Here is a 141,883-nt window from a genome sequence, read left to right as displayed (position 1 = left end):
GATGAAATGCAGCTGTTCTTTAAAGTTTTAAGATAAATATGTTTTGACTTGAGTGTACAGAGAAACATTAGCTTGACAAGTCGGTGCTATGTTTTATTTAGCTGCCGCGTAATAAACAGTATTAGGCCTAAGCGCCTGAAAGTTGCCTGTTGTTGGAAATTAAAGGTACCTTCCTGCCGTATGATTTTGTTTGGTGTGAACATGAGAAGTTTTTTGTTGTTGTTGTTGTTTTTCCGGTGGAGCGTGCGCTGACAGGCCGTTATCTTCACTGACCGCTGTGAGTGACAGATTCAAACAGACGGGTTGACTGCCTTGACAATTCCGCAATAGAGTGCATATAGAACAGAGTACGGTATGTAATCAAAACCAGACCTTAGCTTTCTGCAAAGATAACAGGCAATTAGTGTTGCCACAGCTATAGAGAGTTGTTATTCAGTACATGCCTTTGATTGACACAATGCATTTCAACATCAGCCCTGAATTGTTTGTTTGAATTATCCTTGCAACAGCAGTTGAGTCATTAGCGTGCTGCTGAATGTAGCTTGTTTTTTAATTTATCTTTCATTGCTGTGTCACCTGTTTTATGTCCGCGCTCTTGGGTTCAAACAGTATCAAACATGATACATAATGCAAATCGGACAGAAAGGGACGCAGTGACTGCATGTCATGGTGCTCACACTCTCAAGTAACTTTCTGTGCATGTGTGTGCACTCATGCTCATGATCGTGTGTGTGCGTGTGTGTGTGCGCGCGAGCATGCATGTTCAGGAGCATGCTGGTGATCCTGGCCCCACTCGCAAAGCTATTTAAAGCAGCAAAGCTGGAAAATCAACTGTGTGCAGCATTAAGGGCCCCTGCACATTCCTAAGCATTAACATAGAGAGAGGAAGAGCTTCTTCACTCATTACTGTCTCTGCTACATGATGTAAGAGGGCGACAATCCTTTGGAATTCTGGTTGGTTTTGATCAGCCTGCATGACTGACCAGTGCTGAAAACACTGCAGTGCTTAACACAAAAATGCTAATGTGGAAGGGAAGCAAGCTTTTCCCCCTCAACTATTTGTTCTGTCTTTCTGAATGCGAGAAGCTGTTTTGCAATTGATGATTGTCCCAAAGAATAATTAGACAGGTTTGCATTTTTCATGAGATTAATTCATGGCTTTCTAATGTGCGTTTTGTAACCTCACACTGCATATATTCGGGGCCATATTAACATATTTGAAATATGTATGATCTTTAAGGAATATGCCATATGTTAGTAGCAGGCTCTGCACCATGGGTTTAACCACGTGAAAGCAGAATGCAAATGGCTTTGCTTGTTTTGTAATATTTAGTATAATAAGCTTGGAAATAGGTTTGCAATGGAATTCTCACATAGACTTGTCTGTTCATGTTTGTCATAGGCAGATCATATTCACGACAATATCCACTGCCAAAATCTGCACACACATGCACAAACACACATGCACTGTAAATAAAGGTTCTGCTGCTGCAAGCGCTCTCAGCTATCTTTAAAAAGTGAAGCTGGTTAACGTATTTCACGACTTTTCTTTTGCATTTGAGCACCCACGCCTGTTTGCATTAGTGCGTGCGCATATTTGCACGCAAACACATACTGCGCGCAATTAGTAGGCGCGCTTGTGAACTGTCATCCCCTGCATGGACAAACAAGGGGGTGGAGGAGGAGGCGGCGGTAGAAGCTGCGAAACATGGCTAACTTTTCCATGACATCACTCATCTGGTATTAACAGTGTTAACGCGTCGTCCTGCTTTCCTCTGCTCTCCTCTCCAGTGCCACCCAAATGAGAGGAATATAGCAGAAAGACTGTGCATGTTGCTGTTTTATAGGGGTTCCAAGTGGCCCGCTGCCAGAACCTCTGCTTTGCATTTCCTCCCAGGGCTAATTTATCACATCCTTTTCTCACTCATTCTTCTCCAGGGGTGCAAGTTCTCGTGGGATAAGCCACTGCTGGGACAGACTAATGTACCAGTGTCCAGTGGGACGCATTGCACTGCACGACGCGCCGTCTTCGTTTTTAGGACGATTTTTGAGTAAAGGTAGCAAAAACTACATTTTAAGCTAAAAATTGAACCTCCTTGCAAACACTTCAGACCAAAGTTAAACTTTTCATTTAGTTTAATCTCCAATATTTGTTTAATTAACTCAGAACACTGGTATGGAAGTTCTTCCCAGCAACAAATTATAAATACAGGATGTGCAGTCCAGCGAAACAGCATCTGTATTTTCATTAACACTCTATTAAGTCAACCTATGAATTGAAAAACTGATGTATAAAACCTTGAAACTGTCAAATAATCAGACTTGAGGCATCGTTAGTATCAAAGCAGCTGGAACGTAATGTCACAGTGTGGAGGGAGACTTTAAAACCAAGCACAGTATGTGATGAATATGATGAAAACTGTAATCCAAGGTGTCTGATTTCACCTCCAGGGCAGGAGGGGCTGAGCAGCTCTGTGTAGAGGTACAATATTTTAATGCCTTAGAAATTACCGCTCGCTATTTGTCGACTTGTTTGGGCAGTGAACAAACACTCATGGCACATATACCTCCTACCTCTCTCCTGCACCCACAGCTGCAACCACCACCCCTGATCGTTTTGATCTAATTTCCTCCTCTTTTTTTTTCCTTCTTCCTTTACCTTTCCTGCTGAAATTGATTTCTGCTTGTTTGGTTTGGCAGTAATAAGATCAACAGTAGGATCATGTTTCAATGGCATACTACCTTGAACCCCAGGCAAATGATTTGTCCAAACTTAATAATGGAAATACTTAGGATGTATTGGGAGATGTAAACAGTAGTTGTAATAAAACAGTGCCGGAAGGTAAGGGCTCCTTTAAGTTGCAAAGCCTTTCCACTTATGTTGGCCGTACACACCTCAGGCTCTCCCCAAACACTACGAATAAAATGTATCCCCATTTAGCCTGGCGAAAAGTCACCCAATAAAAGCTATTTAACTGGAGTGCGGTCTGGAGCGTGGCATGTTCAGCCCAGTGCGAAGTTTGACCGCCAGTGACGAAGCTGTCAGCAGAACAGGAAACAGCTAATGCCTCACTACACAGACAATTAGTTTACGGCTGTCACATGCACATATAGACAATGTTTAAGCCCCATTTCTGTACCTGCTGTAATGCTAAAGTGCCGCTTCGCCTCCACCAAGAGGAATTGACTTGAATATCCCACACATTTTCACATTTGCCTCTATAACCAGTAGCATGTCGATCTTCATGAGCTTGTTTTGCTGCTCCTCCTGATTGTGAGCTCTTGCACCTAACGAGTATTCCTATGAGAGCAAGCACATTTTTGAAGCAATTAGACACAGAGCAGAAGCGCCTCAGAGTAAATGCCGGCGAACAAGTCGATCAGTCAACAGGACTTGTTAGGGATTTCAGGACATATTGTACTCCTAAGATCTGTCTTCACCTACGCAGGTGTTACAGTAAAACCTCTGCAATTTGCTAAAGCAGCTAAGGAAACAATTTCAGGTTATATTTAGCTCTTCAAAAGGTATATTGTGTGTGCGTCAGTTTCTGATTAAGCCCTTCAAGTTTTTTGTTTACAGGCCGTCGCCTCACACCTTGTATGCATTGGCCCACTTACATTCCTCAAAGTGAATTAGATTAGTTTCACTCCATGCAGGTTGGCAGAGTTACACCCTGTCTTCTGGCGTAACCTGAAAATGTATCCATTCAGGAAACGCTTCACATCCTCTCTCTCCTTTCCCACGGATTCCTGCTCCATTTTACAAAAATTGATACCCTAATAAAAACGGAGACAGAGAATTCTCTGACATATTGTCTGTCTGACTTTAACGATTGTTCTCCTCATTATCAGCTGTTAGCGTTTGAATCAGCTCTCTCTCTCAGTCACTCGGGTCACTCGAGATCAGTGCCTGAAATATACCTTGAATCTGGAAGTCAATCCTCAAATTGATGCCAGTGCTCTCGAGCGTGAGCAGATATGATCGCGGGGAGTTCAGGGCCGAGGAAATTTCTGCAGCTGCACAGTGTGCCACCATTGACCCAAAATAGACAGATTCATGGTGAGTTTAGCTCTGTATCACACCCACTGTTGTCTGCCGCATGGAGTTCTTGTGACCAGGCCGCAGAATCAAGATAAAAGCTTTACGGCTGCTTTCTCATTCAAACACACAAATCGTTCCAGTCTGAGAAGCACAAATCCAAACACAGACGCATTGATTTTGCAAATTAAAATTAGTCTCAAACGCATTTGTGGTAACAGAGTCAAAACAAACACATGGACAAAAACCCTTGCTCAAACATTCATCTCTCAAAAGTTTCTCCTGCTTGTCTCCAATTTGCTACCAGGATGTTTTGAGTTTTCGTTATTTCCCACAAATGACTGAACACAGGAGAAGAAAGCGGCCCAGGACATCAGGTGGCTTTCTTGGTGGCATAACTGATGTGATGATGATTGTGAGCCTGACATGTTTATACTTAAATCAATTTGTACTCTTACAATTGAGGAACTGTCATGCCTTTTATGCCCTTCATGGCAGTTTAATGTGCTGTGGTGAAGACCCAATAAAAAGGGTTCCTCCATGATCAGTCATAAATATTCATCAGCTGCTGTTTCTTCTCAGGGCTTCTTTTTTTTCCCTTCTCTCTGAGTCAAATATGAAACCAAACAGGAAGAAAGTATAAACCATGTGATCTGAAGCTGTCATCTACTGAGCCGTTTCATTTTTTTAACCTTTGCTCAGGAGCAGAAATGGAAACTCCGAACGTTGGTGGAAATAAACAGCAGGCGGACTCGTAAAACACCTGTTTGCAGTATGGGGGCCTGAAAGTGGGAGTTGTTAATAGCCGGCCATAAATCGCTCACTCCATTGTTCTGTCACCAAGTTGCAGGCCTCCATTTCTCTGTGGGATCCATGAGGTAAAACTTTGTTGAAAGTATAACACGCCTCCCCACCTTTGCTACTTTGACATCAAACATGTAAAAGCATCAATCGGCAGGCTCACCACGTGAACCTTTGAAACTGGAAAACAAACTTCTGAGCTGTTACACAAATTGCAAATCATGCAAATCGCCTTTTGAATTTCAACTTCTTTGCAAGTAGTTTGTTTCTCTTTACATAATCTACATAAAAGGGCATTTCTTGAATTTGAATAAAAAATTGCTGTCTCCTTTTGAGGCGCGCGATTTGACTATATCCTCGATTAGTCGCGGCCATTTAACGGATCCTTTTTGGTGGAATGCTGATATTGAGAATAATGTTTGCACAGAAAAACACAGTGATTTATCAGAATTTAGCTGCTGGTGACCTTTTAAGAGGGCTCGGGAGCGCCAGCAGAGAGGGGTCCTTTTCCTAATCAGTCTTTTGACAACAAACACAAGCTGTTTGGGCCACAGAAAGCACTGACGCTGTGTGAATGTGTGTGAAGAGCGCATTCATGTCTGTGTCACCTGGACAGCCCCCCCTCCATCCACCCCTTTATTTTTCAAATGGACCTGTGGACGTCTCAGCCGTCTCGTTGATACAAACCACAAGCCTCACAAACAAAGGAGGAGGCAGAGAAATTGCAGCGGGGGGAGAATAGAGCAGTCGCCACAGACAAGCCCGGACGGGAAGGGAGGGAGACCTCTGGCCTTCCACCGGTCCTCCCTCAGAGTCGGCCCGGGCGAGGGGATCGGCTCACTGTAGCAAGCTGCACAAAGGCAGCAGGAGGAGCGGAGGGTGGAGATCTGAACACCTGAGATCAGATCTGCTGATCACTTGCCTGCTGTAACGGGTCATCTCTGCATTCATGCTCCTTTTAAAGAGCCAAGCCTCCATTGTGAGGAGGAAACATAAAGAGGTTGAAGAAAGACAGGAAAGACATACACTGTGTCTCTTATTTGGAACAGGCCTGATGGGTTTTTAATTCTTTGTTGCAGCTTATATACTAAAAAGCATAGCTGATTTTCACTTTTTAACAGTTTATTCGAGTGTTGACTTTATTCATTTTGAGTCCGATTTTAAAAGGCTGAGTGAGGGATGGGAGACCACGATGGCTCCTGCTAAAAGAAGAATGTTAAATACATGCTCCTGCTTTCAATGGTGGAGTAAAACAGAAGAGACGAGGGCCACAGCTTTTCTACATTCTCTGTCTAGTTAATGTTGGGAGGCTCTAATAAAAAGCCACCATGTGCCAATTGAGCGCCTACAATTAACAGATTAGAGTGATAAAGAGGTTGCATGGCTACAAGGCACGGGGCCGCCTCCCCGGGCCCTCAGGGCTCCACGATGGGCAGGAGCAGGAGGAGGAGGAGGGAGGTGGGGGGCTGAGCCACTGATGAAGGGCCCAGATAATCTCTTCCTCCCTCCTTCTCTCTCCCCCCTTTCTCTCTCTCGCTCTCTCTCTCTCTCTCTCCCCTTCCCTCCTCCAGCCACCCTCCCCTCTCACTTCTCCCCCCCTCTCCCCCGCCGCCCCACCCCGCCCAATCCCTCACACTCTGTGCCCTGGAGCACCTCTCGCAAATACCTGCTCAATATTCTAGTTGGGGGTGCAGCGGCGGCGGTGGTAGTGGTGGTGGTGGTGGTGGTGGGGCATGTGGTGTGTCTGCAGAGGGGAGATACAACACACAAAAAAGCCGCTTGAAACAAAAAGCGGAACATCTGCTAAAGCGATTGCGAGGTAAATATGTTTGACAATTATTGTTTACAGTGACAGTGGTAACAGTTTCAACACCCAAATCAAAACCCCACCATTTCTCTATTTGCAGTGAAACAGATGGGCCTACAGCGATCCATTAGCAACCTGTCAAGAGCTTTATTCTCAACTTACTTTTATGTCTTTGCTTCTTTGCTGTGTGACTGAGGAGAGGCTCTATTTGGGCATAATGATTATTATCTATTCGCCCAGCATAAATCAGATACCTACTGCTCATTGTGTGTGTGTTGTTTTTTTTTTTTTTTGTCTTGCTGTTTCTTTACTTTCTTCTCCTGCCAATTGTTTACTATTCAAGGAGAGCTGCTTGAATCCACATTTGTTTCCCCCTCTTCACATATTATTGTATTATTGATGGTGATACACTCTATGTTGCACTTGAAAGAACCTGCGTAACGATTTTTTCACTGGTTGTTGTTTTTGTTTGTTTGCGGCGGCAGTAAAAATCTAATACATTTGGGGCATTTCTTATTATTCAACAGTGAGTGAGATTATTCAACAACACAAATTATTAACAAGCTGCCTCTTTTATCCTGCTGTCTATATTCTCACGCTACCTTGAGAGATCAACATGAGCCGTTATGAGCGAGCATGCAAAGGGAGGACTTTGAATAGCATGATGTGAGGATCCTAAACAAATCAATTGGCCGTGGTGTTGAAGCAAAGGCGGGTGCAGCCGTCAGACCTTTTCCTCCATTTTTATTTTGTTTTTGCACGTACAGCATGAAGCAGAGTCAAATTAAGAATCCTTCGTGCTCTGGGAAGAGGAAGAAAGTTGCTTGGGCTGCCTATAGGAAGGGGATCTGGAGGTGTGTGTGTGTCCGCGCGCACGTGCACGTCAGCATGCACGTGTCTGTCACCGTCTGCAGGTGTACATCAACAAAGACTGAGGCGTTATCTACCGCTACCCCTGTCACCATTCTTCCCCAGCACTGTACCGCTCTAAATACGCTCAATCAAATAATGTGTTGGGAATAATTAACCCCAGAGCCCCCATTGGTTCTAATTGGCACCTATTAGAGGGCTGTATGATTCCTTGATAAACACCGAGGAGAGGGAGCAAATGGCAGCAGTGGTGGGCAGAGGTTTGATTGGTAAGCAAAGTGCGGGAGCGATGCATACCGGGGGTAACCAACATTTAATTATCAATGAGGTTTTCGCAACACTTTAGAGAGGCCCCGGGCATCGTTTCCTTCAGTAGTAGTAATGGGCTCTTTTTAATGGAACTTGTGTTAAACACGGTGCTGCCACTGCAAAGCTCTGGCGTTCAGCCCCAGCCCTTAGTTGTGGCTGCTTTAATTTAGGTGACTACTGAAAGAAGACGGAGCTCATTTGGGTTACACACTTTGAAAGTGTGCGCCAGGGCCACGGAGGAAGATAAAGAGGATGCTGCCCATAGTCAATTCGCATAGGCCGCATTTACATTTTCTCATTTGTATCTGCTTTGCAAGTTCTTCAGGAGAAGGAACGGGGTTCATCTGTTCGGGCTGCGTCCAAGAGCTCCGGTGCAGTCTGCTTCCTCACTATATTTACCCTTGTAAGAAAACACCATATTCTGGTCTCCACTCGAAGTACTACAAATTGTTGTATAAAAACATTTTTAACTTTCAGGCCACAGCGACAGAGCCACGCTGTTTTAAATTATGTGTGGTTGAGTGTCACTCTAATGTCAAACTCCACCCGCTGTCACCACAGTCATTAAAGTGGTTTCCCAATGAGACCAGTGAGAACTTTATATATGTCGTTTGATTTCTCCACCAAACAAACTCGCCTCTCTTCTATATTTGCGCTGTTTGTTTAGCCGATAGTGTAAGAAATGCTTTTTTTTCACCGTTCTTTTCTTTTGAATGTGTGTTTTATAAACATTCCGGCGGGTCATGAACTGGTTTGTCATGAGGGCTCAACATGTTACCAGACTCGGTGTGTACTTTGAACAGTGTGAGTTCAAAGCAAAGGAACATCCTCTGTGGCAGTTTATTTATGTCTTTCTCTTTTTTCCATCACATTTAGTCATACCTAGTGTGGAGACAGTCTAACAAGCTCCTTTTTAATGAAGGATTGGAAACAAAATTGGGAATTTATGGCCTTTAGTGTGGAACTGCACTGAATGTCATTGTGTCAAGCCATACACTTAAAAAGACAAAGCACTTTCAACCAAACCAATTATTTTATCTCACTTAAACATAATGTGCATGCTGTTTTTCTTTAACTATGTTTAAGGCTACAAATACATGACTGTGACTTTGGAAATGAGTACTCTGGGACGGTTGAGGTACTGGCTTGTGCTTTGGCCTTTTCCGAGGCCTGAGGCTCCATCCTCCTCTTCCACTTGCATTGGGACCAACGCTGGGGCAAAGGGGCTCGGGGCAGAGCCAGGCCCGAGTCTGACCCAGTTTTGGGGGGTTCCTGATAGCAGACGGCTGGGAGTCTCAGGGTAACCCTCCATCAACACCAGCTCCTGTAATCTGGCCTAGCATGTGCCAATCAAGCCGAACACGATGACAAGCTCGTGATGACATGGCCATCGTCCTCTCTCCTCTCTTTGCTGCCTGGACATCTCAAATGCAGGAAAACATCCCAGTGATTATGGCATTTCAGTGTCAACTGGCATGTTGAGTTTGGCCAGACCCTTGAGATTGACAATGGAGAGACAACATGTTTGTGAGCTCTTGCAAAGTTTATTGGGAAAGGTTGAGGGGTTTTTTTTTTTTTTTTTGGTCACACAAGTGTTCTGCAGTATTAGATGAAACTTGTTTGTGGAAGCAAACTATCAGATCACATTTGCATCCTGGGCACTTCCGAAAACCTTGGACCACGAGTGAGCGCACAACTGCAATGCAAACTCCGACTGGATTTAAATATTGGCAGAAAATGCATTTCTCTTGAACAAAGCCCCATTAAAGTTCACACTTTTTCCCTCCATTTTGAAAATGGTCTTTTCCATTTTCCAGCTGTCAGGAGGGAATCCTTTTTCTGGACACTCACATATAAGCATACTGGAAGAGAGAGAGAGAGAGAAAGAGAGAGAGAGAGCAGCACATCTGACAATCCACTGGCATGAAAGTGAGCCCCTCAAGCTAACAAATTCAGAGAGAAAATTACAGTTTTGCGCGTTTGTGTCAATATGCATGTCAAAAGGTAATTGGGAAATTGTTCTGCAATGTCAAGTCCTGTTGGCAGTGTTTAGCCTGTGGTAAGATCAAAACCATTTCTTCACAGGCTCCGAGAGGCCAGACCAAGCACTCTAACTCTCTCAACCATACGAGACTCTCCTTTAAGCTAATATCGTGGCTGTTTATCGTAAAGTTATTACATTATTATCAGCGGCTCACAGGGTCTACTGAACGTGGCCGACAAAACTTTATTGTACTCCTGCACTGTCACGAACAATTACAGCTTTTATGGAGCGTGAGTAATAAGTCCAACAAACATTCAATAAAGATGGACACTGTGCAAAATTTGTGTTTTCCTTCAGAGACACTTATGGGTGTTTGACTGGTCACCTCCAGCACAAAGTCAGATAACTCGTTAATTTCGTTAGTGGAAATGCAATGAAGCCTCGTGACCAGCCATGTTTGTGTTTGCAGCTTCTTCAGCACCGAAACAGAACGTCTGAAGCCAAACCTCTGCGAACACAAACAGGGTGAACATTAAATAATCCATTCCTATCATCTGAAGTGTATTATTTTCTGGTGGTGGCTATAAATCTTAGGGCTTTTATGTATTTAGCTTGTCTTTTCTACCAACCATAAACAAAATGTTTGACCCTTAGGCAAAGTTATTTAAACTAATCTTTATTGCCCAATAATGGACCAAACTGTAACCAAATAGATGTCATGTCATTTTTTACAAGAAACAGGAATATTATATATTTAATAAAGGACTGTTTTTATACTGTAACACCAGCATGAGAATACAGCAAAAGAAGTAGCCTTCCTCTTACAGTTACGTGTTATTTTAGCACATTTTATTAATTCTTTTCAATTTCCAAATACTGACTGATTAAGTATATAAAATGTTTTCTCTAACACTGAATATGTGCACAGAGGTCACCATGTCTGAAGGTGCAGTTTAACTCCTGAAGAAGAGTTCCATTAGTTGTGGTTTCAGTAGAGAGTTTTACTTTTAACAATAGGCTAAATGCTGTTTCGCAGGGTTTTCCACTATGTTTTGTGTGGCACCCCTAAACAATGAAAACTTGCAATTCTTGACATGGCAGTGGAGTGGAGAGTTTAGTTTAAAAGCCCAATTTTGAAGGGTTTCGATGCTTTTATTGTTATTTTGAGGGTAACGATTTGGTCGCGATCAGGCCTGGTTCAGTCCTCACACTCCACACCTCATACATGTACATGTACTGTAGTTGGTGGTTTCAAAGGTTCACACACCATGTACTCTCGGGATCACTGGTGTGAAACTGGCTCATGACCTTTGTCACATGACACAGCCCCCCACCCCCCATCTCTCACTGTCACTCTTCACTGTATAGAGTCAAAACAGAAACAACAATCAAGGCTGTGAAAAAAAAAATTTAAAAAAGTAAATTCAATAAGAGAAAATAAGAATCTTTACACGGGTGATGATGATGATGAAGGACACAAGGGTCATGACTGAAAGTCTGGACAGTGTAGAGTACATCTTCTCCGCATGCACACCAACAGCTGTCTTCGAATTGCCAAGGGTCCTTCAGAGTTGGATTCACTTTATTCTCCATTTAGAGTGAAGTGCACATTTATTTTTGCCACTATATGTCCACCTTTCATCAAAATAATTACTGGAAATACCCAAAGAACCAGCAGCAGAAAACAATCCAAAAAAATAAATAGTCACATTTGTGGGATTTTAGCTCCTAACATCAGTCTAGTCTCCCTTCAGATCCAAAAATAAATGTCGTAGTCACTACATAAGTGTTTTTTTTTTCTGCTGGATGAAGTTAAACCTGGCTGACCTGGAGGCAGAAGCAAACCCATATGGACAGAATGGGCCCTATCACCCGGGATTAGAGTTTTAGGTCCCTATCAACCTGGGAGCTTCAGGGGAAGAGGTCCATAGTATGTGTCCCATCTCGTCATTTATTTATTTATTTTTCAAAACAAATAGACCCTCTACACACGCACACACACAAACACATGCAGGTATTTGGCCGCAAAGTTTCCTCCATAAAATCTGTTGCAGTTTTGAGCAGCTGGATAAAAAGTAAATGTGCAACAAAATGCTTTGGACTCAAAAAGTCAGCAACTTTATGAAGAAAAAAAAAGGTTTCCAGAATCACAGCTTGAGACCTTAACACACTTTACACCTTCACACCACTTTACACTGCATCTATAAATTCTTTAATAATATTAGATGTGTGGTTGTGCTCTATATGATTCCTATTTGTCTCTTTATTGACTGTATAATGCTTTATGTTGTATTTACATGCATATCACACATTATTATTATTATTATTATTATTATTATTATTATTATTATTACAGTTTTGGTTTTGGCCATAAGAAAAAATATATAGATGCCCAACAATATGTGCAGTAACTCCCAGAAAGAAAGAGAAAAAAGAGAAAGAAGGGAGAGAGGGATGGAGAGGGAGAGACAGAGGCGGGGGGTGTATACCAATCGTTAAAGGGCCAAGCCAGTGAGTTGATTAGGTTCGGGAGAGAGAGAAGCTGCTGCGGCTTTCTTTGCGCACAGACAGAGTATAAGTCCTTTATCATGGGGAGGCACCGGCGTGGCCCCGAGCTATTGCTGGCCTGAAGCAAAGTACCAGAGAGAAGAAAAAAAGAGAGAGAGAGAAAAGAAAGAAGGGGAGGGGGTCTATCATCAAACTTCATAATAACGCTTGGGGTTTGCCACAGCTGCGCAGTGACCCTTTTATTTTGCTGTGATGGAACAGATAGCTCACTATGAAATAGTGTGAAATTATCATGTCTATTAATTCAGTCAGACATCCACGGCTCTACGCCGCCACCCCCTCCCTGTACCCCCCACCCTCCTCTCTGTCTTATTCCTTATCCGTGGAAATATGTGATTTCCTAGCAAACGCTACATTTTACTAGAGTGATTCTTCATCGTTGATTCACAGAAAATAAGACAAAGGATGGCACGGGGTGTCGGAGCACCGGGTGCCCGTGTGTACTGAACTGCAGGCCGATGTGCACTTTCATCCACATTCTGTGTGTCCGTGAATGCATCACAGGGACGGAGACTTTTTTTTGCCCCCTTATCGAATCACCTTTTGTAAAGAATCCAGTCACTAAAAGGAGAACTTGGCACAGTGGGACGCGTTGAGGCGGCCTGTTTGTCCACCTGCTGTTTGCGCCAACATCTCTCAAATGGCCCAAAATTGTTATTATTTTTCACCAATTTAAGTCCAGTTCAGTTAAGTTCAGGCTAAGTTTCATGTGTCTAGACAGAACAAAGTGGAATATCCCAACAACTTCAGGAAGCTATTTTTGTATTATTATTATTATTATTATTATTATTATTATTATTATTATTATTATTATTATAATTATTATTATTATTATTATTATTATTATTATTATTATTATTAATAATAATAATAATAATAATAATAATAATAATAATAATAATTTAAATTGACTCTCAACATTCAGTATTTAAGGTTCCTAAGCTGTGAGACTCTGTAATAATGTCATTTGTCACTTCATTTTTGTCTTTTTCTCGCGACTTATTACAGTCATTGCTCTGCAGAACTCAAAGCAAGTTATAATCAGCCATGTCAACTCTCTAGTTGGATGACCGAACTGATTTTCCCTTCTCCACTGAATAATGCTCGGTGCTTGGAGTCTGTGAAGAACACCTAAAATGGTCTGAGGCGCCGACGAAAGTCACCAAAAAGTCATTTTCATTAGCAGTCGTTGCTCATGCGAGCGTTTTGCCAATAAAGCCTGCCAACGTGCTGCACTGTCAATATTAATGAAGACGGTGCTCCAAATATGATGACCTGACAGCAGCAACAACATGGGAGGGGACTTTAAAAAAAACGGTTTTTAAAGGATGTGGCTGTGTGCTTATGAAGCGTGAGGGTCTGGTTTGATAAAAGGTCTGGGGTTTGATACAGGCAGAGAGAGAGAGAGAGAGAGAGAGGGAGGGAGGGAGAGAGTTGATTGAAATGGCGTGTGCCTGGCTGACGGGATCCAGTGAGGGACAAAGCCCCTGCGAAGCCACGGCCACTCGAGCAATTATTCCTCCACGCTGCATTTGGATTAGTGCAATGGAAAGAAGCATATGTTTGGCCCGGGGCGACACTCCCCCCCTGGCTGACTGCAGAGGATGCAGGGAGAGACAGGCAGAGAGAGAGAGAATGACTAAAACTAGAATATAAACTGCCTTAACCAAGTGGGGAAACATTAACACAATTTTAATCCGCTCTTCTTCTTCCTTTTCTTCTTCTTCTTCATATATTTGGGAGCACACAAGCCCATGAAATTGGTAGACCTGAGTAATGATAGGTGGCTGGAGGAGAACAACGATTCCTGATAAATGCTGTCACGGCGCACAAGCGGCGTTTGCTGCTCATGAGGCCTCGCTTGGTTCAAATAGAAACCATAATTATATAAATATATATGGATGTGTGTGCACGTGTTTCTTGCTGATGTCAGCTCCAAACTAATCAAAAACTCTTTTTTTTTGTGAATGATCAGTGTCGGTGGAATTATTGAGCCCCAGTGCCCATCAGGAGTCCCTTTGTTTATTCAAAGTCACTTAATGTTTTCTAATCGATTACCTAATGTCTCAAGTAATCAAGGCTGATTCGATGATTTGGTGGAGTCACTGACCTCTCTTGGCTTCTTAGCCCTGGCTCGCAGAACGGGCAAAGGGGCCCATAGGGGGTCAGCGCCAAGCGGGGGGGCCAAAACGCCGAATGACGGCTGATGTCAGAGTTGAGGACAATTAGCCATTTTGCGCTTCATTGCGAACTTTAAAGTCACATAATTCGATCGCACCGATAACCGTATCAAATGTCATTTAGAGGAGCCCTGCGTCTTGTCCGAGCCACTTAATATGAAGCTGGCAGTTTGAAATGTGCCGTTGGTAAAATATTTGATACAAGACGCGCTAACTGACAGCACCGTGTTGGCAAAAATTCTTTCGATAAAGGGACCATCTGCTTTCGATCACTTAAGACTTTGTCCCCCTTAGTATTTCTGTAACATCAACATATTTAGTTCATCAGAACATCTCTGCTGCATCAATAAGGGGAAACTTTCCAGCATTGTGTGGACAACAATCCTTTGCAAAGGCGCACATTTTTCCCCCAAAGTGCTGCGCAATAACTGATTATCTTTAAACAATCACTTCAATCTCCACCAGACTCAGATCCCTCTGCTTAAATGTCAGCAGGACAGCTGCGCTTAAATCAAATTCCAGTCATACCAAATGTAACATTTGTGGCAGCACAGTGGACAAATCTGGGCCTTGTGCGTTTGCTGCCCTATATCTTCCCGTGCGGGCAAGCAGCTCCAAAGCATTGCCTGCAAGCGATACAGTGGCAGACTGTTGTAGTGATGGTGCTACGGGGTAATTAGGCCATGCAGACGCTCCTCTCGCCAAGCAATGGCCTCAACTCGAATACTTTCTGACCGCGAGCGCGGCCGCTGTGGCGTGAACAGTGGACGGGACGCGTTTGCGCACGACTGATGAGCGCAGCAGTGATGTGGAGCTGGTTGCAGATGAAAAGTTGCGGTCTGTGCCCGACAGACAGTGATCAATAGAGGGCGAGCGGCATGAAAAATAAATGTGTTTGCAGTATTAGCACACAAGCATTAATCTATCCCCTGAAATAATCCTCCATGCACGCACCATTTCTTTAAATTCGGCGCTGCAGCGTTTGATTTAAAGTCAGATTTGTGTCAGACTGAAGTGTGCACACACTCTACCCACAGAGGTGGTTTAACCGAGGCTGTCTGTGTTTGTCCTTCATTACATCTCTGCTACAAACTATAAATATCAACAGAGCGCCAGCCCACTGAGCCTCACCAGCAGACAGATACTGTATGAAATAAATAGATACAAAGAACACACACACACACTTCATCCTCAGCATCTCCCTCAGCCTGCAGAAGACGCTCCATCATACAAAATGTACCACTAAATATTTTATTTCTCATATTCGATTAATTCGATAGAATATTTGATAACAACCGGCCTCACACTTATTAATTACTATACGGGAATCAGCTGTAATTGGTTTAGTTGAGACAAGCAGCAGTTATGGATTGAATTAGCCAAATTCAGCTGGGTATTGCTGACTGGCTCTTCGAATTTCAGACCCTTTTTTTTCTTCTTCTGGTTCTTCTTCTTGCAAATGACTTTGGCTGTGAGGCATTATGGGAAACTAGCTCTACCTGTTTAAGATCAAATTAGGGTAAAATTGCAATTTCGCATTAAAATGTATGCAAATTATAGGCTGGTATCGGCGTAAACAAACGGCACACAATGGGATTTGGAGTTTCTTTAACACTTCAATCCCAATGCACAGAAAGATCACAATTACAGGCCTCGCGATCCTCCTCATCTCGTACTAATAATACGCGCAAACATCCACCATTGTGGCAGATACCACTATTTCTAATGCGTTCGTTTCACCCCCAAAAAACCTGTTTTCATTCAACCAAACCCCGATAAATTTATTAAATAACATTAGCATTAATGACGCACGCGAGGGGCTTCCTTTTTCGCTAATACCAATGAATGCTGTTTTAATACGATTGTTTTCCCTTAAAGTGACTATTTATGCTTTTCCCCCTTCACATTCACCATAGCAGGAGCAGCCGGGTAGTCTCTCTCCCCTTTATGAGTGAGCTATTGCGCCTGAGGACAGGATCCCACACACAATCTGAAGACTGAGCCAACAAAAACAGGGCCTGACAGACAATGCCTCGCTTCACCTGCTCCAGCACTGTGCATCGCAATTATGCCAAGGACATGTACAGTTAGGCTTCATTCACCCTCCTGCAAAAACAACTGCCTCAGAATTAAACCAGGCCCCGAAAATCATGCAGATAATAAATATGGCTGCAGAGGAGATTGCAGAATCAAGGCAGATAGAGGGGAGGGGACAGAGGGGGGGTCGCCCAGTGCTCTCCCAGCGTTACAATATTTTAAACTGCATGGTTACCAGACAGTGAAATGGGGAAAGCAAGAAACAATACCAAGATGCATATATCACCACACTGATTCATGCTCCAGACGAGATTGATTTCGAGCTATAGGTGCCACGCCATCAATATACAATCAAACTTAAATGTTATGCAACGGCCTGCCCTCTGCAGCTCTGCACGCAAAATAAAGCAAAAGGCCAGCATCGGATTTGCTATTACAGCCAGCGTGATAGCCACATTCATAGACTCACTCAGCCAAACACAGCGAAATGAGACTAAATACCAGTTAGAGCAAGGGGATTCGTTATGAAAGCATGATTATATCACGAAATATACATTAAAAAAAAAACCCAGCTTATTCTGAGCGCTGATTGTTCATTGATTACACTCAGAGGCAAACAACATAACAAATATTTGATGCATGTCTTTGAATAAGGCTCCAGCACAGAATAAACGGGGGAGAGCCAAATATAGCCTATAACAACCAAACATTGCACACCAGGCCTATATACATCTCAGAGGGTTTTAGCTGGAGGGGTGGCGCTGCACACTTCAAACGCGAATATATCCATTGTTGTGAGCCATTTGGCCTGCATAAGATCCTGTGCTCTGAACTAGGGAGTTTAAAGTAAGATTTTTTTTTTATTATACTTGAGGGAAACAATGAGTTCAGCTGCTTATTGCGAGGAGCAATCGTCAGGGGAGGCTTAAACTCAATTACTGTAGCCGTTCAGAATGGGAAAAAAAATACTAAGACCAAAAAAAATAACAGAAAGAAAAAAAAAACACCCGGATGTATCAAGCAGTGAATAAAAAATTAAAAGATCTGAATAAAAATCGAGATGAAGCGTATCAAATATTTATTTTTTTTCTGGGCAACAAAGGACTATAATACATTGACAGGCATGGGAACTATTGCCAGCACATGTCTATACAATACAGCTAAAACCGCCTCCAATTTTGGACATTATCGGACATAACAAGATATCAGGTGGTCCCAAAAAAATGTTTTTGTTTTTTTTTTTTGAATGTCTTCCAACATTTAAAAAAAAAAAAAGACAATATTCCATTTATTGCTTTTATGGTGCTTCAAGGAGAGAACAAGAGGTGAAACGTATTCTGATTGGCACAACACATAAAAGCTTGTATAAAAACGAAAATAGAAACACAAAAAAAAAAAAACAGTTCTCCTCAGGGTCTCACTTATGCTCTGTCTCAAATAAAAAAAACTGAATAAGGATGATATATAGAGAGAGAAATGGAAGTTTATTTCTATTAAATTTGTTCACTTGCTTCAATGTCGCCTCAACATGCTACAAGAGGGCTGAATTGAAATATCCCAGAGAAATAAAAAATACCCCAAACTTCTGTTTTCTAAGAACCATAAAATCACATGAAGAACTAACCGAATATTCAAACCCACTAAAACAGGAGGCACCAGATAAATAAAAAAAGAAGTTTCAACAGACGCACCATATTTACAATTCCCATTAAATTACACATAAATAAATATATACATACATGAACACTGATTCCCTTATATAACCGTGAATCGTGTTGAAATTTCAAAAAGTTCAAGTTGGTCGCTTGGAGAGAGAGTGAGAGTCTACAACTGAAGTCATGACATGGAGCTCTGTGGAATTTCTCTTTGTTTTTCAAGTTTATTATTCACAATACTGATAAGAATTCATCCTCTTTTAGCTTCGTTTTTGTCACAATCGTAAAATTGAGATATAGAGGGGTCGCTGGATTTCAGTCCATTCGTTGCAGCTCATAAAAAATAAGGGGAGTACATAAAAAGTCCTCTGGCTGAGGCAGTACACCTTTTCCTCGCCCTGGAGCTGTTCCTCTGCAGCCTTTTTTCTTTTCTTTTCTTTTCTTTTTTTAAATAACATTTCGTATGGTTCAGGTGTTGGAAGAAGAAGAAGAAGAAGATTCTTGCGTCGTTTTCCCCGTGAATCCAAAGTGGGATGTAAAAACAAAACATGTAAAACCGCGCAAGATCAGGAAGTGGCACGTTTAACTTTATCAATAGTATTTATAAGGTATTTATAATATTTATATTGGAAGGGTGGGGGCCGGGGCGAGGCGGAGGGGTGTGGGTCGGTGTAGAAGGGGGGCCCTGGGGTTCGGCCCCGGGTGAAGGTGGGATGGAAACATCACTTTCTGTGCTTCTCGTCTTTGTCTCCGCCTTTAGTGCCGTTATCTGAGTGACTGTTGGGGTTGTTGTTGAGGTACATTTTGTCCATGGCTTTGATAGCCTCGGTCAGATAGTTCTGCAGGGCCGTGACGGCCGCGCACAGCGCCGGGGTCCCGAAACCGTGCGAAATTAGACTGAAGTGGGTCAAACAGCTCTGGATTCCCGGTTCAAGAATGGGCTGCGGCCGTGAGTTTCCCAGCGGCGAGCGGTCCTGGGACAGCAGGTCTGTGAACTCTTTGCAGACTTGCCTAAAACAGAGAGAGCGACGTGTTAATGACCGAAATCCCTGCGTGCATTTTAATACCCTAATAAATAAATGAATAAAACTGGGCACACTACAAAAAATAAATAAATAATAATCAGCCAGCCCTGCAGGGGTGGGTGGGTGGTTGGGTGGAGGTGGGCTGGGTTGTAAATTCTAAATGATCTTAAAGCGAGTGAGAAGTGACCAGTCACAGAGGTGGAACAAGTTCTCCCGTTTCTCCTCGCAGATCAACTTATTTCAGCCAGTTCTGCAGCTTTTATGAGTGGACAGAAACTGCGCGCCTCGATCTGCTTTTGTTTCCAGGAATTAACACTTGGCTGGAGAAAATGTCCCGCAGCTACAAAACAGGTGTGTAAATCTGTGAGCTCGGTGGCGGGATACTCTGCGTTTATTAAAAATACATTCTGAAGAGAAAACACGACTCCAAGTGACGTGACGATGCTAAACGATTTTGTTTTTTGTTTTGTTTTGTTTTTTCAGAGCAAACTTTGAACTCACAATACAGTGAAACGAATTCACGCTTTTATTCACCCTCATCTTCATCACCTCACTGATATGCAGCGCGCTAAGAATTCATGTAAAATATTTCTATAAGCTAAACCGTGCTCTTCCAGTAAAAGGTGAGCCACTCTCCATTGCATGATATTGCTATTTTAATAACGCTCAAACCCCCTCTAAGAAGCGCTTATAGCTGATAGCTGCTTCATCACAAGCGGCAGGCATCGATATCAAATGCAGGCTGCTGCGCCTTAAAGGAATGCCCATGTCTGAGTTAAGCACCAAAACCCAACACCAATGGTAGCGCTGGATGAGAACCAGCTATGTGTCAGTGTCACTGAAATCACAGGGCGAGCTAAATGCTGCTGTGCGTGTGGATGAGGGAGAGGCCCAGTCAACAAAGCAGCAGCAGCACACTGAAGTGCACTGTTTTAATTAGGGCCTGCAGTTCATAACATTGCGCTTAAATGAAAGGAAAAGAAGAGTCTGATTAAAAATCCTTAATTGGCTCAGGTGTTCAGTGACGTCTGAGCGTGTGCGTCTGCAAATGAAATGTTTATGGATTAATTTTAGCCTGGCTAATGGAGTCAGTGGGCTGATAGTGACATGGAGCAACGATGACAAAGGTTTTTTTTATCATCTGGCATTTGCATTTAGGATTGTTCCAACGACACATGACAATATCAAACTTGTAAGAAGTGTGAAAAGTGGGGTTTAATAAATGCGTGTGTGTTTGCAAACTGTCACACGCGGTGGCACAGGACGGGATGCATTCGGTGTGACACTGAAATGTGATAATAGCACTTACTTCGTGGCCAATAGCATGTTTTTTCTTTGGACTTGTTCGTTTGGGTCGGAATGCTGACGGTTTACATATTCAGCTACTGCCTTGGCTGGAAACTCGGTCTCGCACACGTAACCAAAATCCCTGGCAAGATGCACCGCTTCGCCTGAGAAGGAAGAAGAAGAAGAAGAGGGGGAAAATGAGGCGGAGTTTGGTGTTTGCTTGTTGAAATACGGTCCCATCAGATGCAGCCTCCCCGCTCGGAAGAACACGTGATCCGGCCTGAACGCAGCGTCCAACTCTGTTTACGCGCGCGGGCAGCGGGGGTCAAGCACCTGCGCCTTCCCAACACCGCTAATGGTGATGATGATAATAATAATGGGCTGGAAATAATCATAATAAAGCGGCCCTGCGAGCTGCCAATACACGTCAAGCTCTCTCCTTCTAGCCGTGAGAACGGTTAAATATGGAGGAGAAACAATAAGTGGATATGAAATATAGACGGAGCGTCATGCTTAGCACCATGTCATCGATTACCAATGCCTGCGCATTATTTAAAGTCCAGCAGATCACACAGGCATGGGGAAGCAATTTTAAAGGGCTATGCCTAAATCTCACTTTCTCTTTACATACTTCAGCTGTGAGAATCGCAGGTTTCAGGCCGTCCGAGCCTGCAGCTCGCCTCTCTTGTTTGGTTGACTTTTTTTTTTTTCTCTCCCCCCTCCAAGTCTTTGGTTTTAATTTCCTGAAGCAGTTGAGTTTTTATGCGGGGCTTCCTGCCCATAAGCCTCTGCTCCGGAAGAACGCATGCGCCAATTAGCATCAAAGCTCAAGTCCAGTAAACTCGTTTCCATAAAATGGAGCGGATCATAAACAATGACAGCGCTTCAGAACACGCAGTGTCCCTGCACTAAATAACCGGCTGCCATCCGCCCCTCCACCCGCCCTCAAGTGCCACCATCCTCCTGCTCCCCAGAATCATACATTTCTCCAGGCTCATTACAATACAGCGCCGAATTTCTCCGAAGCACAATGAACGTTGCATTCGGCCCTCTTCTGCAATAATGATTAACAGAGACCAATGAACCATCGCAGGCTTTCACCTTTGGAAACCCACTGCGCACCAAATACCACTGCACTGAATAATCAGGTTCAACTCTGCAGGCAAAATGGATTTATCCGCGTAAAAGGCATCTTTTCAGCGCGCCATAATTGACTAATTTATTCTTTAATAGGCCCCAAACATATAGCTCCCAATAGGTCAGCGCCATGCCATTTGCATGCAGCAAAACTCTTCAGTGAAAACCAAAGCACGGCAAGCTATTAACGACAGAATTAAGTCGCCATTAAAACTCAGCCCTACGCTGCCATATCCCAGGCCTGTATTAATGTTTGAAACAATGCAGGGTTAATAAATCAATCGACTTCTCATCCATGGGGTGAAACAGCTCAGCGGTGCCCAATAAACAAGCAGCACTCAATAATTAACTGGACTTCAACACAAATTCATCCAGTGTATAAACTAGGCCAGCCGTGGACCTGCAAGTGTGCCCCTGCAAGCGGAGGCCAACGCTGCAAAGCCACTAGAATTACCAGCACCACTCTCTCTCTCTCTCTCTCTCTCTCTCACACACACACACACACACACACACACACACACATACACACAAACACACATCCTTCATGCTTTATTACTTGCGAGGCAAAGTCGGTCCACATTACACGGATGAGCGCATATGCTGATTTCCAACACAGAGAAAGAAAGAGAGAGAGGTGGGGGGGACTCCCAGTTTGCAAGCACCTGATATCGCGGGAGCAACAAGAGCTGGGAACGTGATTTACGGCACCCGACTTACCTTCGACTAGTGACGTCAGCAAGGTGACGTTGGCTGCCTTGCGTCTGCCCGCAGGTAGATTCAAGCCGATTTTATCCAGCTTCTCCCGTAAGGACCTCCCTCCGTTCTTAGACTTGGCCCTGTGGCAGCAAAACAAAAGCAGAAATTCAAACATCTGAAATGTGCGACGTGCAGCGGAGCATTTCAGGAGCAGGCTCGGAGGCAAAAGGCACCTGCGCGTCGTCGAGTAATTTTAATGATCGCGCCCCAACACTTTGGGATATTTTGATGACGCGTCCTAGGATGCGCCTCCGATGTTTGGAGCATCGTGTAAACATTTATCAGTCAGCAAACGTGGCTTTTCTTTCCCTCCACTAATTAAAAGGTGAATGGGCTGGATTTGGCTGGCTGCACCCTCCACTATACATCCCTAAGACAAGCTATAAATAATACTAAAGGAGCCCGGCCTTTTTTTCTCCAGCAGACAAATACTGTACAAAATGAATAAATAAAGCCCTACTTAATAGGCAGCACTATTACTGGCTGCGTGTCTGCAGCACTTCAGTAGACAGTTCACTGGAGACCAATGTTTTCATGTGTAATGCCTTCACTGGGCCTATAGAGCTGGGGTTGAAACAGACTAGGCCTACATTAATTTGAGTGAGAGAGAGAGAGAGAGAGAGAGAGAGAGAGATCCAGTGCGCTAGGGAAGTTAATATGGAATTTAACAGACCCCTCCTGCTTTAAATGCAGGAGCTAGGTGTCATGGTTGGTCGATTTTAATTATTCTTGCTACAGAGAGGAGAGAGAGAGGGAGGGAGAGAGAAAGAGAGATGCACGCACACAGAGAGAATGGGCTGGAGTGAGAGAGCTCAGACGCGCGCACGCAGACGCAAACACGCACACACACAGGTAGCTACACAGAGAGACGTTTGCAGCTTTTCAGCCAGACTCACCTCCTCAGCACCCCGCCCAGCAGAGAGGCGTTGAGGCACTCGGGCGGCGAGAGGCGTCTCTGCACCTCCGCCACCGTGACCTTGTACTTTGATGTGGAGCTGAGGAGGGACAGTCGACCCGGAACCGAGCAGAACACCTCGTTGGGGTTTACCACCCCTCCGAAAAGACCGTCCTTATTTACGGGAATGGCGGAGATGTTGTTGTTCTTGGATAAAGACACTGGACCTAGCAAGGGGGGGAGAGAGAGAGGGGGAGGTGGGGGGGGGGGGGGGGTTTGGGGGGGGGGGGGGGGGGGGGGGGGGGGGAAGAAAGAGAGAGGCAGAGAGAGAGAGAGCGAGAGAGAGAGAGACCGTGCTCAGTGAATTTCATGCAATGCAGAGCCTTAACTAAATGAGAAGGGGGGATTTAGGCCCCGGATTTAGAGTTTAGCACCACATGTGTACACTTTCAGCAGCAAAGACATGCAGAGAAAAGAGACTAATAGAGGCCTATACATGGTAATATAATAATAATAATAATGATAATAATAATAATAATAATGTGTGTGTGTGTGTGTGTGTGTCAGCTTGATGTGTAAGATATTCAGAATATTTCCACTCATCTGCTCTTTACCAAAAAAAAAACAAAAAAAAAAAAAACACCTCGCTCAACATTTCTGTGTCCAGATCTCAGCAGCAGACAGCGAGGATAGATCTCCACTATCTGCGCGCTCGCACAGGCTACTTCTGCGTTCGCCACGCCGCGGATCGACCCTGCACAAAGCAGCCAAACCAACCGAGAGATCTGGTAAAGTCTACCTATTTTGACATATCCTCGGTATCCAGCAAAACACCGTCGCCCGTGTGTGATTTCACACCGAGGGAGGAGGGAGGGGGACTCAGCACTACTGGGCTTTACACCGTTTTGGTGCGCAGTAACCGGAGACAAAGGGGACTGTGCGCCTTTGGATAGATCACTTGTGACATTAATGGCTCAGGGGAGCCTAATAGAGACAATAGGAGTTAAACGAACTCTTGAGATTACTAATATAAGAAGCCAATTATCATGTTGATACGCAGATAGACGGGCTCAAAAAGGAAAGAATGGAAAAAAGACAGAAAAGGAGAGAAAGAAAGAAAGAAAAATCGCTCCATATCTTATCTAGTGAGCTCTAATTTGATCTGACGAAACGCTTCAAAACCTGGCCATGAAAAAAGGCCTCATCATGACGCACCTTTGAGGATATAAACCAGCCTGATTTTTTCACAGCAAATAAACAAAAATTATATTAAAGCACTAAACAACAACATCAACAAGCCAGTGTGTGATTTTAGCCGAGTTTTGACTCCCTCCCCAAACGGCGGACTATCATCCTGCGCACACCAGGCCCGGGCTCCATCCAGAGGCGCCAGCATCCATGTTCAATGTGACCGTGCGGCGTGATTGCAGCTTTTTTTCACCGTTGAAGTGCCAGGATCGTCTACGGGCCTGTATCTTTGCCCATCAATAGTACGGGCCTACAAAGCCCACCAGCTCTACTCATCTCACCGCTGCTCTGAAACGCTGACAGTAAATTCCATCAGCGAGCGGGGGAAAAAAAGGTGCAGCCAGTTTGATGCACTTGGAAAGCATGTAATGAAAAATAGGCTATACCGCGTATTAGGATCAGTCAGGCATTACCGCATTGCATCGAGTTCTCTGGAGCAGAATGGTGGATTGCGTGTGTGCGTGTGTGTGTGTGTGTGTGTGTGCGTGTGTGTGCAGCTTGCAGAAACATGCATGATATCTCGGAGGAAATTGCTTACCTTTTTTAATTACAGTCTGGTCGGGAATGTGAATTCCTTGATCCTCAACAGGCTGTGACACAAATGCAAAAAAAAAAAAAAGAAAGAAAGAAAGAAAAAAGAAAGGAAAAAGGGACAATTTTAGCACAAAGGCACGAAAATATCAGGCTCACTCCGGCGTCGGTGAATGAGACGCCGTGCACGAACAAAGCCTGACACAATTAGCCACAATCACCCAACATGGAGGCTCTCGAGGCCTATACCTGTTATTATTGTCCACGCGTGTTTTTCAGCGGGTCGCACCAATGGACGCGTGACACCAGATCACAAACCCAGACTTAAATAACGAAGCTGTGTCGCCCCATAATCCTGACCTAATTTCGCCCTCAGATTGGCTCTACTCACAAGGAAACTTCTAATCTAGATTGGATAGTAATTACGGCATCGTAGCCTATTAAAGGCCTATGAACTAATTAGTGGATTATTGGTGTTTGTTTCTGATTAAAAACTGGGAGGAATACTCCAAATAAGAATGGGGGTTATTGTCAATTTTAGCGCACATTAATCACGCATCTTCAGCCATTACCTAAACCCAGTCCAGCAAACTCCATTCTCCCGTGAGTGTGCATGAAATGTGCTGCAGTGTTATTGTTCGCAAAGAACGGCGAGATTCATCTCTTTTCAGAAAAGACGAATAAATCAAATAAAGTCATGGGGACATGAGGAAAACCTCGTGGCAACACTTCTTTTAATCTATCTCATTTAATTCGATTGAAGCGATCATCTTCAGGAAAAAACACATGGAATTAAACTGTGCTGGCAACTAACAGAGTTTTTCTAAAGTATATTTCATAAATGGAATTAATGGTGTGAAGCTGTGCTGTTTTTCTTTTTAGTTTTCAAAATAATCTTGACAACACTGAAAACGTTTTTTCATGCGATGTTTTAGGGCGGTAAAAAAATATGGCTGCTTTAAGAGACTAATTTAATACGTGTCACCCTTCATCAAACAGCAGCAATAATAAAAACACTTTTACTAATCCCCTTATATTTTTTAAATCAATAGTAATTATGAAAGGTGGCGTCCTTGGTAATATTAATTCTGTTATCTATTAATAGAATAAAAATAACCCAATTACCACCATCAAGGGTGTTAATGATTAAATTAGTTTTAAAATATAGTCTTCCTGTGCAACAGTGCCTGCAGTTAATAATGGCAGTAACATCCTCTTATTTTTAAACAGAGTCAGTCGACAAAAAGAGAAGCGCAGGTAAAAGGTGCCTCACCTGAACATCTTCTAAAGAGTGAGGTATTCCATGGACAGGGATAGAGTCCGACAGTCCCGTGTCGATGCCGTGGCCGGACGGTAGGAGCACTTCCCTGCGGTACTCCCGGCACAGCTGGTGGGGCAGGCTGCGGTGCTGGTGCAGCAGGCCGCTCTCCTGACCCTGCCTCTGGCCCGGCCAGCCCGGGTGCTGCGGCTGCGGCTGGGCGTGCAGGGAGTTGATGGAGTACGGGTCGTTGACGTGCGAGTAAGGGTCCTGAGACTGCGGGTAGATGGGCTGGTAGGGCGGGGGGAAGTACGGGGGCTGGAAGTCCGAGTTCGGTGTGTGGGAGAGCGGAGGGGCGCTCGTATAGGGACTCTGGCCCACGCCGCCCAACTGAGGTAGCCTGGCTGTCCCATTGCTGGTGCCGTCATGACGGTCCTGCCAGGGGGGGGACAGAAAGACATGTGTGTTTTAGCCTATATACGTTTTTAAAAAGACACAAGCATAAATAAACGTATTTTCCCCTCTTTGTCTTAACTGCAGGATGCTCTGCGGGCTTACGATGGGCCATTATCAAATATGGCCTGAGTGGATGACAGGAATTAGACCAAGTGTGGAATCTAGATTAAATTAAAATCATTTGTGCTGATCGATTTTTAAAAACAAAGACAACACCTCAACACACCGACTCCTTGTCCGCAAAGTTCTACAAATAAAACGGCGTGATAATAAATCGCCAAAAGTAGATAATAAAATGAAACATCGAAATTCCGGAGGTGGGAATGAGCGAGCCTCGCGTTATTTCAGCATTTTTCCAAGGTGTCCCGCAGCTTTTCAGCATGCAAGCTTTACAAAACATCATTCAAGGCTGGGGGGAAAAAAAGATTATAACAAAACCTGATATGCAAACAAATTCGCAGACACGGTGAGGCTCCAGCAACTTACCATCGCGGAAAAACTGTGCACTAACATCTTTTTTTGTTTTTTTTGGTGCGAGTCGAGAAAAGATAAATCAGTTCAAAAACACTTGGAGTGTTTGAGGGGGCGAGCGAAGGGAATTAAACCAGCAAAACAAAACAAAAAAAAATTGAGCCCCCAGAAAAGAATCTTGTCTCCTGAAAGATCACGATGGCCCCGGCGGTCAGATGTGTGCCACAGCAGCAGGACGATAATCCATCAGAAATAAATGATTAGATCCCCGCTGCCCTTCATCTGGGTCTAAAAACGCAGATATTCGGCGGTGCTGGCGGATTCGGGAGGAAAAGTTTCTCTCGGCGAGCCCTCTTTTTCTCCCTGCTCTCCTGGTTTCTATCACAGTGCTGCCGTCCCCTCGCTTGAGCTCATATTAGCAAAAGAGCCGCTTCTTCGTCTCCCCCTTGGACTCCTAATAGAACGCGTTCATGACTATTAATATTACAGGAATACTTAATAATAAGGAAAGAATGGTCGGAAATCGGGCGTGAAGCGAGAGGACGCAACTCAAGGCAGGAGTCTGCGCTTAAATGACGTCCATTGAAAGGAGGAATCAGTATATCTAATCAGAGATGGGGAGAGAGAGAGGGAGAGAGAAAGAGGGAGTGAGAGACTGTGGAGGGAGTGGAGAGAGAGAGAGACAAAAAGAGGGACATTCACTCTCGTCTGACGAATCAGAGAGAGAGGGAGGAGGGGGAGGGGGGCGTTTTAAAAGGGTCCCAGGGCCAAAGCGCAAAAGTGAAAGAAAGACATAGGAATGGAGGGAGGTGGACCACAGGCAGGAGAAGAAGAAGCCATGGAAGGAAACAATGTGCACCTCTGAACTAGGTGAAAATCCAGCAGACGACGCTATGGGCATTCCGAGCGGCTCGTTTCTACCACTCGTCCCTTTGTTTTCCACCTCAGACTCCGACAGCGAGCTCTCCTCCATGGGTCTCCTTCTCTGTCACCGCCGAATTAATCCACCGGTTCCTCCTCGCCTCCAGAACCCAGAGTTACGCCGACTAACTTTAATACTTTGACCCGGAAAGACGGAGAAAAATAATAAATTCCCACAGTCTATGATAGGGCCGCGCGGATCCGGCGCGCTAACCAACTTTTACGCGCGGCTAAAAGAGCTCCACTCCCCCTTCCTGCCTAATCACGCATTTCAAAATTACGAAACAACAGGCTGCGACCGGATTTCGATTGCAAATTTCATTTCTCTTTCTGCGTCGATGCCAGCGAGAAAACATTTGCCTGCCGATTAAAATAATGACCGCGGCGTGAACACGGAGGTGGCCAGCCTGTGTTTTCCTGTTCCCGGCCGTCCCTGTCCTCCCAGGACGCGGGCGAAAACACGTCCGACTGGCTTCTCCACTCCTAAACAAGTCCCTGACATTACTGCCAAACTTTGTCTGTGCCCATAACAACACTGACACACACACAGGCGCGATCTAACGGCGCAAAGTGCACAGATATTAAAACTGAAGGGTAAACGTCCATGTCGTTTAAGCAGGGAATAAAGCAGGCTGTGTCAGCGCTCACAACTGCTATTTTAAAGTGTCTTATGTTTTCACTAAATGCATGCTAAGTGTATATCACCACTTTAATGCTTCCACGTGTCGTTTAATATTTGAATATATTTTTAACGTGAATTTACAGAGAAAAAAAATAAATCACAGGTGTCATTTTGCTCATGCAACTAATATATTAATATATTTCAAATAAAATATATTTAAAGCACGGATGTTATCACCACAATGCCATATGATAATGATAATAATAATAACAGTGCTATTATCATTATTATAATTGTTCTCACTATTGGAATTATTATTATAATTATTATTATTCTCAAATTTTACTCCACTCAAATATCTAAAAAAAAAAAAAAGAAGAATCTATATAATTAATAAAAGACAGGGATCTATTCATCCTGCAGTTGAATTGCATGTGTTCACTAACAGCTGTCAAAAGAATGACATATTTGGATCAAAACAATACATCACAGCCCTAAAATAATTATCTTTTTTTTAAAAAAAATGTAATTAAATCAAACAAATCAAAGATGAGCCCCTTACCTCGCAATCTTCATATTTAATGTTATCAGTTAACTTCCAAAGCATTTTCATGGGTTGCTGAGGTGGATATTGAGTATAGGTATCGCCTTAGTCTTGTTTTCACTCAGTGAATTGTGCTCCCCGCTCAGAAAAACTACTTTTATTGAAGCTGTGGGCTGCTGTCTGTCTTGCGCTCTGAGGTCTCCCTCTAATGGTGGAAGTGAAGGGCTGGAGCAGCTCTGTAATAACACTGGCACAGGGCCTCATTAGCATATCAACAGCCGTTTGATTCCCCCCCATCTGCTCGCACACAACACCAATGGACAGCGCACAGGTAAAAACTAAGACAGCAAGACGCTACACACGCTTACTATTTCTACTGCTCATTGAGGTGTGTGTGTGTGTGTGTGTGTGTGTGTGTGTGTGTTGAGGGGTGGGTATAGTCATGCATGGGGACCTGCATGCACCTGGGACGGTTTCTACTTTAATTTTACACGTCTTTCTGATGTTGGAGAAAAGCAAAGCAGACTCCAAAAAATGCTATTTTAACTAGGGGAATTTGAATCAGTTGATTTGCTGTTAAATAACTTTATTTTATTTTATTTTTTTGCTTAACTCTGTCCTGCTCAAGCCTTATTGATTGATTTTCCAGGGCTGGACGTGAAAGCAGCGTGCCTATGCAAACACGACCCTGTCACACACTTTATTCAGCACCCACGATTTTTTTTAAACTCCCAAACTGTTATTTTAATCCCATTGAGAGCGGAGACCTTGGGAGGCTATTCTTTCAATGTTATGTTAAAAAGGTGAGCCATTCGATGCGGCTCTACAGGTCCACTGACTACCTGTAAGGGCGCAGGGCTTTGGGGGAATGTAAATAATTAACACAACAACGTGGCCTTGTTTCATGTGAATGCCCGGCCAGGAGAGCCTGGCTCTGCCCTGTCGCCGGCCGAGCCTTCACCTCAGCAGGTCCCGGGTCAACAGACGGGTCGCCAGCTCTTTAAGGCGTTGGCCCCATCTCGTTTTAAACCCTGGATTACCATTTTCGGTGGAGCCATTTTTTTAAACAAGCATTTGTTATGAATGAGAAAGGAGCGATGAAACTGGCTGACAATGACAGCCATGCATGCGAGTGTCTGTCTGGAGGTCTGGCCTGGTTGCCTGCACTGGTGATCGGTGGGTTTAAGGAGCGAAACCAACGTGTTTTTGTTTGAGGAGAGATCTCAGGTCGCCTGTTAAATCCTCCCCAGCTCACAAAACAAGGCCAGCTTTTCAGCGGAGCCCGGACAACGTGTAGCCAGGCTCTACAGAAAGTCTAGCCTGGGATGTTAAGTTTAAAACGTGTAATCTGGATTTGGAGCAGCTATAAATATACAGTATGGAAGTCCATTTAGAAAAAGTTCCATTTATCTCCAAGGCGCAACGACACTGTTTAGAATAAAGGCTGGGTTCTGTCAACACATCAGCTCATGTCTAATTTATGATCGAACACATCTGTACGCAATCTGAAATGCAGTCCTCGGCACATGCGATCAAAGTGTGCAGGTTTTCACATCAAAACAACGAGGTGCGCAATTTGACATTGCCGCAACAGAGAGCTCCCAAAATAAAATATCTGTAACTTCTTCGTATGATCTGCTGGCGGATAAAAGCCACAAGCGTCTAGATTACACAGGAGTGCTGGAGCACACTGCCTTCACAAAAAGATTTCACGGTGCCTGTGCAGCCTCATCCTACAACAAGTCGACACTTTGACACTTTTCAAGGATTTTCACAGGCGTCTCTTTGTCTTAAAGTAAGCACCACATACCTGCCATTCCCCCATTTTGCCCATAATTGACATTCTTTGTCTTCTGCTGCCTTTGGTGGGTTTTTTTCTCTTTTTGTCCTTTTTTTATATTTTGGTCGATCCGGTGCGTGTCTATCTCATTGAGCCTTCGGTCCCAAAGTAAACCTTTACTTTTCACCTGGACCGGATCGCCTCACCTGGCCATAAAAAACTGTGCTGGGGCCACCTGGTGACGCATGCGCACTGCTGCGGGTGTGGGCGAGAAAGGAGACGCTACCTGAGCAGAAGTGAAGCTGTATGTTTCGGTGGTGGATCGGTCTCAACTGTCAAACTTCAGTATCTCGTGACAATGAAGTGAGTTTTCCTGAAGCAGTAATGATAAAAGACAAAATAAAAAATTTACTTCCAAGAAGATTCTGTGACATACAGTCACAGCCGCTGCTGATATTATTTTAAAATAACCAATGTTAAATAAATTTGCAGGAAAGTTTCCGTTTAAGATTTAACCACATAAAAACCATATTTTATATAGAGTGGCAATTCCTTTGCGTCAGGTCAAATTACATTAAAAAAAATGAATTTTGTTTCTCAAAAGTAAGAAAAGTGTGTTGTGCACATTAAAAGCAAACTAACCTCTGGTGTGGTTTTACGATCTCTTTAACTCATGGTAAATAATAATAATAATAATAATAATAATAATTAATAAAGATGACTAATTATTACGCTACAACTGCCAGAAATGTAACTTGCATGGAGCGAAACAGACAAGAAAAATGGGTAAATTATATGTTCAACTGACATAAAAGTTGAAATAAATAAATAAATCATGTTCGTCCTATGGCTCAATTAACCTCTCCGCTTGTTTCTCCGCCGTTCGGTCTCAGAAAACATGAACTCTCACCGCAAATGAAACTGTGTCAAGTTAAAAACTTGAAGGTTAACTGCCAACATCATTACCTCTACACAGAAAAGCTACCCAGCTATTGTGAGGCTCATTATTTATTTATCCACTGTTTATTTCTAATACATACTTATGTAGACCCCTCCGGCCAAGAGCGAATGAGCCCCCCTCCCTATGCCTTCCAAGCGCACACACACCAACACACACACACAGACAGAGAGAGGAGAGCAACACGTGCGCACACATAGGTGATAACGGTCAAAGCTTTAGTACAAAAATCCCTTCTTCTCCTCCTTCGAGCTCCTGATGGAGCACACACACGCAGCCTGCACGCGGGACGTTGCGGTGCACGTCGCAGGCAGACAGCATCATGACACTACCCCACTACATCCACATTAACCACATTTAATTCATGCAGTGAGAATATTGGGAAAACTTTTTCAGGAAAACACTCTTTATTTTTGCATTTTCCCCCAATAAATCCTTTATATGCGTTTATTTCTTTTTCATTTCTTTTTTTTTTTTTTTGCGATTCCATATTTCCACATAAAATCTATAGATTTTTTTTCTTTTTTTTCAGGCGTTAATATTTAAAACAAGCCTTCTTGTTTGACTTCAAAGGCGAACACGTTTTAACTGCACACACAATACCTGCAGCTATGTAGACCTCACCAGGACTGGACAAAAGAGAGGGAGGTGGGGGTGGGGTGGGGAGGGTTGGAGGCGGGGGGAGGGGGGGGGGGGGATCAGAAGTATTGTTTGGGGCTCTGCACACTAAGGGAGGAGTAAGTTTTAAAGCAGAGCTGTCTGAGAGTGTGTTACTCTCAGACAAGAGCGGGGTCCCCTTTGAATATCTGCTCTGTTTGTCTAGGGCTTGGTTTCAACCACTTCCACCATCGCACCGGGCCCCCGGCAACGTTCAGTTTCCTAAAATTGCGACCTGGGTGTAATAGTGGTCGGCAACGGCTGCACCTCAGGCACTTTGTGCAGCCATTATTATTATAATTGTTATTATTATTATTATTATTATTATTATTATTATTATTATTATTATTATTATTATTATTATTTGTTGTGTGTTTGGTCTGTGTCTTATTCAAAAACTGAAAATTGCTGAGACATGAACAGAACTTAGTGCGTAATTTACGCACGTCTCCTTGCCAAAAATGTTGCGAAACACTCCTCGTTCTTTTGTAATATTGATCGGTGAAGGGACTAATTCCTTGCTTCCCCCAAGTTATAGAGAAGTTGGATAATCATCTTCGACAAAATGCCCAGTTTGATTCGCAACAAAGATTTCTGGCTGCACACTCGCACCAGCTGGACGTGCCTAACTAGTGAAGACAGCAAGTATCCCGTCACCGGCACTCAAGGTTCAGAAGCCCCACAGCTCCGTGATATTCATGACACTGGTGTCTGAACGGGAGGGTTTCAGGCCCGTTGTATGAGGCGCTGCTCCTGAAGGAAGATAAATTGTATTCTAGCGCCACCTTGCTTTAGGAGAAGAGCGAGCCGCCAGTGGATTTAAGACAATATTGCGGGTAATTGAAACCAAATGAGAATGTGTGCGCAGTGAGCATTCCAGTAAGTGAGACTGCCAAACCGATGCCAGTTAAAAAGCAGGTGGTCAGACGGAATATAGGGAGAAAAAGTGAAATATAAAATGTGGCCACGGGACAAAATCCAGGCAGATGTCGAGTTTGTTCATCGTTTGGTCATAACCTAACTTTTTTCTGAAGCCCTCTTCACTACTTCTTTAATCCACATGTCCTTCTTCATGAACTTTAATCAAACTCCCAAGAATAGATCTGCCAATTTTCATGATAATCTCTTAACGGGGCTCCAACAGTGCGCACACACATTCTGAAGTGAGAGGTGAACTGTGTGTGTGTGTGTGTGTGTGTGTGTGTGTGTGTGGTTCTGCTTCTGTGCAGACATTTTGGTTATAAATGTAAAGCAAAACAAATTTGGAATGGTTGGATTAAAAAATCAGCTTGGGGATGTTGGGGTATGAGTTTAATGTAATCCTGTGGTGCCATCTTGTGGTCATAAAAATAAATCCAGCGCCCGCTCTGGTGTCTTCAGGTGGTGCTGGGGGCCTCCTGAATGTCACTGCTATGTCGTGACTCTGGAATTAGCAGGTGAGGATGATGATGATGATGACTTTCTAGTAAACAGGCTTCAGTGTCCCGATTGTTTATTCCTCTCCTATAATATAGAAATAAAAAAATTTTACGAAGACATATCAAACAACAAACGTCCTCAAAGATGAGATTCCTTGGAGCAAAATAATAAAATAATGTTGTCTAATGCACATCAGTGTGGAAGCAGATGGGGACGCTTTGCTCAAGGGCACCTAATTAGTCCTGGGAGGTGGCAGTGTCAAATTATAGGCCACAAAAATAGAATGATTATGTCAAACGTGTTAATTAATCATTAACCGTACACACACGCTAATACTGTCTATTATTGTTTCAAATTGCTCCTGCTATTTTCTGACATAGAACATGTATTATGTGTAATATACAACATTTTATATAAATAAGACATTAAATATATCTTTAAAAAATCTAACTGATGATATAAATTAGATAATGTATAAGTAACTGGAGCAGTTATGTATTTGTGAATGGTGAGACACTTCAGGCGAGTAAGATAAACATTCTGACTAATAGATAATAGACAAAAATAAAACAAAACTTCCCCAGTTGATTGCTTACATTAAGACAAGCTTTCTGAAACTGTATGTTTAAATATGGAAATGAAACATGAAACTAACTGAACATGTGCTTTTTATATACGTCTGAAACTGAAATCTGAACTACCATAAACACCTAAATGTGTATTTTTCTTTCTTTAAGAAGTCACGACATAAACAGAATCTGCTCTATTATCTACATTTGTGCACAAATTGTTAACTTGAAAATGTGTTTTTGTATTTATTTATTACTACTAGTCTTTTTATCACTATTGTTATGATTGCTATATGTTTATTAATAATTAATAATTGTAGAAATCCCGCCTCTCGTGAACGCAGCACAAACCTTACGGGCCTACATTTCCCATCGGGCACCCTGCCTCAGAGTATGTGCGCCAATAATTTGTGCTCGGTGGAAAACCGGCTGCCGTTCACAGTGACAGAGGACAAAAACTGAAGGAGCAAGGTTGTATGTGGCTATATTTGCGTTTCAGCTTTTCATGTTTGACAGTACCAGACGTTTAAAGCTCTAATTCTTAAAGACACAATGGCGTATATTCCCTAACCCGGTTGTACCATTTGATTCTGTGGGCTTTCATGTCAGCGCTGCATGTGTGTAGTCAGTGATGCTAGTTCATGCTCCTAGTAGCTCTGTACATCAGTTAGCCTTATCTAACATGACAGACACACACGCCCGTCAGTGGCGCCACTATTTAACGATATTTGGTCAAAAACAGACGAGCGCTGCCGTGTGTGACAGACGCTGCAATGTTTGTTTATCTTCTGTTGCCTCAGCTACTTTTCTGTAACAGCTCTGTGTCGCAGCTTTCGGGCTGCCCTCTAGGCATGTCTGCGTCTGTAAGTAGCATTAGGTGCTTAACAGGAAGTCGTCTGGTTTAAATAGTTAGCGCACACGCTGGCTTTGCTCCCTCACTCACGCTGTGACTCTGACAGGTGTCCAACATGTCTGTGGACTGGGTAGGATATGGATACGCAGCCCTCATCGCATCCGGGGGAGTCATTGGCTACGCGAAAGCAAGTATGTGTCGTATTAGATGAGAGAGAGGTGGAATTACATTATAGACAATACATTGTAGTGATATTGCTGCGCTGTTTTCTTGCTTGTTGAATTGTCACATTCACCCCCTTTTAAAAGTCCTCAGTAAGTAGAAAAGTGTCCATGTCCATTCAGTTATTTTAATGCACCATGAAACTAAAATCTGTTGCTCCCCTAAACACACCAGTCTTCACAGGATCTTCAGTCCAGCGGCTGTCAGGTGCAGGTTTTGACCTGCTGTATGTTCTCTCTCTCTCTCAGAAAGTGTCCCCTCCCTTGCTGCTGGTCTTCTTTTCGGCGGCCTTGCAGGCTTTGGTGCCTACCAGATCTCCAACGACCCTAAAAATGTTTGGGTGTCCCTCGGTTGGTATACACAGAATATATTTGCGTCGGTGTGAAGAGTGTTGAATGGAAACAGTCATGTGGTTAACATTTTCTATCACATGGTGTCTTCCAGCCACATCAGGAGCTCTGACTGGCCTCATGGGAAAGAGGTTCTATGGATCCAAGAAGTTCATGCCAGCTGGCTTGATGGCTGGAGCAAGGTATACAACCCTTCAAATGACTAAACCGATTGTGCATGCATGAACATATGCGAGATGAAGTCACAATGATTTCCATTAGGGACGACTAACAGGATGTGGTGCCTACTCCTATGGAAGCAAAAGTACTCACTGTATTCATCTGATGTAGTCAGGATGACTAAATTTGACTCAAGGTGAACCTGCAAGTTATTCTAGTTATTGCTGCTATACTGAACAGTTTGATGAACGCATCTGTGATGGGATCTTTAAATAGACCTTTACTGTCATACTCTGAAGCGACTGAATCTCTCAGAGTTAAAAGTCAAGAACAGGGATGTGATAGTCAGTGGTTATACAATTTCCAGTGCTCTGTGCATGGAGTCTAATGTTACCATCTTGTTCCAGTCTTCTGATGGTGGGAAAGCTTGGAATGACACTGCTCCAGAAACCCCAGGAGTCCTAATGGAGTGAAGATTTTGATGTGTGCTCCATGTTCTGTTTCAGTAGCAGCGTGTCAGTATTTGTCACTGACTGTGGAAAGTTAATGTCATTTTGTAAAAAAAAACAAACAAAAGTGTATATTTGAGGATGAAATATAGTACCCTGTTTATATAATATGAATGGTGCCTTGTCCTTTTTGAATGAATGCAACATGAACTTTCATTCCTTTATTTGTATAAAATGTTTACAAAATGTTCAGTTAATTCAATGCATAATACAAAGAGGTGTGTAGTTGTCTCAAGTTATCAGAATAAGTTGAAGTGATCATTTTTATAGCCGTTAGAGGTTTTTTATGAGTCACAATATGGTGAATGAAAGCAGCGGGGATGGTATTGCAGGGACCATTAATAAATGTTCATGCTTTGTAATCAGTAGTAAAACAATACTTGACAATAAAAACTAGTGTAAAAAATACTACTGCACTACATGTAAATCCTACTCAAAACGTCCCAACACTAACAGTAGAATTGGCTCACACTGGATCCTTCAGGAAAGCAGTGGGATTGTCTTGCAGACAGTAAAAGTCTTGGTTCAGCATCATGGCAACAATCATCAAAAGACAGACTCCACGCACATTTACAGTTAGATCTACACATCTCAGGCTCTCTGGAAACAAAACTATGCCACTGTGGCATAAAACATGTCTCCCAAATAGGAGGATCTACCTCCATACTGGGTTTTTTTTTTTTGAAGATGTCATTTGTTTCAGGGGACAAACAGAATTTTACACACAGAATCTCCTCCAGGTTTTTAGTTTGTGTGTGGTTAAAACTCTGCTTAGGGTTAACTTCCTCAGCCAACAAGCAGTAGAAGCCGTGCCACCCTCTTTCTGAACTACCGATTTCCACCATATTTGGATGTCCAGTCCACCCTGCCATGAACAGGCTGTACAGCAGGAGCTCTGGTCAGGAGATTGCCAGAGGTTTTTCCCAGGGCCGAGTAGTTGCTGCCCTTCATCTGAGTCCTGTCTGCCCTCCTCTTCCAGCCCTCGTAATCTGGAGTAACATGCCAGTCAGTCAGTTTATCACCATATATTACAAACATATCCAGGTATCTGTGTTTATTTATAGCCTTTTTCTATGTGACACAAGACACATTCACACCAGCTAAAAATAAATAAGACTTGATTTTTAATTAAAACCTTGTAGCAACTATTAGAAAATGGTAATACCTTCATTAGTTTCACTCAAAGATGAGTTGGATATGGGCTTGGCCTTGGCAGATTTTTGTTTGTCTTTTTTGTTATCAGGAGAGGAAGAAAGATTGACTGAAAGGGTGAAGATAAGAGAAAGAAACATCTCAGTGAGTGAGAGTTTGGCTGGAAACAGCAGATGAGAAAGTGGAAACTGAACAGAGAGCAAGAGTAAAGGACTAGGAACAGTCAGGCATGGTATAATGGTTGAGCACTGGACGACCATACAAGAGAGCAGCTATTCTTACAGGATACAGACACAGTATTTACTTAAGATTAAGAAATGATGATGAGTGCAACCGGTTGAGCTAGATAAGTAGGGGTGTGGGGAGGTTATCTGATCTAAAAGTATCAAGGATTATTTTGTTAGCTTTACATGGATGGAATAAAATCTTACTTGTGTGCTGGCCAGCCAGTGGGGCAAGCTGGATTCTCTGTCCCACAGAGCCCACCTCTTTCTTTTGGAATGAGGGCATGTAAGCACCAGAGAGGTTGTATTTGGTGCTGACAAAGTTCCCTAAAAGAGAAGACAGACATAGTTAAAGGGCCTTCATTTTATGTATTTCATTGTTGCTCCCTCCAGGTACCCAACCAGCATGGACTTCTAGTCAACATTACGCAAGATAAAATAATGTGCACCTTTTAAAACACAAACAAATGAAGAAAACTTAAGTAAACACACCTAATAGATGTTTTCACACATGGCTTTACTGATACAAATTATTTGCGTGAACATGTGTGTGGTAGCTACTGCATATGCAACAGCTCCTGAGGACCCAACAGTGACTAAGATCAAGTGATTGAAGTCATTCAGCTTTTCCAGCGACACCATCGGTCTGCTTCACCTGCAGTCACAGATGGTTATCAGTATAATTAGTGAAAAGCCTCATTGTTCCCTTATGAAGACGTTGTGGTTGTAGTGCAATTTAGCATCTATTTAGCAACTGGAGCTCTTAGTTCTCCGCTTAAACTGTGTATTTGCACCCTCGTCTCCTGCAGAGCCTTTAGCAGCTGCTTTCTTTCACATGTTAAGTCGCTGGCTGAATACCCGAAGCTGCCATACTAACTACGACTACGGTGTTTATGCACAAAGGAGCTTCTGCATGACAAGTAACTTACAGTAAAAGAGTCAGAGATACCTAAATGTACAGCATTGCCTCCAACTGTAAAATACAACATAACCATTTATGTGAAGTCGTCTCAGTTAAATACCTTTGGAGAGATCAATTTTCTCCAGTATTCTTTCTTTAACAACCGTTTTCTCTGGTGGGCTATCCTCAGATTTAGATGCATTCTCTTCTAGTCTCACAGCGAAAAGTAGAGTTGGAGCAAATGTGCATGCAATCAGAGAGAAAGAAGGATGAGAAAAACAGACATGGTTGAGAAAATTGTGAGAAAAATCATGGGCATATGAACAACGTAAAAAAAAAGAAAGAATTGAAAAATTGTATTCACAGGTAATGATATCAAAACAAACGTTGCTGTTTGTTTGAGTGTTGGGAGGTGGGACAAATGAGCAGGGGGTGCAGTTGAGGGCCATTTAAGGAACACTTGATCTTACACCGACAGTCTTAATCCCATGAATAAGCAATGGGGAGGGAGAGACAAGGCGAAATAAAGAGGCAGAAGAAGAGTGGGAAGGAGGGAGCACCGTGGGGACCCATATTATGTGTCTGTCTACATGACAAATGATTTATAGAGGTGTCCCATCTCTAAAGTCGCAGACGCTTAGGCTCTCTCCAGCAAGGCTTTGGTCAATGACCCTATAACTACTGATCAGGAGACATTAGCAGCATCATTAGCATTTAGAGCCTTTGTGTCACAGAGAACAGGTCATATTATGTAACAGCATGTGACACTGACAGTCGCCAGGTTTCCGCTGCATGGCAAAGTGAAGCAAGTCAAGCTGTAGTCATTATTTATGTATGTCTCCGAATAAATAGCTTTATTGCCGAGTTTTGAAGTCAACCGCAATGGTTTAGCTCAGTTACAGACTCTGTGAAGGATAGTTATTTTTGCTAGAAGCTACAAAGTTGTTTTGTCATACTTTATGTGAGAGTCACAGTGTATGTGCACAGTGGGTGCAATTTGTTATTATTACACAACATTTTTGTTCAGATGAGAGGTAAAATAAACACTGAGAAGGAGTGAAATACTCACTGAAGCATCACGACACAAAAACTGGCAAATGTAACAGGATACGTGCATTAAAAGGTTTGTCTTTTTGTGGCACACTGGTTTTTGTAATTCTCCATGAATATCCTGGGACATAAGTCATTCAGTTCTTTTCTACGTTATGAGAGCGCTACATGCTGTTGACAGAAAACCCTGTAATTTTTCTAAAGTGTGATTTCTTCAACACGTTGGTGAAATTTGGAAACCTGAGCCCCAGGTTAGGGTTAGGGCTGAGCACACTCCATCAAATCTCTTCACACCTCTTCATTAGACATCAGTCCTTACCTGCGTTGGCTCTGGTGACAGGTAAGCCTCCTCCAATAGGTGCAAGAGGTTTATTTACAGTGTTGGAGGAGTTCTCCCACAGATCGCGCAGCGTCATACCAGTCAAGTCCTTATCTCCAGAAGAAGTCTGATGTTTGCTGATCAACCCTTAAGGCAAAAGAAATTATGTAATGTGAAATCAAGGGTATGAATACTAAAAGCACCATGTTGCATTTTTCTAAAACTGGCAGATCAGGTGGCTCCAAAGTAATGCAGTGACCCCCTATTGTTTTTACTTGACACGAGGATGCTCCTTATATAATTTATTGAGTGGAGTCAGTCACCGTAATGCTTGAATGACAAATCACTACAGGGAATCTCAAAATATCTACAAACCCCTTCATCACACAATCAAAGGACATCTGAGACAAAGAAAAACTGGGTAGCCATAAAGACAGAGTGCTTGTGATATAATTCCATGAATTTTTCTACAAAACCTGATTTACTTTAATTAATTAAATCACTGGTATTTGCGTTAATGGGCCAGCTGATATGAGTTTCTGAGGTTTGCTTGAGGTAGTAACTGTCATCGGATGTCTGCAAACAGGAAAGGTAATTAGATCTCCCAGCAATAAGTCACCTGACACAGATACAACAAATCTTATAAATACATTTTCATGTGAGTTTAAGAGGGGAAATGATGCAAACCCACAAAGAGAATGGAAAAATTGTTTGTATAACACTACATTATGGTGTTCTATTTCCAATGATAAAGATGACCCGAGTGGCTGTTAGTCATGGAGTCTTACCTGGCAAGTATCGTGACTGGCTCAGATAGTGCTGCCGTGCAGCAGATCCTGGGAGATTGGAGTCCATTTGCCCAAGCTTAACATTGTTGGGTAATTTAGTAACTGTGCTGAAGGAATAAAGAGGCTTCTGCTCCTTGGGCCTGAAAACAGAAATCAGACACTTAAAAGCTCTGCACCCAAAAAGCCTAATTTTAGCTATTAAAGTCTTGAATGATTGTCCTACTCCTCTGAGTGTTAAGCGTTTAAACATTTACCAAATATTTCAGTATATATAATTTTACAAACTATATGACAATGATGAAATGCTTCACAACTAAGATACTCTACTACCACTTTAAATAATGCATGATGCATGAGACAGCTAAATTACAGACACATTTTTTATATCCTTCAATGCAGTGAAATCCTGAGTGTCAGTGCTCAAATTTTTGTCATATTGTCAATCCAGTTCTGTTCAAACATTGCAGCACTGACTGTGGGCGGTGCTCCTTAGGGCTCCTCTCCTCCTCTGCATTCCCCAGGCTGGGTTTCTTGGAGTTGGAGGCGGCGGTTTCTGACGGGTCAGGCTCCTCCCAGCTGTCTGAGGTCTTGGCCACAGTCTGGCCCCAGCGACGGCGGCCACTCTTCAGCACCCCCATCCCACCGGCACCAATGCTGTTCTCACTGCCCAGCGATGCTGCTTTCTGCAGAGGAAGATGAAAGAATAGGTGCCCACACAAAATGGCATGTTCATTGATAAAAGCTGTCTTCTCAACTTAACTTGAGCTCTTTGCTACTTTCATTGTCCTACAAGTCTTACCCCTCAGGGGGCGCTAGCGAGCAGGCAATGGAGTAGGTTGTATATACGACGAGCTCTGCTAAAACTTGGATTAAAAGTTGTATTAAGGCACTTTATACCGAAAAAAGTCTTACTCCTCAGAAGAGGTGTCTGAAATGCAAAGTCAGGGGCCAGAAGGACTCCTTTATGTACTAGTATTCTGGCAAATCCAAATACAGCCTATTTATCTGCATAATCTTAGGTGCTTTCACACTTTAATTCTATTAAATATGAAATAAAATAAATAAGGTTCTGATTTGCATAAAGACACTCACTGCATGGCTGAGGCCTCCTGGTTTACTCTCAGTCTGGGGAAGGGGGATCTGTTGAAGAGGCTGATGATGCTGCTGCTGCTGTTGGTTTCTGCAGGAGGATGTGGAGGCTTTGGACTCAGAGGAAGACTGCTGGGGATCAGTCTTGGGCTCCGAGGCCTGCTTTTGGCCCAGCGGCCTGGCCTGGACCTTCTTGACCTCCTGGCTCTGAGGACGAGGCCCTAAGATCTGGCCTACCTGGAAGTACGGGTAACGCAAGGCCTAGATAGGAAGCAGAACACAAAACAGATTGTTATTCTGTTATTATGAATATTCGGCAAGCATTGTTTTCGAGCAGAATGCAGAGGCCTGAAACCTTATGGACTCCATAACACAAGAGCCACGGACTTAAAAAGCCTTTGCATACAAAGAACATGAACCGTGTACACTCAAACCTTTGTTTTTTATTCCATTCAAATATGCAATCCTGCATTTTTGCTGAGTAGGCTTAAAATGAATCCAAATTGCTTTCTTAAAATGGCATAACACTAGAACACCTACACCTGGGAGCTTTATAAGCACGAAATGGAAAAGCATTGTCACTCCAACAGATAAGGTGTTTCCTACACAGGGCCCTAATTATGGCCCGCAGTCTCACTGTGTGTGTGTAAATTATGTCTAACTATGTGACGACCATGTGTTGCTTATGACACAGAGCACACCAGCAGAGGTAGAACATTTAGCAGTGGCAGAGGAAATGAAGTATGGCTTAAGCACTATTTAAAATGACTAGGATTAGAATACTAATGCAATCTCAGTATTGGAACTCCAGATAATCTGCATGTAGTGGAGAGCGTTGCACTGTCATGGAAATTGCTTCACTGAGAACAGGTATGTTTTTTAGGATTAAGCTAAAAGTATGCCCAAATAGGTCCTTGAAGTCCAGGTTACACTCTGGCCTCTATAAAGTCATGATGCATGAAAACTTGGGGCAGTCGCAGACACCTGTTGCTTTTGTCCCATCATATACAGACTGTGTGACTGGCTGTATAAAATTCTAAGTATGGGCCTACAATTTTTAGTTTCAATGAATCTGTTTAAATGTAGCTTGATATTCAAAGTTATACTAATATATGGTATTTCCCAGATTGGGTTAAATAAAGTATATATGTAAATATATAATACGTAAATATTCATTACTTTCACTTCCAAAAAAAATCATTTTCATTGAACAGACATGACAATCTTGACCTTTTACTATATAACTACACCTTAACTCGACCTTGAGCCACAGCCTCGCCTAGTGCCTACCTGTACAGCAGTGGGTCTTTTTTTGGGGTCCCACTGCAGCAGGTCCTTCATCAGGGTGATAGCCTCATTGCTGGCATTGGGGATGAGGGTCTTCAGGTGGGTCGGCACACATTGGGGGAAACGAAAGTTCATTGCAGACGCTAGTTGGTAGCCCTCTGGCCAATCCGTCTAAGGGAAGAGAAAATCAGATGGTTTTTTACTGTTTATGTATTTCATATTGTAAATACTGTCATATTTATTAATTAGATGTTGCACTTCTATAACCTACACATCAATGAACAATGTAACATATACATCAGTGGCAGTGGATGCCTGCCCATGCCTGCCCTTGTGGTTGAGGTCACAGATTTAGTTCCTGGCCAGGTCATACCAAAAATGGGCTCTGACTGCTCTCTGCTTAGCAATCAGAGTAAATAGGCATGGATTTGGGGAAAGCCTTTGAAATGAAGTGGGCATCCTGTTCGGCATGGAGCACACTTAAGCTGCTTTGCACCACAGAGAGAGGAACACTGCTCTTGGCCTACTTACGTGCTATTTAGTTTTATATGGTAAACACATTCTCTCTAAATAACCTTAAACATAACATTGGGGATATTGTTTCAATTAATTTCAGCTTCCAAAAAGTTTTAAGTAATTACAGAATAAAGGTCAGTTATTTCCACCTCCCTCCTTTCAGTTTCGTCTCACCTTTTTGACGGTGCCTAAGACTTGGCAGATCTTAAAGATCTCATCCACTTCACTGTTGCCAGGGAAAAGAGGTCTAAGAGTGTAGAGTTCAGCCATGATGCAACCCACAGCCCACAGGTCAATAGGAGAGCTGTAGGTCGACGACCGGAGCAGGACCTCTGGAGCTCGGTACCTGGGCAGAGAACATACTTAAATAAGACAGCCAACAACCCATAGTGTATCTCTAAATATATGAGTATAATGCATACAATGTTAATAATTTTCTTTTGCTTGAACTCACAAGCAGTCTACCACGCTGTAACTGATGCATATGCTTTCATTTGTGTTTTAGATGGCTATTGACGCCTGGACAATACTCTCACCATCTAGTTGATACATAGTCTGTGTATGGAGGTTTGGAGCGGATCTCTCTGGCCAGTCCAAAATCTGCTATTTTCACCAGCTCTGGACCCATGCACAGCAGATTCTCTGGCTTCATGTCTCGATGAAAGAAACCTGTAGAAAAGTTCATATCAAGCTGAGCCCCTGTTTATAGAGTAAACGCCACCTTTAAATTGGGTCTCTAAACGGCCAAACAACCAAATTACAATCACACTACTCTACCCCAGTATTTCAGATTCATTTGTTGTACTAAGTTCAGATGACACATGAAAAGGAATACTGACGAGCTGGTGAATAGATGCATACTTGCCTTCCACAGCAGTGGCCCTGGTTTGAGGGTCTGTGTATTCAAGGCCTGAGTATTCAGCATTGACATTTTTATTATCTAACCATGGACACATCGTTTTGCTAACCTTATCAAGCTGTTTTATTTGCCTAATCTTCTATGCACAGTCATGTAGTTGCCACATGCAGATATTAAAGGGAATCTATCTAAATACAAATGTTGGCACATCAGCTTTACCAGTTACGGTGCCAACATTCTTCGTCATGTGTTGAAAATAAAATAATCCAGGTAGTATTAATGAAAGTAGTTGCATGTGAAGGCATTTTATAGATACAACTATAATAATACATGATCTAAATTCTAAGCATGAAGAGACTTCAAGCAAAAAATACACTGCATCTTGATTTATAGTGAAATGAAAGTGCCAGGTGCCTAGTGGAGCTAAAATATTTAATGCTATTGTAAAATATAATATGGCCCAGGTCTCTTATATGTATCTACGTAAAAACACACCTGCTAGGCATAGTGAATTAAACACGTACAACATATTGTACATACTGAGCTTGTGGTGTTCTACCTGAGGGTGGCACTACATTACAAGTCTTTTTAAAACATCAAACACACCCAAAGCAACAGCTGGAAGGTCATGCTACTTCTGAGCAGGAAAAGAATGATAGAGTAAAGCCTCTTACCATGCTTATGTACAAAAACCAACCCAGACAGCACTTGAAACAAGATGTTCCTAATTTCATTCTCTGAGAACATCTTATTCTCTCTAGCAGCCGAGCAAAGAGAAGGAAGGAAAGAGGGGTAAAAGGGAAATGAAAGAAATGCAGTTAAAAGAGAGAGAAATCCTGAAAGGTTCATGTGTTCTGGCTGTGTGGAGGCATGGGCATTGCATTTACACATACAAAAGCTTGTATAATTGAGTTCTTTGTACAATTTTTAAAACTTGCACCCACATATGAGGCATCCACACATCCATTAATTATAGAAATGCAGACAGTGAGTTAGATGAGGCAGGTATGAAAGGTTCACAAACAGCAAGATTCTGATCAACCTATCACCAGTTGACAATTCAGGATTTTGGTTGAAATATTCAATACTTCAGAGCTTTACAGTTGCAATAACGTGTTCTATGAATCTTGCAGTATGCAACCACTCATGCAAGGCATGAAGGGAACACGGTACACCTACCATGTTTGTGAATAAATGACAGGCCTTGTAAAATCTGAAAGCTTATGTTTCGTATCACTGATTCAGGGAACAACTTTTTTCTGAAAGCATAAAAATTGGTAGAATTCTCATGAGTCTGCTTTGCATCATTACTAAACAGCTTTATGTTTGCCTTTGTACACATACACTAACTGGTAAAATAGAATGAAAAACAAGGCATACATAAAAATACACATTAAGCCACTAAACTGACTAGCTGTAAAACATTGAGGGCTTCCTCAACTTGTGTACTTTTTGTCTTACACAGAGGACAAACCCAGGTGCAGTACAAACAATGGTTTCCAAACTAACAAAAACCTCGGGGCTTCCCCCACAGACGGTATTAGTCTGCTGTCTGCAGTGCGCAAGGGAGAGCTGAATGTAGGGCAAGTGTGAACTTTTAAGAGCATGGTACCAGAAATATAATATATTCCACTGGAAACATTGGATCCCATCAGATCATCCAAATTACATCACAATCTAGAACTGACCATGTTTCAGGCATGTCAGTCTGGAGACTCCTGACCAGACGCTGACATCTGGAAACTTTGTGCTATGTTATGATAATGATAACTACACCACTTATGTTATATACCTTGTACAAATATTTGCATTGTAAAGTATTTACAGTACTTACCTGTCCTTCATGAGCTGGTAGAGGTTCTCCTTCATATACTCAAAGACAAAGTAGAGGTGATCATTCTCTCTGATTACCTCCTTCAGTTTCACCACATTCGCATGGTTCAGCTTCTTCAGTGACTGGTGTGATAAATCATGGAAAAGGGCAAGAATAACAGCACTCATGGTTTAGAATAGACATAAAACACAGAATTGTTCGACAATGAAATTAAATGTTTACAATTATGAATTAGAATCAAATGGCAGAGAGCAGCTGATTTGCAATATTCTAAATGCAAAAATACACAAAAAAAACTTTTTGAGGTAACAGTAACTGGCAACAGTTCTCAGCAGCTGTCTCCCCCTGTTGCCAGTTACTGGAAGTACTATTGATATAAACTGTCCCATGACCTGCCCAAAGTATCACCATCCTCACCTTCACCTCCCTTAGGTTCATACATTCTTCCCAAGAGTAAAACTTCCTCTTCATTCTGTGAAATAAAGTCAAAACCACACATTAAGTTGGAGTACAGATTAAACATGCATCAACTAAAGAACAGAAGACATCACATATGCGAGCCGCACATATTACCTCCAACATACAGTACAGTCATTACCTTTACAAAATTCCTTTGTCTGTCTCCATCAATAATTCAGCTTTTTTGAGACATCTCTAATTTCAGCTCATTTCAAGAAGAAAACCAGCAAAAGCTGTAGATTGTAAAGTGACATAAATTCATATTCTAAACTGTAAAGGCTTTGCCATTATTGTTTTCTGCTTGATTTAAGTGTAAAACACACCTTGACTCAGCTGATACATTAAGTTGTCAGTTTTATCGCAGCATGTGCTGTTATGTATATTAAAACAAGGACACCTTTACCTGTCCCTCTAACTGGAATTATGTAAGAGTTACAGGACGTGCAGATGTCTTTTTCTCCCCTCTGGGCACCCGCCAGTTTCGGCTGTCCCTTCCACAATGTCAGCAACCTGACACACTCCCTCGACTTTCACTCCCTTTCACCGTCACCATGTATAGTCTTGCATGGTAACCAGGTGATCAACCAGTGGACGCATCTCCCCGGTTTCTCATCTATTATTGAACCCTGCTGCCATGCTGCTGAAACAAAGGCATGTAAGCTGGTTTGTTTGCCCTGGTGACAGCCGGAAACCAGTGGCCCTTAGCCCTAGATTTCACTTTGAATTTCTGTTAGTAAGACGTTTATCTCTTGCAAAGAAAAATTCATGAAGTAAGAGTGTTAGAGTACATTTTGCATTTTTAAAGTACATCTGCTTTGCAAAACATCTACATTTAAAATCTAAACTACATTTGGATTTATCATGAGCAACATATATATGGAAACCTAAAGACATCATAAAGTCTCTGTCGCAAAGTTTGGTAATATTGTCGAAAATCAAATATCACAGTGTTATTATTGTGGCTTTTATACAATGTTTAATATAAGCTTGTGGCTGTTGTAGAACAGTCAATACTGTAGATTAACTGAATTGTACAACTTCTCTATAATGTAAAGCAGCCTTTAAAACTGGAGAAAGAAATTATACCACAATATTAAACTAACCAAACTCTCACACTTGCACAATTTGCAATACTAATATAATATCAATATACTGTAATGTCTAACAAAGAGAAACAAGATAGACAATATTCCTCTCCAGACACATTTTAAAGTGGACAAAAATCAGCAACTGTATCAGAATGGTAAGTGTAGTTCATATGTTGTTTGTTATCTTGTAACTGACAGTGGTTGACACAGCGTTAGTGGTTATGAAACATACAATAATATTTATTATGGTGCTACATTGTGCTCACATTGTCATGTTGTTAATATGTAATTCTATATTAGAGACCTAATCAAAGTTTGCAGAAAGATATATTCCATCTGGCTGAGATTTTTATTATTGCGTGTAATACCGTTATCTGTTTATCTTGACAGCCAACCAAGTTTGCCTAGGAACTGGCTCATAGGCAGTGACAGTATTAGCATATTAGACGGCGACAGGCTTTCAAATTTGTGACGTACCAAATCTAGCTTGTCCAGGGTAACTTTGAATCTCAGATTTGAGGGGAGCGCATAGACATCTCCTCCTTTATTAGAGGAATTTGAAAACATCAATCTAGTGACAAACTTTGCACAGATACAAATCATTATAGTCAGACATTTTAGGTGACTTAAGAAAAACACATTTTTGAGTGGAAAGGATCTTTAAATCTTTAAGACAAAGAGATCATCTTCACCTCTTGATAGCCACCAGTTCTCCAGACTCGTTGCTTCTCCCCATTAGTACGCTGCCATAGGTGCCATCACCCAGCTGCTTCAGGGTGGTGTAGCGATTCATCATCTCTCAAGACGGTTTCATCAGCTTGTTAACTTTCCTTATTCTTACAACAAGTTTTGGAAAGACAGCGCTGATTCATTGATCAAATATCTCTCCTGTTTCCTGTCCTCTTCTGCTGAAGAAATATCTTTGTTGCCGGGGCGTCTTCTCCAAAAGAGTTCAATCGTTCTTTTCCCAAGAGGATGGATTTTTAGTTGGCCAGTAACTGACGATCCACACCATCTCTCGTTCAAAACACATCTTGCAGTAACTGATCTGTTGTTAGAAAGGTTGGATCCTGGGGATGTAGGTCAGCCAACAGTTGACACTGTGACTTTGCAATCCTTCAGAGACAGAAAAGAAATACACATCATCAGCAGCAGCAGAGGCAGTACATATCAATCAACTACAAATACAATAATTTGGACAACTGTTAGAGGCTTTACCTATGCCTGAAAATTCCGCCAAAACAGGATTTATAAGCGATCTGAGGACAAAGAAAAGCAAGCACCACTTCTTGTTTTTCCATCAGTGAGGAGGATTAAGTGAGTGTCTCACTAGTAGGAGGCTCCAACATGACCACCCAAGGGAGATGACACAGCCAGTCCTAGGCAGATTAGGCCAACAGGGATGTAAATAGGATGTTACATCATCATCATGCTTACCGGCATCCACTACCTTTCCCAAGCGCCCTGCCTGGCAAGAGGATTTGATTGACGCAGTGAACACACTGTTATATTGTACATTGACCCTAAGGACTTTTTAAAAATCACATAAGCAAAAACAAAGTGGTTGTCAGACCTCCATGACACCGATATACTTTATTTTCCTAAATGCATATCTGTCCACTGTTTTGTTTTCGATTGCAACACACTGTCCTAAATGCTTTCCTTACTTTAATGCAATTGCATCATATCCACATATGCATTCTGACATCAGCCTCATAAGTAATGTCTCAGTTTGTCTCACAGACAATAAGGTAAACTGAGTGTCTTATAGTAGCCTGAGTAGTTTATCCTTTTGCATGGAGGATTAATGTTGGGTTGTATAGGACATGCACTATTTCTTCAATAGAAGACCCAGGGGAAGTCTGGGCCAAAAAAAATGTAAAAAAAAATGTGTAGCATGATGTCCCAGCAATTGAACATAATTCTAAAGGCTATAGCTTTTTGGGACATGGTGCTGCATGTATGCTCACAAGCAGAGTTTTGTTGGTAAAATCAATGCAATAACTGAACTATCCTTCAGGAATAGACTTCTTCAATTAAATGCTGTGCACTATCAAAGAACTCACATACAGTTTCTCTTGAGCAAGGCATTTAACATAATTGGCGCTGTTTAAACAGCAGTCGCCCAGTGTGCAGCTGTGAGACCTGACAGCAAAACAGCATGCATACTCTGATATAATAAGGGAAATGAGATGTTATGGAAAAAACAGGTATACTTTGGATGAACAAAGGTTAATGGATATATTGTTTGAAAATAATGAAATACGCATGATCGAAGAAATAAAGACCCCATCGTTTTGAGTATGAGGGTGTTAAGGATGTATGGGTGTAGGATTTAGATTCCATCTCTCAGTTATTTCCATGAAACTTTAGTTCAGTGTGGCGAATAAGTAGAACCTGTTTCCTTGAGTATCGACCTGCTTTATTTAGGTTAAAGGAAATACTGTTGCAGGTAAGCCACGGGCAGCTAAACAAAATGAGATTAGCATTTATTTCACTGAATGGGGCCAGGAACTCCCATCCACAGATGATGATGTCCAAACCGGATTTAGCTCTATGACTCCTGCTAATCATTTCATGAATGAATCATCAGTGCAACTACAAATATGTAAATATTTAAAGATTTGCCATCCCTTTTGCACACTGTATAAAGGCTTCTCAATTTAGCTTTTTCCACTGCAAAGTAGAAATGATTCCTCTAAACAAAACCCTGCATGATATCCAAGTCCCACTGAAACAATAAGCAACAGGACAGGCTGAGAGGCCAGGCAGCGGCCTGCTGGCCGGCACTCAGCTGTCACATATGGCAATCTGTTGTGGAGGGATTTAAAGGGAATTAAGATGTATCCAGGCCACATGACATTAGGAGGCTGCTCAAGGGCAATTATATTGAAAGTACACATGGACACTAACCTAGCAGTGGGCAGGAAACAGAGTACATTAAATTCTTTAAATTAATTTGTGGGTTACTTTGTTGCCCATCAGTAATATTGCTGTTATATCTCCACATTCAACACACAGCAGATTATCCATTAAACAAAAGCATGAATAAAAGCCTATCTCTTAAAACATAACCGTTTTCATGAACTAGCTAAACTTCTGGAAATAGACAGTGTAGTCTGACAGTTACCAGAAAAAGAAGAGAAACATTTGTTGTTGGCATGTCAGCCCTGACAGTTCAGTTGCTCAACCATCTTTGTTCAAGCCAGCTAATCTGTTTCGTCTTTTTTTCTTCTTCTTTCTCTTATAGTTTCAAACTCACCATCTAGGGGTGTACAGTTGTTTTCCTCGGCCGTTGCCTGGGCTCGCTGATAGCACGACGTTTCTTCAGATAAAAACTCACGTAGTATCGAAACCTAGCCCTTACGATAAGGTGCGCGCGTGTGTGTGCAACGGCTCTCCATGGCAACGTACACACAAACGCGAGGACTACAGTTTAAGTTGCCAGATGACAAGTGGCGCGTGCGAGCGCAATGCTTTGTGGGACTGCGGAAGTGTAAAATTCATTCAAGAAATTGGGTGAATTTAGACTGACAGCGACATAAAATAAATAGGACAATACAAGGTTTATTTTCTCGCATGATGAGTGAAAATAAAAGCTTTTTTTAGTCCTGACAGTGGAACCACATAATCAAAACTGCATGTCCTCATTGGTGTGACAGCTCGTAGATGGGCGGGGGTAAGCACCAAACAGGAAGTTGACCTTGCAATGGGCAAAGTTAAGGAAAGTGACATGAGCTTTAGCTCGTTTTCATCATAAGGTAATAATTTACATCGCTAATATATTGCACATCGTTTTAATGGAATATGATGGTAATTTTCAGGATGCTTTTGGGTAACTGGGACAAGGCTAAAAGGTGGAGCAAATGATCAACTTTGCAATAGAAAACCATTGTGCATGCTCTGTATGCTCTGGGTTAGTGCCTCCCAGCCTCTTCCTGTGTGCAGACACATTATCAACCACAAACATGTTGATGGACTTGCTGGATTTTACTAGGTGTTCAAATGATGTGTTCAGCAAACAGTTTGTAGTGGACAGTTTTCATTGAAATTTGGACCTGAAGCTTTTATTTATTTCTTCAGTTAAATGTGTTCAATTCGTTTTGGATTAAAAGCATTTTTGTATTACCACAATAAGGCTGAATGTATTTTTTACCAAAATTATATGTGTATGTTTTTTGTAATAAAGTTAAGATAAATGAACATGGAGTCGTAATGCATAGGCTCATGTGCATGAGCAATTAAATCAAAGAATGAATTACATTTTGCCATAAATATGCTTTCACGTAGCCTATATCAGTGATAAGATCCTAGTCTATCCTAGTCACCCAAAGGTTCTATCTCAATCACCCAAATGTTACCAAAAAATTACTGGGTCAGTTTACACAACAGGGTATGCCACACCTCCTTGGGATATCACATAACCTCCTTTCATCCTCAGGTGGATAGGTAACTTGTTCAGTCTTACAGAAATGTATCGGTTGTCAGGCTTGTTTTTTGTTTGTTTGTGTCATGGCAAGTAAGCTTGTGGAAGTTCAAAAACGGTCCCAATCACCCTTAATTCACCCCTAAGGTTGAAATTTTAATCTTAGCTGGACTGTATTTTTCACCAGTTCCCACAATATTGTCCTAAAATCTTCCAACCCCAAATAGACTGACAAAATGATTCTACATAGGCCTTACACAAAGTGAGAACCATAGCTACAAGTGAGATTTAAAAAAAAAAAAAAAAAACTAAATGTGATTGGCATGTGCAGCCAGTTTCACACCCAAAGTGAGAAGGATGAATCATTTTTTTTCCAAAAACAAAGCTGCTTGAACTGAAAGATGTCTCATAAGGCAGACGTGTGTCGATAGTTTCTAAAAGAACACGAATGTTTGAGTTGACAAAAAGTGACAGAGTGTGAGCTCTTTCTTTTACCACCTCTCTGAACACAGTGGCAGTTCAAGTGCTGCACCAATAGATGGTGCTGTAGGATTGTTTTTATTTTCTTCATCTCGTCCAATAAACACCTGAGAAGACACAAACGCATATCAAGTAGTTTAAAAAATATTAACTGATCATTTAAATATGATTTAACACAGCCCAGTAGGCCTATAGTAATAATTAGACAGGACCGCCGTCTCCACCAGTCCCAGTAAAAGTAAACTAATGAATTCATGAATAGAATAAACCAAAGCATCATCCGCATCACCTGGGCGGTCACAGATAAGATTATTGCTATGAACTGATTAATGCTCTATGGGCATTTGTCCTGTGTGCGTTTTTAGTGTAGCTACGCGTGTGTCCAGAGGGTGGTCTTCGCACACACACGAGGCAGGTTAAGCCAAGAAGCAGCAGAAGGGGGGATAACGAGCGGAATTTTGCTCTAAGAGGATTATCACAGTCGTTAGTCACCCGCTGGTCCTATCAATGAATGCCCGGTTCGTCGGTTGGAACACAGCGCACCGCGACGCCATACAATAACCTACCGGAGAGCGAGCCAGGAAACGGGTCATGCTCGATCTGGTGCGAGTCTTAGTGCGTTTGGAACCGGTGGTGTATGTAGGATACATTAACGGCGACACAACAAGATGATCTATGGGAGTTTTTTCCTGTTGGGAGCGCACGGGAATCCGTCACCGGGGCCGCGTCTGCACCGGAGAGCGGTTTCCTGAGGGAGCGTGTTGACAGGTCGTTTCTGACATGAAGACCCGGCCTGCGGGGATCGGCAATGTCAATGCCGACTGGATGGGTTCGCTCCCGTCCAAGCTCAGTGCCATGCCCCTCAAACACCTCGCCGTGCCAGGTGAGTCTGTCGTGCGTAAAGATGTGGCCTCTCCCCTGCCTAGTCATCCGCCCATCACACCTGGATTTCTCAGTCTGAGAGAATGATGTATTAACTGCATGCTGAAAATACATACACCACCTCATCACTCCTCTATTGTCTTTTTACTCCTGCTGCATCTTAACCTGTTTTGCCCCATGTCTTTTCCCACTGGCCCCATCATCACCAATCTTCTCTCTTCTAGGGTCTCATGATTCTTTTACCTTCTGGGTGGACGTGCATGCCCCTGTGGGTCCCGATCAGAAGGCATACGTGAAATACCTGGCCACCATGTTCAGCGTCTTGGCCAAGAAAGTCATGGTGAAGTGGTCCATGACCCAGGTACTGAGTTCAGATCAGTGCCATGTGCAGACCCAGCCACTTGGGGAGCCAGGCAGTATACAGCTGACATAAAAAAAATGACATATTTTGGGCAGATTTTGAAAGTCTCCACTTGTAAAGTATAATGTCTCTTTCCTAGAATCTGACATTTAAAGAGCAGCTGGATGCAGGAATTCGCTACTTTGATCTCAGGGTCTCCTCCAAACCAGGCGAGCCTGGAAATGAGATCTACTTCATCCACGGCCTGTTTGGCCACAAGGTGAGCAGTGGAGTAAATATTTACTGACATTTAAATGCTTGTCATCGTAACTGCCATTCATGCTTTTCTTTTCCTGTGTTTTGCAAAATGATCAACATTTGATTTAAATGTTGCTTCAGGTATTTCAGCCTGTTTGGATGTTTCTCCTTCATTTTGGCTCGTACAACAGCATCAGCAGTGATCTACAAGTGTTGTGTTCTAGTTTCCAGCTGATGTTGTTAGTAGTGGGATGGATTTTGGCCTTGAACAGGGATCAAAGGTTGTGAGTTTAGTTGTAAACAGCCCTCTCTCCAGTGCTTTGCTGCAGGTAGTGTGACTTGCTGCTGTAAAATATTAGATATAGATATATACAGGCTGCTCAATAGTAAGGACAATAACTCAACATACTGTAACAAAGGCATAGATATCTTGTATTCAACTACACAATCAGGCATTTGGGGCTCTATAATTGCTACCTAAACTGTAAGCTGTGGCCTTTTTTGCATAAGTACATGACCTATAGACTTTTAGGTTTGATGCAGCAATTAACTTCAAACCTTTCACTCTGCTCTCCCCCAAAGGTGAGGGATGGCTTGTTAGAAATTAACTCCTTCTTAAGCAGACACAAGAAAGAGGTGAGAAGCCAAAACTAATAGCATTATTTATTTTTAAAGCACAAACACATAACTATGATTATAGCTAGATAGATGGATTTGGCCCACCAACTGACTGATTTTAATGTTTGATTGATGTAGGTAGTGTTTCTAGACTTCAACCACTACTATGCGATGGACGCAGAGCATCATGTGTACCTCCTCAACATGCTCCAGGAAGTGTTTGGCAGCAGGCTCTGTAACAACTGTGCAGTGGAGGAAATCACTCTGGACTTCCTCTGGGACAAGAAATACCAGGTGAGATCAGAATGCATCAATGTGCTGATGTGTGCATCAAGTGATCTCATACCATTAAAAGCTTATTGAAGGTCTACTCTGTTGATTTTGCTTGTGTGTGCATGAAAATACATGCGGCCTGTGTGTGTGCACATTAACATGTACACATACAAGTAAAAGTGATGTGCTGGTGCGTGTTTACCGGACAGCCCACTTAACTCCCGTGGTCAGGTAATCCCTGCCGCCTGTGACTGTCCTCGACAGGAATTAGTTGTGGGTGTCATCCCATTAATTCTTGTTCCACCCTCCAACCCACCTTCCTTCTTTCATGGTGTTTAGCTTTTGTCCTTTCTTGTCTTTCTCTTTCCATTTCTCTTTGTATTTTTCGACTTTCCTGCATTTCGGTCTCTTTGCTCCCTCTCTCTCTATCGCTGCCTTTCTTTTACATTTATTATCATTCCTTGTTTTCCTCATTACATACTTGATCTTCTGTTTGTTCTTTCTTCATCCCCCTCCGTACACATACTTACATATAAAGACATGGGAAGCTCCATGTACACATGCATCTTAATGTTATGTCTGTGCGGTCGTAGGTGCATGTCTGTGTCTCATTCAGATACTATCAGTTGAATTCCTGTTCCCTTGACCCTAATCTGTGACTGGCTTACTTGGCAAAGGAGAAGGAGAGAGAGAGAGAGAGAGAGTGTGCAGTGCACTGAAACACAACTGGTCTCTTATGGTTTCACTGGTAAATTGCTGCAATAAGAAGTTGGCTAGTCAAATGTGTTTTTCTGATTTTAAACAAAATTATCTATCAATTGCAGGTAATGTCCAGCTGAAAACTCTGTGTTTAAAAAGGACAATAATGTAAAAGTGTGTACATATTACTGTAAACACACATAATTCTACACAAGTTTCATGACCTTATATTTGATATTATACCTGCTATATAAGTATCAACATGGGACTGAGTGTCACATTACATGACGTAACACATTAATGTCATTTGAGGGTAAGCCTGTGCATGTGCAGTCCTTTAAACACACCTATTCTTTCATCTTCTTGTCTCCTCAGGTGATCGTGTTCTACCATCATCCATCGGCTCAGGGCATCCCTGTCATGTGGCCTGGCAACAAGATCCCTGCTCCCTGGGCCAACACCACCGAGCCCAACAAGCTCATACAGGTCAGGAACATTCAACCCCTGGCTGTGATAACGACTCGCCAGCAAGGAGCCCCCATGCATATTTCTTTCACCTCATTCAATGGATATCAATAGAGATAGCTTAAATTCACTATTTGTCAAGATTGAGGACTGAAGCTAAAAAAAATCTGCATTTTATAATGTCTTTGCCTTTGTTAGACTTTAATCATTTATTTAATGGTGAATTTAACTTTAAATAAACTACATTTCAGTCTCAGTCATTTCAGTCTTACCCTTTTCCTCTTCTTCTTCATCTTCTTCACCTTCTATCTTCCTTCTGGGACATTTATTTAAAGCTTTGTCTCCAAAAATGTAACATAAAAAGGGGCAATTTAGTTAAGACTGTTGTGTTCAAACTGTTTGCGCTGGACATTCTACTGTCTAGTTCCTGGAAACAACACTGAAGCAAAGAGCCAAGCAGGGGTCCTTCCACGTGTCTCAGGCCATCCTCACACCCAGGGTTAACACCGTGGCCAAGGGCCTGGTCTGGGGGCTACGCAACTATCTGGTGGAGAGGTCAGTGAGTGATTTTAGGAGGTTGTGACTGATAATGTTGTGTATGTGTGGACGCACATTAATTAGTCACAACTTTGTTTGGTTTTGATACATCAGTTTGCATACAATTTGCTTTGAAACACGTCTTTGAAACAGCCAAAGTGTGTTTGTACTCATGCACCTGTGAACCTACATTCATCTGTGGCCAGTAGATGGCAGTACAGTAAACGCAAAAAATGCCTGCTACAAAGGGGATTGCCAGCTTTGCACATGCCCATGACAAGGGAAAAGGACAATTCAGGGCCTTATTTTTGTGTCTGTGCGATGCACATTAATAGCAGAATAATGCCTTCAATGGAAAATTAACCAATTTAATTCTTCACTCAAACAAGTAGAAGTGTTTTAAATAGAAAGCAGGAACGCAGGTAAAGCCATCTATACATTTACATGAGTGGTTCTTATCTGTTGTGCTACTGCAAGAAAAGCTTTTTCCTCAGTTCATTAAATCCCTGCAGCCTTCTGAAGGCAGCAGGACAGAAAACCCTGTGATTGAGAAGTGTTGCGCCAGAGCACATGCGCCATTACGCACGGCGACCCATTGTATTTACCTTCGTTGAATTATTAAAACACAAGAAAATGACGCATGCATCTTTATGTCTAGCTTCTCTGTTACAATATTGCTTCACTGATCCATTTCACTAAGGATTAGCTTTAATTCTCTTTTCCACAGAGCATCAAGCAAAAACACATTTCATCTTTCAGATAAGAGATCTTATTTCATAACCACACACACTTGCACAAACTTTAGCAGTCATCTAGCTTGCCGAGCCTGAGATTTAAGTGGAAATGACAGAGGAAATCCTGACTTAGAGTACATACCCGTCATACCCTTACATGAGAGAGAAACAGCCACTGATGCCGGGATATAAAGCTTCTGAACGGACGCTCTGGCGAGACAGGAGGCGGCCTAACTTTGCACTTCCGAGGAAATGGGATTGTTTATCAGTGCCGGAGAAACATTCCAACTTCCTGGGTTTGTTCTGCTGGCGACTCAAACACAGTGGAGAGTTTCACGGTGTTAGAAATCATACAGCGAGTCATGATGCGTGTGTGTGCCTGCGTGTGCGCGTGTGCCAAGAACCAAAAACAGAAAGCGCTTGAATGCAAAGCAATAATTTTGAGACAATAGTGGCAAAGCAGTCTATCACTGACAGACAGACACAAACATCACTCCCTTTAACTTTTTTCTCCGCATCAGGTCTATTTTCTGCCACATTCTAAAACATCAAGATACAGTATCTCAAAACCTTATCAACAGCTTTTCATGATTTTGGTGGACAGACGTTCAGCCAAGGAACAACTGATTAGATTTTGGCAACGTTATAGCCATAACTATAAACCTTACAGAGACAGAAACTTGGCTCTAGATACTTTGAGTGTGCTTGTAAGGTCAGGGGATCGGTTTCAACTGAAATCCAAGTGACAGAATGTTCAGCTTGCCTTCACACACAAACTCTCTTCTTCCTGTGGCTCTAGAAACCTGCCAACCATCATGTCTTGGGTTGAGGCTCAGAGGCCGGGGGTGGACGGAGTCAACATCATCACCTCTGACTTTGTGGAGCTCACCGACTTTGCCAACATCGTCATCAAACTCAACAACCTGCTGCTGTCCGAACAGGGTCACAAACGAAGATGACGCGTTTGCGCTACAGGACAAACTTGCGCTGACCCACATTTTGGTAGAGGTTGGATGTGGGATGGCAGATTCTTCCCCCATTGTTGGGTAATAATTCTTAGATAATGCTGGAGTCCTGGGAATTGGATTCTATAAACATTCTCTGGAGTTTTAATAATAATGTATTGCATTACATTAGTGACTCTCATCATACCAAATAGCTATTTTTGTAGCCGGCAAGGTTTCATTTTCTTGCTCAAGGACACTCCAGCAGTAAGATGCACAGGAATACAGTATGAGTCAGATACCCTCTGGACGCTTTAATGGCATAAAACCTTTAAATCTTACAGGAACTCTGCAACTAACTTTTGAAACGTCACAGTTTTGGTTGTAGCCAACTCTCTCAGCCACGGTATGATGCACAAAGTCCAAAAAAGGGAAAGATGCTGAAGCTCAGATTACAGAACACATGGCATGCCCAGAGGCATTTTTTAACCATCACCATCGTAAGGTCGACCAGCTCCATCATACCACGGCTCTGGCATCTTTTCTGGATTCCATATCCTGCATTCCCTTTTGGGGCAATAGTGGAAACAAGGCAATGCAGCACAGGTCACCGTGCAGGAACAGCCTCACAGCTACCTGTCACCTGGACAGTGATCACATGACTCAGGGATGTAGCTTCGAAGAACAAAAATACCTCAAATATTGCAATTGTTTTTTCTCAAATGTTGTGATCACATCATTTTTTTTCATTATGATGAAAGCCAGGATCAAATATTGCATTTTTCCCCCCTTTGCGTGTTGAAATACTGCATATTTAGGTATTTAACCTGCTCTAATTAAATGTACATAAGGGAAAAGTACAGGGTGCAGTATTTTGTTTCTATGTTAAGCAAAGTCACACGTTGTGAAAGACGAGCCCACTGTGTCAACACTGTCTGGATACTTATAGTTGAGCCATATAGTTTAACTAGAGATGCAAACAATCGCACCTTTAGGAGGGAATTGCAGAGGGAAAGCCAAACATGTGTGGAACTCGTGCCACAGTTCCTATAAAACACATGCACCCATACATATATACAGCTATAAATGTTTATGTTTACGGTACTTTTGCTCAGTATTTTTCACTTCCATTGTCTAAAGCAGAAAAGCATGTAGAAGCCAGTTAAATGCATGCAGGGGAAATACACAGAGGCACAATCACAGTATAGTATATGACCATGTCTAGCATGTGTAAAGTCTGCACCAGGCTTCATAAAACAAACCATACTGCATGTAGAAATAGCAACTGTCGTCTGAAATGTTTCGTATGTGTATGTGTGTTCCTGTGTTTTATGTGTGTGTCCCTTGTGGGCCCAGTGATTACTATGCATTACATAGACAGTAGTGCAGTGACAGTCGCCCTGCATTCCTGTGGTCAGAGTAAGGATGGAGAGGGAGGCGGTAGAAGAAGTGATTTACAAAGCAGAGGAGCAGTTAGACAGCAGAGACGAAAGGAAGAGAAAGCTCAGCTGGGATCATAGAAAATGGAGAATGCAGAGAGAGTTATCCAAACAGCTGATTTATTTGCTTTTTTTCCCCTTCAGCATCATCTAACAAGAAAGTAAAAGTGTTTTCGTTTCATATCAACTCTGCCCTTCACTCCCTGACTCACTTGTGTGAAATTGGCCGTTCTGTCCAGGCCACATTGTTGACATGGTTGAGTGTGGTCACCGAGCACCGCAAGGCACACACACACACACACAGTCTCAAGCACAGGCACTTTAATTGTGCAGTAATTACAGAACACATACCACGGCAGGCAAGTGGGAGAGTGGAGAGCAGCATCTCCGACTGATGGAGAGCATTCCTTTGTTGTTTGGATCTATCCCTGCTGGCTTCCCAGGTTTAGAAGGAGAAGGCGACAACCCAAGCGTGCTCTTCCACGCTCGTGTGCGTGTGTTTGCCAGCCAGGCTTCTGTTATTCTACCAACACTCACTGCCCAAAGTGGTGCAAACATTGACGCGGCTCTCCAAAAATATTTTTGCTCCACAGTCGAAGCAGATCTGCAGCTACACTTGGCTTTCCCAGCCTTTACACCCCATCGCCTGCGATTTCCCTCTCCCTAAATTCAACACAAGTTATAGCAAGCGGTCCAGCGGGGACGCTTTGCCACGTAAATCAGATGCAGGCTCTGCTTGGCTTCATCGCAGCCAAACATATGCTGCAGTTCTTTAACAAGAAAACATGTTTTTGGAGATTTCACTGGCAGTAATGACATCACACTGCTTTGGTTGCATGTTGTGTTTGTGTTACATAAAAATGTACAACTATATTTGGAAAGCCATTTATGTCAGGTTAATCACTATTCTGCAAATACACTGCTGAGTAAACGGAGTTTGAGTTCATTTAACCACCGCTATATCCCTGGTGTTAGGTGATGTCTGTGACCAGTCCACCAGGGCAGTAACATCTATTACACACAGATTAGTTGGGGTTCTCTTTTAGACCATGATGACTACAGTACTGAAACAGCTGTAAAAACAAATGACCCTGTATCTTATGACTATCCTACCTCTGACAGAATCGGTGGGTGAGGAAAGAATGAGTAAGACTTGACCAAACATGTGGAGGCACTGCACCAGACCACTGCAAACAGATGAGAAGACACGCCGCTTAACCTGAAGCTACAAAGAGTGTCAGTGGCGTCCAATTATCTGTCATTAAGATGTTATTAAAAGCATGAGGGCTGAATAGTTTTACCCACTAAAATCCTCATAGCTCTACATCAATAATGATACCAGGGATTCCCCTGAGATGATATGAGCTGCCAGGTTCATTTGTAGTGGTTTCAATTTAGAGTGTTGCTGATAAGTGGTTGAGATACTGTTTCACTGCCTGTTATCTGCAGTAGACTGGAAAGATTAAATATGTTCAAGAGAAAAGTTATGGCTGTTAAAAGCTTATTTTAGATACAGGACACTGGAGCATCTCTCACGGCAGGGTCTCCTAACACCTCTCCAGGCAGCTCCAGAGTTCCTGCTCAGCCTCCTGGGATCACATGGAAGCTGTGGAATTCGCTGGGGAATGCTGTCAAACATTCGACGGGCCCTCTCTAACCCAGGGGGCTCTGGGATGATGCCACTGGGAAAGCTTAGCAGCTCTCGTGCTAGCGAGCGACCATGGAGGCATAATGGCTTTATGGCTTCTGGAAACACTTGACAAGAAAGAAAGTTGAAAGGAACTGCAAGACACACTTCACGGAACATTATCCTGATAGCATTTAGCGGTTCCCTTTTAAAGGCTTTTGGCTCCGAAGATGCATGTTTAAATGTTGAGTCTAGACCTGAAATGTGCTGAAGGCCCTCAACATGTTGCCATGTGGATGCAAATTTCCTTGGGTTGAGGACCCGTTGGTTGCATTGACAGTAATGACAAAAACTGATGTTTCATAATGTACAGCATTCATTCAGCTTATTCCACTATGGCTCTGCTCACAGTGCTTGTCATCTCCTTTTCCATTCCTGCTAAGCTTGAGTCTTTACCCATAAAATAACAGAGTACAGACAGTTGGGTTTGTGAACTTTATGCGGTTTGAAGATTCACACTTTAAGGGATATGTGCAGACCCAACATTTCTGAATCTGTGGGTTCAAAAACCTTTATTGACTCGCTCTTGGTTAGTAAATATCGACACATACCAGGTGTCAGGGAGAGCTGAGGAGCAGCGGAGAAAGAGGAGCAGGGCTGGGTGAATGAGTTCTCTTCCTGTTTATCCACAAAAAGATCCTTGCGGTGCCTGAGAGATAAGATAATCCCACTGACATGGATATGCATGTGTTTGTGTGTGTGTGTGTGGGTGGGTGTGTGTGAGTGTGTTTGTGTGTGTGTACTCAAACCCTCCTTGACCTCAGTCCTAACCAGAGGACCACTTTTCAAGACCACATCTATCATATTCCTGCCATAAGAACACATTGCATTGCACTTCAGTTGTGGTCAGTGTGCATAGCCTAAACAAAATTCTGCATGATTTACTGTAGGTTTTATTACGGCTCTGCCTGGTGTGTGCTGTTGTTTTATGTAACCTCTGTTTTGGATTGTGGAGAATGCAGGAAACTCTGCCAAATAAAATTACCCACCGATACAGAACTGCTCACATCTGCTCGTGCCTCCACGATGTCTTCAGACTGATGCATGACTGTACATGTAGCGGAGATTTTTCACATGGTGCACATAACTTTTGCAAAGAGCAGCCCGCCACTGCTTCGACACTTCCCCATGTGCGGCATGAAACAGACCAGGCTTTTAAGGATATGTTAGATTCAGCACTTTTTTTTTGCATAAAGTGCTACAATAATGTGTTCAGAGGGGCGTTCACATTAGGTCTGTCTTGCACCTGCACCCCTGGTAGCCTATTAGATGTAATTTATAAAAAACACATCTAACGGCAATATAAAGGCTCTGAGTGATAGAATTAAAAGCCAGATTCACTATAAATGTTTACTCAAGGCCTGCCATCACTGAGAATATGTGTTTTATGTGGACAGAATAAAGCCAGAACCAAATCATAACCATGTTCTCCAACCAGTTCACTCACAATTCCCATCTTTTCAAGCATTGTTTTCTGGATTGGGCAGAACATTTGTCTTACAGGGGAGGGCAAATGCTTCAGTTTTCCCTGAATCAAAGTGCCTGGTGCAAGACATGAGCTTTGCCAGTTTTTTTGTGCAGTGGTCTGGATCTTTCTCCACAGACTAAAGACTTAAAAACCTCCAGCATCGGGACTGTGTCCTGTAAAGGTCTAAGCTGCATTCCTGTTGTAATATCATTAGCTAAACATGCTTCTTATCATGGTTTCTTATCATGGGTGCCAAGTAGGCCTGAAAGAATGCTCTCTCTCTCTTGCACTCTCTCTCTTAAGGTTTTCCTCCTTGAGTTTCTCAGTGAGAATAAGAGGTCAAGTGTAGGTGGTCTTTTAACACCTGCACATTATGCTCTGTGTCACTGAGAGGGTGAGGGACTAAGAGAGAGAGAGAGAGAGAGAGAGAGAGAGAGAGAGAGAGAGAGAGAGAGAGAGAGAGACTCCCTCCCCTTGCTCCCTCTCCAACTCCACTTCCAGCTGTTGCCACATTCCTCCGCACGTCGCCATTGGCCGAGGCCGCCGGCTTTTTGCGTTTGTGTACGTTTGGAGCGCGCTCGCGTGTGCGTAAACGCGACAGAGGATTCAAAGTCTTTCCCAGACGTCCAGGTTGCGCATGCAGCACACGGGGATGTGCTCGCTGTCAAGAAAGAGCCTGTAATCTGCACACACAGGGACGAGTGGCGGAATATTTCCGGGATCTTGGTCAGGAGACTGAACTGTGCGTTAATTGCGTCTTTTTTCCGCGCAATGACAGAAGTGGCCGGTCCCGCTTCAATACTGGTAAGCGCCTCTCTGTGTGGCTAAATTGACAGAATTCACGCGTTTCCGTGAGTGTAGGTGTGTGTTTCTCACTTAGGAAGTTTATTGAAAGTTCATGGTGTTTCAACAGCCGCCGATGTTTAATCCGCAGCTCAGGGAGTTCTTTGCGGTGTTTGTTTCGATAAAATAAATCCCATCCGATTTTAATTCCGGATTTTCGCTTTCAGCAAATAATACAGAGGCAGGTTTGTTTTCTTTCTTGGCTACTGATTAAAAGGCTTATTATATCCTAAGTGATTCAGCTGAACTCAACCTAAAGACACTTGACTGCTGGTGACCTAGACGCTAATACTAGAATATAATAGACTTTTTAAATATATTGTCGTATATGACTGTATTTATTATACCATACCAATAAAGTAAATACTAAAGCAATATAAACATTATGGGTACAGCCATCAAAACCAGTTATTCCGTTAACCCAACACAGTCTTGGAAAGTAACGAAGTACATTTACTCAAGAACTGTACTTAAGTACAGATTCAAGGTAACTGGGTCTGCTTTACTTGAGTATTTCCATTTGAGGCAACTTAATTATACTCCACTGTAGTTCAGAGGGTTTAGTTACTAGTTCAGATTACAATGTCCCATGCTTTTCCTGGCCAGTGACAGTCTCTCCAAATGTGGTCATTTTTTATTTGAATATTTGGTCAAAGTGTTCCTTTATGTTTTGGGGAAATCCTCCTACATCTTAAGAAAAACAAGCTATTAAAATCCTCTTGGATTAGATGGAAAATACATTGTCACAAGGTTTTCTTTTTTTTAATGAAAAGTGGACTTTTTACAGGAGCATGGTTCTCACAGGACAGAGATGCTATTAACATGTGATGATCTGATACTTTGCTGTAGATGTAACTCACCTGCATACTTTTACCTGAGTTTTTGACTCAGTTGTAGTGGAGTATTTTCACAGACTACTTTTACTTAAGTGAAGGATCTGATGAGGCCACTTCTGGCCCACTACTACAACTACAACTACAAACTAGGCCCACTTAGTTTTCTTAATGAAGATATTGTTTTAATTTTAAGTGGATCAATGTCTCTAAGGGGAATATTGATATCTAGATTACAACTTCTGAGTGTTGGCGTGCTAATGTCAGCTACGATACTAATATACCAAACTAATGATTCATTTAGCTCAGGCTATTTATTATCATTAGTTAAATATTCTCAGGTAAAAATAAGAAAGAGAATTTTGAGTATTTTGAGCTTATTCAGTTTTACAGTGCACTATTAAATAATACCACCATCATCAATAGTGAGTACCACAGTGATATTATAAGACCCTAAACAGGACAAATCAGAGCAGTGTTTTGACTTATTATGAATGGTATGTAGGAGCAAGCTTCAACCTTCATTTGACACAAGCAAACAGAAAAGCTGTGGTATTAGTGGGCCATGACAAGCCAGTGTACCTAAATTATTCCATGACTCAGCTGAGGAATCTACACTTTCTATGAATCATCAAAGCACAACATGTATGCAGCCAATCATGTGGCCTCAACCTATAAATTTAAGAAACCAGGCCAAGGGGCAACCTCAGAGATTTTAGTCTGACTGCCTCCCACCTCTTTAAAGTCTCAGATCTCTATGAATTAAGAGCATGTCTGTGGTATGTGAGTGTGTGTAAAACTGTGGCATTAGTTCACGAGCCTGGTGTTTTTTAAATTGATCTGACATTTTATTACCTCTGGTGAGGAAATAATATACAGTGGAGCATCTGGGTCATGTGGAGTTGGTCCTGTCAGTTATGTAGGAACAAGTATGCTGTATATTACGGCTCTGCATCCATGTTTAATTATTAGGTTGTGGATTTGTCTATGGAGGGTCCAACCACGGCACTTTACCCAGCATGCATCTGTGTCTTTACAGGATTGCCTTGCTATAGAGAATATATACAAATTTTAAATTGGTACAAGTTTAAATCTCTACATTACAGCGATACTGCCAGCAGAATGCTAAGCTAATGTTAAAATCATTATAGCTGTCAAGTTGGCTGTGTCCATGATGAGGAAACCAGGAGGATAGAACTGTTCTGTCACAAGGATTCAGCACAGCAACATTGTTATAAGCTATTAGGCTCACACCAGGTTCATGCTGTATGTGCACATTTAGAAACTGGGTACAATACAGAACTGGAAAGGATCATTGCCACCACAGTGTTTCCTCTTTATTTGTTTGCCAAGTACGTGTAAGCTGGAAAAGGTAAAAGTAGGAGACATTTGGCGTGCATAGAGGTGCTGTCTGGCTCTCCAGAGTGTGCTGCAGCAGTTGCAGTCAAATATAAAACACAGAGATTTGGATCAGTGTAATGTTTATATAAGATAAATGCTTGGATTGTCAGTGCAGTATAGGATCATATTTTGCTTGGAGGCCAATGGTGCAACTTGGGGAAACTTTTTTTTTTAATCACATTTAATCTCTTTTCCTCCGTCTCTGGATTCTTTAGTCTGCATCTTAATCCAGTTCCTTTTCTTTGTCTCCTAGTCTCCCCCACATACGTTTGTCTCGCTTGTCATCTCAAAGTCCAACTTTTTTGCCTTCCTCTTCTCTATCCAGCAGTCACAGTTCAGTTCACCCTGTGGTAATATGTCCCTCTAGCAATTTACTGTCTCTCCTTGTCTCTCGGTCATATCCGGCCCCTCAGAAACCCAAACATCACTTGATCCCCCGCATATGGCGGTGAAGGTATCGGCCTTTCCCAAAGACACACCTACCCTCGACAGAAATTCAAGTTAGATTTCCTCCAAGTTTGAGTCAGCTGCAATAACAATAGACTTGCTTTCCTGTGTGGATCTTGCATTTCGGTCAAAACGGGAATCAGACTGTGAGAGAGTTGGAGTTGGAGAACAATGCTGGTGGATGTTTGTTGTGTTTTAGCAGGGGTTCAAGGTTAAGTTCTGTTAATCAGCCTGTGGAGATTTCGCCACCAAGACACACACACACACACACACACACACACACACACACATGCACAGAAACACACATAACACTCAAAGAAACATATGCACCCACAGCACCCACACATGTGAAGTAAATTTAAGAGTTTCTTTTATGAACCAGTGACAGAGGAACAATATTTTATTTCCAAAGCAATCGTCTGTACGTGCCTGTGTGTGTTGTGTGGGAATGTTGACATGTGTGGTGTATGCGCATGCGTAAAGCATATCTTAAACTAATTAAAGTTCTGTTGAAGACATTGCTGCACACAAAGCATTGAGTGTAGTGAAGAGAAGGGAGGAAGATAACCCCATTTAGCCCTATGAGTTGCTCTATAAGAGGGACACAGAGAGAGGGACTCCATATTAAACAGCATCTGTGATACAATGCTGGCTTTGTCAGGTGGGAGGAGGAGAGGGTAATGCTGGAATGTAAGGGGAGGGGATGTTAGTGAGAGACAGAGGGATGGAGAAAGAGAGATAAAGGCAGAGAAACAGGCAAAGACACAGCATTTAACGCTTAAACAGCAGATCAAATGCATCAGGAGTGTGAGAGAGAAAAACCAGGTGAGACGACAGTGTTTTAAAGCAAATAAGATACAGGTGATATATTCAAAAATAAAGGGGCAAACATGAGAAGGAAGAACTTGAAATGAGATCCTGTGACGAACAAGTGATTCCATTGAGTCACATTTTGAAGAGCATTGTCTTAATCAATTAATTAGTTAATCAAGGAGCTGACATGAACATATATGAACATAACACATATATGACTTTTGAACATACATGCAAGCACTGTACTATACACCGATATTAAGTTAACATTTCCAAAACCAGTTTTTTGGAAATCATTGGTTGTGTAACACGCATGGAGTCATTTCATTAGGAGCTGCATGTAAATGGAAAAAGATGCAACTGGAAAACGGTAATTAAAACTTTTCTGCAAGCTGACATATTTAAGTCCAGCCTATCGTGTAATCTTGGGAAGGATTTACAAAGTGTCCAAAGCAGTTGACCACACCAGTGAGTAAATTGTCTTTGCAAGAGCGTCTGTTGCCCAGCATCTTAAAAGTCACCTTGGCAGCAGCTACGTGTATTATTCCCCATTTCCATTTCCATTTGCCATTTTTTCTGGTTAACTTTATACGCCCATCACATAGCCATCATCCCGAGGAGCTTCATGGTTTGAAGCACCATCTACCCTAAGGCCAGTGTGATATGCCTCAATAAAGCAGTCACATGTAGATAAAGAAGCACATGGCCAACATTAAATATCTGCATTAAAAGTACCACGATGCTGATTATTTGTCTGTAAAATAATGTGGCGTCTGTCCTTTCTTCTGTCTGACATCGTTGTTGTTATCTTTCTAGCCAAACTCAGCTAACAACTCCAACATAGCTACACTATCTTGAATAATATCTCAAACATTACAAACAAGACGATTCAGTATGCACATTCAAACAGTTGCAGACCAAAAATGTTAAATTTCCTATCTTTATTTGATCTGGTAAACTGCCATATTGAAGATTTAACCTGAGCTTTGTTGCATAAAAACACACATGCACGTGACTGTTCCAAATCAGTGACATTAGCAACTATTGGATTGTCCTGAGATGCAGTTATGAGGCTGCGGACTGCAACAGAAACAGACAGAAACAATAATGAAACAGAGGGAAAGACAAAACAGATGTAGAGGAAATACAAAAAGAGAAGGGGCTCGACAGAGGGATGAAAGCAGAGGGTGAAGAAAACAAAAGGATGAGATGAAACAGTGGAAGAATGCAGGATGTGTCTCCATGCTTTCATGAGTCCGCTCGCTATCCCCCATTACTCTCTCTTTTCCCCTCACCCCATATTTGTCTCCCCGTCCCTCTCTACCTCCACCTCCGTCTCCAGATGCAGGGCAAACAAAGCATTTTGGGGAGACTCAGCTGTTCTACAGATGGGATCAGAAAGGGAATGTGTGTGCATGCACTTCCTTGTTCTTGTGTCCTTGTGACTTTAAAACATTGTGTGTTTCTAACATTGCTTTAGCTGGTCTTCAGTTAGGGCTAGTTCAGGTTTAGGACACCAGATTTAAGTTAGTAGTCTATTAAAAGTCGGTCAGGGATGTGCCTTTGGGATATTTTCCTATTGGTCAACTTTCCCATAAAAGGAAAAATTTACCTTTGAAAACCCTCCCAGTCTTTCATATCATTCCTTTCCAGGAATTAGTTTGTGATGAAACATGGAAGTTTACCTGCCCTCTTTCCCTCAGTTTGCCACGTATGTTAATCAGTGGATCACCTATAGTTCCCAGACTGCATTGTCACAGGAAATGTCCTGTTTAAGCATTTTTAAGCTGACTGTAGTTTACTAGGGTCATAAATCACGTGAGAAATGGGGTCATTTTCTCATAAGCTTACACAAAATCAGCCTTCTTTCTGCAGACAGCGGAGTCGCCCCCTGTTTGCCATTAGAAAGAACGGACCCTCCAGAAATCTCATACTTTAGCTCCAAATGATATCATTGGTTTTGGTGACTGGAGATTGTATAGACCCCTCAGGATACCAGCTGCAATCTGAAAATCTAGAGGGGAGGGGGGGTTGACACACCTCACTGCTCTGCTTAAACTAGAGCACAACAAGGCCAAAGACTTGTCTTGACCTGCCCAGAGTGGCTCTCACCTGGTAAAAGAAGAAAGGGGTATATGAGTTGGGAATGGGGGCATGGGGGGGCGTGGGGCAACAGATGACAATGAGGAGGAACGATGGAGTAAATCAAAGAGTAACTATGTGTATATGTGGTATATGAGTCAAGGAGGTGGGAAAGGACATACAGGAAGGAGGCGGGAGGACAAAGTAGGAAAAGAAGAGAAGTGTCGTGTCATTGTATTTAAAACAGTCCCACCCAGCTTCGAAATTTGACTTGTAGCACCTATGCATTTGTCCGACTGATGTTGCCATCATACACCGTGTGTTTGCTTTGTCTACACTAGCGAGGACAAAAAAAAATCAGTGGAATGTGGGGCCTCATATCTTTGTGTGATAACAAAAAGAGCTGATGTGTGACTTTATTTGTAGATGTTCTTGCGAGCATAGGGGTTACAGGGGTGGCTGAATTGCGAAGAATAGCAAGTGTGTGTGTGTGTGAGAGAGAGAGAGTGTGTTTAAAGGCAATAAGGGTGTCAAAGCAGCAAAGGAAGTGACCTCAGGGAGGAAACTGACGCTGAATTAGAGGAAATGGTATGGAGCTGCAGGGCTTTGATTTGTGCTTCCTCTGCTGGAGGAAAGTAAGAAAAAGAGTGAGTTTAAAAAGTCAGGAAATGGGAAAGGAGAGGTGAAGGAAGGACAGAAGGAAGAGAGGAAGAAGAGAGGAGAAGAAGGTGGAGAGCTGGAAAATGCAGCTGAAGAGGCAGAAGAGAGCACTTCAGAGACAGGAAGGGAAGAGCATCAAAAGCAAATAAGATGGTGCAGACAGTGAGGCGGATAACGTATAGTTTTACAGGATTATCACAGGATATCATGGAGGAAGGGGAGCAGGATAACAAGGAGAGAGAAGAGGAAGAGAGGAAGGAGGTGACAGACGGTGGAAAAGGAAGTGTGGTTGGGGTGGTTTCCCATATACTGTAATCATCTCTGCTTTGGTGAGAAGCATTTCACTCATCCACCTGGGTGTGCGTGCATGTGTTCGTGCCTCTTCAACGCTGTGACTGCACACATAAATAGAAGCGAGACTGTTTTTCCTGTATTGAATTGTAGGGTACAGCAGGGGATGTCCTTGGCACTGGATCTGAGTGTGTTTACTCAAACACACACACATATCTTTCAGGCATTTTTGATTTTGTTTCTTTTAATCTCGCTCTGTTTTCATTCCTATTTTCTGTTTGTCATTCTCTTCCTTTTATGCCCGTCTAATCCTGCCCTGCTATTCCAGAGTTTTCTGTTGGCTTCCTACTTATTCCCGCCCTTTAAACATTTTGATTATTTTTTCCCTTTATCTTGGACTCCACTTTCAACTAATACAAAATAAAAATCATCATCACACTGAAGCTCCACCAGTGGCCCTTTGAGGCTGGCTGAGACAAAACAAACTGTATACAGATGATTGTGTTACTCTGAGGTTTGTCTTGATGGGGATGCTTGATAAAAATGCTAAAATCAAGTGGCTTTATTTCCTGGGGAGAAGCAGTGTGATCAGAACAGTCTGCCTTTGGGATTGTGACATATTTTGACTCTTGACTAGCGGCACGAGAGGAGAGCTTATAGAGTCTCCAAAATAGAAAGGGCTCATCATCCGATGTGCATGAACAAACTTCAAATTTCATCAAGATTTGCATCCACAAATTTAAATTTTGGCACTTCAGTAGCGCTAGAGGGCTACAAAATATTAGCAACCCTCATCTGGGTATCATGAATGTCTTCCTCTGGACCAAACTGCTGGACATACAGGTCGTGCTACTGATTGCTATCATTTGGCTCTGCTGCTAGTTGGCTGAAACACTCAAACTCACACTTACACACACACAAAGTCGTGTTTCCATCATTTTTGGAGCCATTACATAGAATTCCTGGAGACTTACCACAACCATAACCACTACTTGTCTAACCCTAACCTCAACCTAAACCTTCACCCTAAATGTGAATGATTTATATTATGGCGACTTGAATTTTGTCCCCATAAGGAGGGTGAGTCCCCCCAATGTGACTGTGTAAACAGATTTGTGTTCACACAACATGAGTAATACACATCCACACACACCCACACCTACCTGTGCTACTATACTTGTGAGGACCTGCACTGACATAATGTATTCCCTAGACACTTACCCTATTACCATCACAACTATACGCTTAACCCTAACACTAACCTAACCCTTCAAACCAAGTCTTAGCTTTCAAACAGCTCCTTGAAGTTCAAAAGTCCAAAAATTTCCTCGCGTTGTTGGTTAAAAACTTGCTCTGGTTCTCACTCTCTCTCTCACACACACACACACACACACACACACACACACACAGGCTGGTTTACAGCGGGAGGAGCTGGTAGAAATGTTCCATGAAAACAGAGTTCCCACGACTCTTACGGTCTGCCATCGTATTGCATGGTGCTTTGAAAAAGTGTGTGTGTGTGTGTGTGTGTGTGTGTGTGTGTGTGTGTGTGTGTGTGTGTGTGTTTTTCCTCCCAAGTGGTATTTTCCCCATGGAACACTTTCACAGGGAAAGTTCCTCTCATGTGGCAGCAGCTGGGCATGCGATGTACAGTTGTTTTTTTTTTTTTCTGTGTGTGTGTGTGTGTGTGTGTGTGTGTGTGTGTGTGTGTGTGTGTGTGTGTGTGTGTGTGTGTGTGTGTACGAACTTGAATGTGGCTATATGTATGAACATAGTCATTTGTGTGGATGTGTACAACTTTTTTCTACTCTTGTCACTATGTTTTCTTACATGTACAGAATATATGTGTACGTGGTATGTATGTACACACTCCCATTTTCAGCACAGGCAGTTAATGTGTGTTTTTATAGCCATAACCTTTTAGTCAGGTAACTCCTGTCAAGATTGAGATCCCATTTACAAGGGAGACCTGAGCACATATAAAATAATACAAGATAATGTAAACAATAATATACATTTGAATATAAAAACATGATTCAAAACAGAACATATAGGAAAGTACAGTCAAATGAATTAACATAATAATTATCATTATATGTGTAGTATGAGAACATTTTCCCATTTCTCCATCTTTACTGCAGGACTCTGAGATGATGTTCCAGCCAGAGTCAGATCAGATGTCTCCAGTTGAACCTAAGGTGAAAGAACACGCACCCATGCCCACACACACACACACACACACAAACACATACACACACACGCACACACATTTTATATCAATAAATTATAGTACTGTTTTTCAAAACCCTATATTAAATGGTAAAGGACCAGAGCAACAGAAAATGATTTATCTTTTCACAGAAAGCTTCTAAAAGAGAAGTTTTTCTCATTTTATAAGAATGAAGAATAAACCGCTGATAAAGAATGTGTGAAAATGACCTTTCCACTCTGATGCTTGTAGTCTCCACCGCTGGACCTGATTGACACGGGGAAGGGACTGAAGGTCCAGACTGCCACGCCTCATCTGGTGAGCCTGGGCAGCGGGCGGCTCAGTGTGGCAATCACCCTGCTGCCACTGAAAGAAGGTAACACACACACACACACACACATACATACAGTAGCTATTCATCCCCATCCCCAGTGTAATTTCTCACAAGTCATGTAAAGCTTTAGACCTTCGCAGTCTCCTCCCTTCCCTCCTCTTCCCTCCCTCATTTTTTTGTCCTTTGCCTTTCCCCGCTCTACTTCTCCCCTCTTTTTTGCCACCCATCCCTTCATTTCCGTGGTTACTGGAGAGTAGGGGGGAGCGTGATGGGGGAAAGTGATACTCTGTGCTGGGTCACAGTGAAGTTGAGACAAAGAGCCAGCACTGCTTCCTCCCACAGGACTCCTTTGGACTGAAAACTCATGGACATCCACATCCCTGGTTATTTGTTTTTATTGTCATTGAGGACGAAAATGATTCTTGGTTAGCTGGGGCCACAGTTAACCATACAAAAATGAGGACAAAACTGCACCGATACAAATAGCTATAGAACAGACACACACACATACATTCATGAGATCAGCAAGCCACAGACGCCATATGTTAATTCTTATTCCAGTTAGTTTGCCAAACACATGATAAGAGATGGGAGCACAGAAAGAGAGATCTACAACATGATAAAGGGAGAGACATGCTTTTACAACTGATTAAAATTCAATAGCCTGCAGACAGTACATGGAATACTAATACAAACTGACTGACATTAGATTGAACGCATCAAAAGTTGGTGCGTGTCTGTCCCTAGTAGGAAAACACTGGCGACTCTCACATACACTTGTAGAGTCAACATGTCCTGTGTGGATCACAAAGCTCTCATTATGCAGAAAGACAGACACTTTTTGTTTTGCCTCCTCTCAGTCATGAGAACAGTGCTTGTTTAAATGGACAGATTTATCACATTTTAAATGAGGCTGCAGTCAATATGAGAAAATAATAATAGTAGCAAACCATACGTCCACATGAACGCAGATAAACTGCTTGGTTTCTCCTTTAAGGCTAAGTGTGATTTCAGCCGCTTATGAACAGTGTGTTTCACAGTATCACACAGCCTTAAAATGCCTTTGGACTTATCAATCTTGACAGATCAGTACAAAGACTGATTGTAATGGTAAAGTCAGCATTGTGACATTTCATATTTTACATATTTAATTTTCTTTGCATAACCTCTTTCACATCATTTTCCACACACAATCTCCCAGCTTGGTGTGCCCTTCCACGAGGAATGCAAACCATGTGAACAAGCCATTTTAGGAGAACTGAGGCTCTATTTTTCTCTGAAATGTGAAGACTGAAGATGAATAACCAGTTAAAATTCACAATGCTGAAGTAGCCCTTTAAAGTGTGGGTCCCAGACCACCCATATGGTTAAAAAAGACAGCTTAACTTTTACTTGGAAAGATGTCTATTAGTAGTGAGTCTTCCACAGGGATGTACAGATTTAAGCAATGACTCACACACTGTCAAGCCTAATTGTACTTAATCTATACTTTTTACTCTACTGATGATCATGTTTATTGTTTGACGCTCCAGGGGTGACCCGCATAGGCCGAGAAGATGCTCCAGTTCCTCAAGATATCACTATCCAGGGGCCCGGCATCGAGGCAGAGCACTGTCTCATCATCAGTGAAGGTTGATGTCAGTTTACTTTGCATGAAATGAATTCATAGCATTGGCAAGCCTTTTGTCTCGTTTTGAGAAGATATTAAAATCAGACTTCAGTAGAATCAGTCAGAATTCGTCATTACACTGGCACAACCTTTCATTTGTTTCAATAAAAATAATGTTTGGGATTGAGTGAACTATGAAGTCTGATATTCAGTTCATTGTCAGTGTATTGTGTGAATGAAAGAATATCTTTGAAGACACAAGGAAAAACCGAGTGATTGATTACCCTGTCGAGGCTGTTTTTGTTCCTGTGTGGTTCAGCCTATGTAATTACCAGGCTAAGAAGTCAGACCAAAGCCTTGTAGTGGGGATAGAAATAGCATGGCTTTATGTGCATGTTATGATTAAAATGGGGAGTGCAGTTAGGAGTCATCTTTCAGCAGGGAAATACTTTTGAGTAAGTTATGATGTAGCAATTAACATTCTTTGCATTTGTGAATACTTTTGACTGAATGTATACGTATCCCTTATTTTCTCATCATTACACAGGAGGGGTGGTGACCCTGGACCCCTGTGATCACCTCTGCAGTCTGGATGGCGTACAGGTCACTGTGCCCACACCTCTCACACAGGGTAAGACACACACACACACACACGCACACACGTGGTATACTGTTCATCAGGTGTTTAACTTGCTTGCACACACTAGGCCAACACAAGTATTGAAATATTGCCACCTACTGGTCTATAAAAGAGGTGGAGTGAAAGTTGACTTGATTGCATGGAGTGAGCATATTTTCAGTATTTCATAACTCCTGTGGTGTGTGTGTGTGTGTGTGTGTGTGTGTGTGTGTGTGTGTGTGTGTGTGTGTGTGTGTGAAAGAGAGTTTTTAGTTTGTGGTTTGGTTAACTTGCATTCCTCTTAGTATGTGTACGAGTCATAAGGGTACAGTTAACATTGTGCTGACGTTTTGCATGGAAACGGCGGGGTGTACAGTATGTTTGCGTGTGTGTGTTTTCACATAAATGTATGTGAGCACTCCCACTTGTTTGTGTGTGTGTTTTGAGTGATGTAGTGCATGTGTGTGGACCTCTGGTTTGGTTTAGTTCATAGCGGTTTGGAACAGCTAGCTGCTAGTGAGTCACAGCTTCCAGCAACTGCAGAGGATGCACTACTCATCGAATTCTGTTATAGTAGACTGCAGAAAACTGACACAAAAAACAAAGCAGCATCCCAGTTTCTTTTTTCATCTTGATGTCCACCCCTGCCCACGTGCCTGTGTCTGCTCTTTGTCTGCCGGTATCTTAATCTGCTTATCTCTTCTCTGTCCTGTCACTTCTTCTCTCTTCTTCCTCTTTTCCAGTTGCAGGGCTCTCCCTGTTTAACTGTTTTTGCCTTATGTAACAATTTCCACTCCTTGCCTTTCCTCCCCCCTCTCTTATTTTACACAACGTGCACTACACTGGCTTTTCCTTCTCCGCGTGTCCATCCATTCTGTGGATGCTTTTCTTCTTTTCATTGTGTCCTGTGTGGCCTGGCCATTTCAAGTTAAATATTGACAGGCCTATTTATCTTCCCGCTGTGCCTGTCTGATTCAAATATTGACAACGTTTTGGTGTGTCTACACACGGGAGGCCAGGGCATTGTGAAGAAGCAGGGGTGGAGGAAAGGGCTGAAAGAGAAAAAGGGGTTAAAAAAAGTCAAAAGGACACGGTTTGGAAAATTATGGAGAGAAAGAGAACATCTTTCAGGAATATTCACTGGCCCCAGAAGCTCTGGGTTGAGTTAGTCTAACCACACACACAAACACACACTCACACACACACACACACGTACACGCTGTGGGGCAGGCTGGAGATGATTAGCTATGTTTAGGAAGTGATCTGTTCTGTATTTGGGACTTCTGAGCTTGACCTGGAATCACATCAACATCACTCCTAACCCACCAGAACATCTGGGAGTCACTTGTTGAATACTAATTTGTTCATACAGCATAATAACAATGATGATGACAATGTAAATCACTGTGCAGGAACAACAACAGTGTCAAAGAAGCAGTATAAAGACTGCATGCTTATTTCTTCTTTCTAATGCCTACAAAAACTATTATTGGGATAACATCTATTTGCACTTCACTACACATTTTAATGGAGTCTGGACATAAAACTCAATGTTCCAGCATTCACGCCAGTCTGAAGCAAATTTGGCTGCTGAACAAAACACAGCTGCTCTTATAACCTCTCTCTCTCTCTCTCTCTCTCTCTCTCTCTCTCTCTCTCTCTCTCACTACACAATGTGCCCACATGATAAAATACAGGGCAGCTTTCAATGAGTTCATGCTGTGTTGTAAAAGTTTTGCAGATAACAAGCATCTGAAAGAAACCAAACAAATCAAATCTACCCCTTCTCTATTGTTGTTTTGTCTCAGAAATCAAATGAATTGCTTCCTAAATGAATTAGGTGGCTGTTTAAATAGAGTAAAATCACCAGGTTTACAAGTTTTTAAAGTCAGTCTCTATAATCCAGCTGGATTGGGGTTAAACTGCTCCAAGGTATTTCAAAGAAAAAGAGAAGGAAAACAGGTAGGTAGACAAAGAAAAGCTGAGGGGGCGTCCACCAAATACCTCACTGTCTAATAGCCCTTGAACCTACCAACTGCAGATAGGGGCGACGGCTTTATACGGGGTTAGTTTACATACGCTTTTGAATTAATCCCACTTGTTTTTCCTCTCGTAGTTGCTAGTTTTAAGTTCAACACTAACATTATATGTCTTGACAGTAATTAACATCGCTTGCTTTCATAAATCTTGATTGTCGCGCTCCCCCTTTTTACCGAAATTTGGTACAGTCCCGGATTGAGACTTGTGGATGGTAAATCAGGCAACTTTCTTCCATACAGAGTGAAGAGGAGAGAGGAGGCGTCTCTTTGAGGAGTAAGGCTAACAACAACACAGGCACCGGCAGGAGTATATATTTACATGTAATATTTGTTCGGTTTTAGCTGTCGAGGATTAGTTCTTGTCATGATAATTAGTAAGACGTTAAAAGGAAGAAAACAGTTTGTCTTGTCGTGATACGTGCTCATTGAATGGGACTGAAAAGGTTGGTAACGGATTTCTCTTAGCTCTTTTAACAAAAGTAGCGTTACATTTACTAAGGCAGTGTTTCAGCTAATAAACTTCTGCTTTTCTTCAGTACACAGTTTCAGAGATGCTTCGTATACATTCGCTCCTGTTTTTTTCCTTAATACAATTTATTGTATTTATTTACAACGCTCCACATCTGTCGTAGTTTCTTAGGAGATCATTTTAGCATACTATCTAGCTAACTGTTAAGCTATCTATCTATCTGTCTGTCTGTCTGTCTGTCTGTCTGTGCTAATCTACATGATGTGAGTGTGTTTGGTAAAATCAGACACTTCTCTGATGCTAATGATGGCCGAACTTTAAACCACTGTTGTGTATTTCAAGAACACACTGTTCCTCACATGATCTTTGACCAGGTTGGGCAATGAATGAATTTGTTTATTTGACTCTTTGTCTTATTCGACATTTAAATGAGCAGAGGAGGCTTCTTCCACCAGCCAGGATAAACATTTTGCTCAAAAGCAGATATCATTGATTTTTGTTCAAAAAACCTTCTGATTGGCTGCATTGGAAGCCATCAGAAATACTAAGTAAGCACCATCTGTCACTTGATATCAGTTGAAATACTAATGCCCTGGGATGAAATCATTGAACTGATGTCTGTTTTTTAACTTTGCCTCTTTCATCGTAGAATTACAGCCCCTAGATTATTTGAGCAGGTGTGAATCAGTGCTACTCAGTGTCATCCACGCCACTGAGTGGTGAAAGTTACATTCCTTTCTTGCAGCCAAATGTTGGAGGCACAACCCGCTTGTTTTAGCACATTGCCTGCACCTTTTGATGATGTAAATAACCATGCCTCCTGGTCATGAGTTAGCCGGCAAGTTCACAGACTGGTGTGAGCGCATGTGACAAAAAGAACTAGCCCATGGCCGTGAGGACAGGCGCAGTGGTTAGGATACCTGACACCGGGAAACAAAACCTGCTTCATTGTCTTGCAAGGTATTGTGTTCACAATGCTGCCTGCCTCTAGCACATTTGGGCTTTTAAAAAAAACAATCTTACGTTCTAAACTGTACACATAAGTGATATGTCTTTTCTTGTCAATTAATGTAGTGTTGTGATCACCTTCTTTATTTTCTTTTTGATAGATAAAAGGTTATTAATAGTTTATACCTGTGGTTGTCCCCAGGCCTGCAGCCATTGCTTGAGAGAAGTGGATCAATGGATTGATGCTTTGTAGATGAGATTTGAGATAGAGCAGGGGGAAAATATCTACTGAGCCTGTGGTGAGGAGCAAGATCATGCATGTGTCTGTGTGTGTGTGCATGTGTGTAAGAGAGAAAAAGAGAGAGAAAATGTGAATGAGTGACTAATCTCCACTGACTCCCTTGAGAAGAACCAGTCTGTTTTTTATGATGTTACTGCTGGACCCTTGTGCCCCAGAGAGGGTTAATTTGTGGTTTTGAGGCCAATTTACACTCCCACTGGGACCTTTGTGTGTATGCATCTTTTCAGGAATGAGTGAATTCAGCTGTAGTACAGTCAGTACAAGGCAGATTGTAGAGATCATAGCTTCAGTCTGAAGGCAAGCAGTTGATCAAATGATGTAAACATTTTGAAAAAGCAAATGGGGGGATATTTTATTTGATGTGCTTTTGGAAATTTTTGGATTGTGATTACTTTGCATGTCAGACCTGACCAATGAGCAGGTGAGAGAGTTTCATCGACATGGGATCATTGTAATTGGTTTATTTTTCATTCTAACCTAATGGTCTCAATTGGGCAGTTCCTCCACTTACCTTAGCCAAATAGAGAAACAGTTTTGAGTTTCCCCTTCCATAACATTGTGGTAAGAGCTTGGTTTGGTTCGCTCAGATCTACATGGGAACAGAAATTGGCTCCAGACACGATAAAGCTCCTACATCTGTGTCCTCAAAGAGTCTGAGGTCTGACTTTGTAGATTGCAAACTTGAAATTATCCTTTAAATGTATATACAGACTAATTTCCAGTTTTGTTGTTGTTGGAGAGGGTCTGCCCATGTGTGTGCGTGTGTGTGGGGGGGCATGCTTCGACATGGGAGGCAAACTCAATTTGCTGGTAAATAAGTAAACACGTGAACAAGCTTAAATGTTTTTTATTATGGATGGTATGTCTTTGTGTTGTGTGTTAATGGGGGTGGGCGTGTGTTTGTGTGCAAGTTATTTAGGACAGCAGACTTAATTTAGTTTGCGTGCCAGCAGTTAAGATTAGAATTTTTTCGATTGGACATGAAGGATGCTGTCTGTTTCCTTGTGCTCGTATCACAGATTTTAGGGGTAAGGGTTGGGAAAAGGTTTGGTCTTTTCTTTACAGCACTTAATAATTGAAGATGGAGTTGAATCAACAGGTTTTCTACCTTAAAACACCATCTCTGAATCTCTCCATCTTTGTTTGTTTTTCTCTGTCCCAAGCACACACATGCTGCTGGCATTTGTTTCTGCTGGAGATGGAAAGTAGGAGAGAATTAGCTTGTAGTTATTTGTTAACTGAAGGAGCCCTGAGAGGAAATTAGAAAGAGGGGAGTGGTGGGGGCTGTGAACAAATCAGGGCGACACACTTTACCCTCCACTTGAAAGGTAGCACATGGCGAGGCTGTTGAGGGTAGGAAATTAGATTTTTACAAGAGCTGACTGCTGGCAAAGTGTGTTTGTGTGTGTTTGTGTGTGTCTGCATGTCTGTGTGTTTGCTGTTGTGCTAAATACTGAGAGTTACTGTGAGTCATTATGCAGATACCGTTACAAGACTTGCACCCATACACAGATACAGAGTATACACAACATTTTGAAGACATACACACACATTACTCATGTCTGGCAATGAAAAACACATATTATTAGATCTTGTGGTGAGTGTGTGTGTGTGTGTGTGTGTGTGTGTGTGTGTGTGTGTGTGTGTTTCTCTGTTTCCGCATTAGACACAGACTTTTGGATCTCTCTGTCACGATGCCACTGCTTCACAGTTTGCGCCCAAACCTGCGCGATTGTGTTTACATGAGTATGGATTTGAGATGTTCAAAGTCCAGCTGCATAGACTAAACATTTCTTCCTCTGTTTTTGTCTGTGTGTGGTGTTAGCTCCGCACTCCGGTCTCCCCCTGTGCTGCAAAATTACAGCTTTGAAGGCAAAAAGAAACAAAACAAACTGCCCTCTAGGCAATCTAAGGCTACGTCTAGACAGATATGACCTCTCTTAGCTAAACCATAATCTCCAATTTGGCTATTAGCACAACTTTTCTGTAGAGACATTTGTGAAACTGCACCAGGTGGAGAGTGAGAAAGAAAAGGGCAAGAGAGAGATGAGAATGAGAGAAGGGAAAAGAAAGAAAAACAATTTTGACATTTTTCCATTCAGTCTTTCCATTCGCCCTCTCGCTATCCCCCCTCTTGCCTCAGTGGTTGTGTCTGACTTCAGGTCCAAGGAATCTGATCTAGCTGTAATGGAGCTATTAAGGAGGTGCTTTTTTAGCCTTTTACACACATGCTAAAATTGTGAGGGTTTACTGTAATGCTTATCTGAACCTTCTACCCCCGGGGATGGAGGTTGAAGGGATAGAGAGAACAAAGAGATTGCGTTTGCGTGTCAGAAGACAGACCAATGAAAGGGGATTTGTTTTTCAGTCACTCTTCCTGGGGTTTTTATGTCCTCCGTTCACTCCTCAAGATGTGCATCAATGTAGTGTTTTCATTACTTTTTCTGCATCATATGACGTGTGTGTGTGTGCGTGTGTGTGTGCGTGTGTGTGTGCATGCGTGTGTGTGTGTCAGCAGCACTGCTGTCTCTCTCCCTTCCCTTCTGAGGTATTTGGACAGCTGTGGCTGGCTGTGTGTATTACAGAGGTTGTGACCCTGACATCTTGTTTAATACCTGGCCCTCTCAGCTTAATTGATGGCCAGAGCAAACACTGTGGTCTGGAATGGCCTGGCTGTGCATGAGCTTGAGCAAGTATGTGTCTGGCTGTGAATAAATATCCCAGGCTCATTCTAATTTGAAGCTGTACTCACGACTTCCTCACACATAGTGTAATGTATCCCGAATATGTTATGTGTGCCACCATGGTCTAGTTGCTTTTGTGCTCTGCAAGATTTTGTGGTTTCTGCTACACAACACAAATGACAAGAGTGCCATGCATACAATTACTTTTCGATCCATGAATAATTGAGGTTATTCTCTTTGTAGATTACTCATCCTCTGTCACAGTATATATGAGTTATATCTCTAATTTTGCCTTGTGTCTGTGTGTGTGTGTGTTTTCTCTCCAGGTTATTCCCTGTGTCTGGGTAAGTCCTATTTCTTCCGGTTCAACCATCCTGAGGAGGCCAGCAGAATGAAGAGCATGCTTCCACAAAAGAGCCCCGTGTCTGCTTTAGCCTACAACACAGGTACACACACACACACACACACACACACACACACACACACACACACACACACACACACACACACACACACACACACACAAACACACACACAAACACACACACACAAACACACTGTAGGTCTGTAAACCCCTTCCTTAACCTCTGAACTGCACTTGATCCCTGTCCTTTTTTCTTTGTTCCTCCTATCTGCCTTTGTTCTGCCACATCACCATCTCCTCTTCCACCCCTCTCTCTCCTATCTGCTTTCAACTATTCTCCACCCATAGGTCTTCATCAGCTTATTCTCCTGATGTAACATCTGTCCCCACAAAATTAGTTGCTCCTATCCCCTGATGGGAATCTCAGGGTAAAGTTACAGGTAGACATGAGCCAGACAGGTGTGTGAGATTTTAGTCTTTAGTGTGTGTGAGAAAGACTGAAGGGTAGGGTGGGGGTAGGTATTTCTTTTAGCCCTCTCATATGTCTTTCCTAAACATATGCTCTCACTGTCACACATGCTAAAACTTAAATTCAAAGCATATTGGAATGTTTTTGTCATCTGGTGCCCCTCCTGTTGCTGTGGTGATACAGCTGGACTCTGCTGTCTCCTTAGTGATTGATCGGGCTGTGAGCAAGGTGTGAGTGTGTGTGTGTATGTGAATGTGTGCACCATAATCAATGGAATCCTTGCTCTTTAAACTCCTAGACATAAGGAATGCACTCCTATCTCCCCCAGCTTCTCTGATGTTTTCATAAAAATGACTTCCATCTCTCTCACACACACACAGTTAACAAACTCTCTATAGCAGGCAGCCAACATCTTTAACGTTATCCTCCAGATTGCCAAGCCTCACACTCTTGACATGTGCACCTAAAGGGAAGACTCCCACACACAGCAAAACGAGCAGGACATAGAAGAGAATAGTCAAAGCTGATGCACTCCAGGCCTCCAGTATAAATCTGCCCATGTATGGACACAAACACCCTGCATGTGGGTGTCTGTGTGTGTGTGTTTCTGGATCTTATGATGCCTTTAATTTTCTGCCCCATTTCTCTCCACCATTTAAGGTTTGACATTTTCTCACACAGGCTTATATTCAGCTATGACATGCGCTGTTATGTACTCTAGTTTCTCTTACAATATCACTCAAGTAAGCAGTAATAGTTGAATATTCTCATTTAGGCTCAAAGTCTTTATGTAGACTCTCGACATACACACGGAACATCCATGTTTGTGTGTTTCTCTCAGTCACGCCCACAGTTGTCAGTTGTAAGACATTTTTGAGTGTGTGTGTGTGTGTGTGTGTGTGTGTGTGTGTGTGTGTGTGTGTGTGTGTGTGTGTGTGTGTGTGTGGGCATGTGTGACAGTTAAACACTGGGTGGTCTAAGCTTGAACACTGTAATAGCTTCTTTTCCACATAAAGCCACAGATGGAAAAAACTGGGCTGTGTCTCATGTATTACTTTCTCCTCAGAGTTTCTACCTGCATTTTTGATGACAGGATAATATTTATGGACATTTCGTTTGGTGCAGGAGGACCTCTGCACAGAAAATTGTAACTATTGCCATTAATGAAAAACACTTGTGCCGATCTCAGCAATATTTTACAAAGTAAAAAATAGCTTCTGCTCATTTGTCTTACTAAGATATAGCAGGAAGGAAGTGAAAACCGACTCACTTGAGGTTTGGAAAAAAGACCCCCTCACTGCTGAAACTGCTTTAAATAAAAGGCTTTAGGAAGGGCGGGGGGCCTCTTGAGGGTAGTCCAGAATATTTTGTGGTATTTTTCCTTTCCAAAAATCCTACTCCGAGCAGCTGAAGTCAGGTTAGAGTTAAAGTGTTTCTCTTGGATCTGGGTGGTTTTGTGCAAGAGTGTATTTGCATGCAGTGTGTGTGTGTGTGTGTGTGTGTGTGTGTGTGTGTGTGTGTGTGTGTGTGTGTGTGTGTGTGTGTGTGTGTGTGTGTGTGTGTGTGTGTGTGTGTGTGGAAGCCAATTGCTGGCGATTCACTGCCAGTTGCGGATTGTTTGGGTTGGGTTTGTCCAGCCAAGGACCCCTTCTATGAATAGCTGCAGCTTCAGGTACACACAACCTCCCTCTCCCTCTTTCTCTCGTCTGCCACCATTTATGTCTCTTTACCCATCCCATTTGTCCTCCTTCTCCCTTCTTCTTTTCCTGTTGTTGAATATATATCCTTTTTTCTCAGTTTTCCTACAAACTGAACTGATATATCCATTCCATTTTATCTCTCTCCCACCTCCAGACTACCTAAAGTTTAGCAGTGACTATAGCCATGCAGTGGTGGGCGGCACCAGCAGTGCTAGGGGCATGCGATCAGCCTCTGAGCTCCGGGACTTAATGGACACCCTGCAGCGCAAGAAGATTGCCCTGGAGAACAGCCTGAGAGCCAACGGGAATGCTAACCCATCCTACTTCAGTGTCACACAGGTCAGCCATCATTTCATCTTTGTCATGCTCTAACAGGGCTTGTAGAGTCTCTATGCTTAGGCTGGATGTTTGCTTTGAGCTAAACTGGCTAACCAGGGCTTACCTATTATCCAGGGCTACTGCAGTGCTCAAGTGGCAACCCAATATTTACTCATTTGTCACAAAGCTTTAGGGGAGGACTGCTTGTATATTTAAGCCTCACCATTGCCTACTCTGTATATCTCTCCATATACCTGTCATATTTTATATGCAGCAGATGTTAGGATGGTGTTCTCAAGTATTTCCAATGGTAATATATATTTTCTATTCTGTGTCTCAGTCTCCCCCAACCACTCCTATCACGAGTCCTGCCACATCTTCATCAGCCTATCAGGAACAGGCCAGGCGTTTCTATGGCTTAGATCGTCCACCCATGTCTTTGAAATCTGCACCTCCTCTTTCCCCTGGAAGACGATCCGACCCGTCCTCTTCTCTTTCTTCCCGCTCCTCCATTGGTCGCAACCAGGACAATTTCAGTGATGGCCGCCGGCTGCACAACCCAGGCTCCTCCTCTTTACTGTCCACATGGAATGGTGGAGGCTCCTCAGTTTCTGTTGATGGTAGCAATAGCTTCTTGCTTTCTCTTCCTCCATCGTCCTCCTCATCCCGCACTCCATCAGCAGGAGGTGCAACCAGCATGCCATCAAGCCCTCGTCTTGGCCGCCGTAGCTATGGAAACCAAGAGCCATTGCCCAGCAGTCGAACCAGGAAATACTCAGCAGGCTCACTGAGTGGGATGATGGGAGGTGGGCACAGCCGCTCGCTACCACGCCTCTGCCCCTCTCCATCTCCCCGTGACAACAGCAACGGTGCCTTGACTTTGTCAACGCTGCCCCCAAGGCGATCCGAGGGGAGTTGCAAATTTAGCAAAGAGCATTACAGCAACAGTCAGAAGGCCAGCACTGACCTCAACCACAACTCCAGTAACTCAAGCCAGCTCTCCTCCAGCAGGAATCAAATCCAGACCTCAACTCAGGGAGAAGGTGTTGTGTCTATCTCACTCTCCACACCTAAGAACTTGCCCTCCACCACCCCTTCCATCTCATCCATAAACGCCCCCCCTGATGTTACCATCCCATCCAGGGCGGGGGGCTCCTCTTCTCCTCGTGTGGCCAAAAAACTCAGCCTGACTTCCACTAGTTCTGTCGGCTCCATCAGCTCCACGAGTTCCAGCCCACCAGAAATAGAACGGCTGGCCAGCCATGGAGTCTCCCCAGGAATGGAGTTGTATTTGGGGGAGAGGGACAGGCGAGGGGTAGGCCTAGAACTCACTGGTGCCCCAGGGCCTGGACTTGGAGAGAGGAGGTCTTCATTTGGTAAGGCAGGGCTGGAACCTGGCATGGGGCTGGGCGAGAGGAGGCAATCATTTGGAAAGGCAGGAGTGACCCCACCAGGGGGTTTTAGGGAAAGAAGGGGGAGTATCAGCTCACTGAGTGGGAAGGAGGAGCTGACTGACTACCACCATCGCCAAAAAGAGGAGAGACTCCGCGAGCAGGAGGTGGAGAGGCTGGTGAGTTTATGTGTTTGCACATATAAGGTCCTTTGTTTAAAGGTGACATAAATTTTCCCTCATGCCCCCAGTCTTTGCTAACTCAAATTATGGCAACGCATTCTCATTTGGGTCAAATAACACTGTATAGATGTGTAGCTATAACCCGTGATACAGACCGCATCCTGTGGTGTAATGTGTAAATTAGTTAAGCTTACAGAAGGGGAGGCTGTTGACAGGTGAACAGTTTGTCACTGTTTAGATTACTGTGAGCAGCTGTGATACAAGTTCAAGTTTGAGTGGAAGTTTGCTGTTGCTTAGCATACACATGCAATCATCCAAAGAAATGAAATGATCTTAGGAATGCCTCCCTTCACACTAACCTCGTCTTTGTCCTCTCAAACACACTCTCCCAGGGATCTTAACACATACACACACAGAGAAAATGAGGTTCACCATTACACAGATGCCTCTGACAGTTAGCCCATACTGACAGGACTATTCTTAACCCTGCGCTTGGATTGTGCGCGTTAGGGTATGTGCAGTGTGTGTTTATGGTAGTCATCTGGAGGTTGGCCCAGTGCGGTTCGGACCGCTGAAGAGCCACAGAACACATCAAACAGATGTGGGTTGGAGAAACCAAGAAGATTAGAGAGCAGAGTTAGAATGTAACAGGTGGATAAACACACAGATGCTCAACATATAAGTGGACCTCTTTTTTTATTTTTCTCTCTCTTTCACGCAGCCATATTCTGCAAAGTGAGCTGGTGGTGCAACTCTGAGAAATAGTTTTCTGGATGATGTGCAAACCAAACTGTTTCACAAGCTTCACAGTGGCTTTCAGAAAGCCTCCAGATATTTTGAATTGTAGTAACTTTGCAAGATGGAACATTGTGGACCGGCCTCCTCTGCTCTGAACTGTGAGCCAATTTTCACTTTGCCCAATATCAACATGGAACATTTATTTACCCCAGCAGGGTTGCATTTTATGTGATTTTAATCACAACCAATTCTTTTGAGTTCATGCTCAATCAAACAGCGATTTGAGTGTTTATAATTAATTGTCAAAATGATTATTGTTTGTTAGCATGTGTTGAATAATGGGTAATAAAAAGATGAACCGCTTTTGTCTGGGTACTATTGTGAAGGCACTAGCAGGATCTCTGAGTCTAGTGCTCAAGCTCAGGGGAGCCTTATCTTAACTTTGTCTGCCCTCTAGTGGTAGTACAGGAAACCTGCATTCTATCCATGCTAAGTTGTTAATGGGTTGTGTGCAAAAAAACAGGTATCTAGAGATGTTATCTGCACTGAAAGGAAGAGAAACACAAAAACAATAGCTAACAAGACTGCCTTTTATGTCTTGAGTATTTACATCTTTGGTGCATTTGGTGTGGTTTGGTGAGGTTTTGATGTTCCACCTGTCCATATTCACACGTTGGCATTTAGCGAAGTGGCTTGTGTTGTTAGTGTAAATCATTTGCAGAATAAAACTGAAATCAGAACTGTAATGGTTGCAACTAATAAGAAGCTCAGTGAAGTTGTAATTATGAAGAGACGGAGACATCAGAGTCCTTTAATTCCTGTTTTTGGCCACTGTGTGTCAGGCCATAGCAGCTCATTTTCCAAGCATGTTTCCTTTCTTTATTTCCTCACACTCTCTTCCACAGTTTTCCTGTCTTTTCCTGCTTCCTCTCAGTCTTTCTCTCCATCTTCTGTACTGGCCTCCTTTCAGTGTGTTTTCCTCTCCCCCTTTCTGCCTCCCTCTCCGTCTGTCTCTCTCTAGTTGACAGGTGATTACTATAAGGGCTCCTCAGAGGCTTGTGTCCATTAGAATAGAACAAGGTGACAAAGTGACACAGGCTTGTTTTGCTTCAGCTCTGGGTTCACATTACACACTGGGGTGTGTCTGTTTGTTTGTGTGCATTCACACCTGTATACAAAAGATTATTCCACTAGTAAACTACTGTGATTGTTATTTATATTGATTTGAATAAATAACTTTGTTATATTCAATTATGTGTAGTGCTATAATGCTCATCAGATGACTGTCATAGTCCAGACTTCACCTGGTTCAGATTCCTAGAGCACAATTCCCTGGAAAGTGTCTCATTTCCTTAGTGGCAGTACACACACATTCCTGTGTTTGGAGTCACGGCCTGTTCTCGTGCACACTGCCGATCATAGTTGACAGCTGTCCACCTTCTCATTAGCTTAGACTCCTCTCTCTCTCACTCACGCACACACAAACGCAGACCTCTATCCCACGTTCTTTTTTTTTTTCTAACCTCCTCTCCGTCTCTAATATTACTGACATGGGGTCGCTGTGTGGCTTGCATACTTCTCCCTCCAGTGAAGTTAACGACTGCACCTATGAGGGGGTATTTTGAGTCTCTGCAGCCTCCGTCGCTCCCCATATAGCTGTGTTCGGGCAGGCAGAACTGTGGAAAGGGGGACACTTGCTCCAGGGATTCCTAGTGAGAGGAAATATTCTGTATAGAGTATGCAAATGATATACTAGACTAGAGTATGTAGATCACACACAAGAAAGGATGGTACTGTATTGAGAGTATTTTGGACTAAACAAGGAATTTTTAACTCAAGGGATTGACTCCTGCAATGCTTCCCCAGGTAACCTGAGCTTTGGACATTTGATTTTATGATGGAAAGAAATGGTACGAGCCGAGCTGTTGTCACCGTTTCACCCTACTATAATATAACACAACGTTAAATTTGTGCATTTCCTTTAACCAATTTGAAAACACTACTAATGCGCATAAATGAAGACATGAAATTGCTATTTACTGGTTTTGAATAGCTAACATCTGAATCTAATAGAAATTAAATGTAGGTAAGGCAAATGACTGCTCTGTCTGTTATCTCACCTTGTGATATTGTCACAAGTTTAGTGCACATATCCAGCACCACTGTAGAACTTTGTAAAAATGTGTTATTTAACAACATATGGTTATACTGTATTGGTATAGCACCCTAACACTCTTTGGTGTGTCTAAGAGGCAGTGGCCTGAGTTTAGACTACAATAATGGGGACTTAAGGGCTTGTGTCCTCAAGGTAGCCACCATGAAAGTTTATAAAAATTAAAATTATCACAACCTACTAATCTTAAATTCATGTCTCATCCCTCATAACTACACTACTTTAAATAACCTACCCTAGACATCATAAAGAATATCACCGCTACGCTTGTGCATGCTGTAACTCATACATGTATGTGTGTATGTCTGTGCTCATCTCAGGAGCGACAGCGGCTGGAGACTATCCTGTCTTTGTGTTCGGAGCTGGGCCGGGCTGAGAGAGATGGAGGTGGCGCAGCTACAAGTCCCACTTCAGCTGTGGCGGATCTCCAAAAGATCAACCAGGAGCTGGAGAAGCTTCAACTGAACGACGACGACGACGATGACACACCGTCTGTCTTTTCGGACTCCTCAGCTGTCAATGGAACGATGGGGAACGGACACATGGCCTCCCCTGGATCAGAGAATGGTTACTATGATGACGATCTACAGGTACGACGGAGGCGCAGCAGCGGTCACCGCGACAACAGGGCAGAATCACCCGCTGTCAGTCTGCGAAGCTGCGGCCCATCACCTTCTCCACGTATACAGAGGACCAATGAGGTAGAGATAGAACATTTATTTGTACACATTTCTATATACACAAGGAACATTGCATGCTAATTTCACATCTTTAGCTGTTGTTGAACAGGGAACTTAGTGAGAGTCACTTTACCAAACAACATTAACCCTGTCAGACCAACATCACCTAACCGTAATGAACCTCTTCCTGACTATGCCTGAACATGGGTTGGATGCTGCACACAGCTGGTGAACAGGCATTTCTTTCAGGGTTAGCATGAAACGAGCACAAGACTGCAAGAGTAGCACCTTTGACTTTGGTCACTTCCTTAAAAGATTAATCATGATTAATGTGGGAGGTGTTTATGCTCCCTGCTTTTTCTGGAAAACAGGAGAGCGACAAGGATCACTCCTCTTAATACTTGGAAAGTATCAACATACACATCCTTCATACACACAGATGGGAGATATTTACAGCTCAGTTATTAGATTAGAGCAGGCTAAGTGTTACCATTTAGAGTTGACAGCTGGTGTTTGTGTGTGTGGGTGTGTGTGTGATGTGTCTGCTCACATTTTGTGACTGTATAAGCAGATATTTGCACACATGCAAATGTTATTTAGCTGCAATGTAAGATTCTGATTATTTTTTCCCTAAACATGTAAATATGTGATGAAAGTGAATCCCCAGTGTGAGCTTTAACTAGATATTAGGAATGATTAAATCCGTGACTCTGTTGATGATGTCATCACCAGGCTGTAGATGACGCAGCCCGTCGCCGTGGGCAGGAGGTGAGGCCTTCAGAAGAGGAAGTGAGGCGTGTGGAGGAGGAGAGGATCCAGGTGCTGAACAACATGGAGGAGGTGGAGCAAAAGATCAAAGAGCTGGACAACCAAGTGGAGGAATCTGCCCGAGAGGTAAAGCGAAGAGGTGCAGAGAGGGACGATGACAGACAGACACAGCAGCAAAAATGTCAACTCACAGTTCAATGTTAAGGCTAGAAGTCCTTTTAAAAGGAGAAGTGAAGAATTCTGTGTCTTTGGTCATTATTAGGTAGTGTTATGTACAGGTTTTTATAAAAGTAAAGATAAACCAGGAATCACTTCTGCTCAGAAAAAGAACTTACAATAAAAGACTCAGGATCACTATGAACGGCTCTCTCACTGGTGTGCACTTGTCCAAGGTGGAGGTTGAGCGAGCTCTGGTGGAGGCTGAGATGGAGTCGGAGGCAGCTGCTCTCCAGCAGGAAAAAGATGCTCTGGAAGCACTGCACAACAAGATGGCCGACCTAGAGACCAAGTCCCAGCAGGAAAAAGACAAGGTATTTAACAGGATATGCTTCATTGTACATTAATGAGAGTGAGAGGGAAGCCTCTCAGAGATTCATAATGGCTGACACGGAGATCGAGAGCCTGTTATCACACTGGTGGGTTAAAAAGACGAGAGGACTCTTGAAATGCAGAGGGCATTAATCCACAGACTGAAACCAAGAGGTTTGATGATGCATCTTCTCCAAATTGGTTGAATTCCTTTCCTGAGGGGCTGGTAAGTGATATTGGTATCTGGAAGAGGGAGAAGCATACTGCAGTGTTTCAAAACCCTTCTCACCATTCAGTATCTCCCTCAAACATGTACACTAAACATAGGTCATAACCGACAACAGGCTTTCCCCTTCCAAGATGTGTGTGTACATGGGGTATTGAAAGTACATATGCTGCTCTGAGACTCTCATATATTTAGGGGTCATGTGACTAACCGGTAGGTGTTAATTCTTCTCATGCTGTCTCTGCTCCAAATATATATCTGTTAATACTACCCAGGGTATAGCGGTCACCAAGTGATCCTATCATACACACCCTCCTACGGGAGGACGGTGGGTGTGTGTGTGTGTGTGTGTGTGTGTCTTCTACCAATATATGCCATCATTTGCAGAATGGTGTAAGTGGATAGACAGACATTTGTTGTGTTATGTGTGTGTTTGTGTGCACGTGATTTGGAAGCTTCTCTGTTGGAGTTGTAGCCTGATGATGAGCTTTCCGTGGGCCCCCACAGTTAGAAACCATACACGATGAAACCACATCATGATACTGAGAGTGAGTAAGGCGGAAGGAAAGAGAGACACACACAGTCCGAAAGATAAGTACTGCCCTGAGTGTTCAAAACTCAGAGGAAGAAGAGGTGGAGTGTAGTTGAGTGCTTGTACAGATTTTGGGTACCTGTAGACTGTATGTTGTGGTATTTATAGAGAATACCATTAATCTACTGAACCATTCCTTCTCACCCATGCTCACAATAATTTCCATTCAAAACGAACAGAGGACACTAGGCAGGCGAAGGAACTCGTGACACTACTCATACTACCTTCATGCCTCCATCTCTACTCGATTCCTCTCCAGTTCACCATCCCTTTTCGTAGATTTTTTTCTCCAGCTTTCCCTCTTCCCCCACTCCCTCTAGGCTAATCTTGCTGACCTGGTTGCCGTAGTGACTAACTGTGGCTCCCCAGTCCCACTAACGCTGCCATCCTCTCTCTGTCTTGTGTTTGTGTGTGTGCGCGCGTGTACATCCCTTTGTTCGTATGTACACATGAACCACTGTGTACATGCATGTGTGGGCGTGTATGTGTGTCTGTGTCTGTGTACATGTGTGTATGTCAGGCGTGTGAGTTGCTGCAGGCAGAAAGGGGCAGAGTAGAGAGGTTGGCTCAGATTGTGTGTGAGCAGCGCTCCCAGCTGGACAGCTGCCCTGAGGCCACCAAGGAGCCCCTGCAGGAGCAGCTGGCCAGGGTCAGTACACACACACACACTTGCACCTCGCAAACACATGCACAGGAAGATGCAGTATGCACTTAAGTGTGTAAACCAGTGGATCCATGCAGACAAAACTCAACACGTAGACAAGCATAGAGGCAAGAATGCCTCAGTGTAACTGGGAACTGCAACAGCTGTGCACGCACGCACTGATAGAAGAAAACCAGAACAAAAAGTGCGTTGACACTCAAAAAACATGTGGACAGGTGTTCGCATGAACAGAGTCACATAGAAAGAGACATGTGATGCTTGCATACTTGGACTTGCATGTGAACACGCACACCTTTTCTTTCCTGGGCTAACTTGCTCTCCATCCCATAGCCACCATTGATCTTTACCTGATTTATGTTCTCTCTCTTGCTCTGTGTTTTTCTATGCCTGCACATCTCTTTATTTCATGTGAAGGGTTGAGCCTGTAAGAGAATCCCAAGAGTTTGGCTTTAAGACCTGTTTGGCTGGTATAGAATACACTGACATTTGCGTATGGGTTCTAAGGTGTCACCCTTTGTGTTTGACACATAACCATGTCCATCCATTCATCCATTAGCTGTACTCACTTTTCCTTCAGAGAGCCACAGGGGGATTGAGCCGTGGGATACACCCTGGACAAGTCACCAGCCAGACACATAGAGACAGACAACTATTCTCGTTCACACCTACGGGCATTTTAGAGACACTAAGATTAACCTAACCTGCATGGGTTTTCTCTCCAGTTTCCTCCCACATAACAATATGTTGATTTCTTGACAAGACAACACTTTTAAATCATCTTTTCTGGGGGAATGCTTGCAGTATGCAAGATGTTGCATGTTTACTCAGATGTTGGTTATGTTTTGGTGCAGTAGTCTGCATGACTGTTAAGTGTTGACGAAACATCAGGGATCTGTGTGTCCGGTTTGCTTTGTCGGTGTCAGCGTTTTGTGGGATGAGAAAGTGCCTTTCGATACAAAACTGCTTGCATATTTCTGAGTTTTTACAATGTGGTCCACATGTCACCATACTGGGGAGACGATTCTCAGAACTTTCAGATAGGTAATTCTCAAATCAGATCAAGGGCTTTAAGGTTCTTATGTGTCAGGCTGTTGCATGTACACACACAGACACACAAACACACACACACACACACACACACACATATTAATATTACTGCTTCAGTACTACTCCAGAGTCCACTGTAATCTTAAGATTTTATTAAATCGATGTATTTGCATGCATTTAACTGCAATCCATTCCTTTTGTATATTGTCAGTACAAATCCTTTATACTTGTATCCTGGTATTTTTTTACCTTTGTGCCTGTATCTTGCATATTGCTATAAAAATATGTGTACTTACTTTTGTCCTGTATGCATGCATTCCTTTGTCCTGCCTGTTCGCCTGTGCATTATTTCTTGTGTGCCTGTGTGTGTGTGTTTGTGTGTCAGGACTGTGAGGTGCTCGAGACGGAGACAAAGCGTTTTGAGGACCTGGAGTTCCAGCAACTGGAGCGAGAGAGCAGGCAGGACGAGGAGAAGGAGACCCACACACAGCAGCTTCTCAGGGAGATCGCAGACTACCAGCGCAGCACCGTCACTCGCAAGGTCTGTTTGTGTGGTATATGAATGAAACGCGTGGGATTATACACAGTATAATATCACAATGTTGTATCTGTGTTTGCACTTCTTATATTGTTTCATTTTTCTGAATCTCACTGCTGGTTGTAATATTTCACTCTTTCATTTTTCTTTGTTGCTTCACCTTCAGGAGCGACTTTTAACTCTAAAGAAGCAGGCAGCACAGATTACCCAGCAGGCTCAGCGAGAGAAGGAGAGCTTCTTGAAGGAGAGGAGCAACCTCGAAGCAATGCTGCAAAGGGTACAAGGATATCCATGGCTGCATGTGTACGCATGTGACCATCCTTGCTTCTGTGTATGGATGGGAAGCAAAGCCCATCGTTGTTTTTTTAACGTTGTTTTTCATTTCCGTTGTTTCATTTTCTGTCTGTTAGGAGAAAGAAAACCTCACCACTCTGGAAAGAAAATATGCTGACCTCACTGGTGGCCGGTGTTTCACTCTAAAGGAGGTAGGTTTGATTGACAGCTGTCGGGCAAGAACGTGAGAACCCTCCCTCTCTTTAAACTCCTTAAGACTCTTAAAGTGGGCTGGACCCTCATAGTTCTTAATCATTGGGGTTTACTTCTCTGCTTGGTAGGATTCAGCCTCTTTGGCTGATGTGTGTCGAACTCTTAGCGATTGCTGGCGTGACACCACTTCAGCCACAATTTCTCCTCCTCCAGTCAACTTGTGCGCCCTCTCATCCCTCCTTTCTTCTATTTTTCTCAAGAATGCTGAGGTACTTTTGCCTTGTTCTACTAATATATTCCTTTCTGTTTCCTATTTGTCCAGATAGTCTGTTTTCAATCCATCTTATCCTTCCCTCCTGTCCTTCGTGCCTCTTTTCCTCTTAGGTTTCTTGTTGCAAATGCCAGGAAAGTTAAGCTTAATTGCACAGCTTATACTCACGTATTAATACTGAGGTACCCATGTAAGAACGTCTGTTGTCTTGTGTACTCTACTCAATGAATGTTAACAGTGCAGTGTTTAAGTAACTTGTTTATAAGTGAAGGCTTTTTTTTTTTGCTTTGAAACTGCTAAAATCACCATCAGATTCTGCATCATTCTAACAACTAATTGTCAAGTTTGTCGTAACATCTTAATATGGCTGACTCACTTCTTGCTGTGCCTCACTCGATCTCTCACCCCCACATTTCTCCACATGGTACTTTCCAGGGCTATGTCACAGTCAGTGAAATCAATGAGCTTTACTCACAACTTGGGGGGGACCCTAAACCCGCCCCTCACCCCACTCCAGCCAATGCCTCTCCTGAGTCCACGGTAAACCCCTCCCCTGACGACGACACCCCCAAACAACCAGAGGATGAGGTGTGTGTAGTGGCGTTAAGGGCTCGCTTGTGCAAGTTTCACATTTAAACGGGTGTAAATAATGAAAAGTATGTGTGAGAGAAATAGAGAGAGTGTGGTCATTTTCCCCGATTTCCCTCCTTACTTTTGGGTTTCAGTTTCCTTACAATGTTCCTTTCTTCTTTTCAAAGCCCTGTCATTCTTCCTCACCTGCCGACTGTCACTCTTCTTCCTCCTCTTCCTCCTCGTCCCATCTAAATCCCCGCCCCCTCCCCAAAACGCCCTCTGTGCATTGGCCAGAGAACATGGTGTCATATCGAGACCCCTCTCCCCTCCCCGACTCTCCCCCACCTCCCCTACCTGCCAAAACACACCGTCACCGACACAGGCAGGTAACGTGTGTGTGTGTGTGTTTCTGTTTTTGTGTGCGTTTCAGCAACCGTTGGTTTGTCTGTTTTTATGTGACAAACACATTGTATAGAAACCAGATACAGATTTTACACAATTTCTTTGATTGTTTGACATGATTATTATAATTCATAATTATTCAGGTAAATTCAGTTATAGTATGAATAAATCAGTATTTATTCATATGGCAGTCAATCTAAAAGAAAAGGCAAATTAATCAGTGTGTATTTAAGAAGAGCTTTATGCATTGTTGTTTGCCACAGTGTCTTTTTTGATAATGAACAAGAAAAAAAGTATAGAAGACGAAGTGAAAGTAGGAAATTTGAAATCCCACTCAAAGGGACAAGTCTTTGCATTTTCCTCAAAGAAGTGGGAGAGTGTTGTATGACCTAAAAATGACCTAAAATCGGCTCGATTACATCGATAATGAATTAAGCGTGTGCGTCCCCTCCCTCTGTTGTGGTGTGCGCGTGTTTGATCAGCATTTCCGCTTGCTGGAAGAGAGGAAGAGGTCTGAGAGAGAAGGTGGCTCCCATCTAAGTGACACATTGCCCAGGAAGAAAACCACGCCCACCATGACCCCGCAGTTCATGTGTGCAACGCTGGGACGCAGCTTCCCTAACAAGGTACACACAGTAGATGACATGTACTCATAAATGACACAAATCTGTACTGATAAGTTCTGTACACAAATAAGTTCTGTGTACATTTGTAACGTATGTGTAATTTTGCAGTTTTCTGAAGTACTAAAAACAAAGAAGTAAAAGGATTTGGTATTTTGTTCATGGTTTACAGTCCCATCAGCCCCTGGTGCAGAGCACAAGCTGTGGCAGCATTCTTCCAAGAATCCTCTCCTTATCCAACAAGGAGACTGAATCTCGACGTCTGCATAAAGGTACAAATGAACACGCTCACGCAGTATCTGGGTTGTAATAAAAATACACCTTATATGGTCACATCTATCCTGTGAGAGAGGCTGCGTGTGGGTGTGCACATCATTGTGTTTTGTTGGATTACAATGTTTCTCACTTGTTTATCTGGCAGTGGAGATAGTGCAGGAATGTAAGTGGAGGAGGGCTGTTCCATCAACTGCTGTAGAGTTGTTTGTGTGTTCTTCAGAGGTGCATGTTTAAGTATGAACAAGTGGAAACTTGGTACATTACTTGGCAACAGTGTTGTTACACTAAGTCAACTTGCTGCCACAAACGTTAATCAGCCATTTCCCATCATTAACAAAATCTGCTTTTCACTCACTGTAGACTACTTTTACCCTCTGTTTGGGTGTTTGCTGACATGCTTAAAGGACGTTGTGTCTTTTCTCCATGTTGGCATGTATACGGTCATTGAATGAAAATGTTTTATGTGCAGACTAACCACAAGCATCAACCAGTTTTGATCTTTGATGGATAACTGTTTCATGGCTGCACTGACAGATAACCAGAAAAAGAAAATAAAATTAGTATTCTGAGTATTGTGTGCCTTGTGTTGTAATAGTGCTGCTGTTTTTCTGGACACTGGCACGTGTATCTGGTCCCTCAGTCCCTTTGGTCCCTTGATCTGGCTCATCAGATGGGTGGGTCTGCTGCATGGGGCAGATGGTATCAGAGTTTTTTCGTGCGTTTCTTCCTGTACCCACAGGCTGAGTTAGTCTCTCTTTTAAGAGTCTGCACCGTAATTTTTGTCTGCATGCCCTCTTCTGCTTCTGTGGACATCTTATGACCGCCTGAACTACTTTTGGGACTCGCACTGCCTGTAAAGTCGACTACTTGGTTTTTAACACAAGTGTGGATTTTTTTTTCCACCGAACATAGTAAGAGTGTTTCACAGTGGCGGGGCTTTGTGATCCAAATCTGAAGCCACCTGGGCAAACTGTTGTCCCAGATGGAGCAACACAGACAGGTACTATACAAGTGTGCTCGCATGCATAAGAAAAGTTAGGAACATAAGCCATGACTGAAACTGTTTTCTCTTTCTTTTTGTGTGAATCCAGGTCAGCCTGGCTCCCGAGCAGCTTCCCAGACCAACGTCTACCTCGATGCTTTTGGGTACCGTGACAACCAGGCCTTTGACACAATGAGTGTGGATAGCACCGACTCCATTGAAACCAGCATCTCTGCTTGCTCACCTGACAATGTATCCAGGTAAGTGATTGTGTCAGTGGCATGTGTTTTTGACGTAAGTGTAAATTATGTGAAGAAGGTGCTGATGAACATTACTCAGTGCTACTTCATCACCTTAAAAAAAAAAAGGACTGATGAAAAAAGTGAATGACTGACCGTTTAAAGAGTTGAAATATGACAAGGGACAGACAGTTGAAAACTGAAACAAATGTCCTTTTGTGCTCATAATATGAAACACTGACTGTAGGAAGGGGATGTGGGGGGTGGGAGGACAAAGAGAGTAGAAAGTGAGTTAATGTAAAAAGTGTGTGGTGGAGGTTTCCCGCCTTTCATGGTCCCTCCTTGGAGAATAAGATGTGTAGAACTGTGTGTGTGTTATATGAGTTAAGGGGAACTGTTGATTAGTGTTGCAAGGGTCAGGTTACAGAAGACGTGTGTGTTTGTGTGTGTGTGTGTGTGTGTGTGTCTGTGTGTCTGTGTGTCTGTGTGTCTGTGTGCATGTGTGTCTGTGTGTTTATACTCAACCCCCTCAGGTTCAGATGAACTGAGTAAACTAGTGTGAGTGTGGAGGTACGTTTGGGGGTCCACTCCCTGTCCGGACTGAAACCATGTGTGCTTGCTTCCCTTCTCCCCTTGTTCCCATGGTTGCATCTGTCTTTTGTCTCCCCTCCTCTTGTTTCTCTGAATGGTATGGTCTTGTTTCTGCAGCTAGATTTTGCACAGTCCCAAACCATTTGCAGATTGACCTCTCTGCAGTGTACATTTTCCTGGAACAGGCTGCCTCTGTGATCCTCGCTATGGATCCAGTTGGGTTGTGTACCGGCTCAGATTTCATTGGAAGAGATGCGTGGTGGAACCTGGACCAGTGCTGGATAAAAGCAGTTTTATGATAGAACTGGATTTTCTTCTGTCATCTTATTAGCGATGTGTCCTGTTTTTTGGATATACAAGAAAGAGATACAAGAAATCCACATGCTTGAATAAATAGATTTGAAGTGGGCTGGTCTTCACTGAATATGAGTGCGATTCCTTCTCACCGATTGAGGTAAGAGATGAGGGTGTGAGGAAGAGAGGAAAGGATGGATGTGTCAGTAAGGTTGGAGCTAGGCTGGATGAACGTTTATGTGAGTAATGTAAGTGTGATGTAAGTTTAGTTGGAGTCTAAATGCAAGTAGTAGTGTAAAATATATTTTATGTCATATGGCATGTTGATTCATCTCTTCCTGGTGTCTGTCTGGGGTTTTTATGATTGAATGGGAAAAGCATCTGCACACTCAAATCTGTGCAAAAATCTATTAATAAGTAACTTTCTGTTGGGTTTTTATAATGAAAATGAATGGTGATGAGCATGTTAACCTGTAAAACTATTGTGGAAATTGGCTGCAATCAGTTAAAACGATGGCAGGAATTTAGCTTGAGAGCTGAGGTGGTTTTACATGAAACTTGCAAATGGTTTTGAAAAAGAGAGAGCGGGAAATCATTTTCTATCTTTTCATCCACTCCCTCCCAATCCTTCACTCTTTTCGATTACTCAGGGTACCCTACCTCTCGCTCTCTCGCCCTCCCTTCCTTCCTGATTTGTTTAGACTGAGTCTAATGTGTACCATTCATCTTAACAATGTTGTGACATCATCACAGATCAACACTGGGTATCCATTTCCTTCTGGCTCCGGATAAGAGGGAATGTGTGTGCACGTTTGCATGGCAGAGGGAGAGAATGAGGGAGAGAGAGAGAGAAAATAACTGTTTAACAAGACAAACAATGTACACACAGATCCTTTCCCTGTGATGTCAGTCAAGAATGCAGATCATGTGTAGACCATCTGGGAGACCTGAAGCTGGACTGGGCCTGCTTTTCTAAACCAAGGACAGGCAGTGACACAGCAGAGAGTCAGTTAGTCCTACACAGAGACAGAGAGGGGGGAAAGAGAGATGGTCTGATCCTAAGATTGGCTTCCTTTCCCAATGCATTTCCTCTTTGATTTAGCGCACATACACACACACACACAGTGTATAATGAGGAGTATCCCCAGGAGAGTGTAGCCTTTTCGTAGGAATGCTAAACAGAACACTTTAAGCCATGACCATGTGCATGTCTTCTCTGTGTACACTTGACACACTTGAGAGGCACGTTCTCAAACATGGATTATGCTTGGTCTTAAATTAAGGCTGTACTCCACCATCTCAGGAATAACTCTAGGTTTAAAGCTAGCTCTTGGTTTAAAGCTTTGTATGCTTGTACTGCACATCTACTACTGGGGCACTGACCTGGAGATCACAGCTGAAAAACATGTAGAAAAGCCTGAGTGGATTCAGTTTGTCATGCTTGGTGCTAGTGCAGGAGGTTTAATTGATTTACTTGATTTAATTGCACTTTCAGTGTATTTTAGGATCAGCCCCATGACCGTTGATATGGTGTTTGTTTCCCATGACTGTGTGCCAAATGGTTCATTGTGCACACTGGTTTGTGTTTGTTTGTGCTGTGTGTGTGTGCTGCAGTGCCAGTACTTCAAATGTGGCCAAGCTGGAGGAGATGGAGCGTCTGCTGAGAGAAGCCCAGGCAGAGAAGAGAAGCCTCCTCGAACACAAGGTCACGACCGGATAAAATCATAATCACAATGCTTTCGTCCTTTTTGCTTTGATTGTGGCCAAATGTGTAAAAGCATAAGTGATGTCAATGATGATCCCATTTCTATGAGTGCGTATTTTTGTGGTTTAAAGCTTTGCAATGATTTAAACGAATTCCTCAGGAGCGAGAGATGGACATACGAAAGCAGGCGCTGGAGGAGGAGCGGAAAAGAAGGGAGGAGCTGGAGAAGAGGCTACAGGAGGAGACGAGCAGACGGCAGAAACTCATCGAGCGCGAGGTGAAACTGCGAGAAAAACAGAGGGCACAGGTAGGAAGCACTGACAGCTTTCTCTCAGCTGTTTAATTTTTACCTTTGAACTTGATGTCACCTTCATGGGGAATTAATCTTTTGCTTGTTTGTCGAAGCATTCCATCTTGTTTCTGTAGCATACTTCCCTCTTTCTGCATGCTTTCAATCATGTTAGTGTTGGCAGTTCTCAGTATGAGCTTCATCCATCATCTTTTGTTCTCTTGCCTGGACCATAAACTGTCGGCGGCAGAAGAAAGAATCATTAATCTGTCCGAACATGTGATATACATCTGCGCGATTATATAAACACAGAAATTATAAAAACATTCTCTCTGCAGTCCCGACCGCTGACGCGGTACCTGCCGGTGCGAAAGGACGACTTTGACCTGCGGGCTCACATTGAGTCGGCGGGCCACAGCACAGACACGTGCTTCCACTTGTCCATCTCTGAAAAGACCTGCCGTGGCTACTTGGTCAAAATGGGAGGCAAAATCAAAACCTGGAAGAAACGCTGGTTCGTCTTTGACCGCAACCGACGCACGCTCTCCTACTATGCAGGTAGGGCAGAAGATAACTGCCACAAAAAGATGCAAATGCACTGATACAAATACACAGCCTCCACAAAGATATATTTTCACTTCATTTCAAATATAAATCAATAAACATAGATAAAAGAGAAGATGCTACAGTACATTTACACACATTTGTATTTATAGCTACGGTTCTGTCTTCTGCAGATAAGCATGAAGCCAAGCTGAAAGGAGTCATCTACTTCCAAGCTATTGAAGAAGTGTATTATGATCACTTGAAGAATGCACACAAGGTATGTGTTCACGTGTACATGCTGGATGTGGCTACAAAAGTAAGCAACTCATGCCTTCAGAAGTATGATTATCTTCTAATTTAATATCCTAATTTTTAAAATTCTCCTTCCTGTCTCCCCTTCCTTCCCGGCTCCCCTTCAGAGCCCAAACCCCTCCCTGACCTTCAGTGTTAAGACTCATGACAGAGTCTACTACATGGTGGCCCCCTCTCCTGAGGCCATGAGGATCTGGATGGATGTGATCGTCACGGGTGCTGAGGGATACACCCAGTTCATGGTGTAGTGAAGGGTCAGGATTGGCCAACGTGCTTCGACTCTTCGTGGCTTTAAATACTAGTTTTCTTTCTCTTCTTTCAAGATTTGCAAGATGCCTCAAGAAGCTTTTTACAAAGGATTTTTATCCTTTTATTAGAAAGCTCAGTTTGAGCTGTATTTGATGTCATTAGCAACAACTCGAAATACATGACAGTGAATCAGTAGTTGGATTTAAGAATGCTAAGTGCCTAAACAATTTTAGCATGTCAACTTGTGGTTCACTTTGCAGTGGGTTTAACCAATAAATCATTTTTAATCATTTTAGACCGTTTTCTGTCTACAGAATAAACTGCATATTAATTTAGTGGTTTAATTTCATGCATCGTTACTGTGGCATTCTCAGGTTGTAACTGTGTGCGTGGGTGTGCATGCATGCATGCATGCATCCTATGATCATGTGTGAATTTATACACACACATGTTCAAGAAGTGCCTGTTTTGTGTGCATACTCAATGTACATGTCAATTTGCTGTGAGCTTGATTGTAGCTCCAAGGTGCTATTCGGCTACATGGTGAATGACACTAATAAGCCAAGTCACACCCCTCATGTAAAACATTTAACCTGGGGTGTAATTACACACTCCACACAGTGATTATCAATCATTTTTAGAATGGATTACTGTTCTGGGTTTACAATAGTGTCACCACAGGCTCAGAGATGAAGCTCAAACAACTGTTAAAACATAATTAGGTTCAGGCGACTTGTTATTTTCCAATATAAGGAGGAAGAATAATGACTAACGGCACAAATTTGTGATATTTGTACATTTTGTTTCTAAGTTGTAGTTAGTTTTTTGAAATAGTTATGACAATTACTGTCCATTATCAACTCAAGCCTGTTGTTTGTGCCTTTTTTTAATCTTTTTTTTTTGTGTGTGTGTGTGACAGTATTTTGACATGCGTATTATCTATATTTTTAAGAGCTACATATCTATATACTAAATACCAAAACTGTCTGTCTGTGTTGAGAAAACACACACATATTGAAATGTGGTCCAGAATGGTTTTGTGAGAAAGAGCCCTCATAGGATTAAGCTGTTTTTAAGGTGTCAGGAGAAAAAAAATCTATGGTACATGCACTCACTTAAGAGGCCTTTAGTCATGAAAACTGACTGATTGTTGTGCTGCTTTGGTCCACTAGCTTTCATTGCATTGCTTGTATTACCACTAAATCAATGTTTTAGTTAAACCAACTATCACTAAAGCTGCTTTTATATTGTATATCATACATCATACTATGTCTGAGTAATTCAGTCCACTGATCAGTGCATTTATCATCTTGCCTCTTGGCATTGTTTTTTTGTTTTATTGACCAAAGTACATGTTAATGTGGTATAATGTATATGTGGTTTCTTTGCTTTGACTTCTTTCTGTTCAGAACAATAAGATCAACAGTTTATTTGTTTTTACATGACAAGCACATGGTTATTTTCCACCAACTAAAGGAGCTGTTACAGTGCAAGCTTCCATGATCTTAGCTTTTTGATATATATATAATTTTTTATCTTGTTCCTACTGTATTTATGCCATTACCAGTGCATGTACCTTAATTTTGTATTTCCATATGAATAATAAAAATGCTATATTTTATCTTTATAATGTCCATGTTTTGAGAAGTCACTTTCTGTGAGAGCACAATGCCACATTGGCAGGAACAAGCTTGTTGAACACTACATTATGTCACATGCTCTAAAACCACCAGGCTCAGGTGTGTCCAGTGTGTCTCTCACACCAGATGACAGGCGACTTTTTTGAGTAACAAAAGCTCAAAACAAATTAAAATCACTAGAAGTTCTCAAAGAAGAAAGCAACATTTAGCAAAAATTAATACTTGTAGTACGTGTAGTTTGTACAGCCCCTTGTTATTGTAAATTGACTGTCATACAGGTGCAACTGTCCAGCTACTTAGAGTTCGTAACTTGGAGATGGAGCACCGCCATGTGGCAGGAGTCGGTACTGTCAGACAGCAACTTCAGGAGCCGCCTCTTGTCACATTGCATAGCTGCCATAGTATAGCAATATAAGCTGTGCTGGGATCAAACAAATACAAGTGAAAGGAACACTGCTGAAATGCGTGTTATCCCTCCTGTGATTGGGTGGACTCATCCTGGCTGTTAAATCCCGTCATACCTTGCAATTGTAAATAAATTTAACTAAAGTTTTGCGAGCAACAAAGAACAACGAAAACACACATAAACCAGTACATAATATCACAATAAGCCGTACACCTACCACGCTTACATAACTGATTTTATTACTGCCCTCATACAGGTTAATTAATGACAAACCTGGTGTGTCTTCTGAGGTTTGCTGCTGTCACATTCCTTCTGGGGGCTCTGAATAGCTCACATTTTACCCAGAATGCACTCCGAGCTCAAACTAGGTCTCAGATGCGATCAAATTGGCAAGCAAGCGTTTGTTGCAACTTTTCACAGCGCAGGTACTAAGTACATAGGTCACTGAGTGCAGCTATTGCACAGTAAAAGGATAAACATGTACATACACCCGTACTTAAGTTTATACTACAATGTGGCCCTATATTAAGCACGTGGTTCATCTCAGCAGTGCTGTTTTTATGGTTCAAGACGAGAACTATATAACCTTATAATAAATAAGCTTTATCATCTGTTTTTGACATCTGACTTTGATTAAGTTTTTTCAATAATATTGATATTGCAGATAAAGTGACGATTCTGTAAACTGCCACATTTTGGATATGTCAGTTTATAAAGACATAAAGATACAAAAAATGCATTGCAATGTATGTGTGACCCTTTATATGAATGCTTTTATTTATATTTATTATGCTTTTATTTATCTATATGAAATGTAGCCACCAAACCAAAAGTGTTTTTAGTTTAAGCTAAACATGCAATTAACCACATTTTTTATTCCCCAAATCTCATCCAAAAGCTGCTTGTTTGGGTGTCAGAGTTTATGTTTTCCAGCTGGGATGAGGTTGAGTTTCAGAGTATAAAGGGTAAAAGTTTACACCTTTTTTCCTCTCAGTGAAAACTAAATTCCTTGTTCTTATCACACTCTTATACCATGTGTTTTCATTCAGGAGTGCTCTGTGGATTGTATGACAGAGGCTAATAACAAGGGCCTAATGGGATGTTTTTATGAATGTGACACTTTAACAGCATTAGCAAATCAGTTCGTAATGATTTAGGCCTGGCGTCATCTCGGTGCTGGAAATACACTTGCGAGGGACACCTCGCTCATCCAGTTCATGGGAGATGTAATTTTATATTGCAGCCACTGGTCATTTAATCTGTCCTCTGCCCTCTGGTGTATGGGTGGACACTATCTGAGGAGGGGCAGGGGGCCATAACATCAGTGGCTTCATAAGACATTAGGAGTTGAGAATGCTGTTGTGCGCTTGTACTGTCTGTTATTTTCTTCCGCCCTGATTTCTTTTATTTTCCATTCGTTGAGTGGGTGGGCTGTGATCGTAGCCTCTCTCCGAATTTGCAACCCAATGAGAGCGAGCGGAGCATGTTTATAGCCTCTGATGCTTAGTCACCAGTTCCTCCACAGGAGCTTGATAATCTTGTGCATCTGGGCCACTCATTATCAGGCCATTCAGCATCATACACCCTGCAGAATGTGTGTGACACACATTGCATGTGGCAAAATGAGTAGTAATGCAAAGGTATGGATTTAAAAAAAAAAGCCTTAACGGCACCAGCGGGCCTTGGCTGCAGCTTGCTTTACTTGGCTATCTTGTCTGATTTACCCAGGATCAGTTCAACAAGCCTCGGCTATAAATAGACACAGAGAGTGTTCTTGGGCAGACCACTGTGGCAGCGTGCATGTGTGTGTTTGCGTGTGTGTGTGTGTCTTTAAGAATTCAGATGTAATTTGAGCCCTATAGGAGAGAGAGCGAGAGAGAGAGAGAGAGAGAGAGAGAGAGAGAGAGAGTTACCACACACCATCAACCCCCCCCCCCATCATCTCTGTAATCGAGCGTCGAGCTGCGTGATCTGCACCCCTGCAATTATGCACGCTTCGTACCGGACGGGATTCTCGGTAAACGCCGCAAAGCTGGCGCAGGCACGGAGCTCCAGCCCCGCCGCGACTTGTTAGCGTGCGTGTTTGGAGCAAGAGGCGGGCTTCGTCTTGTTTATCAAGAGGGGAAAAAAAAAAAAAATGACTCGACATGGCTGTGGCTCTGACTCAACGAACGCGGCTCTGCGAGCGACCCCCTGGAAACCGTAGCCAGCTGAGGGAGTGAGGCGCCAGCCATCTGAATGAAAGTCATAAGGTGAGTCCATCTGGGGATCTGGTGTGTTTGCTCGGGTTTCTGCTCGTATGCGCGGCTGGTGCACACAAACACGACCAGGCCAGTGTTATTTATCCACCCTCCTCACCACCACCCAGCCCACCATCAACACATTTCACAGCAGCTGGCCAAGCAATGCGGCGTGGATTGGCCTTGTGTGGGCTATTACACCGCTTATTCCTCGCTTTGAGGACGATCCTCTGTCACAACACGTTCGCTTCGGTGATCGATTCCGTCCAGCATCCCTCAAACGCGACCCGGTGATGCGCGTAAGAGTTATTTTCGTGGGGCGATCGTCTCCTCGCTGTTTAAAGGGGGGATGGGGGCGGGGGTCCACCCGTCTTACGCAAGCGCATTTTGGCCTCAGTCGTTATAGGAACGCATGAAGCTGGCATAACAAGCTTCCAGGAAGAAACGCGCTCCAGCCCCGTCCGGTGAAACCACGCACCGCTTCCCAGAAAACAGACACCAGGCCTGCGCTAGAGGCGGGCCCAAACATGTCAGTTTCAATCTGAGTGGTTGAGGCGATAATAAATCAGTGGGGGGGTCTGTGTCTGAATAACACCACTCTTGAGTCATGGTGCAAGTTTGGGCTTAATTCCTCAGAACTTTCCACCTTGTAACCTGCAGCACATCTGCTTTAATGCCTCCTGGCTTCAGTGTGTTGCTGTTGCTGTTTATTGTGAGGGGTTTAACATTTATGAATCTGCAAGAGAAACGCGCTCCGCTCGTCCAGTGTGCAGAGAGGCTGTATATGCCTGTGGCTTTGTTCTCCATGGTGCTTCAGCTGTTTCTTTATCCTTTAGTTGACCTCTGTCACTGTTTGTCCTTGGCAGTGCAGGATCCAGCATGGGTCAGTCAGGATGCAAACATGTGTGTACGTACCTACAACAGCCCTTCGCTGCACTTGCTGAGAATGGCCAAAGGTAGCCTTGCTCAGATACTCAGACATGTATGGACTCTTTAAGTGTCCCTCTAATAACAATAAGTCTTCGTGACTTGCAGCACAGTGCATTCAAGTCCTGGTGCTCACTGCCCACTAATGCATTAGGCCTGCAGGCAGGCACAAGGAGAGGACTCTGTGGAATTGGCTTTTCTTCCCTGGTGACTTTTTCTTGGCTACAGTACATCAGTGAAGTACGCTGTTTGTCCTCAGGCATTTCTTTGGCTTAACGCAGGAACAAAGGTAGGTAGATAATAAGCAAGGCCGGAGCTCCGGGGAGTGAGATGTGTGTTTTCTTGTGTGCGTGCCTGCGCCGGGAGATGTAAATGCTGCTGTGTGTTTAAAGTTAGCTGTGTCTTAGACTCAAATCAGCCAATATGCAAACAGCTCAGTGCAACGCTTGTAAAACAGTCCAGTGGTCTGGACTCACAGTGGCTGCAGTGGACCTCTGTCACTGACATACATTTACTGGCTACAAGCCAATGTGCATGCACAGCTGCTAACTTTGGATCTGTTTTGTCTTTATTGACTCACTTTTGATCCAAACATGACGATGGCAAATGGATCTTTGAGTGGCTTTAGGCCACAGTGCAGAGTTCTGCAGCACACTATGTTACTTCAAGGCCCAGATTTGGAAACGAATCATGCACGGATATGAAATGGAGTTTATTGACCCGTCCCGCGCTGATCACCGTTTATATCATGCAACCATGTTCCACTTTCATTTTCCAACACATGGCAGAGCTGTGCCACTGGGGATGCTCTTACAGCAAAGCAGTCTCCCAAACCCCCCCTAAAATAAAAAGTTAGCCTGCATTAGAGCTGTGTGATATATTTGTTTAATGTCGATATTGTGATGTTCATTTATTTTTTATGCGAAGTCCAGCATGGGTTAAAAAGCGCGTTCTTATCTGTGGTGATCATCGGCTACAGCAGGCGAGCATTTTTGTCGCCAAGCTTCCTGGGAAAGAAGGTGTGTGTGTGTGTGTGTGTGTGTGTGTGTGTGTGTGTGTGTGTGTGTGTGTGTGTGTGTTTGTGGTTTTAAAAGCCGTTTCTCCTGAACCACAGTAACTGGTTTCAGAATGTGTAATGATACTCTGTGCTTTTGTCTTCTTCTGCGAAGAGCCACACTTCCTCTGTAACACTGACGCAGGAAGTCATACGTTAACTTGTCGTTGCTACATTCCTGTCTAAGTATCTCTGATAGTTGCTAATTTCCCACTCTGAACTTAAGAGGGTTAATCCACCTTTTCTGGTTGAGGCCAGTGGCAGCTCTCCTGCAGGAGCTGAGTTAAAAATTGACCGGGCCCCTCGCGGCAGGTGTGTGTTTTTTGTTTTTTTTTGTTTTTTTTCCCTGACGGATTGTGAGCGTTGTCAAGGTCACCAAATACCAAATACACCAGCTGCTTTGGTTTGGAGGACCCGAAGGTGTCAAGTGATACCAAAGGAATATGGAGCGCTTGTGTTCGTCCACGTGTTCGTAATTGGAGACCGTGCGGTTGTGAAGCCATGTGATCGCATCAAATCATACCCTGCAGTTCGCGCTTACGTGATTGGCTGAAGCGAAAGGAGACATTTGATAGGAGACATCCGATAGGCTACAAATAGTTCCCTCTTGAAAAGAATGTATTTGTGAATCAAGCCGCAGCGGGAAGTCTCAAAGCACCCACACACACGGGCGCGACAAGCAGTTTGTAAATGCAGATTCTGCAGTCTGTATGTAAATGTGACAGCATCCTAATGTGTTTCTCATGAAAATTGCAATTACTTGCATATTTTATAAGTAAACAACAATAAATATTTTTGTGGAGGGAGTGCTCGTCACATCCGTCAAATCCCTCTGATTGCGTAAAGGAAAACAGTCGCTAACACCTACTGAATGTTTTTTGTTTGTTTACAGAACATTGTAATGAGCCGGCAGAGCGTGGCCACCTGTCCCGGTCTAACCTTTACCCTCCTTTCTCCTTTCTCTCCCCCCACAGTGGGGTTGGGTGGCCATGGACCCATTCAGCCAGCTTATCCTCACCATCTCGGTGACCAGTTTCCTCACCTTCCAGTGGCTCTTCCACAAAGTCAGCCCCTGGATGTCCATGCACATCAGCCCCGGCTTCCTGGGCCTCAGTGACAAGCAGAAGGTGGAGTGGAACTCAAGGTGACCCGACGCGAACCCCCGATCACGATGAGTCCGAGCATCTACATGTTGTATACAGCAGAGAGTGTGACGCTGATGTTGCCCAGAGCGGGTTTGTTTTAGCTGGGTCCAAAGATTTGCTCTGACAGGCAACCCACATGTTTCGCTAGTATCTGACTCACTAGTAGTGTATTTTGCACAGCTTCAAGGTGCCGGCAGCATGGTGGAAACTCAGAGGACTGCTGTTCTGTTTCGTTTTGTTTTTTCAGCCTTTTTTTTTTTTAAACATGTGACAAATACCACCCCGACAACAGTTTAACGGAGTGTTCCGTGTCGTAATATCTTCTGTACAATCATGAGTTCACAAAGTGGCGAACAGGCGCAGCAGATGAGCATTTTAGTCGCAGAGCTTCCTGAGAAAGACACAGTCTGTGTGTGTGTGTGTAGTTTCAGAAGCCACGTCTGCTGAAACCGCAGTAGCTCGTTTCAGCACACATACTGATACTGATAGTTTGGTAACATCGACCCAGGAAGTCAGACGTCAACTTGTCATTGTCAAAAATTAGCCAGCCAGGTTTCAGCAGAAGCCTCGAAGACGTATGACCTCACTCCATCCTCGCGTGTGAACCACTGAGCCACTCTACCAGTATCTAACTGTCACCTGTTACCAGTGAGCCTGTTTACCTGTGGAATGATCCAAACAGGTGTATTTGGAGCGTCCCACAACTTTCCCAGTCTTTTGTTGCTCCTGTCCCAACTTGTTTGAAACATGTTGCTGCATCAAATTCAGCATAAGCAGATATTTACAAAAATCAATGAAGCTGATGAGGTCAAACAGTAAATTCTGTGTACTGTTTTCAGTTAAGTGCATGTTAAAAAAGGATTAGCAAGTTACCACGTTCTGTTTCATTTGATTTAGAGTGTCCCAACTTTTTTGGATCCCAAATCCCAAACATTTTCATGCCATAATTTTATAGCACCAGTTATTTGCTTCTGCAGAAGCCTCTTCATATGCTCTTCTCACGCATTTCCAGCACATGTCAGTGTGCAACAGTGAGTTCAGTTTGGATGTAAAAATGAAAGTAAATATGAGACAACGGTACTTGTGTCTGCTTCTGTCTGCTAATGGACTCCATCGTGGACTCATGTGTTGCCACATCCCTCAAATTGAATCAATAATTTGTGGCCAAAGTGTTAAATATGCTAATATCTTCCTCTGACAGCCAGATCATCCTTGTCTCATTTCATCAGCAGAACTGTTTTATCTTCGCCGTTCATCTGTCAGAATGAACGGGCGCTTCAGGGCCACAGCGCTCACACTGATGACGAGGCCATTTGATGAGGCGACAACCAAGCGTCAGCTGTTGTCACCCGCGAACCTGCGATGGGAACATTGCAGATACTGGCTGGAACAGCTAGATCGGAACAACAAAAGATGGAGCGTGCTTGAGAGAGGCAGACAGGCGGCTGTGAACTTTGAGAGCAGCAGCGAGCGCTCTGCTGTAGATTGAAGGCCACTGCAGGTCCGGCGGGGAAGAGCGTTCCGAGGGATCCGGCCCGGTCCAGCGTGCATCAATCATTCATTTCCATTTTCTCTTATTACTCATGAGAGCACTAGTGAAATTGAAACGGTCATATGGTTTATGAGGAAATGAAAATTAACGATTGGCGGGGATGGAGCCTGGCTACGGGGATCCCCGTTGAGGCCCATGACTTTTCAGATTGTATTTAAACAGTCTTACCATCGGTGTGGCTGTCATTCTGTCTGACTGACTGATTGCTGAGAACTGCTGGACTGCCTCGCTGCCTTAATGACTGACTGGGACTGTGCGCCGCTGTGCCTGACCCTTCAGCAGTGTTTAATCTCTTAGTCTAATTGGTCTGAATCTGTGTGCAGGCCTGACAGGCAATCAGCTGATTCACTGCGAGCACTAAAAAACCCAGCCCTCTAAACCGGAGAGCGGCTCCGAGGCGCTTTTCACTTCCTTTGGCACGCTTACCCAACAGAAAATGGCTGACGTGTCCGTATCTGCCCTCGTCAGACGGGAATGGATCATGTTTGTTTTTGGTTTTCATTCCAGGACGGTGTCAACGTTTCACGCGCTGTTGGTGGGAATCTTCTGTCTCCACATCTTGTTGTTCGACGATGCCGTCAATGAAGACCCAGTCTGGTGAGAGCTTGGCAGAGATTCTAGCCGTACAAAAAGTTTGGAGGGTTTTTTTTTTTTTTTTTTTACACTGTCCAAAACCAAAAACACAGAGCACAAGTGCGCAAATGGATTAAACTGTGTGCTTTAAACATTAGCATGTCCAGCTAATTATCTCGGACATTGGTGGTTAGCTTATCCAGGCTCACCTCGCTTTCCTTTTTGATACTACTTTTGTTTGTTTGTGTGTTTGTTTTTTCAACAGGGGAGACCCTACGCTGGTGAAGACTAATGTTGCCATCACAACAGGCTACCTCATATCTGGTGAGGGAAACGAATGGTTCACACTGGTGACGGCTGTGAAAGTGAGACCGGTAGAACATGCACGTAATTGATAAAAAGATGTGATAAACCTGACGGTTCATCGACCCGAGCAAGCCCTCTTTTGCACCGATAACAACACATATAAAACACATCTAAAAATGACAGTGCATATTAAGCAATAAATCTAAATTACAATACTTGTAAAGCAAAAGAGGAACACGAAAGATAGATCAACTAGTTTCACCAGAAAGAGGCCAAGGGCAATATCATGAGAGATAACATCAAGTCAAATAAAAGCCCTTCATGAGGCAGGTGAATGAGTATAAATTACAACACCTGAGGATATTAAGTGATGACTCACTTGAGTCTGGGCCCTACTGCCCTTTATCAATTGTCTGTACTTGAAATTTTTGATTGCACCAATAACACGTTATCTCTGTTTCCCCTGTTTGTTTTCCAGATCTGCTGCTAATATTTTACTATTGGAAGGCGATAGGCGACAAGTTTTTTGTAGTTCACCATCTGGCAGCGTTGTATGCTTACTACTATGTACTGGTGAGTGCCCTATTGTCCAATAGCAGAACGTGCAGGCAAGATGGGAAGGAGACAACCAAGGGTGAACAGCCGTGTCCTTTCAGGTTGGGTGTTTAAACTAATTTAGCCGTCATTCAGTGAGTGGCCGCGACCGTCCCCGCGCAGCCATGCAGCCTATGTAGGTTAGTCAAATATGCACGGGGCAAGGCCAGCGTGGTCGCCACAAACACGGCGGAGGAGGAGGAGGCCGTATGGATGTTTAAAATCCACCCCCTTTGGCGTGTTACGGTATCGGCTGCTGTGCTGTGAGAGATGGTGTGTTCCAGCAGGTGTCCTTGTTTGCCTGCTCAGTTTGGCCGTTATAAACAGGTGTAAGAATTATAAGGTTGTGTTTAATTTTTTAGCAGCAGTTTAGATGGTGCTGTGAGGATTCAAGTGGGTTTGACATTTCACTGAGGTTCAGCCGCTGTTTGAGCTGCACTTTAAAAGCCCTTTAACCAAAGAACAATGACGACTGACCCTCGTTATACTCCAGCTCAGCTGCTCGTTGAAGGCTGTATCATTGAAATCATCAGCGGGTATCGGCATTAGCCCGATGATAACTTCCCAACTCATCTGAAGTACTAATTAGTGACTCATTGGTTATCGCTGCAAGGCTCGATGGTGGAGATTTAGTGTACTCAGCATTAATGGGTGCTGTGCTGTTCACTCTTGGTTCAATCTGAAACCCTCTAGGTCGCCAGGATCCGTGGATAATTATGACGGAAATGAATGACTATGGTATTTTTTGCATGGAATGCTCAATGATGGTACTGGCTGAAGACCCCCTCCCACCTCACCTTTCCCTAACAGTTTCTGTGCTTTCTGTTTGTTTTACTGACCCCCTTAAATGTTGTGTGAATCTGACATAAGCTGAACCTTTCTGAGCTTTAGCGCAGCTGAATGCCTAACTGTAACCACTGTGTGCATGCTGGCAGTTCTGAAGCGTTTCTCCAAAGACAGGGCTTCCTCTCTTGGTAACTGTGCATGCCAACAAACAGTATTTAACCTCCTTAATTACTCACCTGCCTATCTACAGTACCTTCCACCTGTCTGTGTTTGTGCCAGAGCCTAGTTCTGCCTCCTCCTCCTCTTCCTTACACTCCTCCTGAGACTCCCCGATGAGGGAAGAGTGACAAAGCCACTCAAATAATGTCGACCACAAGTGCATCAGCAGATAGCCAGGCCTTTTTTTTTCTGACACCGTGTTGAATGTACTCTGTCAGCTGTTTGAAACGAAAACAGAACCACTGTTGTTAATGCTCTTAAAAGTCAGTCTTTTCCTTTACACCCCTTTTATTTTAGTTGAGCAAACTTACAGAGGAATTTAGTTTGTTCCCGGACAATACATGTTCTGTATTTTCTACACAGAAAACATGCTAAAGGATGTACAGTGTGCATTGCTCTGCCTCCCATACTTTAACTGGTCCTGGATTTTAAAAATGTGCTTTTCATTGCTTAGTACTATTCTGGTTTTACGTCGCCATTGGCAAACGATTACATCTTCCTGGTAAATCCTGGTAAAAAGCAGTAAAGCACTGTGGACTTTTGGTTTCAGCCACATGTGTAGTGTAAACCCTGCAGTCCAGATTTACACCTTACCCCTATTTACACCCCAGTCACTGGCTGGATTTACAGATTTCTTTTTTTTTCTTTAATGTGACACACATCATATTTGCATCCTTTTTTTTTGTCCGTCTTCATTGCATTGTTTTTGAGGAACATTGCTTTTCCACATTTCTGTGCCCGAGCAATAATAATACGGGTTGGAATACAATTCTGATCTTGCGACTGACTGTAAATCCAGCCTTTCATTTGGAGAAGCAGAGCAAGCACCTGCGTCCAAAACCATTAGGTAAATGAGATGAAGTAGGCCATACTGTTACTGGACACTCATGACGGTTTCCTCAGACTAGATCTGAAAATCGTGCGGGAGAACAGAACGGTTGCTCCGCATTAGTCGACCCTAGAAGGGGGGAAGAAAAGCCTTGTTACATTAGCCATATTGCATTTGCGGTTAAAACCAAATTGGCGAACCCTTGATGTCATTTTCATTTTATTTAGTTGTGTACCCAGTCAGATTTGTCATATGTTGTCAAAGTCTCTTATTAGTTAATGTGTTGAGTGTGTATATGTGGAAGTATTCATGTCAAATACACGATGAATTCTACCTACTCACTATGAAAGCCTGAGGCACGCAGCCAAATTAAGATTTCAACGTAGTTAGGTTTGGAAAACCTGTATTTAAAGAAAATATCTTACTATCAAGAGCTTGTTGGTATGTTTTGATGACTGACTCGTCACTAATGTCTTGGTGAGAAGTCATTTTATGATTTTTCTAATCGCACCATAATCTGTCTTTGTGTGTGTTTTAACAGTCAAGTGTAGCTTAATCAAAAAGATGGAAGCGTAACGTGTAAATATTAGATGCATGCTTTCTTCTCAGTGTTGTAAGTGTCGCTTCTTATTTGCTTCCAATCGTGGTGGCATCTTTTCTTTATTTTTCTTCTAATATATCTGTCTGTCCGTCTCTGTGTCCTCCGCTGACTTTAACATAAATAGCCCCTCTTCAAACCCTACATGCAAAAACTGCCAACATCAAGTCGGGTTGTGTCATCCCCGTTCATGCAAAAACTACCAAAAAGTGTTGTGTGTCATTTCGAAACCCAGAGCAGGTCTTGATCTAGATGGGGACTTCTTTATTCCTGTCTTGTCTGCTGCTATTGCTGTTGTGTTGCACTGAGCAGATATGATGCCCAGTCACAGTATGGACTTACCAGTTCCTAGAGGTACCAGCATGCTAATGCTAGGTGGACAGTTTACATCATATGGTACAAAAAGTGAAATGCAGATGTGCCCTGTTTGTGTCACGTAGTAAGTATGTTTCAGTGACCAGCTCTTGTTTCAGCCCTGACGGTAAGTCTTCTTTTACGTGCTGTAAAAGTCAGGCCACGAGCCAAATAACCTTGAGCTATGTGTTCTTCGCGGCCTTGCAGTGAAATTGACTCCTGTGGTTTCTATGTTAATTTTGAGTTCGACTTAAATTTGTATGCTCAGAGGCTAAGCTCGAATCCGCATTTCAAATTCAGATACAAATCACAGCACTCGATCTCTATAATGCACTTTTTTTTTTTTTAAGAGAACATTTAATTCGAATTTATTTGGCTGGTGGCGCAATTTTAACACCATCACTTTGGTCCGAGTGCTTGATGTTCAAAGGTTACAGATTTAGCAAAGGTAGGCCAGTTTTTAAGACGGGGTGTCCTGAAAACCTCTTGGTTTTAAGATCATCTTCACTCTATTTATCATCAGCTGGAAATTGTGACCAGGTATTAACACGCGCATTGTTAGCTTCATTAGGAATCGTTTCAAGCGCTAATGATTCAGCTTTGAGTTGAATCATGGTGGGCAAAAACCTGCCGAAGATGATCTGACACCTAAGACAACACGGGATTCAGGCCCTGATCTTCTAAACAACGACACTGCTTTTTATTCTGCATGGCTTTTCATTGCTCCTTATATAATGGTGGCTGGCTGGATGTGTGTATGGTTGTACAGTGTATGTAAGCCCGTGCCATGTTGATATTTGCTCTGTACCTCTTTAATGTCGAGATGTCGCTCAGATAAACTGCCTTGCTGTGCGTTCTTTCTGCTCTCTGGATGATAACACATCAAATGTGAGCTAGTAACGGTTGGCATATAGTTTGTAGTAAGGATGCATTAATACTTGAGTGAAGTTATATTAATATATACAAAATTGCTTCTTTTTATGTGGGCATTTTGCGTGCCCTTGTGTTTTGTGGATTTTAAAAGGGCCTAGGGTCTCACTCGAAGCCATCTCAGTGTGGGTCTGTCTGATGCTTTCGCCTAGATTGACGAGCCATATAGCCACTAATTTTGATGGTGATATTCATGGTTCCCAGAGGATGATTCATCGACATTTTTCAGTTTGCTCTCACTTTATACCATTAGAAGGTGTCTCAAAAATCTAAAGCTTAACTTCCACTCAGTTTGCTGTGGATATTCATGGTCTCCGAAGGATGAATCCTAAAGATTTTGGTGACCAATGTCTGACCATTTCAGACAGATTGCCATCAGGACATTCATGCTCCTGAGGGAACGAACCCTTTTGATCTGAAGACAAACGCATCAGCAGGCCTCCACTCTGAACAAACGGCTTGGATTAAGATCGAATACTGCTCTGCTTCTGTTTTGCGAACAGAAGTAATCAAAAGTTCTGAGGGCAGTTAATCTGCTCCTTGTGCACGTCACCCCTTCCTCATGCTCCTTTCATAGTGAGGAAGAGTTTCCGCTCACAATAAATCAAGACAGCGAATCATTAGGAAGTCAAATTAAAGAGCAGGCTAATTTTGGCCCACAAAACTTGAAGGAATAATTGTGTGCCCTGAAGGAGAAGGCTCTTTTGTTACATCTGCCAAATAGGTCTATATTTGGTGAGGACGGCATCTAATTTTAGACCTGAGTAATACCGTAAAAGCATTTCTTGAAATATGAAATATCATATGGTTATGTCCCAAGAGGCCTTGAAACTGTAGACATACCTTAGTTTCAGGTTCTCAAAGGGATCAATACTATTGGATGCCAGCCGTTTCATTTAAAACAATACAGTCTCTGGTAATTATACACTCCATAGTAGTGAAGGTAGTGAAGAAAAACAGATCTACAAGCAGATCTTCAACCCAAGGTTGCACAGATGAAACGATGGGAAAGAAAATCGACTGGTCCTCAAACGTGTGTGTGTCCATTGACTTTTCCCATTTTGTGCACCGAGGGTTTTTTTCTTTCTTCTTGCAGTGGCATCGACTATCATTTCTTTATGCTAGTGTTGTACCAAACTTTCAAAGTTGTGACAACATAACCAGAGTTGCCTTGTTACTCTGAGCAGCAGGTGGTACATCAGGTGCCTGCTGATGCAAATGATTTGGTGTCTTGTTTTTGTCCCTTTCACGTGTCATGCTCTTCCTCTTCCTACCTTGTTCTTCCAGGGCCAAGGAATGTTGCCTTATTTTGCTAACTTCCGGCTGCTTGCTGAGTTTTCTACACCATGTGTGAACCAGCGGTACGTACCTGCTTACGAAGGGCTTTGGCTCTTTAAATTCAGGGTCGGAGCTCAATTCACTGCAATTCTGTAGCTTATCTGTGAGAATGTGTACAAATTGTTAGGAATTTTAATGATGTGGAGGTAATCCGCTGCTTGTTGCATGTTCTCCTTGTGTTCAGCTGGTTCCTAGAGATTATTTGAGGGTTGTCCAAATCCTCTTTAAACCATTTATCTGGATAAAGCTGACGTTGAACACACCTCAGAAAACAGCCCCGCAACTGTTTTTGTCAAGTGTCAAGTTATTGTCTTCAATATTTACGTCTATTCCTGCTATACTCTGTTTCTTAACCATGTGTTGTGTTTCAGCTGGTTCTTTGAGGTACTAGGTTATCCCAAGTCCTCCCGGCCCAACATGGCGAATGGCGTTGCCATGGCAGTAGTCTTTTTCATGGTCCGCATTGCCGTCATGCCAGTCTACTACAGCCGCATGTATGCGGTCTACGGCACTGAAGCCTTCTACCTGGTGCCCTGGGGCGGTCGTGTAGCCTGGATCTGCTCCAGTATCTGCTTGGACATCATGAACGTTATGTGGATGCATAAGATAGCCCGCGGCTGCTACAAAGTGCTGCGCTCGGCACGCCACAGCAAAGCCGGCGCACCTCAGGAGAATGGGAAGGCGGATTAAGGGAAGCGGGGTGCCAGTGGCGAGGAAACGCCACAACAGACAAAATGACGTCACCCTCGGCGCATCGGCGAGCAGCAGCGTGGACGCTTGCCCGTCACACCCGGGAGGAGTGATGTCACAGGAGCGAATGTAACGAGGGAAAGTTCTCGGAAAGCGGGCACAGTCACTGAGATGTACAGATGGACCGTGTAATTGGCCATCCCAAAGCCATGAAATGACCTCTTAGCAATACTCTGTGTGCATGGCCAATTATTTTTCTCTTGAACAATTTACCACCACACAAAAGAGGTCGTCCTGGGACAATGAACTGTCAGCCCCACCACAAATTGTCAAAAAGTTTACCATTCTTTACTTAGTGCTCAACGAAAGACTTTCAAATGTTTTTATTATTATTATTATTATTATTATTACTGTTGCCTGAGTCCCAGGATAAAAGTGATGAGTCGATGTTGAGCAAAGATTTGAGGGGAACTTCAAAAACATTCGGTACTTCCTCGTTCATGGCCAGTGCCATAAAGTCATTGTCAGATGCCTTTCACGGGCTAAATTTGCAGGGACTTGACTGACTCAAGAAGGGATTGCATCGAGTGCAAGAGACAAATAAGTGCGGATAAATCATCACTCACCCACTGTCATTCAGTGAAGAGGTTCATTTAAAAAACCAGCCTTTTAAGACGTTTATTGGAATATCGCGAGTCTTGGTTTCATTTGCATTTGAATGGTTCATTTAAACCATGTAGTCAGTACACTGTATGCCGTCTGTTTCTTTTGTCTTGCTGGCGTCAAGGCAATTTTCAAAGATACAAACAACAACGTTTTTAATGAGCAGGAGGGCCGACTGATGTGCAGAGTATAGACTCGCAGAAAAAGGGAAACTGAATGTCATCACTGTGTTTGTACACTGACATTAAACATTAACATTAAACATTTAAATGTGCTTGATTCAGAATCGGCATCACTGGCGAACCTAAACATCCCAGAGTACAGAGAAAGAGCAGCTGCTGCGGAGCGCTCGTGTATACTGAGGGGGGTTGGCGGGAGATTCTGGCGCTCTTGAAGTGTTTCCAGCATCAGCTGTCGACCTTAGGTTTTTAGAATACCCACACTTCCTATTTATGAAATCTATTCAGGCACAAACTGTTAAAGGAACCCCTGGGCAACATTTGCTGCCTGCTGCTACGTGTGTTTTCCATGAAGGAATTGGAGATTTCAGCCTTCAAATTCAACTCAGTCCATGATTTGAGTCCATTCTTTTGGATTTGTTTCCGCAGATTTGAGTTTTATGTCAAATCAAAGACAATAGTCAGTGTTTCAGATTCAGTTCTATTTTGTAATTGTTTTAGAGCATTGTGATACAAACAGCTTCTGCCTCATATTGCATATGATTTCCGATCAGATGTTAAACACAGTGAGCACTGCCCTATTTATTCATCGGATCGATTCAAGGATTGCGTTGTTGTTTTTTTTCACTGGACATCCTGAAGATTCACGTCATAGCTGTTTCCTTAAGCGTCGCTCTGCTGACGCGCTGTTTTTAAGACAAACGTGTCATTTGGTCAAATTGAAAGTTAATCCGTCGGTGATTTCTCGGACGTGCACTTGAATTTTCATTGTAAATGTATCTTTTGAGCTGTACATCGAAAGCTTCTGTCAAATGTTTTGTGAAGCAGGAACGGGGGTCGCGAGCTCTGAAAGTACGCCTTGCCATGTTCAGCATTTGATTTTGTTGCCTTTTTAAAAACTACTTCTGATTGCACAGTGAATATTTTATTACGACTCCTCACGACATGTTTTACTCGTGTGTTTTCCATGTATGATGCCTGTCTAACGTGATTGTTCGGCCTTTGTAATAGATCTGTTTCAAATGTAAAACCCAAGAGGCTTGTTCATGCTGGTTGTTTTAGTGCTTTTGTTTTGTTATGGTTTTAAAATTCCGGAGATTTATGTATTTGTGCCACTGCTTAAGCCATTACTAGTACTTAGTGAAGACTTTTTTTTTTAAATTTTCTAGTCCATCAGCATTTGCATACAACAGTGCCAACTCGCAAACCGTGACTTGATGGTTCAGATCAGTTCCGTTCACAGAGCCGCTGACGAGGCTCGGTTTAGTTTTGGCGTGGCGGAGGCAGTACAAAAGACTTCTTTCTGTTACGCCATCGATCACAGGGTGGACTTGACAGCTGATTATGGGTGGGCGTCATCTCCATCACATGTGGATATCACTGTCTCACATCTTAGAACAGAGTCAGGATGTGGTGGTTGTCAATATTTCGCTGGAATGAAACGGCAGCAGCAGGCCCCTTCTGGCTCTGTGGGCAAGGTCATGCATGGTCAATATGGTCTTCTTCTTCATGCACCCTCTATAACTGCATGCGGTATTGCATGGGGATTGCACTGTAAACAAAATAGCATATACATTTGCAAGACAAATTTTGTTGTTTGTTTTCCTTTTTCTTAGTACATGTACATATAATGTTTACTTAAACGTTATTCTTGTACTGTGCCCACATAATGTAATCCACAGATGATGATGATGATGATGTGACGAGAACATCGTAAAGCAGATATTTAGTTTAATATCCAGCACAGAAATAATCGGTAAGGGAATACTTGAATACTAATCAGCACAGTTTATAACAATCTGGGCAGTGCAAATAAACATTAATCCTATGAGCATCCTGCATTATGTGCGTACCATTTGTTTTATTTATTAATCCAAGAGATGTAGGCATGAAGCAAAGCAGATGCTGCGGTAACAGAGAGAGCATGGTGCTGCTGTCAGCTAGCTAAACAGGTGTTGTGTTTCTGTTCTGAATGTTGATCGGAGGGGAGCTGCGAGCAGGGTGGAGTGTTTAGTGACATTCTATGAATGTATTGGAGGAGAGAAAATATTTGTCATTTACATTTTCATTTGTTCTTTACAATAAATACCAAATTAACCGATGTGGCGTGTATCATTCTGACTTGTTTAGCTTTGTGTAATGGGCCTCTAATGACTTCAGTATGGATTCCATCATGCTGACAACAACAGGATCAAAAGCCTAATTAAGTTCATACACCATCATTTGAAGACATCACTGTATTGTTTATTTCTCGCATTATGCCATTTGTATTGATAAAGCAATATGCAGACAATTCTCTATGTCAATAAATACAACCCCGTTTCCAAAAAAGCAGGCACACTGTGCAAAACGTCGATAGAAACAGAGTGTGATGACACCACAAATTTAAATGAAAATGGCCAAAAGACAACATGTCAAATGTTGAAACTGAGGAATTTAATTGTTTTGGAATTCGATGCCAGCAATGTTGGAGAGTGGCAACAAAAGAGTGAAAGCTGTGAAAAGCTAAGAGAGCACAGCTGGTGGAACATCACACCATGAATGGGGTTAAGTGGCAGCAGGTGAGTAAAATGACTGAAGTAAAGAGCTCCTCAGAGAGGCTGAGTCTGAAGGAAAGCTGGGGAGGGGTCCACCACTCTGTGACACACAAGTTAAGAATCATGTCTCTCAATGTGAAACTGTAAAGACTTTGGATTTCATTGTCTACAGTACATGATGTTGTAAAAGAAGAAGAAATCCAATGAAAAATGCAGCCACAAAGCTCAAACTCTACTATGCAAAGAGGAAAGCGTATATGCACCAGATCCAGAAACTCCACCACCTCCTCTGGTCCCGAGCTCTTTTAAGATGGACTGAAGCGACGTGGAAAACATACTGTGGTCTGACAAGTCAAAATGTCACATGTCACATATGGCTAACCTGCACATGTGTGAAGGCTCCAGTAATGCTGAACCACACACACAGGTTCTGGAGGAACATATGCTGCCAAGCTGCCACGTCTTTTTCAGCAAAACGACGCCAGACCACATTCTGCGCATAAGAGTTAAACTGGCCTGCCTGCATTTCAGACTTGTCACCCACTCAAAATGTTAAGCGCGTTATGAAACGTGAAATAAGGCAAAGGAGACCTCGAACTGCTGAGCAGCTGAAATCGTACATCACACAGCAGTTGATCTCATCAGTCCCCAAATGCTTGAGTGTTAAAAGGAGAGGTGATGCACACTGTTGTCTTTGTGCTATTTTCAGTTAAATACTAGGTGTTTTGTAAATCACTTCGTCTCTATTTACATTTTTCCAACCTTTTTATTTTTTTAGAAACAGGGCTGTACAAAGAGTGAATTTTATTTTGTTAATTTCATGGCTGACTCTTCCTGGTGTTTTTTTTTTTTTTTTTAATTTCTCAGTTGGATATAAGTCATATTATTAATGGCTACCATTTCATATTGCATTGGCAGTTGAGACAGTAATCACCTGCCACTTTACATGGCAGGGATGTTGTTGATCACAAACTGTATTCATTTTCCAAAGTAAAATAATACTTTTCGTTACCAAACACAATAGTTTCTGCCTTCATCTTGTTAAAAGAACAATTGTTTAGTTATTAAATAAATCTTATAACAACTTTTGTTTTTGTCATAGTTAACCAAGTGTATATAGCCAATGAAAATTTTTTCCATGAATATCATGACAGTCTCAATGAGGCGCTTCTTACCATAACAGTGTCTAACATGAGCCACTAGAGGGCGGTGTTGTCACGTATTTTCATTCTGTCTGTTTTCAGATATCTACAGGCGGATTTCCTGCTGTGGGGCTGTGGTTTGCAGTTCTGACACCACACAGGAAAATCCAAATCACTAACAAACACAGGGAAGCTTACAGAAAAAAGCCAACAAGCTAAACACAGACTGTGGAAGAAGATCTCCAGAGCGTCATGGCGTACTGTGAGGGACAAAAGATGAAAATGTCTTTTTTTATCCTGGCAGCAAGATTAAAAGAGACCTTACACACAAAGGCAAATCAATGGTATAGACGTTTATCAATAAGCACTGCGGGGTATCAGAGGCTTTACAGTTGAAGGGGAAAACTATACGGCACATCATCGGGACAGAGCTGCCACCCATCTCCTCTACACCCAAGTAGAAGGGTGCACCCAACAACACCCAACAACAGAAGGCCTCCTCACCCCTCAGGCTCATCACCGTGACACTTTGTGAGGAACTTATTGACTTCACTTAACCTTTACACCACTATCACTCACTGATGACTCCCTGATTACAGCTCTTTTTATATGCATTTATTACTACCGTTTATACGTTACAGCATTACAGCAAGTACAACTTCCAAGAATCCAAGACATAAAACGGCGTATAAAATAGTTCAGAAGTTAATAGAAATAGAAAACATCTATATGAAAAAAGACACACACTCACACACACACACACATACACACACACTACTATTACTGTTTAAAAAAGCGTAAAGCTGTTTCAGCATCAAAGTACACACTACCAATCCAAGGTTTGGACACACTTTCTCACTTTTTACATTGTAGATTCACATTGAACACATCAAAACTATAAAGGAACACATATGCAATTATGTAGTAAACAAAAAAGGGTTAAACAAACCAGAATGTGTTTTATTTTTTAGATTCTTCGAAGTAGCCACTTTTTGTGTGCCATGTCAAGAGTTAATTTGTGGAATTTCTTGCCTTCTTAATGTGTTTGAGACCATCAGTCGTGTTGTGCAGACGTAGGGTTGGTAGACAGTTACCAGCCCTATTTGACTACTGTTATAATCCATATTATGGCATGAACCACTCAGCTAAGTAAAGAGAAACGACAGTCAGTCGATACTCTAAGGCATGAAGGACAGTCGATCTGGAAGATTTCAGGAAAACCTTAAGTACGCCTTTGTTGTTCTATAAACTACTAACAACATTTCTTCCAAATTCATTGTCATTTAGAGTACAGATGTATCGTTTTCAGATCTCAAATACTGCAAATAAAACACGTTCATATTCATTTATAAGCAACACTGGACTAATGTTTAAACTATACTAAAGTTTCAGGAATCAATATTTGGTGGAATATCCCTGATTGTCAGTCACAGCCTTCATGCGTCTTGGCATGCTCTCCACCAGTCTTTCACATTGCTGTTGAGTGACTTTATGCCTCTCCTGGTGCAAAAAATTCAAGCAGCTCAGCTTTGTTTGATGACTTGTGACCAGCCATCTTCCTCTTGATCACATTCTAGAGGTTTTCAATGGGGTTCAGGTCTGGGGACTGGGCTGACCATGACAGGAACTTGATCTGGGGGTCCATTGTCAGAGAAGAAGGAAGCAAGTTTTTTTTCCTTGCTGAAGCACCCCCAGATCGACATCGATCCTCCACCAAATTTCACAGTGGGTGTGAGACACCGTTGCTTGTAGGCCTCTACACGTCTCAGTCTAACCATTAGATGACCAAAGCTGAAAACTGGACTCTTCAGAGAAGATGACCTTACTCCAGTCCTCTATGGTCCAAACCTCAGCCTGGCTCTTCTTTTCTTCTCATTGATGAAAGGCTTTTTTCTACCTTTACACGACTTGACCCCACCCCTAAGAGCCTGTTTCGAACCATTCTCGCCGTGCACTTCGCCCGAGCCGCCATTTACCATTCTTTTTGTTGGCCACTTGACGTCATCCTGCTGTTGCTGAGTGACATTTGAGCTGACGGTCATCCTGGTCAGTGGAGAGTTGTGTCTGCCCTCTTCTGGTCTGTAGATTTGTTTGCCACAATGTCTGCTGATTGATTTTGTTCTGACAAACCACCGTCTTAGAAATGTTAAGGATGGAAGCAACCTGACACTCACTGTATCCCTCTGCCAGTACAGCCAGAAAAAATTGCAGTGGTCTCTTAATTTTCCAGAGCTGTATCTTTGTGATTAAAGGTGAGCTTGCTTTAAATAATATTTAGGGACTAAAGTCATACGTCTAAATTTACACATGTCATTTTAATGCAGAAAAGTATAAAATGATTTGTTTTTTTTACCTGAATGAGCTCTGAATGAGAACAGTCACTCTGTCAGTCATAGATATGGCAAATAGTCTAATAGTATATAGGCTTTGGCTATAATGAAACTGCAACAAATTTAATATGTCCAGAAAAACATGACTGCTCAACTTCTTATTGAGAGCCTGATGTGTTTATTCAACTGTATCAGGGGACTCTGGGTTCAGTGTCTGCTTGTTAGTCACAACCAGCTGGTTTCTTTTCCTCATGATTACGGATTTGAGTTTCAAATCCGTAATCATGAGTATTTTTTGATGGCTTTATCCATCTGGCTCCACAGAGTGATCAAAGTGCACTGTCATTATCAGAGCAAGACACTTGCTCTCTTTGGGGATTCAACAGAAGGCTTCTGGTTAAAGGCCATAGTTGTCCTCAACTATGTTGTCTTTAAATGTTAATGACCCTGTCCAGGAGTCACTTCCACGACACTTCTTTCCAAGAAAAATAATCACACTTGAAAAAAAACACCTGTATGTGATAAAGAAGGGTACAAAGAGTAAATGAACATTGCTTTTGACTGGCCATAAAGCATCATTACAGCCTTGATCATCAACGCAGATAAAATAAATTACTTAACTCGCATCGTAACTCCCTGCAAAAATCATACACCTATTGTTTTACAGGCGCAGATACAAAAATATTTTCTTACACGTAACTTACGAGGCTGGAAGGGAATGGAAATAAAAACTACACAATCTACATGGCCAATAAAAGTGGACTGCAGACTGCAGTGCAATGTAGTCAGAGGCCAAAGGTGCTGTAAAAGGTTAACACTTAAACTGCACTGCATAGTGATAAACTGAAGGATTAAGTGTTCCTACCTCTTCTTAAAATAAATAAACTCAAATTCATTCAAAACCCGCTTGGATTAACTGCAAAATGCACTGTCACAACGCTGAAAAAGGCTGTTTTTCTGAGGCCACAAAGATACGTCGTTCTCACAGATCAGCAACACAGCAAACGTATACTGATTTTACAGAATAGGATGCATTGCTGTAGATTAAGCTACCCAACAGTGTATAAAAGAGCTAAAATTAGTTCAACCTTAAACCATTGCAGCAAAATTTGCATAAAAACGCTGATCCAAGCGCGTTTCACCCAAAGCTGAAAGCTGTTCTTGAACCATTTGGAGAACATGCTTTGGTCTCTTTTGAAAGGTAGAACTCTGAATTTCTACCCCCAGCAGACAGAATCACAATAAGTACGACTGGCACTGAGTAACAGAAGCTTGATCACACTTACTTTTAAGATTTTTATTTTCGCCTGAATATTATATATGCTTTTTTTTTTTGCAACTGAATTTCTGCAGATGACTTTTTAGCTGGAAAACACAATGGGGCCATAGGATGAAGTCTTACCTAGTCCTATTTCAAATTTGATAACAGTATCACAGAAAGGTAGGTGATTTACCTCTATTGTTTGTTGTTGATCTTGAAGTGCGTTATATCAATCGGTTTCAGAAAAAAGCTTTCCAATAATGTTGAGCATGGGTATTAAATTAAGTAGAGCAGTTATGTTAATCATAGGACAGATGTGCAACAGCTGGATGACCCACACAGTACATTTTGCTGGTAATTACTTATGTACTTTGACTAAATAAGGTTTTCAATGGAGGACTTTTACTTGCAGAGGATTATTTCACAGTGTGGTGCTGGTGGTTTTGCTTCAGCAAAAGATCTGAATATTTTGTCCACCACAGGAAATTATCAGCCAATATGACTGTCAGCATTGAACCTTTTCCTCTGGCCTGTGTTTCAAGATTTCAGTGAAGTTCACAGAGGGCAAACAACTGTGTACAGCGAGTTACCAGCTCCTTTGACAACGCCCCCTTACATGGGCGCACACACCCACACACACACACACACACAGACAAGATATACAGCAGCTTTAAGTGGGCGTGGTTAGCACTGTTGGGCTGCAGTATTTATACAGATGCCGCTGCATGTTCCTCATTAATCTGCGAGCAAACATGGCCACAAACTTTTCCAAGAACGCTGAGGAGAGACCAGAGCCTGTTTCAGCAGATGTAAAAGGTAGGTTGAGTCTTCACACTGCTGAACATGTGCACTGGCTGAATAACACTGCTGAAGGGTTTGGGCTCTTCTGTGTTTCCTCTCACGTAGGGAATATTCCCAGCTGGCTGCAAGGCACCCTGCTGCGTAATGGCCCGGGCATCTTCTCTGTGGGGGACACCAGCTACGACCACTGGTTCGATGGGATGGCCATCATGCACAGCTTCACCTTTAAAGACGGTTGGTCTTGCAATTCCGAAAACCTCTTTTGCTCTATAGTGGTTGATCTGTGACTAATAATGATTCCTGCATAGCATACTTTTAACATTATTTCTCTTACAGTGTCAGTGAAAAGGGCCCAGCTGCTAAAAGGAAACATAAAGTGCAAAATAGAAATAAATTTTATTTTGTCTTGCAGGTGAAGTGACCCACAGGAGCAGATTCCTCCGAAGTGACACCTATAAAGCTAATATGGCTGCAAACAGGATAGTGGTGTCTGAAATGGGGACGATGGCATACCCAGACCCAAGCAAGAACTTCATTGTCAAGTGAGCACCCTCTTCATTTTGTGCAGATCAAATTGGATTTATTTGATTTGAATTACTGTATCTGTACTACCACAGGTCTTTAGAGTTTCCAGTGTTTGTTTTTATCTGCAATGCATAAACTGCATGTGACAGACAAGCAACCAGCAGCTTTCTGACGAATGTGTTGGATGATGCATACCTCCCTTTCACATATATATCTTGAAATGGCTTCTTCTCAGGGCAATTACCTTCCTCAACCACACTGTGCCCGACTTCACTGACAACGGCGGGAGCAATTTCATTAAGTATGGAAACGACTACTACGCCACCTCTGAAACCAACTACATCCGCAAGATTGATCCTGTGACTCTGGAAACTCAGGACAAGGTAACGTCTCCCTGCTGGCCTTTCCCTTTTGCGCACGTCTAAATGAAGAGTTCATTTCAGAGCTCATGAGCTGCTGCGCTGTGTCACGCAGGTGGACTACATGAAGTACTTGCCGGTTAACATGTCTTCGTCCCATCCACACTACGACAAAGAGGGCAACGCCTACAACATTGGAACTTCAATAGCAGAAAAGGGCAAGACTAAATATATGCTGTTCAAAGTCCCTGCTGTGACAAAGAAAGGTACATTGACCTCATAACCTCCTTGGTCACCAATTAACTAAACAATTGAGTTTATCAATAAATACAATGCCTCAAAGCATTTTAAGTGTCTTTTTCATTAACTCATGTTTATTTTATTGTTGTTTTTTCTTACCCTAACACTAACCACTAATCCCAAACCATTTTCTTTCCTTTACTTAAATCCTGCAGACAAAGACAAGAATGTCCCCGCGCTGAAGAACGTGGAGGTGGTCTGCGCAATCCCCTGCCGCACGCTGCTCACGCCCAGCTACTGCCACAGCTTTGGCATGACGGAAAACTACTTGGTCTTCATCGAGCAGCCTCTCAAGCTGGACATCCTCAAGATGGCCACTGCATACATGAGGGGGGTCAACTGGGCGAGCTGCCTGAAGTTCTGCCCTGAGGAAACTGTAAGCGGTCACTGCTGTCTGTGTTTTGATCAATGTCATGCGTGTCGTACTTTGTATCCAATTATGAATCAGCTGTACACACAAGGGGCAATAAACCAGTATTATGGACTCCGTACTGTTTATCTAAATGCTGATTTCTTTGACAGACTCTGATCCACTTGATAGACAGAAAGACTGGAAAACTGGTCGAGACAAAGTACTCCACCGGAGCAATGATCGTCTACCATCACGTAAATGCCTTTGAGGATGACGGTCACGTGATCCTTGACGTCATCGCCTACAAGGACAACAGCCTTTATGACATGTTCTACTTGAGCAAGCTGAAGGAGAACACCAAGGCCCTTGATGATACCTACTCCAAACCAAGCTACAAAAGATTTGCACTCCCCATCCACACAGACAAGGTGGGACTTTCGAAGAATCAAACTGATTTCATCCTGAAATTTAGAGACGTTCCTCTCATGCTTAGTTTTGACTTTCCGCCTGGGTTTTGCAGGGCGCTGCAGTTGGAGAGAACCTGGTGAAGCTCAAATACACGACGGCCAGCGCTGTGAAGGAGAAAGAAGGCAAACTAAAGTGCCAGGCAGAGGTGCTCTGTGAAGGTACAACCAAAGTCACTCAAATAGACACATCAAGTAATTATTGGTCAGGTAGTATTTCTTGCATTATAAGAGTAATTCACACACTTACAAAACCTCCTTTATCTCCATCAGGTTTAGAATTACCCAGAATTAATTATGACATCAACAGCAAGAGGCACCGATTTGTCTACGGGAACTGTGTGGAGGAGTCCGCGCTGTCAAAACAGGTAACAGCCCCAATTGTTCTTACTCTGGCTTTTGTAAACAGAACTGGCGGGAACATCCGTGTTTGTGATTTGTTACTGCCTCATAATGCTATTTGCCAAGAACAGCTGCGAACGTGCAGACTCTTGAAGAACAGATATTTTAGATGCAGGGCTCTTGGGAAACAGATTCTTCCTGACAGCATTGTTTTTTACAGAGCTAAGAAGCAAATTGCAGAACTGAGAATTAACAATTGACGCAACAGAAGGAACAATTTGTTGAAGTATGAATTACAGGTTGCCCCAATGAACTGCTTCATGGCTCTGGCTATAATACCCACACGTCCTTTCCATTGGGTACACTTGTACATCAAGGTACCTGAAACAATGCAAAGAAGCCATAACTCAGTGAGGCTTCAAAGTATTGAGCGACAAAGCTGTTGTACTTCGGAAAAGAGCTTCCCTTGCGTCTCACTGCATACAGGTGGTCCAGAGGTATAGTGCCTGCAAAGAGGAAGGTGCAAAAGGAAACGTCTTGGTTTAAACAATTAGATATTTTTGTTTATTCCCACTTGACAAAGAATGCCATTTTCTTTCTGAATTTTAATGGTGTGTGGATATGGGTTTTATACAGTGGAAAACCCAAGTGAATAAAAAGCAGGATGAGCAAAAGGAAAAAGCAAACATTATGCTGATGAAATCATTGCTGGAGCTTCCTTTTAGGAACACGGGACCTTGCACATTTACGTCAGACCTGGAACATTAGATTACATGTTTGCATGTATTTTCTGTTAACAATAAATGGATGAAGTTTCAAGCAAATCATGCTTGAGGGCACACATTTGTCTTATTTTGACCCCCCAAAACATTTGCTATAAGAGCTAAGAATATTATAATCTTTCATATAAGACACCATGCATAATAATTTCACCCCCTTTTCTTGAATGAACTCAACAGCTATTTAAGATACTTCTCCTTTTGAATGCAACAATGACAAACCCACATGTGACTGAAGTGTGACTGAACTGTAGTCATTTGCTGCTTGAATTAAGCAAAGTGTGGAGTTTGCACATTGTCCTTAAGTGCACGTGGGTTTTTTCTGAGTGCTCTAGTCTCTTTCCACTAATGACCCATATACTAGGGAAATAGTTTGTGCTAGTTCCTGAAAATACACAGTCCACTGAGTACTAAGTCCATTTTACAACTTTATAGCTCTTTACCACATATATGGCTCGCAGTTGGGACAAAGTACTACAAATGCAGTCAACTTCTACAAGATAAGCTCTTCATAATAGGAGCTGTTTAATAAAGCTACTGGAAAGACTGTATTGCTGATTGCAACAGTGTTAACAGATACCGTTTGAGGAACTCTGCAAGTTTTTAATGCTTTGTTATGAGTTGTTCCTACAGGCTGAGTAAAAGTATTTCATTTTCCCAATCTGTTCACTTTTATTGTAGATTGTGAAGTTTGACACAGAAACCAAGGAAATGGTTTACTGGAATGAGGACAACTGCTTTCCATCAGAGCCTATTTTCATCCCCAAACCAAATGGAGAGTCGGAGGATGATGGTGAGAATACTGTGTGTTTGTAGAACACTATATATAACTATAGAGTACAAATGGACAGGTATACCAGGCAATAAAGAGCCCTCACTAATTGCAACTGATTGATGAGACTGTATATTAACTGTATTTTGATGTAAAAGAAGATCTTAAAACCTGCCGTCGTCTGATGTCCTTAGATCTTATTCGCTTTGCAATAAGCAGCAATAACCTCGTCCTTACAATTTGCAGGTGTGGTCTTAACATCAGTAATCAACTCCAACCCTGGCCAGTGTTGTTTCATTCTGATTCTGGATGGCAGAACCTTCAAAGAGGTAGCTCGAGGATACGTGAATGCTGAGCTGCACAAGGATGTGCATGGATTTTTTATCCCACAGGGAAATTAGCCAGTTGTGTATTTGTCCAATCTTCCAAAATTTGCTGTATGGCACAGGAATCTATCTGAACATTCATTTTAATTTCAGCTTTTTTCCCGGTATGTTTATCAAGAAACATGCACATTTATAGATTCTGTGTGGGTCAAATTGTTGCAAGCTTGTATTTATACATCACTTTTATGTAGTCCACATTATTCAACTGTACTGCCATTGCTCACATTATTTTCCTGTACTGCTATGACCATTATTGAACTGCTTCATTGAATAAATATGTATTCCAACTCTTTGGTTAGACAAGATAATAAGAGTGATTCCAACACTCCAATTTTGGGAGGTGTCATTGCAAGCAATCCTGCTTATGCACTATCTTGTTTTTACAGCACCATCTCTTTCAGAACATTTTATCATCTGTTGGCAAAACACCTGCGTGAGTAGGTCCTTATGTCACTCTTATCCTTGTTATCTAAAATAAATAAACTCAAGCAAAGTCCATTTTAAATCATCTGCTCCTTTGTTGTGTAGATACAGTACAGCACGGTCTTACCGTATCTATTGCTTTACTGCGGCATGCAATTACATTATCAGTTACATCACAGATACCTATAACCCCACTGTTTGTTTAAGAAAGATCAAATGTATCAAATTATACAAAGAAAAGAAGATGTATGTGATGAAATAAACAATGACTAGAATGCAACAAATGAGGTCAACCGTGGCCAACACTGCCTAATAAATTAGGCTGCTTATATCATCTGAATGAATGATATCCTAGGAATGACATACAATGAAACACAAAGGTAGGTTTTTCCATGATGATAACAGAAGGACAAGGACCATGAAATGACGAAAGTTCCTATTGACCATAATGTGATGAATTCCATAAATATGTAGCAATGCAGCATGTGTGCATGTTCTTAATGACTACAGATTACTGACCTCTGCAGTAATGATCATTTCAGTGCTTTGTGCTGTCCAGCCTCAAAGCCACTAACTTCCCTGAAGCTGGAAAAAATGTCTCAAACTTCCAGACCATGGGTCCTGCATCTCCCCATGGCTGTGTCCTTTCCCCTCTGCTCTTCTCCATGCACACCAACAGCTGCGCCTCCAATCATCAGTGTGTCAGGCTCCTGAGGTTTGCTGATGACGCCACCCTCATTGGGCTCATCTCTGGTGAGCAGTCCACAGGTGGGAGATTGGCCTCCTGGTGCAATTGTGATCTGGTACGGTCAAAACAACGACACGCTGAAAGTTCTGAAGACAGTGGAGATGGTTTTGTGCCCAGCCCCACCCGCCTCCGTCACCCTGTGCAACTCCCAAATCATACTGTGGAGGATGTACTTTGTGTCGTAGCTGAAGAAGTTCAACCTGCCAGTGACAATGATGGTGCATTTCTACATCCTTACCACCTCCATCATTATCAGACAAGGGGAGTCTGAAGCATATATATATAAGCATATATTTGCTCTGTATCTTTTCTACTTTCTATCACTGTCACCATCGTCACTATCTCATGTATTACATTGGTTTGTAACTGTAGAGCACAAATTCTATCATATGGGCCAACAATCACAGTATTTATCCCACCATAGAGACCTAAAATCACAGTATAGGACATCCCAGTCCCTTATATATCATTTCAAAACAACATTGACCAGTGGTAAGGCTCTTCTATGGTTGAATAGTTGGTCTTGAGTTGCCTCCTACAGGGAGACAATGACCTTGTTTACTCAGGCCTATCGTCTGTTGACAGAACAGCATCTTGACTTTTTCATTTTCCAGTTTTAATTGCACATCAAAAGTAACAAAGTTGACAAGTCAATGACAACACAGTGACATGACCCACGAGTGAGCCGCAGAAAGCAACGATATGATCCCATGATCATGGGTATTCGAGGTCACCTACAGTGCAACAATACGTTTCATTAAATCAAACTATACCTGGCTCAATGTACAAGTCGTTCTGGGTCTGAAAATACAATGTAAAAATGCCCCTCACCCCTTTAACCAGTCATTTACCAACAACTCGTAACACCAGTGCTATGTGAATTCCAGACTGACTGGTTTTACAGAAAAAGGCAGGAAGTTCAAAAAGAAAGGAGAATTGGGAAATGCAAAATTCATTGGTAGTCTGTGCAATCCCAAAGAAAACATTCTAACAGACACTCCAAAGAGAAATACACACATACACACCTCTAATAAACAACAATATAATACTTTATAAATAGCACACTAGCGTACTTGAGTGCAACCAGTATTGTAACTTGTAACAATCTCCAGCAGCAAATAGATTCTTAATCTCAATATCCACCGTAAGCCAGATCACATTTTAAACACACTCACACACACACATTCGGATATGCTAAATGGCAGTGTAGTGATCGAGGATAATCAGGACACAGTATAATATGGACACGTTCTGTATGTTGTATGAAAACTTGAAACGAATTCCTGCACCTGCCTGCCTCCATCACACACTGCAACACTGAGGACTTCCCCATAGATCAGCTGCACATGAGTGGGACAACTAGATATGATTAACTGTACTTAATAACCAAACAGGTTTAGTTTTACATAAGATGTATGGTAAGGGTAGAGTGCAGAGTGAGCACTGACTGATGCAAGAAGAGCAGAGGAAGAGTAGGTGTCCCCAGTTCCCTGGAAGTGTTTCAGCCAACTCAGTGGTGACTGATACAAGGCGAAAGGGGGGGGGGGGCAACTTTTAATTTGGTGGAAATTCTTAAGCCTGCCCCAAAAACCCTAAATGGCCTCTTTCCCCTTCTCTCCATTCCTCTCAGGACCACTGACAGTCAAACATTGCTGGTTTGGGTTGTTGACGTCATGCCGCGTTTATCTTGCATCACATCCAATCTCATATCAGCTACCACGAAGGAACGGCAGCGAGGAAAGGAGGTCTTTTAAGGACACTGGAACAACCCCAAGTGCAGAAGGGAAGCTGTGCTGTGGTTTCCGTAGCAACGACTTCCTGAAGGTGGCAGTGCAGGATTTTGCTGTGCCTGTTCATCGTCATTATATGTGACCGGCCAGTTAGAGGCCTTGCATTCAGGAAACAGGTCCAGAAATCCACATACGTCAGCGGCCCTTTGCTGCTTAGCTGCCCTCAGCTTGAGTCTCCTTTTCTTTTGCTGGAGAGTCCTGGCTTTTCTCAGTGTCTTCTTCCTCATCACCTGACAGACAGAGAGAAAGATGGACAGAGAGACACCGTCAGTTTCATGCATAAGTTACTATGTGTGAAGCCAGTGATGCAAAGGAGGTTGCTTGAACCAGCAAGTAAGTCACCATAAAAACAGCAGGAGCAGAAGTCACCATGTCACATGTAAAGCAGGCCAAAGGAACACACATTAGGAAACAGTCGGACAGAAATAAACTACGCACTGTATTTTATAGTTAAAATTGATGGTTTAAGATCCCTTTCAGGCATGTCTTAAAAGATACAAAAATATAAATTCTTAAAAATTACATCTACTCCACAAAATCCACAACATCGCTTAACAGGACACAAGTGCAAAGGCGGTACCACCGTGTCCTTCCTGACAACAGTCAGACAGAATTATGTAATGTTTACCCATTAGTGTCTATTCCACAGCTTGTTTTCTTGTCAAATGCTTCAACTGAAGTAATACATTTGCAAAATATTCTAAATAAAGATGTTGGAAAAACTAACACCACAGTCTTTAATGTTTTTCATACTCAAGGATTATGCTAAATGCAACGCATAGCTCAGTTTTGATGTTCCGCTTAATTACATGTATTAGGTTATGACACAAGGATTTGCACACTTGCCCTGAGAAAAGCAGGACGGTGGGTTTTGTAGCCTTAAATGGGTCATACTGCGACACCTGCTGGGCAGTTTTCATAATCAATGATTCTGATGTTGAATGATTCATTATTTATTTAGAGCAAGAATTCATTGAGAATTACTTATTTAAGACAGTGAAGTTGCTGCTTATCCTTGATTAACTCAGTTTTAAATGTCCCCTATGCCATCTGTTCCTTAGGAAATATCGCAGATGCATTAGCCTATAACTTTGGTTAACAGGAAAAAGGTGATTTATGAGATATATAAAATAGAATTATGAGCTACATAATATAAGTAGTATGAGATAAACTTCCAAACTTCCAATCCAAAACTTTAGTCATCTTTCAAGAACCCATGAATTTGTTTCAATCATTAATACTGGTCTAATTTTGTTTATACTTGTGTTCATGTTAATGTACGTCAATCAGGACTGGTCCATCTCTGTACCTCCCTTTCCTGGCCCTGACTCCCCTCAGCCTGACCCCTAACCCTTCCCTTCCCCGACCCCGATCTCAGTTTCTTGCCCTGCTTATCATTCCCCACCCAACCAACCAAATAAATCTGCTACTTCAGCACCGCGGACAGCGCCATGGACTCATCAATACCCAGTGCAGTGACCATCTGTGCGTCCAGGCCACAAACGCATCGGAGGCGTTTTGCACTTGCGCGTCTCACGCAAAAAAGATACGCGCCCATTTTAATCTATGCAGCTCTGTCTGCACCATCTGCGTGCAGCTCACATCTCAGCTGCGTCTCACAGGTGTGACTGCGAGTGGAGTGTGCATTCATGCTTCAGGTCTATTCTTTTGACAAAAAGCGCATAAACATGAGGTTGATGTCCAAAACAAAGGCACTGAATAAACGTTTATCTACATTTTGCAACCTCGGGTAACTCCTCACACTCTCCCTTTGCTTCTGCTTCTGCCCAGCACCTGGGAAACAAGACACTTCCACAAGGGACTTCTTCGGTAGTAGGCAGGAGCTGCAGCGTTTATTCATCGGCAACACTGAACATTTTCTTACTGCTAACCTTTCCCGTTGCTCCGATCAGCAACACCTGGGTGCCCTGAGCGCAGCCGCTGGCGCTCTCTCCTTTTCTTGTTCAACCATATACTTGCTATGAACATACGCCCTGCCCTGCTCCTTAAAGGAGCCACAACGCATCAGTGTTGTAGGAAAAATATAAATTTCGCCCTGAACAGAAAGTTTTTCTGCTCTTTTGCAGCTCCACGCTTTGAAATTTGAATAAAATTCAGAGCTATGGTCAGGGCCATAGATTCTAACAAGCCTAACGATCAATGAGTCAGGCAGACTAGACTAACATATTCAACAGAACAACCCCCTCTGCCCCTGCACTCTCTGGATGGAGCGGGGGGATGGCAGGCGAGCAAGGGGGATGGATTTAGGTCATTTTGCTAGCAGAGGGGATGGCATCCCCCCTCAAATCGCCTACTGGTCATCAGTGTCCAACAGTGGGACTCCCATTTGTAACCATGAACAGCGGTCATGACCATACAAATTCTGATTTCAAAAGTTTAAGTACTGCACATAAGATAACTCAGATTGAAGGTGAGCACTGAGAGATGGATGAGAAAACAGCCTGCGAGAGTCAGACTCTGCACATGCTGCATCATTCTGCTCAGTGAAGTCAAATAACATTAAGCAAAAGCATTTTAAGTGGAGGGGGACTTATGTCTGCTATACTTTTTCTACTTTACTTACAATAAATAGGTATTTTTAAAGCCACTATATGCAGAAATTCAAACTTTCAGGCTTTGGTATCTCTTCGTGGTTGTATTGTCGATAGCAGTCCCTATTCAATTGTTTGCCGTGGCCACCGTGTAACTAAGTGTCGTTATGACCAGCGATGTTTCTCACCTGACTTATTGATGTTGAGCTGTGCCAGGCTCTGCGACAGGTCAGCCGTTCCCTGCGCTCCGGGGGCCGCTGGGATTTCATGGATGGCGTTCCTGCGGCCGGACCGTCGAGAGGCGATGAAGTCCTCATAGGTCGCCTCCACATCCGTCATCGCTAACACACCTCACCATAGCAGGGCCTGATACACACAGCAGCACACGCTTACCACAAGCAGAGGTGCACATGGACACAAAAACCCACACATAAATGAACAGGCGTTACATTTTCTGGGCAAATGAACTGGAATGCATGGGATTTGTGCAGTTTGTCCGAAGCGGCTTCGAACAATGGATGCAGCAACAGTTTATGTTGGCATGAAGAAAGTGACACATGCACTCATTCAATACATCCCTCCCTCCTCTTATTTTATGACCTAATCCCTGATTAATCTATTTTAATCTCAGTCTCGGGTACAGGCGACACCAGTGACACAGAGGAAACAAATTCTGCAGAAGGAGCGCTGGGTCGTGGAATGGAGACACAAATGAGAGTGCTTTGAACTGATGCAATACAGCATCCAAAAACACACAGTCAAGGGGGTAATTATGGCACAAAGGAGGACAGCACTGTATTCAAATGTCATCCCACTTGGAGTAAGCTTGGAGCACAATCAGAGCTGTGTTGCTACGGAGATTTAGGTTAAACCCCTCTGTTGACATCCTAACACTCTGTATCAATCTGTCTGGGTGAGGCTGCCCTTCAGCACTGAGCAGGTCCCGCCTTCCCTTCTCCATTTTCACTCATTAAAATCCATCAGTCTGAGATTTTTTCAAACTTTATCCTTTTTTAATATGTGTACTTAACATATATCAATATAACATATAAACATACAAAGAAAAACAAGTTTTTTCTGAGATTTTATGTACCCTGGGGCATTCAAAGGATGGTTTGGTTTTACTTCTGTCGAAATGTTGTGATTTTAACGAATTAATTACTATGTAACTACAGAAATTTGAAAACATGACCTCAGCTCCCACATGCATTTGTGGCTATTTCCAGAGCCGAGCAAGCTAAGATTGACCATGGCTATTTTTGGGCGCCATCTCTGTCATCATCTGAGCCCGCTCCCACTCAGCTGTCATTCTCCAAATGGTGTCAAGACGGGCAAGACCCAACAGATGTTGTCCACGCACGAGCGTCAGACTCACCACGGTGGAGCAAGAAACACAAGATGACTGCTTTCTCATAGAAAAACAGAGAATGAGTGTATTACCAGAGTCTGACAGTGATGCTGAGTCAGTGGCGATAACGCATTGCACGATTTTGAAAACAGTACGAGGATCTGCACACGTGCTTTTACACGGACATCTTGCTTGGTAAATAAGTAGTCCCGATTTGTCTCAGGTCAAATTCATAGATAGTCATATGTGGCACAAAATGCTTTTATGTGGAACATGAAGCTTGAATCTCAGCCAAAATATGTCATGATAAGTAAATTGAATTTTGATTACTTGTTATTAGTTTAGACTGAAGAAGTGCTTTATTTCGAGCTAAAACTGACAGAACATTCTTGGCATGTGATTCCTATGCTCATACGCTATGAAATATTAATTTTACAGTTTACATAATTTAGTCACACTGTGCACCCATGAAGCAGAACATGAAAATGAAGCAGAGCAGTTTAGCAGTACATGTTTGTTTGTGTGTGTGTGTGTGTGTCCTGTTCTGGCAGAGGCATGCTCTTGCTGTCCTTATGGCTTTGCTCCCATGTGGGAACCAGAGCTCAGCTGGCCTGAACAACAATATATCTAGCACAATCTCAAATGATCAAATGACTGAATAAGACAACAGGCCAGGGTGCTTTTTTCACTAAGAAGCGCAAAACAAAACAAAAAAAACTTGGCTTCTCCTGCTCTTCAACCATTTGATTTGCTGTACTGCCAAACAGAACATTAGCACTGAGTGTGGCAGTGATGGGGGGGAGTGCAGGAATGGAGTCCCATAAACTTACGCCAGTGTTATTCTAGGTGGCCTGGGCGTTACTGGGAATGATGCCCAACACCCTCTCCCTCTCTCTCTCTCATGCACACATGCCTCACACGCACACACAAACACACACTGGAATCCTTCACATGCATTTAGAGAAGCAATACTTTTATTCCCAAATATACTATTACCAATATTTCAATACCATTTAGCTTGCAAAGTATATGTGAGTGCTGTGATATGTTGTTTCTACAGCATCCTTTTAAATCTATGGGCTGCAGGATTATGACAGGATTAGTTAGGTAATTGCTATGGTTCTATATGAGCTGTCATTAGTCCATTGACGACCTTTATTAGAGTAAGGTCTAAATAATTAATGTCCTCCTACATTTGTCATCTGTTAAGGGCTAAGTGGAGGCGCTGCAGCGCATCAAGTAGCCTGTAGTCGTGCGCAATGGAGTCCTCTGATAAATCACTTGCATTGTTGACACACCTTTACATTAAGACATACCCTTAATGGTGCAGGAGGATCGACATGTTGAGTCTGGTTTCAGTAACAAATCAACAGCCGCGCTATGCCTTTCTCTAATGACAAAGACCCCCATAGAGCTCAGTCAGTGCCAGTAAACGCAGCCTGGATGCATCAACGTTACATATAACGATACCAGGCATGCACAATCTAATCCTTGCAGCTTTATCATTATTATGAGCAGAGTACCTGTTTGGGTTATTCGCAGGGGTCTGTCACATCAGCTCGAGTGCCACTTCGGTATTCCCCGTTGCGCTCACGAATGAGGATTTACCAACATCAAACTAATGCCAGAATACTACAGCTTCCGGGTAGAATTTTCAAAATAAAGCCCTTATTTGTGAAGTAGTGGTCTGCAGGATGTTACTCACGTCAGGGTTTGAAATTAACTTTTTGCATCACCGTTACCTGCACTCAGAAATTCTACTGTCTTATTTATCCATTTATTTTTGTTATTTATTTGTCTAGATCATATAAATCAGATTAATGCTTGCATCCATTCAACATAGGCTGTATATATATTACATATATCCTGACACTGCAATTATAGGTAAATTTGCATATAGCATGATAAGAAAATAATAGATAATAGTTTTAGAGATAAAGCGTGAGTTGCTGTTAAGCAAGAAGTGTAAAAGAAGCTTTGATTGTCCCTATTCCGATGAACCTGGAAGGACCACTGCCCTAACAATTTTCAATGAAAACTAAAGGGTCAGATGACAGATGAAGAGGACAGTTACTGTATGTGTCGTGTGTGTGTGTGTTTGTGTTTGTGAGAGAGAGAGAGAGAGAGAGAGAGAGAGAGAGAGAGAGAGAGCAGGAGAGACAGGGGAGAGATCAGAGTCAGGGTGAGAACAGTGGTCTTGTTGTGATGAAGGCAAAGAGGCTGTAGCCATTCAGTCTGTGGCCTCATAGCATCTGGCTGTGAATTACTCCATTCAGATGACACATGTGCTCAATATGCCAAACTGTGCTCTGGCCAAGTGATGGAGCAACAAGGGGATACACTATATTTTAACTGCTGTCTGTCACCAGTCACAGCTGAAATAGAAAGTAACACAACCTATCAAAAGGTCTGATCTGATTGGCCAGACTTTGTTTTATGGAAACAGAGTATAAACACACAATTTGCTAAAATGTGGGAAAGTCATAAATCAGTGTTTTTCTTTACAGCACTTAATTTTCTATTCATTAAATCACTGGTGCAATTAACTAGATTTTAGTCAAATGACGGAGGACTCCTTAACCGATATCAAATTTACAAATGTGACGTCTTCACTTGGATTGTCGTACTTTAAATCAAATGCCAAACCACTACTTAAACTACACATTGCCATTAACCCAATCGGTGCAGTAACGACCAATGAAATGCTCGGATGTTAGCACATGAAGCGGCATCAGACAATCCAGTTGCTATTGGCAGCCAAAGATCAGTAATGCCAAGAGAGCTCACGTTCAATCCCAGTCTATGAAAGCGCTTGTCTGTTAGACCTCAATTATGATGTCACGTGGGTAAAAGAGCCTACAAACGGAATGCGAGTTAATAATTGTTTAAAATTGTATTTAGCTAATACATAAATGAAGCGAATGTATGAGGAAACTCCTGTAATAGACGTACCGCTATTGTAAATATATGAGAGAAACCTGCAAAGCAAAATCGTTAGCACAACACTGTCAGTAACTTATAAAGACTCTACATATTTATGTATTGTTCTGGTATCAAAACAGTTTGGAGAAATAGAGGCAATGTCACGAATTTGAGACTGTGTCTCCTGTGTGTTAGCGAAGCCGGAAGTGAACCGGGGTGAATGCTCTCGCTTCCTC

The 141,883-nt window shown here is 42.7% G+C and overlaps 8 protein-coding genes across 24 annotated transcripts; 5 read left to right on the top strand and 3 right to left on the bottom strand.

Annotated features, from left to right (window-relative positions):
* Positions 1–17,656: 17,656 nt before the first annotated feature.
* tfap2a (transcription factor AP-2 alpha) lies at positions 17,657–28,672 on the bottom strand. Of its 3 annotated transcripts, none has more exons than XM_041961720.1 (7): positions 27,330–28,672; positions 26,403–26,822; positions 25,137–25,188; positions 23,352–23,577; positions 22,417–22,535; positions 20,585–20,726; positions 17,657–19,261 (listed from the first exon to the last, which is right to left on the bottom strand). In XM_041961720.1, the coding sequence occupies exons 1-7, from the start codon at positions 27,354–27,356 to the stop codon at positions 18,973–18,975; spliced, it is 1,275 nt and encodes a 424-aa protein (XP_041817654.1). In that variant the 5' UTR covers positions 27,357–28,672; the 3' UTR covers positions 17,657–18,972. The 3 variants fall into 3 exon arrangements, with proteins under 3 accessions (XP_041817654.1, XP_041817652.1, XP_041817653.1); XM_041961718.1 differs by having other exon boundaries at positions 28,174–28,672; XM_041961719.1 differs by having other exon boundaries at positions 23,352–23,571; positions 28,174–28,672.
* A 6,518-nt stretch (positions 28,673–35,190) lies between these two features.
* tmem14ca (transmembrane protein 14Ca) lies at positions 35,191–36,985 on the top strand. Of its 3 annotated transcripts, none has more exons than XM_041961708.1 (5): positions 35,191–35,255; positions 35,744–35,828; positions 36,108–36,209; positions 36,304–36,391; positions 36,776–36,985. In XM_041961708.1, the coding sequence occupies exons 2-5, from the start codon at positions 35,753–35,755 to the stop codon at positions 36,831–36,833; spliced, it is 324 nt and encodes a 107-aa protein (XP_041817642.1). In that variant the 5' UTR covers positions 35,191–35,255; positions 35,744–35,752; the 3' UTR covers positions 36,834–36,985. The 3 variants fall into 3 exon arrangements, with proteins under 3 accessions (XP_041817642.1, XP_041817643.1, XP_041817641.1); XM_041961709.1 differs by having other exon boundaries at positions 35,212–35,258; XM_041961707.1 differs by lacking the exon at positions 35,191–35,255 and adding an exon at positions 35,293–35,647.
* A 531-nt stretch (positions 36,986–37,516) lies between these two features.
* Positions 37,517–51,834, bottom strand: mak (male germ cell-associated kinase). 9 transcript variants are annotated; one of them, XM_041961175.1, is made up of 16 exons: positions 51,706–51,834; positions 49,136–49,559; positions 47,314–47,368; positions 46,897–47,018; positions 46,242–46,321; positions 44,740–44,872; positions 44,378–44,549; positions 43,691–43,858; positions 42,404–42,661; positions 41,786–41,994; positions 41,312–41,451; positions 40,524–40,670; positions 39,276–39,362; positions 38,461–38,580; positions 38,043–38,138; positions 37,517–37,866 (listed from the first exon to the last, which is right to left on the bottom strand). In XM_041961175.1, exons 2-16 carry the CDS (start codon positions 49,237–49,239, stop codon positions 37,706–37,708), a joined length of 2,052 nt encoding a protein of 683 aa, XP_041817109.1. In that variant the 5' UTR covers positions 49,240–49,559; positions 51,706–51,834; the 3' UTR covers positions 37,517–37,705. The 9 variants fall into 9 exon arrangements, with proteins under 9 accessions (XP_041817109.1, XP_041817107.1, XP_041817108.1 ...); XM_041961173.1 differs by lacking the exon at positions 46,242–46,321 and adding an exon at positions 45,737–45,819; XM_041961174.1 differs by lacking the exons at positions 46,242–46,321; positions 51,706–51,834 and adding exons at positions 45,737–45,819; positions 49,662–49,732.
* Positions 51,835–54,129: 2,295 nt separating this feature from the next.
* Positions 54,130–59,882, top strand: plcxd2 (phosphatidylinositol-specific phospholipase C, X domain containing 2). Its single transcript, XM_041961738.1, has 8 exons — positions 54,130–54,232; positions 54,456–54,592; positions 54,732–54,851; positions 55,412–55,465; positions 55,586–55,741; positions 56,795–56,905; positions 57,309–57,439; positions 58,955–59,882. Exons 1-8 carry the CDS (start codon positions 54,130–54,132, stop codon positions 59,112–59,114), a joined length of 972 nt encoding a protein of 323 aa, XP_041817672.1. The 3' UTR covers positions 59,115–59,882.
* Positions 59,883–64,222: 4,340 nt separating this feature from the next.
* phldb2b (pleckstrin homology-like domain, family B, member 2b) lies at positions 64,223–104,125 on the top strand. Of its 4 annotated transcripts, XM_041961264.1 has the most exons (24): positions 64,223–64,497; positions 73,205–73,261; positions 73,525–73,648; positions 75,139–75,237; positions 75,763–75,846; positions 82,602–82,721; positions 84,963–85,147; positions 85,467–86,696; positions 89,931–90,311; positions 91,023–91,184; positions 91,451–91,588; positions 92,925–93,053; positions 94,501–94,656; positions 94,820–94,930; positions 95,064–95,138; positions 95,846–95,998; positions 96,868–97,011; positions 97,181–97,280; positions 98,376–98,526; positions 101,005–101,095; positions 101,256–101,402; positions 101,723–101,942; positions 102,122–102,207; positions 102,350–104,125. In XM_041961264.1, exons 1-24 carry the CDS (start codon positions 64,465–64,467, stop codon positions 102,488–102,490), a joined length of 4,317 nt encoding a protein of 1,438 aa, XP_041817198.1. In that variant the 5' UTR covers positions 64,223–64,464; the 3' UTR covers positions 102,491–104,125. The 4 variants fall into 4 exon arrangements, with proteins under 4 accessions (XP_041817198.1, XP_041817199.1, XP_041817200.1 ...); XM_041961265.1 differs by lacking the exon at positions 92,925–93,053; XM_041961266.1 differs by lacking the exon at positions 95,846–95,998 and having other exon boundaries at positions 64,224–64,497.
* Positions 104,126–106,487: 2,362 nt separating this feature from the next.
* On the top strand, positions 106,488–121,615 carry LOC121623805 (TLC domain-containing protein 4-B-like). The gene is made up of 7 exons (XM_041961256.1): positions 106,488–106,789; positions 109,733–109,902; positions 111,963–112,052; positions 112,294–112,352; positions 112,813–112,907; positions 117,932–118,005; positions 118,354–121,615. The coding sequence occupies exons 2-7, from the start codon at positions 109,748–109,750 to the stop codon at positions 118,670–118,672; spliced, it is 792 nt and encodes a 263-aa protein (XP_041817190.1). The 5' UTR covers positions 106,488–106,789; positions 109,733–109,747; the 3' UTR covers positions 118,673–121,615.
* A 5,921-nt stretch (positions 121,616–127,536) lies between these two features.
* On the top strand, positions 127,537–132,347 carry bco1 (beta-carotene oxygenase 1). Its single transcript, XM_041961637.1, has 11 exons — positions 127,537–127,600; positions 127,691–127,819; positions 127,998–128,127; positions 128,346–128,493; positions 128,585–128,735; positions 128,925–129,145; positions 129,292–129,549; positions 129,642–129,747; positions 129,859–129,953; positions 131,388–131,499; positions 131,725–132,347. The coding sequence occupies exons 1-11, from the start codon at positions 127,537–127,539 to the stop codon at positions 131,877–131,879; spliced, it is 1,569 nt and encodes a 522-aa protein (XP_041817571.1). The 3' UTR covers positions 131,880–132,347.
* A 1,293-nt stretch (positions 132,348–133,640) lies between these two features.
* Positions 133,641–140,300, bottom strand: pkia (cAMP-dependent protein kinase inhibitor alpha). 2 transcript variants are annotated; one of them, XM_041961823.1, is made up of 3 exons: positions 140,249–140,300; positions 137,566–137,743; positions 133,641–135,055 (listed from the first exon to the last, which is right to left on the bottom strand). In XM_041961823.1, exons 2-3 carry the CDS (start codon positions 137,714–137,716, stop codon positions 134,979–134,981), a joined length of 228 nt encoding a protein of 75 aa, XP_041817757.1. In that variant the 5' UTR covers positions 137,717–137,743; positions 140,249–140,300; the 3' UTR covers positions 133,641–134,978. The 2 variants fall into 2 exon arrangements, with proteins under 2 accessions (XP_041817757.1, XP_041817758.1); XM_041961824.1 differs by lacking the exon at positions 140,249–140,300 and adding an exon at positions 137,827–137,875.
* Positions 140,301–141,883: the final 1,583 nt, after the last annotated feature.

This window comes from Chelmon rostratus, chromosome 20 (assembly GCF_017976325.1).
Source record: "Chelmon rostratus isolate fCheRos1 chromosome 20, fCheRos1.pri, whole genome shotgun sequence".
Classification (NCBI taxonomy): Eukaryota; Metazoa; Chordata; class Actinopteri; order Chaetodontiformes; family Chaetodontidae; genus Chelmon; species Chelmon rostratus.
This window is presented reverse-complemented; position numbering and strand designations above follow the sequence as displayed.

What these genes read in the sequence shown, in the direction of transcription:
- tfap2a (XM_041961718.1), bottom strand. Translation starts at nt 28,287, where the DNA reads ATGGAGGAGAGCTCGCTGTCGGAGTCTGAGGTGGAAAACAAAGGGACG. An exon ending in GATTTTCACCTAGTTCAGAG is followed by an intron (nt 26,823 to 28,173) that starts GTGCACATTGTT and finishes CCCCCCTGGCAG; the next exon opens with GACCGTCATGACGGCACCAG. An exon ending in GCTGACGTCACTAGTCGAAG is followed by an intron (nt 20,727 to 22,416) that starts GTAAGTCGGGTG and finishes CTTCCTTCTCAG; the next exon opens with GCGAAGCGGTGCATCTTGCC.
- tmem14ca (XM_041961707.1), top strand. Translation starts at nt 35,558, where the DNA reads ATGTTTGTTTATCTTCTGTTGCCTCAGCTACTTTTCTGTAACAGCTCT. An exon ending in CATTGGCTACGCGAAAGCAA is followed by an intron (nt 35,829 to 36,107) that starts GTATGTGTCGTA and finishes TCTCTCTCTCAG; the next exon opens with AAAGTGTCCCCTCCCTTGCT. An exon ending in AAATGTTTGGGTGTCCCTCG is followed by an intron (nt 36,210 to 36,303) that starts GTTGGTATACAC and finishes GGTGTCTTCCAG; the next exon opens with CCACATCAGGAGCTCTGACT.
- mak (XM_041961173.1), bottom strand. Translation starts at nt 49,239, where the DNA reads ATGATGAATCGCTACACCACCCTGAAGCAGCTGGGTGATGGCACCTAT. An exon ending in AAAGACCCACTGCTGTACAG is followed by an intron (nt 42,662 to 43,690) that starts GTAGGCACTAGG and finishes CTTCCTATCTAG; the next exon opens with GCCTTGCGTTACCCGTACTT. An exon ending in CCAGTCACGATACTTGCCAG is followed by an intron (nt 40,671 to 41,311) that starts GTAAGACTCCAT and finishes TTTTGCCTTAAG; the next exon opens with GGTTGATCAGCAAACATCAG.
- plcxd2 (XM_041961738.1), top strand. Translation starts at nt 54,130, where the DNA reads ATGAAGACCCGGCCTGCGGGGATCGGCAATGTCAATGCCGACTGGATG. An exon ending in CAAACACCTCGCCGTGCCAG is followed by an intron (nt 54,233 to 54,455) that starts GTGAGTCTGTCG and finishes TCTCTCTTCTAG; the next exon opens with GGTCTCATGATTCTTTTACC. An exon ending in ACGGCCTGTTTGGCCACAAG is followed by an intron (nt 54,852 to 55,411) that starts GTGAGCAGTGGA and finishes TCTCCCCCAAAG; the next exon opens with GTGAGGGATGGCTTGTTAGA.
- phldb2b (XM_041961264.1), top strand. Translation starts at nt 64,465, where the DNA reads ATGACAGAAGTGGCCGGTCCCGCTTCAATACTG. An exon ending in TGTCTCCAGTTGAACCTAAG is followed by an intron (nt 73,262 to 73,524) that starts GTGAAAGAACAC and finishes TGATGCTTGTAG; the next exon opens with TCTCCACCGCTGGACCTGAT. An exon ending in TGGAGGAATCTGCCCGAGAG is followed by an intron (nt 91,185 to 91,450) that starts GTAAAGCGAAGA and finishes CACTTGTCCAAG; the next exon opens with GTGGAGGTTGAGCGAGCTCT.
- LOC121623805 (XM_041961256.1), top strand. Translation starts at nt 109,748, where the DNA reads ATGGACCCATTCAGCCAGCTTATCCTCACCATCTCGGTGACCAGTTTC. An exon ending in GTCAATGAAGACCCAGTCTG is followed by an intron (nt 112,053 to 112,293) that starts GTGAGAGCTTGG and finishes TTTTTTCAACAG; the next exon opens with GGGAGACCCTACGCTGGTGA. An exon ending in ATGCTTACTACTATGTACTG is followed by an intron (nt 112,908 to 117,931) that starts GTGAGTGCCCTA and finishes TTGTTCTTCCAG; the next exon opens with GGCCAAGGAATGTTGCCTTA.
- bco1 (XM_041961637.1), top strand. Translation starts at nt 127,537, where the DNA reads ATGGCCACAAACTTTTCCAAGAACGCTGAGGAGAGACCAGAGCCTGTT. An exon ending in TGTTTCAGCAGATGTAAAAG is followed by an intron (nt 127,601 to 127,690) that starts GTAGGTTGAGTC and finishes CCTCTCACGTAG; the next exon opens with GGAATATTCCCAGCTGGCTG. An exon ending in GGCAGAGGTGCTCTGTGAAG is followed by an intron (nt 129,748 to 129,858) that starts GTACAACCAAAG and finishes TATCTCCATCAG; the next exon opens with GTTTAGAATTACCCAGAATT.
- pkia (XM_041961823.1), bottom strand. Translation starts at nt 137,716, where the DNA reads ATGACGGATGTGGAGGCGACCTATGAGGACTTCATCGCCTCTCGACGG. An exon ending in GCTCAACATCAATAAGTCAG is followed by an intron (nt 135,056 to 137,565) that starts GTGAGAAACATC and finishes TCTGTCTGTCAG; the next exon opens with GTGATGAGGAAGAAGACACT.